The sequence below is a fragment of the Anas platyrhynchos genome, chromosome 3, assembly GCF_047663525.1.
Source record: "Anas platyrhynchos isolate ZD024472 breed Pekin duck chromosome 3, IASCAAS_PekinDuck_T2T, whole genome shotgun sequence".
Lineage (NCBI taxonomy): Eukaryota > Metazoa > Chordata > Aves > Anseriformes > Anatidae > Anas > Anas platyrhynchos.
This window is the reverse complement of record NC_092589.1, coordinates 23,586,267-23,695,257: the sequence shown is the minus strand read 5'-3', so window position 1 is coordinate 23,695,257 and position 108,991 is coordinate 23,586,267. Positions and strand designations below refer to the sequence as shown.

Sequence of the window (108,991 nt, the reverse complement as noted above, 5' to 3'; positions counted from 1 at the left end):
ACCTGAATTCCATAATGCCATTTCAAGAACAATTGTGTCCATGGAAGTATCTGTTGTTGCAATAAGTCTGACTGATACTGCATTTACATAATATTTTTTAAACTAAAATGTCACATTTACTACTGCAAAATGACAAAGTAGTACTAAATTTATAGTCACTGTCCTACAGTGAGAAGCTATGGCAAAATATTTGTTTGGTTATATTTAAAAACAGACCCCGAATTACTACTTTTTGAGCTGCTTAATTTTCAGCTGATTGTGTTGTTTAAAATGGCCTGATAAACACCGAGTACTTCTTGTTTCATATAGTATGTGCAAATTGCAAAAGGAACGAACAGGCAATTAGAAGTCCAGGAGTTTACCTGTGATATTGGACCCAGTTCATTTTTTTCTGTAGTTCTTTTGAGCTTTCTGCATTCTAATTTCTGTGTCTTTCAATCTGAGAAAATAATTAATTCTTACCTTAATAAAATTTTATTCATAATACAATTTTATTCTTAATACAATTTTATTCATAAAGGCAAGCCATCCAAATTTTTCATACACAAAATACTTCCAAAGTTCTCAATGAATACTGAGAAGTGATTTTTAACCTTTGCTCTTTAACAACATCACTAGCACAAGCCTTGGAGTGATGCTGACTATAAACAAAAATCACACCCCCTCTGCTTTCATCATATGCCTTAGTGGATGGCCTGCAGTTTTGGAAAAGACATTGTTACAGTGAAGACATGTAAACCCAAAGTAGGACAAGAGAAGACTAATGTGTTCCAGACCAGGGATAAAATGGGAGCCGGACACGTTGCTCTTGTTGCCACTGAAACCACTCATCTCTATCAGTAAGGAAAATAAACAAGTGGAGAGATGCAGCTGATGCTGTATATTAGAATTTATCTGCTATGTTGTTCTGGGTTGACTGGTTATAAAATCAGAAGAAGCAGCTGGAAAAAGAGTCTGTAGGAGGCGTTGTCTGTGGGAAAAGAGACCACAAATCCTGTGGAGCAGACACACCACAAATTAGAGATAGCAGTGCTCCCTAACTTCAGATGGGAACATAAACACTTCTAGACCTCAGGATATTTAAATTCCAGATTTGGATGCTTCCCATTACAAAACACTGGCCAGTTATGTCAGGATCAAAACCTGAACTCCATCAGTGTTACAAAAACATTAATCTGGCCCATTTCCAACTTAAAGTCCTAGTTTGCAGTGGCTACAATCTTTGTAGATCCATTGATCTCACTGAAAATCTGACCTGAAAGTTTTACTGCTCTATTTTTTTTCCTAAACATGTACTCAGGAAATGATAACAGCATTACCAGTCATGGACTGAAAATATCAGAAATGGTTCACTTAACCTTGCAATACTGGAAAATTAATTTTAGAGAAACATTAATGGAAAAGAAAAAGTAATGATCAGATTGCTGTGTTCAAGAGTGAGTTACAAGGCATAACAGGCACATAATCTCTTTTCTAAGATGTCTTTGTTTCTAGAGTTTTTACTAAATTGAATGAAACTATATAGTTTCTACTTGTAAGAATTTTTATCATGTTCAAACCAAAAAGCATCATAATTGCCACAAAGACTGACTTGCTCAGTCACCATCACAGGTGGCTATGAGCAACAGGGGGGTTGATATACCGTATTAATCTGGGGGGCTTTGACATAGAATCATTAGGGTTGGAAAAGACTTCCAAGATTATCTGGTTCAACCATCCCCCTACTACCAATGTCACCCACTAAACCATGTCCCTAAGCACCACATCCAACCATTCCTTGAACACCCCCAGGGACAGTGACTCCACTCCTGGGCAACCTGTTCCAATGCCTAATCACTCTTTTTGAGAAGAAATGTCTCCAAATTTCCAACCTGAACTCCCCTGCGCAACTTGAGGCCATTCCCTCTAGGCCTATCACTAGTTATCTGTGAGAAGAGGCCGACCCCCAGCTCCCCACACCTTCCTTTCAGGCAGTTGCAGAGAGCAATGAGGTCTCCCCTGAGCCTCCTCTTCTCCAGACCAAACAACCCCAGTTCCCTCAGCTGCTCCTCACAGGCCTTGTGCTCCAGGCCCTTCACCAGCTTCGTAGCCCTGCTCTGGACACACTCCAGGGCCTCGATGTCCTTCTGGTAGTGAGGGGCCCAAAGCTGAACACAGCACTCGAGGTGCGGCCTCACCAGAGCAGAGTACAGGGGGACGATCACCTCCCTGCTGCTGCTGGCTGCACCGTTCCTGGTACAGGCCAGGATGCCGTTGGCCTTCTTGGCCACCTGGGCACACTGCCGGCTCATGTTCAGGTGAGAATTGACATGGTTGGATCAAAGCTGAGCTAACCTATCATGACCTCATGTTGGGATGCACAACTGCAAATCAGCACCAATTATATTTTCAGAACAATAAAAATGGAAAACCTCCTATGCCATCTGGGTGCAATGACAGCCAGATTGTCATTGTACATTGTCCCCAGTGTAGCGAGCCAGCACAGGCTCAGTATAGACTTCCACTGTTCCTTCAACTGGGAAAAAGTTTAGCCAGAGAAAATACAAAGCTAACACTTTTTAAACAACAAACCAAAAGGTTTTGATGCACCTAAATGTCTGGCACCATCCTATGGTACTATCATTAATACAACCAATCAGTCCCTATCTCACTTTCTACTTTGGTAACTTGTTTTTAAACTCTTATGTTTCTCCCCCCTTAAGAGAGCTGATCAGCAATTTCTCATTGTAAAGCAAGAGCACTGCTACAAATCTGCTGCCAAAAAGAAAAAGCTTAAGACTAGCAATATTATTATATATAGGATGTGCTCCTCAATTTCAACCAGAAACAAACATTTCAACAGTTGCTGTTATAACTTGAAAAGTACTTAAAATATAAAATGAATGTGTGTTTATAAAAACACTATTAGGCAAGAAATAGGTTAGGTGACATTATGTATACTCAAAGCACAGTGGGACAAAATGCAAGCAAGCCTATACCCGGCATGAAATCGTACAGCATCCAGGAGGACGCTAAGCATTCATCACTCCTTTAGAAAAAGGCTGGAGAGTAATTCTTCTTCTGATGGCCTGGCCAACAATTCCTTTTTCAGTCAGACAGGGTCTACTCTGTGCCAGCTATTACTGAAATAGAGCTGCTGCCACATTTGCTTACATAGTTGATGCATTACCAGCATCTAAGTCATTGTTTGCAGAGTGCTATGCAAGATCCTGTATATGAATGTGGATATAAAACCAGATCATGCTCTCATCTAAGTTTATAAAATGCTCCCGTGCAGCTTCACAGATTCAGCCCAGAGCTAAACTGGGTCAAAGAATGGAAAGAGTCATTTATGGGAAGTTTTCAATATTCTGGACTAATCCTTCTTAGCATTGTTTGTTTGTTTGTTTGTTTTGTTTGGTTGTTTTGTTTTGTTTTTGTTTTTGCTTTTCTTCAAAAAACAAAACTACCCAACTGAACTCCCTTGTCTTCTCCACATCAGTGTGTGAAGTAAATTCCACTGTGAGGTGCCTGATTCACAGATGTGAGGACTAAAATACATTTTTACTCATACATGTATAAATGATTCAGAGAAAACTCTACAAGCTCACCCCATCTTTGCTTCTCAGGGCTTGAAAATCAAAGCAGTTCTGTCTCTTCTATCCCATTGCTTCACAGCCTGGACTTTAAAAGCCTACATTTGTGAATAAGATCTTAGTTCACTTGGTCTTTTGCCTCTTCCGAGACTGATAAAGCATTCCAGCTTTAAACAGAACCTGGCAGGGGTTTTGTTTGTTTATTTTTAATATAATTTATTACAGAAGAATTTGTATTATCATTACCAGATTCATTTCAGAGGTCATTGAATTCTTTGGCCTCCACCCACAGCTAATGTAAACTGGTATTGCTCCACAGACATAGTATCTCCTGAGGATCTGGCTGCATTTCTCTGCAGGGTTCATAGTGTTGATGCAGATGTTGCTAATATGTAATACACATCTCTTTAGGTACTTGCTCAGTTTTTAAAAGCACTCACCTTAAAATGTGAAGTTCACCCAAATTATTTTTATTATCCTTTAAATGGCAAATAATACTACTAATAAAAGTTAGGGAGCCTCTTTATGAACTCATGGTGATTTTCTTGTGTTCCAGCCATGGCACTGGTAGACACTGGACAGATGATGCGCACTGCATCTCTAAAGGCCGGCTGCAGCAGGGCAGGTTGAGCCTACATAGCTCACTATGCTCTTAGCTTTTCCAGGGGTGACACCTCCTAGTCCTAAAACCAGGAGCTGCAAAGACAGCTTTATGCCATCTTTTACCCTTGCTCATAAAAGGCCTGCATGGAATGACCTTTTTTATGTTCTTTCTTGGAAGTAAGTCTCTCAATTCTGTACAGTTTGGGCTTGCTGCTCACATTTCAAGTCTACATTTTTTGACTCATATTACTAAAGTGTTACTCGGGGTGAGGAACGTTATTTGAAAGTAAATACTTTGGGATAAAAACAAATGCCAAAGAAAGGTAACTAGATCCAGATATGGTCTGGGAAAACAACAACAACAACAACAACAACAACAAAACTATTGAATCTCAGGTACACTTGATTTTTGGTTTGGATATCAGCATCCTTGATATTTAAGTAACACAAGTCTGCATCTTGCTGTTGAACTTCAGTATGGAGTTACTGCAACTCTTTCGCTGTGTTTTACAGTAAATCAGGAGAGACAAAGCTCTGAAGTGAGACACATGCAGACACATGATTTGAAGTCAGTAGCCACCACAAGATATTCTAAGCCACAAAGCAAGTAGACTTAACCAGAAACATTTCATTACATATGGGAATATAGTAACCAGATGGGTGCCAGGAAGTCTTCCTTACGCTTTTATAAAAATTGTTTCACAGATATCTGATCTGTACCAGAATATTACAGATTATGGATTACAAAATATATAGCAGTTTTGTCCTTCTAACTGCTGTGAACCAGGGGTAATATGTCCAACCTGATGCACATCAATAAGTTGAGTTAATGTTATATTGTTGGGGGGGGGTCGCCTTAGTATTTTTTAATTTTATTTTTATTTTATTTTAATTTCAACCTGTCAGAAATAAAGTAACATGAACTACAGCAATGGAGTGCCTTCATGATGCATGAAAATATTCAGAAAACAATGTAAAAGCTATAACCTAATATATAATAATCACAGATAATCTAATAGAAGAAAAAACAATACTTATATGTGGCCAAAAATGTTAGAAAAAAAGATACAATACTTAATAGTCAACTAAAAGAAATGTCTCTGAATGCTTCGGATATTTTTTTAAAAAGAGACTGTCTCACCAATGCCAGTGTGGAAACAACAAATGAAGACTTTGTTAGTTTTCTATGGAGGATTACTGAAACCAAATTTTTTGTATAAACTGTTATTCAGCAGCTATGTTTGCCTTTTAAATTAAGATAAGACACAGCACTGGCTTTGCAAACAGATTTCTGTAATGCAGTTTTGTATCTATGATCTGCCCAAGCCTGCAGTTGTGGAGGGAGGCAGAGGGTGCTTTCCTTCTGAATGAGCAATGCGCTGTCTCTGCTGGGCAGCACTGTCCCTCTGCTGCTCCTGGGAGCAACGCTTGTCCAGAATACTTTGGGACGAGGGAATTACATATAATTTGACAAGGAGAAGTCTGAACCTCAATGTATCCAATAGAAAGCCTAAATTTTGTAGAAGAAAATCTGTTCTTAAGCTATACCATTTATTAAACAGGCTAGGAATTTCCCCATACACAGACTAGCCTTGGGTAGCAGTGACACTAACTTAAATAATAAGTTAAAATAAGTTAAATAAATTTAACTTTATTTCAGGAGAGAATTTCAAAACATAACGAAACTTATTTCACAAGAAGGCATCGTAAATTACCAAACAAGATAATTTCTTATAATGTTATTATAATATAATTGCATAGAGTTCAGAAAGAATCTGGATTTAATTGAAGAAGAGGAAAGGCAACACACCTGTCAGCTTTGTAGTGAAAATGAAATAAACCCTGCCTTTTATGATGTGGGAGAGTATTTTGCTGTAATGTCATGCCTATTAATTTACTTTGTATAATAGAGACTCAAAGTTGAAAAAACAATCTTAACCAAAATAATAAGAAATCAAGTAAGGTCGGTGGGTTTTGGAATTAAACCAAAACAACCCTCACCTGGAAGAAAGGTAGGTCTTGAAACTGGGAGTAGGGCAAGGGGAGGGAGGAAAAGGAGCACTAGGGCATCTGTGGGAGTGATCAGGGAGGTGGTTTTGGTAATAAAGGAGTAAAACTTGATACTTGCCTCCTGTTTGGGAGAGAAGAGCTGTGTGGTTGTGGAGGGTGAAGATGTAGATGTCTCTGGGAGATGTAGGCTTTATGGTTAAGGAAAAGCACAGAAAGACTGAAAAGTAATTTGAGGTGTAGTTTCAAGTCCAAGCTGACCCTGCTGCCCAGGCTCCCTTTACACAACGTCCAGATCTGGAATCAGGACAGTGTAAAAGTGAGTGTAACTGTGCATGGGGGGCAGGGGACTCAAGGTGAGAAATGCAGCTCTGACAAAAAAATAATCATGCATATGGGGAGCTGTTTAAGCAGGGATTTTCTTCTATATGGCAGAAAGAGAAACAGACGTCCCGAACTAAGGGGTGTGTGTGATTGTACTCCAGGTTTCTCTGGGGATGGAGTGCCTCTGGGCAACAGGACGGCTGCTAGATTGCACAAAAGGCACTGGGGCTCTAGAAAGCTTGTAGCTTCTCAGTCTTTGCTGAGAGCTGAGATATTGGCTACAAAGGAAATTTACAGTGTATGGAGAGCATAGAGGATATTGCCACACAATTTAGGACAATAGAGAGCAATTAAACATCATCAGACAGTCACAGTCAGTTCAAAAGATCGATGATATCCAGGACCCCAAGAAATGGCACTGAGCTAGGTAGTTGAGCTAGAAGCACAGCCCCCTGGTGCTGCTGTGCTTCTCTGCTTAGCCAGTATAGCTCTAGTTTCCCTAAATCCCTTCTTGTTCAGCAGGTGCTATCAGAAGGCACACAGAAAAATCTCCTCTGTAGAAGCTGAGGGGGGAAAAAATGTTGCTGTTCCCTTCCTGGGAAGGGGAGTGGCTGCAGATGTGTAATCTTAGTATGCTTGTCTTGAATCTTTTAATCTTCCCCAAGTGAAAAGAAAAGCCAGCTAAAAATTGTCCTTCTTCTTTTTCTTTTCTTTATTTTTTTTTTTTTTTTTTTTTTTTTTTTTTTTTTTTTTTTTTTTTTTCCTGGGAATGATGGGTAAAACCTGGAGCAGCCATGTAGAGCACTACCGGCTGCGTTCCTTCTCTAACTCCAGATGAAAAGTGCTCTTCAACCTTTGCTTGCAGAAGTTCAGCCCCTGCTCCCTGGCTTGAAGGAATGTGCTTGATTTACCAGTGGGTGTGCTGTGGGCTTTTATCCTGCCAGTGGTCTGCAAAACGCAGCGTTCCTTATTTCAGCCTGATGTGCTGGCTCAGTGTTCGTGTCAGATCCCTCCAGTCTGCGGAGATGCAGCCTCAGAGCAGCCCCGCATCAAAGGCCAGGGCAGAAGCAAAGCGCCAACAGGATTGTTCTCCTAGCTGCAAAACGTGTCCAGCTAGCACAAAGCAGCTAAAGAATGAAACAGTTAATAAAGTTTTAGAGCTCTGTTATAACTGATTATTTCCAGCTACAGCCTGCTTTGATGGTAACATTGGAAGAAGTTAATTAGTGGGTATTTTGGCTGTCTGCTCAAATTAGTTTTTTTTTTTTTTCATTCAGGTAGGTTGGAATATCCAGACAATAATAATACATGTCTGAAAGTACTGGCTTGGCAGAAGAGCAACATGGGAGATTGCTCTTCTAGCCTCACTGCAGCCTTTTTTTTTTTTTTCCTCCAGAAATGACCTGAGCAAATCCTGTATAACTGGAGGTGTAGCAGGACAGGTGAGAAGAGAGCAGCCCTTCCCTCTGGCTAGGATGCAATCCTGGCCCCAAACCAACACCCTCTACATCCCCCACAAGCAGTGGGATGCACCAGGTGCTCCCCCTGATGCAGCCAGGCCAAAAACATCTCAAGGGAAACATCAATGGGGAGAAAATCCCATCTACACTCACTGCAGTCTCCCAAAGCTTTGCAGAGGCGGGTGTGTGGCATCTGAGACAACGTGCAGATAGCAGTCCACTGGAGAAAGTGTCACGGTCCTTCACCACGTAGTGGGCACTTCTTTCTTTTTTCCACTGTTTAATGTTTTTGTTTGTTTGTTTGTTTTTCTCAAATTTACCCTGTTCTTTGGGTAAAAATAAATAATGTACGTTGATGTTTTCATTTCTGCTTTCAGCTGAAACAAATTATTCCTGGTACTAGCAGCTGTTTGCACACCTACAAATTAACTAATTACTTTAATGTAACTAAGCACACATCAGAAATACAGGCCAGATGTTGCTGTCACTGACCTTGGTATAACAATACCTGTGCATTAAAAGGAAAAAAAAAAAAAGTGTTAGAAAAGAAGAGGACTCGAAATATATGAGTATGGGGAAAGTGGAATAAGTTCTTAAATTGCCACAGAGAAGATGAAAAGAAAAGTAAGCTGCTTAATGCAGTAATGAATAATTTCTTTAACCAGTTAGAATAAAAGTGGTCACAGAGGCTGCCTCTTGGGGATGTTAGCACATTTAATGATATGATGTCCACCCTGTGTCATCTTTATCATTTTTTTTTCTGAATTGTTATTCACATTCTGGCCAGTGTTTCTACTAGGATTGCTATGCATAATTATGTGTTATGATCATGATTACTCCGTGAGCCCCCAGAAAAAATTCCCCCGAGGACAGTTCTCCTCCCAGATGATGCTCGCCTTTGGCAGCCCCCTCCCGGCCTCCCTCCAAGCGCAGCTCAGGGCTGCCTTTCTCTTTCAGCTGGACCCAAACACTCATGGTGTTCCCAGCCCCAAATTAGGCTGAGCCTCTGACAAGCACGTTCGTTACAAGAACTTCTGAAAGCCCTTCTCTTTGCAGCCCACAGTTTCCTTCCGTTCCACCTCAAGGCTTTCACTCCACCCGAACCTGAATCCTAACCCTAAAAATAGCCGTAATCTGAGGATTATCCTCTGACTGTGCTGGCAGCTGTTGGCTATGATCTTGACTGTGGCATTTCCAGGTATCTGGTGTTTGATTATTTCAAACAATTACAAGTAAAACTAGACAAATTTTGAGGCCTAGGCAATTTATGAAAAAAAAACCAACGAACTTTCACCAATTCTGTGTGTATTGACAACAGCGATGCCTGGACTCATTTATCAGATTTCTTGGATTCAAGTGGTCAGTAAACTAAAATGCTGTTATTTTTTGTTTGTTTTGCACACCATCTTTAGATGGAGATCATACACCTTTTCATAAAGTATTTCGAAGGCTCAGGTCAGAATTTTCCACTGTTTAAACAGAATTCCAGAGGAGCAAATTAAATGTCCTTTTTAGAGCAGTAATTAAAAGTATCAGAGCTAGGCCTACAGACAATTTCCTTTGGCAAGTGCTGTAGTTAAACTGACAAACACTTAAACATACAGTTCCTATTCTGGGAAATTGACTCTGTAGTACTTAACTCACTTGCCCCACGATGGTCTCCTAGGCCAGGATACATCGGTTTGCTTAGGAGTGGGCACTGCTAAGTAACAGTCATTGAAAGAGGTAAAACTTAAATTAGTGGTTTCCAGAATCCTAGGCTTTTTTGTTTTGTTTTGTTTTCCATGACACCACTTATTCTGGTGAGAGCTGGAGGAAGGGAAAAATGTGCAGGTATCCTGACAAAGAGGCTTCAGTAAAAGCACAGTACTGATGAGATACCTGGAAGTTTAAAAAGCAAATACTAAAAAAGTCAAATGATTGTATCAGGTTTTTGTAATAGAATTTGGTATGTTTATAGAAATTAAAAAAGCTCTAGACTCCAGCATTATACCTGTACAAATTCCTCTCCCAAGCCATAGAAAAATTTGAAGACTATTTGAAGAAATGCATAGTATGGAATACTTTTAACATTGGCAGAACGATAGGTTCTAGATTAATTTCCAGCCTGCCAAGGGTTGTAAAGTTGTTCAAATTCTCAAGAAAGCCCAAACTAAGAGAAAGGTGAAGCATGGAAAATATTAACCTGAACAATTATAACTTAGAAAATTCATAGCTAACTAATAACAGAGGTCGAAATGAGTGCTACGCAGTCTTTCTCTGCTGCTCAAGATTTCCCACTGTGGATGCTACAAAGCCGTGGCAGAAGTAGGTCATACAGTCTGGAGACCTTCGTTTTTTAGGATATCTGCTGCCCTCTAACAGCAATACTTAGGAACCACATACTGTTTTTAACTCGTCAACTGGAAAACACAGGACCTCATCTTACTCTGAGCTACACACCTTCCTGGCTCCTGTAACTCCAGAAACGTGTCCTGCTTCTGTTTCCCTACTGCTTAGGAAGAGAAAAGGCAAGCTGGAACTGCCAAGAAACGATCACTGCTCCTCTGACTTCACGCAGCCATCAGAAATCTAGAGGGACTATCAGTAGGTGTGGCTTGGAGCCTTCCGTTCAGCACTATCATGCTTTAGAAACAAAGCAGAACAACCCTTCTAGGCAAGAAAGTGTCTTTGGGGACTTTTTTTTTTTTTAATTATTTCCCTTAGTATCTCTAGACTTCAAATGCATGCAGGAGGCAAGTGCTGTGAAGTTAATTATAGCCACAGCTGCATTTACCAAAAAAATAAAAATAATAAAAAAAAAATAAGGCAAATAAAACAAACAAAAAAAAACAACCAACACCCTAAATTTCAATGGCATGTTATCTTCAGGATATCTTCTCCATAGAACCACGTGGATGATTTATAACATGAGTTATTGCAACTTCTGAGATGAGATTGTGAATAGGTTTCTGTGCTAGCTACTCAGTTTATTTCCACTCCATGCAAATGTAGGACTTTTTTGACAGACTCTTGAAAGGATAACATCATAAATAAAAAGTGTAGGAAAGCATATCTTCTTCCTGAAACCCATACAACTACAGTTGGATGAAAAAGGGGGTTAATATTTCTTTATGATTTTAAATCAGTGTAATAGGTAGTTCCAGACTGGATCACCTGTAAATGTTTGTTTTAAATGCCAATTTATCAAGCTGTTTATGTAAGCATTGTAATCTCCCTCTCTCTCTCTCCACAATAAACACACCCTGTTCTGTGCAGACAGGTTAAAAGTGGAAAGAGAAACTCTTTGGAAACCTCATTTCTCTTGAGAATTTATTTTTCGTGCTGTGTAGGTCTTCAGATCTGAAGGAGAGCTCTAGCTCAAATAGTGAAGTGGAGTAAGATTGTCATCCAGTGTTTCAGTTCCCATTTTAGAAACAAAGCTGCTAACGTTAATTGGGTTAGCTGCTAGCCCACTGGCACACTCGGTGCTTGTGGCACAGGCCAATCTAACAAGCCTGTGGCACTATAAAGTTAAAGAAATTACAAAGAGCTTAAAGGCCTGTCTCCCTTCTCTGTCTAGAGATGGTTAATTTCTCTCTGGAGGTACAAGACATGCATTTTTCATACCATTCTATCCAAGACCTGGACGTCTAAACATGTAATCCATCTCAGCCATACACAGCTAGTTGCTTTGTGCATGCAGTACGTCATTCCAGGCATTTATGGGTGTTCCTTTTCCTTGTGTCTTCTAACAGAAGCGAGAGATCGACTGATCTGCAAAACCTTGTCTCTTCTCTAGAGTTACCTTTAGGAATCAGAAAATTTACTGAAATCCCATTGAGTGGAACAGATGACAACAGGGCATAAATTCATCATGTCTTAAACAGCAATAAATTTCCCGTATTATATAAACAGCTTGGTTATCTACTGATGCTCTCAATGGGGAATTTTAAAGACAAAACACTATTTTCATTCAAGAAAACACTTTTACAGATGTTTAAATACACCTTAATAAGTGGCATGCTGATTTTGATATGATTTGTTACCTTCGTTAAGTGGGAAGATGATGAAGAAAGCCCTTCAATAGAAATGTTATGTCTACAGCCTTAATGCAGTTTGCAAGTCCAATCAAACCTACCATACCCATGGTATTTAAAATAATAAGTAATACTGAAAAGAAGTTTGAAGACAGGCTGTAGGTTGAAAATTATCCATCCAAACAATCTTGGAAGTACTCAGTAATTAGACCAGGTTCGCAAAAGTTTGCAAACTGAACAACTCAGTACAAAATTCACAGGACAAGACATTTGCAGTGAGTGCTTTGGATACCAGTTGGATTGACCATGCAGGTTAAATTTCTCAGCCCTTCAGCCAGACTTATCAGACCTAAATCCCCCAGATGGCAGTCTGAACTCATCCTCAGAGAAGCTAAATTTGTTTTGCTGACGTTCAGGTTTTCTTTCATTAAGGATCATGAAGAGTAGGCTTCCTTTCTTCTGTGTTTATATTTCTGCTGATCCTTTCCCTGATATTTCTCTCAGATCTGTGACATCAAAGTCTCACTTTAATGAATGAAGACGTTGAAAAGATGAACTTCAAACACAGGAAATGAATATTTTTGCTTGTTTGATACCATGTTAGCAAAGTTGTACTGATAACAGCATCTATGGCTATGTCAGCTGCCTTCTTAACAACTCCAAAACTAAAAGAGAGGTCCACAACTTTTAATCACCACTCCAGAGAGTCCTAATTTATGTAATGAAAAGACAGATATGTAATATTCTGCTCAGATAACCAATTATTTAAAAATGTACCTGAGAGATATGAATAATGCAAGAAATCCCTCTTATTGGACTCCATCTCTGACTAAGCCTATGAGATCACAGAATCACAGAATCACAGAATTGTCTAGGTTGGAAGAGACCTCAAGATCATCGAGTCCAACCTCTGACCCTTCTTGTCCAACCTTCGACCCTTCGAGTCCAACCTCTGTCCCTTCTTGTAGCAAGTCCTCCACTAAACCATATCCCTAAGCTCTACATCTAAACATCTTTTAAAGACCTCTAGGGATGGTGACTCCACCACTTCCCTGGGCAGCCCATTCCAATGCCTCACAACCCTCTCAGTAAAGAAGTTCTCCTAATATCCAACCTAAAACACCCCTGGCGCAACTTCAGCCCATTCCCCCTTGTCCTGTCACCAGGCACGTGGGAGAATAGACCAACCCCCACCTCACTACAGCCTCCTTTAAGGTACTTATAAAGAGCAATAATGTCACCCCTGAGCCTCCTTTTCTCCAGGCTGAACAAGCCCAGCTCCCTCAGCCGCTCCTCGTAGGACTTGTTCTCCAGGCCCCTCACCAGCTTCGTCGCCCTTCTCTGGACTCGCTCAAGCACCTCGATGTCCTTCTTGTAGCGAGGGGCCCAAAACTGAACACAGTACTCAAGGTGCGGCCTCACCAGAGCGAAGTACATGGGGACAATCACTTCCCCAGACCTGCTGGCCACACTGCTTCTTGTACAAGCCAGGATGCTGTTGGCCTTCTTGGCCACCTGCGCACACTGCTGGCTCATATTCAGCTGACTATCAACCAATACTCCCAGGTCCTTCTCCTCCAGGCAGCTCTTCAACCACTCATCTCCCAGCCTGTAGCTCTGCTTGGGGTTATTGCGCCCCAGGTGCAGGACCCAGCACTTGGCCTTGTTGAACTTCATACAGTTGGCCTCAGCCCATCGGTGCAGCCTATCCAGATCCTCCTGCAGAGCCTTCCTACCCTCGAGCAGATCGACACATGCACCTAACTTGGTGTCATCTGCAAACTTACTGAGGGTGCACTCGATCCCCTTATCCAGATCATTGATAAAGATATTAAAGAGGACCGGCCCCACTACCGAGCCCTGGGGAACTAGTGACTGGCCTCCAACTGGATTTGACTCCATTCACCACAACTTTTTGGGCCTGGCTATCCAGCCAGTTTTTAACCCAACAAAGCATGCGCCAGTCCAAGCCATGAGCAGACAGCTTCTTGAAGAGAATGCTGTGGGAAACAGTTTCAAAAGCCTTGCTGAAGTCAAGGTAGACCACATCCACAGCCTTTCCCTCATCCACCAAGCACATCACTTTGTCATAGAAGGAGATCAGGTTCGTCAAGCAGGACCTGCCTTTCACAAACCCATGCTGACTGGGCCTGATCACCTGGTTGCCCTGTAAGTGCTGTGTGATGACACTCAAGATGATCTGCTCCATGAGTTTCCCTGGCACTGAGGTCAAACTGACACTCCTATAGTTCCCCGAGTCTACCCTCTGTCCCTTCTTGTAGATGGGTGTCATGTTTGCTAGCCACCAGTCGACTGGGACCTCCCCCGATAGCCAGGACTGCTGATAAATGATGGATAGGGGCTTGGCCGGCTCCTCCGCCAGTTCTCTCAGTATCCTTGGGTGGATCCCATCTGGCCCCATTGACTTGCGTACATCCAAGTGCCGTAGCAGGTCGCCAAACATTTCCTCATGGATAGTGAGGGCCACATTCTGCTCCCCATCCCCGTCTACCTTCTGGATACTGGGTATCCAGAGAGCAACTGGTTTTGCTGCTAAAACCTGAGGCAAAGAAGGCATTGAGCACCTCTGCCTTTTCCTCATCTATTGTAACAAGGTTTCCCCCCTGCATCCAGTAAAGGATGGAGATTCTCCTTAGTCCTCCGTTTTGCATTGATGTATTTGTAAAACATTTTTTGTTATCTTTAACGGCAGTAGCCAGATTGAGCTCCAGATGAGCTTTGTCCTTTCTAATTTTGTCCCTGCACTGTCTCGCAACATCCTTATAGGCCTCCTGAGTTGCCCACCCTCTTTTCCAAAGATTGTAAACCCTCTTTTTTCTCCTAAGCTCAAGCCACAATTCTCTGTTGAGCCAGGCTGGTCTTCTTCCCCACCGGCTCGTATTTGGGCACGTGGGGACAGACCGCTCCCACTGATCCTAACCCATAGGGACTCAACCTTATCATTCCCAGCCTCAAGTTCCATGACATCAAAACTCTCTGTATCACAGAGAGCCACACCACCACCCCTTCTGTGCTGCCTGTCCCTTCTGAAGAGCCTATAGCCAGTCATTGCAGCACTCCAGTCATGAGAGAGATCCCACCACGTTTCTGTAATGGCAACCAAGTCGTAGCCTGCCTGCTGCACGATGGCTTCCAGTTCCTCCTGTTTGTTACCCATGCTGCATGCACTGGTGTAGATGCACTTCAGCTGGGCCATTGCCTTCTCTCCCAGCCTTGCCATTGTTCCCCCTGGCACAGCTCCAACAAGCCTTGTTTCAGCCCCATCCCCCATCTTACCTAGTTTAAAGCCCTCTCAATGAGCCCCACCAGCAGGAGCTGGCCCAGGATCCGTTTTCCCCTTAGAGATAGGGACCCATCTGTGGCCATCAGGCTGGGTGCCAAGTAAAGCACCCCATGGTCAAAAAAAAAATATGTCCGTGTTGGCACCAGCCTCTGAGCCACGTGTTTATCAGGTGGGCTTTCCGTGTCCTCTCTGTACCCCTCCCTGCCACCATAGGGATGGACGAAAACACCACCTGTACTCCTTCTCCATCCACTAACTGTCCCAATCCCCTGAAGTCCCATTTGATGGTCTTCAGGCTTCTCTCTTCAATGTCATCACTGCCAGCCTGGACTATTAAAAGAGAATAATAGAGGGGCGAACCAGGTTGGGAAGCTTCCTGGCAATGTCCCTGACCCTGGCCCCAGGGAGGCAGCAGACTTCCCTACAGGTAGGGTCAGGCCGACAAATAGGGCCCTCTATTCCCCTGAGAAGGGAGTTGCCCACAAGAGCTCTTAAAATTTATTGCTGACTTTTAAGAGCAGGAGAGAAAAGGACTAAATGATGGACTATCACAACTATAAGCAAAGCTGCAATGCTGAAAAGCAATGACCTTCCTAACTTCTCTCTGCTCTTGTTTTCAGTCTTCTGAACACCAGAAAACTGTGTTAAGCTGCTTTAGGATCACTCTCAGGTTCATTGTGACAAAGAAACCTTGGCCTGTAAATTTTCCGGTTTGAATATTCAGTATTTGAATTCTCATTCACACTGATTTGTCGTGAATGGACCAGAAATTGAGTGCATATGCTCCATAACGGGGGGGAAAGGGGAGGGGGAGGGGGAAGAGAATTATAAATGTCAGAATCACAGTCATAGCATAGATTTTTTTTTTTTTTTCTTTTCTGGCAATGTTCTCCAATAGTTGTATACTTTTTTTCTTTCTGGGATTGTTCCAGCCCATGAGATTATTTGCTGAAATATTCATGAACAGTGAGCACAGATAGGAGTAAGTAAGCTTAATGACAGAACATGAATATGCTCAGGAAAAGTTGTATATTTTTGCTTGGCCCTTACATCTCTAGAGGAATTATGCAAATATTGAACCTAATAGCTGATGCACTTTTCCGTGGAATGGTATGGTCTGGATTATGAGGTTGGGGAACTTGGGCAATACAAAAGGATGAAAGTTGGCCATGCTCAGTGAGCACAGAATGCTCCTATTGGAAGAAAAAATAATGATGGTATATGCATTAATCCAATAATTATATTATTAGGATTAGGAAAAAAAAATATTTAGCAAGTCCCCAGCGACTGAGAAGTCACCCAAGGCATCTGCATGCTTGATGTCATGCAAGTCAGGGTGGCTCAAGGAGGAAATGGAGGTAACAATTTCCCAGGACAGAAAAGTGAGCTATTAAATTGTCTCACTTTTCTTCCATATCGTTTACCTCCTCTTAGAGGTGTGTGAGAGTCCATATTTAACTGGGATTAGCGAGAGGGTGAGGTGGAAGATTCTGTGGCATCACTTTTTTTCTCTTTTGCTATGGCAGTAATTTCTATTCTCTAATGCTATGGCAGTATCCTGAAGCCAGCACCCTAGATTTGGAGCTTTGCTGTGCTATGTGATGCACAGATACAGAGACGCTTAATTCTGTATTTACTTCTTCCACTTGTATGTCATTGTATTGTATGTCATTCCCAGTTTCCCTTCAAAACTACCCTTTCTGATTGGCCACCTTTTCTCTAGTGCAAATCATAGCTCTTATTTTTATTTTATTCTCTCTTTTTTTTTTTTTTTTTTTTTTTCTTATTTCTGGTGCTCTCCAGATGTATCTTGTCTTCATCGGAACTAATTTAGTTAATTCTCCGTTCTAAAGCTAGCCTGCGGTGGCTGGTGCGCAGTTGCGTAGCAACACCTGCCCTTTGCAGGCACAGATAGCAGGCAGGCAGGGATGCCAGTGTGAGCCTGGCCCAGAAAGGTGAGAAAAAAAGGGGCAAGACAGATCGTCATCCCTCAAGGCTTTGCAGCTGCACACCACATTGCTACAAACTGGCAGATACATCAGTGAGGCAGGGTTTGCTTTCATTTCCAGAACTGGCTTTTGGAACAAAAAATACTGGCTCAGCACAGGTCAGATCCTTTCTGTTTGAGGACTGCCCTTCAAAACTGCAGAGCAAACTGTGGGATGACAACTTTGGGGGGTTTCATCATCCTCTATAGGTATATTTGTGGGGCAATGTTTTAACAGACCCCCAATTTGTGGGTCTGTTAAAACACTGCTTAAACCACGTCTTTAGGCAAAAGTCATGAAATGGAAAGGAAGAGTCTAAGAGGGCAGCACCAATCAAAAGCATTCAATGATGACAAAAGATTCATGTGATCTTAAAAATCTTGTTATTTCAAAAATTAAAGTCTGGAATATGAATCTAAGATTCAGATTATCTATCATTTTGTGGGGAAGGATTTCGTTGTTTTGTTTGTTTAGTGAAAGATTGGGATAGTAAACACATTTCTCTATACCAATTTGTGAATAAAATCTTTAGTGCAGTGAAGAGCATGTTAATCTTCATGACTCCCACACTGCCACAAATTTCAAAGGATGAATTTGTGGCAGGGCATATACAGAATTTTGTTAAGCCTTGTGGGCTCTTGTAGATAAATCTCATTTGGAGCTGCTACGCTTGCGTGCCTAAGTATGCAGAGTGGAAAAAAGATTGTTCACATCCAGACATAACCCAGTGCAGAACAGCCAGAGATGTACTTGTCCAGCCCTCCCTGTCTTCACTCCTCTTTTGCATGTGCTGTGAGTCAGAACATCTGGCCTAGTGACTAAATGGAAGTCATTTCTTTGGTATGTTGTTTTCCTTCCACAAACTGGGGCCTAGAATGCACTTCACTGTATGCAAGAACTTTATAGGAAGAGAGAAATACCAGTGGCATACATAGTCCTCAAAGGCATTTTTCTGTCTTCCGCTCTTCAAATGCAGCATTTACTACATTTCACGATCTGCCTGTAACAGCACTATTTAATCTTCATGCTTCTGGCCCTGCCCCAGTTCTGCCACGTGCCTGCTGGGAGCTCTGAACAAAGAGCTCAGCGCCTTATCCACTGGATAGACAGAGAGGCTTGCATATGGATATCCCAAGACAGGGCTAACTGCGTTACTGGGAAGCCATATATGATATATTTCCAAAGGTAATTGCTTGTATCAAGCTGAGATGACAGTATATGTGAGTCTGCTACACCTATTAAATAAACGGTCAGTTTCATTTTCTTTTATTATCAAAGACCAAATTCAGGACTCTGCATATGTATTTATGCTAACTAGCATGAATGAACAACAAGTGAAGATCATCACTGAAAACAGTTTCACTCAGAGTACTTTTTGTTTGTTTGTTTGTTTGTTTTTTGTAAAATGCACTAAGGGCTCCAGATGACAGAACCTACATAAATGCAAAGTATTGTTGTCACTGTAAATGTATGGTTAATTCTGGGTATTGATTGAGCATTTATCTCAGTGGCTTCCAGAATTTTGATTAGTATTTATGACTATTTTTTCAAAGTTTTTTTTTTTTATTTTTTTTAAATGGATTCACATATAATTATAATGAATATTTAAAAATTAATACGTATGGTAAATGGTACAACAAACACACAAAAGGTAATTCAGTACCCAAAGTGATAACATGGGTTCGTCAGAGCTCAATCCTGTCTTAAATATTAATTCATTTGCTGAATTATTCATTGCCTTATTTTATGTATTAATTAGAATCTTGGCAGTTTTGTAACACAACTTCTTTGCATACAGCAAATCAGGCAGGGGTATGACAACGTCTTACACTGTTACTAGTCTCAGAGGAGGATATTTTCATGGGGTGATGAAAGTATCCCTAGAAAATGACAAACCATGTTCTTCATTTAATTTCTTGCATGCTCTTTATTTATTCACTTGGTGTTACTAGCAACTTTGTATATGTTACACATTTACCATTATTTTCTTTCCCATAGGCTTTATCTGTTTAATTAGTGTTTTTAAACTCATTAGTCATTCCTCCAAACCTGTTGCTTTCAATGTTTCCCACTGTGACCTTAATTTCCAAGAGCCTCCTTCCTTTGGTGCACAACATGCAATTTTATGCCTGCTCAGAAAAACGCAGGATCCAGCCATTCTGACCTGAATAGGTGCAGGATTATTCACCTGCTTAAATCCACATCTAACCCGTGTGCTGCCTGAGGAGCCACAGATTTTAAACGTAAAAATAAATATCCGTGCTGGCGCTGAGGGCAAAACTGTTACCGGGTCCTGATTATTGCAGCAAGATAGAACGGGTGAGAACATTAGAAGCTGTCAGGATGAGTTAAAGACAGTTTATTGGAAAATTTGACGCAGATTTTCTAGAGGTTATAGCCTGTGACAGTACACCCAGACTGTGTATATGGTCTGATCCTTCAGGAAAATCTGGTGATTTGGAATTAAACTTCTCTTAGTAAATAGAGAAGTTAGTGCTTGGTCTTAGATGGTCTTTAACCAGCACCATAAGAAGCCCATCTCAAACCCCAAACTACACTGAAGTATGCTAAAAATAAGCATAAAATAATAAGAAGCCACCGTAAAGTAGGATTTATTTGCAGTAATAAGAAGCCACGGTAAAGTAGGATTTATTTAAAATTGTGAAGGGCTGCGGACAGCACGTTTCACTTTGAGGCTCGGAGAACATCCCCTGGCCTTCTTCTCACACGCTTTTCTCCTCCTTGCCCTGGAGGGGGATTTCTGATGCCGTGTGTGAAGTGACGGCGCCCCCAGTAAATCCCACTCATCCCCACCGCTGCTGCCGCTCGCGGGCCGGGGCCCTGAGGCGAGCCGAGCCCCGAATGTCTTCGGGAGGCGGCGGCCCCGCCTTGAGCGGCCACGTCGGCACCCGGCGGAGCAGCAGCACCAGCAGGAGAAGGAGGAGGAGGAGGAGGAGGAGGAGCAGAGGGGCGGAGGGAGCGGTGCGGGCCTCGCGCAGGCGCCCGGCCGGTGCCGTGCGGGAGGGCGGCGCGGAGCGGTTCCGGGTCGGGCGGCGGCGCCATGGCGTGTGCCCTCGTCCCCTTCGGCCGCCTGCGGGACCTGGGCGCGGCGCGGGACTTCCTCTGCCCGCAGCGGCGGCACGGCGGCGCCGCGGGGGGCGGTGAGTGCGGGAAGGGGGGCTCGGGGCTGCCCGGCGGAGGGGAGGGAGGGAGGGAGGGTGGCAGGGGCAGGGGGGCTGCCTGCGGCTGGTGACTGCGGTGCAGGGCGAGGTGGTGCAGGGATAGCCGGGGGGGAGCAGCAGCCGGCGGAGTTGGAGACGTGCAAGGTTTGGGAGGGGATGGGGAGAAGGAGAGGTCACACAACAGCTGTTAGAAGGTCTTGAGAAAACAATGTGCGTCCAGCCAGTTGAATTCACCACCAGAAGTTGTGTACGCGTACCGTAGCCTGTTCTATCGATGGTGTTTTAGTGCTCAGGGTTAGGCTTTGTATGCTTTATTGTTCAGTGCACTTGGCATGAGGTAATTCTCGAGAGTTTTATATAACCACCCCTACTTGTCATACCTTAAACTGTTCAAAACTTCTGGTAGAAAGCACTTATGTTCCGCTACCTGTGCTTGTTTTGCTGCTGCAATGCTCCAAAAAACATGCCCAGGCTCCGCATGGCTCCTCTTTCGGTGTCATCCCTATCGAAAGGAAGGGTTTGGTACCTGCAGCATCCTGCCTGTGCCTCTTGGTAGAAACAGAAGGCAGAAGCAACAGATGGCAACGTGTTGGTGTTTCTAAAAGCGCGTGTTGAATGCCTTTAAAGCGTTTCTCTCTTTTTTGGTAGCGCACGCAAGGCCAATTGGTGTAAAGTAACAACCTGGATGCTTTCGGTGGCGTGGATTTGTCAAATGGCTGCTGCGAAGAGAGGAAGCGTTTAGTGTGTTGGAAAAACACAAAACATGGTAGCATCTAGGACAACGTACATCCTAAAATGCACTGTTCATCCATTTTAATGAGTAGATAGTATTCAGGAATGTTTACATGTGGTCATTCAGACATCATGGCAGAGTATCAGAATTTAGAAATTTTCAAAATTTAGACTTACCTGAGTCTTTCAGATTTGTAGCTGTTTTTTTGTTTTGTTTTGTTTTTAATACTGCAACCATTTCCTTGGCTCAAGAATGTGAATGTGAGTGAGTAAAGAGTTCTCAAAGTGACTTTTACATAGGAATATGATCTCACCATGTTGAAGCAGAAATTATTAGTGCATTCATCTTTCATACGCTGGTACAACTTGCAGAGGTGTCTTAAGTTAGAAACAAGTAAGTTGTATCTGAAGTTAGAAAAAAAAATAGATCTGTTTGCATGGCATAGGAGATCTTTTTCCCTTTTACACTTGTTTCTTGAAGTCTGCATTGCTGCTGCTCTGCAGCCCAAGGACCTGAATTGCTGGAGCTGCGAGGCTTGGGAACTCCTGTTAGGCTGAGATGGCGTATCTGCCACAGTCACTGCTACTCTCAAGGTCTTGTGCTCCGAGTTGCTTCCCTGGCTGGAAATATTTAATTGTTTTTTGATTGTTCCTTTACTGTTTTTCACCTGCATATTAATCCATTCACTTTTCCATGTAAGCAACTGACTTGTTGCATGGCAGTTCAAAATCACTCGGCTTCCTCTCTGCTGTATGCTTTGGCTGTTACTTGGCTCGCATGGAAGAACTTTTTGCCATGAAGAAACCACAAGTGGAGGTGTTTTATTTTACTTTAAAAGTTAGTCTGCATTTTTATGGAAACTCCTTGACTAATTTTTAAACTTTATAGCTAAACGAAAAATGCTGACAACCTTAGGGAAAAAAAGTACATACTAAAAGTTTTTATTAAACAATAACTTAAAAATATCTTTTTTTTTTTTTTTTTTTTGAGTCCTAACTTGTTAGTTATTTATAGCTCTTGTCAGATTTTGGGTAAAAAAAAAATGTTTTTGCAAAGGTGCTTTCAGGACCTTTCAGGTTTGGGATTTTTTGAGAAGCTATGTATCTTTTTTTCTTTCAACAACTAAGAAACAAAAAGAACTTGTCATCTGACAATAAGTTTTTCTGCTGTTCTAGCATTGCTCATTTTTTTCATTCTGAGCAAACTGACAAATACTTTTTGTGACTATTTGGTGTGCTAAAATCTACAGAGATTAATGTAAAAGTGTTCTCTGTGTTTTTCACAGAACAATGTAAATATGTAACATGCAAATGTAACAATGTAAATATAACACTGTAAAAGTGTTTTTCTTTATATAAATATAAATATTTATATTTCTGAAAATGCAAGGGGCTTTTAAAATCAGTATGTGATACTATGACTTTTAATAAAAGTTTGTAGAGTCAGAAGTTAGATACTTTTCCTATGAATAAAACAGCTGTAGCTTAACATAGCATGTTTCATTTAATTACAACATACTAAGCTAATCTACATTTAGGCTTAATTTAAAAGTTTTTTTTTTTTAAGTTCTCTGTATATTAAAAATATGGATGTAGGTAACTGAGAATAAAAATGCAGATTTTTTTTTAAGATATTTTCTTCCTTTATGCAGGTAAAATTTAAACACATTCAGCTGTAGAAAAAGATAATAGAAAGCATCCTATCAACAACACTTAACCTTTTGCAGTCACCCAACAGTTTGTCTAGTTTTTGCAAATTATATACTTGTCTAATAAGTGGAAGAAAAAATAACTATGTCCTCCTCTGAGCCTGATGCAAAGTCAGTTCTGTAAGTGCCAGTGGAGCAGGTCAGGAAGCACTGGAAGGAAGGGTTGACGTGTTTCTCCCCGGTTGCATTATGCAGTTGTACGTTGGAACACCTAATAGTACAATGCTTAAATGTCTATCGCCTGAGATAATGACTGCTCTGCTGTGATTAAAAACATTTAGCTACTTTTTATTGGATGTATTAGAATAAAAGGTGTTAGGGCAGATCTTGCCAGTGTCATGGAGCAAACTGGTTAATGGTGCTTAAAAATGAGTTCTTGTCCCTTTATTCCCTAGGAGGGAAAAAAAGAGTTTGAATGCCGTTTCACATTTTAATGAAGAACGGGACTCTTAAGCATGATGATGATTCTTGGGGAAAGTTATTGCTGATAATGAAGCATGAATCCTCTGTGGAGCCTGAGCCTAGTGGTATCTAAGTGGCTTTGAAGACTGCTGCCTCCAGTGTGCAAATACTAGGGATAGGAAGTATTTGTATTGCATTTAATTTGACAGCTTGCTGTGGGGAAGATGTTTTTGGATGATGTATTGGCCGGATCAAAGAACAGCTGTGATGGTTAACTCCATTATACAGCTGTCTATAATAAAACATTGCATGTGAATTAAAAAAAATCATTAAACCAATGCAATTTGCAAAATGTGATCAAACTTCACAGGCATAACAAAACTCTAGTATTAAGAAATTGATGGATGTATAACTGCAAAGAGCAGAAAACCGAGCAATAAGGCATAGCATTTTTTATAATGTTTATAATTTGTTTGAGGAATTCATGTGCAGTTCATTTAAAATGATGCCGTGTGCCTGGTCTAATAGACACTGAGTTTGAACTGTGCATTTTAAATCTCTTGATAGGCTTGATGACAGCAGTTTGGTGCCATAGCCAGCTAGGACTGGTGCTTTGCTGGAGTTCGGAGGTGTTAATATGAAAGAAAACAAAAACAAAACAAAACAAAAATTCTGGTTTGCACATATTTATAGTTCCCAAATGTGTTTATTTCCCACTACCTCAATGAAATTCATCACAAAAAAAAAATCAAACAACAAAACACCACTACTCCTTGGGAGTTCCCAAGCAATGATGCCTATGTGTTTGATAACACGCGTGTCACTTCAGGGCAGCTCACGGCCCAGTGTACAATTCTGAGATGCTGCTGCTTATTTTGGAGTGGGGCTCAGGCTGTTGGAAGTGCAGGGGATGTTTTGATGCTTATGTGGGTTGTTTATTGTTCCTCTTTTTACAGTAGGAATGATAGCTGAATGTTGGTAGAAGAGCTCTTCTGCACAATCCAGCAGTGTTAAGTTGACTGTCCTGAAAAACGCTCTTCTGCTCGGTTCCTCAAAACTTCATCTTTGGAGTTGTGCTTATGCACTTCGCTTTATCAGGATCAGCTAATTTAATTCAGAAATACGGAAAGCCAGGCTTTTTATTTCAGAGTTGGAAACTAGGTTAAAAAGAAAAAAAATGCATTACAAATTAATTTCTAAACTGCTTTTATCAGCAGGATTCTTAAGTGTTTCTGTGTGCCTCTTATTGAATTTGGTATATTTCTCTTGAAGTGCCTTCTGATAGTCTTTTCTGTATTGCATTTTCAGTCAGATTCTCTCTATCCAGATTTCATCATACACATTTAAGTTTCCTTTCTTGACATGTCTGTATTTATGTAAAATATCAAAAATATTATTGCTGCATTATGTTTCATGCATAACCGTTAATATGTTCTGAGGTACTGGAAAGACTAAGTGATGTTCTCAGCACATGACAGAGTGGCATCAGAGTACTTTGTCCAAACCATCTTCACATGTGACTGTTTTTTGCAACTTTAACATCTCCTTAGCTGGATATTCTTCCTTCTTTCTTGCAATAACCTGATCTGTGACTTTCATTTGAAAGAGAGATGAAATACCGTGTTTTGTGTGTTTAATTTGTATCCTGTGCTGTGTAGTATCATGAGGTTCCTCCCCTTCAATGGTACCTTAGGCTTTGGTTTTAGGGTTAAGTTATAACTGTAAACCATATAAATTTGGAACATTATTTAAAAAAAAAAAGAAAAAGCTGTGTAGTACATGGATTGATTTTAAACAGTGAAAAAAAAAGTTAAAGCAATTGTGACCATCTAGAGGAGAAATTGTTCCAAATGTTACTCAATTTCTTTTTCAGATTAGTGAGCTAATTTAGCTAGAATGTCATCTTTTCTTTTTTCGCTTGTTAGGGACATTTGAAGTGATAAGAAAGAGTAAACATAATACTGATCTCAGAAGGGGTTTGCTAGTAATGCTGGCAAGGCTGTCTAGTATATCTGACAGTTCCCACTTGAGGGGAACTTTGAGGAAAAATGTCCTCTGATTACTGAATAGCAAGTAGATTTAAAACTATTTCTAAAATTCCTTGGCCCGTAAAGAAAAGAAGCCGGTATTTCTTCACTTATTATGCAACCTGGTGATATCAGATTAGCTGTAAATGTATGTAGAAAAAAATCTGAAACTCTTCACTTAATAATACTACAAGAAATTGTTACATATTAATTTCATAAATTCTTAAGGCACAGATGAGAAGGAAACTGAAAGATCATAAACTCATCAAACTGTACACATGAAATTAACGTATGAAATGAATTGGTACGACTTGGTTTTATTTATCATTTTTATATGCAAAAAGATTGTATATGTTAGATTTTTACCTGATGCAGCTTGATACTTTACAGACAACATATAAAACCTATTGAAGACAGGTTATCTTGTGTGTGTATTAAATTTTCTCTCGTATTTAAAAAACCTATTAACTTGCTTGTTCTAAAGCCTTCTATTGATGCAGTTATTGATGATGTTGAGCTTCGGGGGTCTGGTTTCCAAGAGGAGCTCTCCAGCTTGGACAAACAGACTGCTCTGATACCTTCTCTGCACTTCTCTGTACTCAGATACATTCTGCACTTCAGGAAGAAAGTCTTAGACTGAGTAAAAACACTTTACATATTGAATTTGATGTGTTAAATGCTAGGTAAACCTCAGTAGTCTAGATCTCTTGCTAAAGTTTCTTTCCTGTTTTCACGTCTTTTAAAGAACATGCTCCTCAGTATAGAAACTATTCTTTTGGGTCTTAAGTTTATGATAAATATACTTGAAACAAAGTCTCTCATGCTTTAGCATCAATTTTGTAAATGTGCAGTATAGGGAGCACCTTTAATGTTTCAGATGCACTGATGATAAAGTTTTAGTGCTTGAATGCTTCAAATTGAAGAATGAAGTAGTTTTTGTAGACCTAGTAGATGAACTTCTGTTTTTGCAGTCTCTGCAATAAAGCACAATCTGTCATGTTGCTGCTGCTCTTTATTAACTGCTGCTGCTTTATTAGGGAGAACTATATACCAGGCATCTGTTACTGGTCTGAGATAGAGGTAATGGAAATGTAGGCTTGCACAACAGAGCTTGATCTCCCAACAGTGGACTTGAAAAATGAACATGTTACAACTCAGGAGTTGTTTAGGTGTTGGTCATTATTGGTGTCTCATTCCACAGTTGCTAGTTCTGATCTACGATACTACTAAAGGAAATTGTGGGGGATTGATTCAAAATTTTTGTTGTAGGCAACTTTGGATACCGAGTCATCTCTCGCTTGACCAATGTTATCAAGTGCTGGTGCACAGGACAGTTTTGGCAAGCTGACAGCTTCTGTGGGATGTTGTGTGATTCACTGGCACCAGTGAACTACAGTGAACGCTTTGGTGGCGTAAGGTACAGGCGTGTCCCTCAGCTTCTCTGGCCATTGTTTCAGAGTTTAGTTGTCTGTTGTTTAATACCCTGCTTCACTCACAGTTTCAGTGCATAGGTGAAGTGTCAGATATGGCTGCCCCATGTTAGATAAGGGCCAATTTCAGCCGGCTCCAAAGAGACACACTGCTGCCCAGGGTTGAGCTGATAAGTAATGTTGGATGATCTCCACGCTGAAGCCCATGGAGGAGCCCCCGGTGGAGCAGGTGGATGTGGCCTGGAGGAGGCTGCGGCCCATGGAGAGCCCCCGCAGGAGCAGGCCCCGGGCCGGAGCTGCAGCCCGTGGAGAGGAGCCCACGCAGGAGCAGGGGGTCTGGGGGGAGCTGCCCCCACCCGTGGGGGACCCGTGCTGGAGCAGTTTGCTCCTGGGGGATGGACCCCGTGGTACAGAGCCGTGTGGGAACAGTTCTTGAAGAGCTGCTGCCTGTGGGCAGCCCACAGAGGATCAGTTTGGGAAGGACGGCATCCCATGGGAAGGACCCCATGAGGAGCAGGGGCAGAGAGTAACCAAGAAGGAGCGGCAGAGATGAGGCATCAGGGACTGACTGCAGCCCCCATTGCCCTTTCCCCCATGCTGCTTGGTGGGAGGAGGTAGAAGATGGTGGATGGGGGGAAGGTGTTTTTAGTTTTGTTGTTGTTGTTTCTCACTTCTCTAGCTTGTTAGTAATAGGTAATAGATTTCATTAATCTCCCTACAATGAGTGTGTTTTGCCTGTGACGATAATTGTTGAGTGATCTCCCTGTCCTTATCTCAGCCCTTGAGCCCTTTGCATCGTATTTTCTCCCCCTTTCCCTTTGAGGATGGTAAGAGAGTGGTTGTGGTGGAGCTCAGCTGCCCAGACAAATAAAACCACGGCACTACCTTAACCTAAATACTGAAGTTGGTTACTGCTTTCTTCTTGCGGTCTATATTCAACAGTATTTGCTGTAATTGTCCTTTATATTTTGTAGACTGGAAAATTCTCAAGCTGAAGCACAAGATGAGGCTTTGACCCTTGGAAGCTTTTATAGTTAGGCCTGAGATAGTGGTGCCGTCAGCTTTGTATTGATGATGATGCGGTAAAACTGGCTGACTCACCCCTTCTGTAGATGGTGCAGATGTTTCAATTTTAACAAAGATTATTCACACAGTCATTTTGTCATCCAACCTTGTGAAACACCTTCTTAACAGCACTGCTGGAAAGCTTAAGAAATAAGCTAAAATGTTTTTTAAAGAAGTCTTTTGTCATCATTAGCCATACAAAAGCTTTAAAAACCTTTGTAAACAGAGTACAGATTTCTATTTTATTGTACTGGATTCTTATTTTTATTTACTCATTTTTCTTCTAAAGAAATCAGAGATTTTTGGAGGAATTAAAATTGGAGTGTTCTAGATGCAAACCTTCTTATCCATACTGCTTGGCCATCCAAAATGGGAAAGTTTAGCTTGCTTAAAACTAAATCTGAGCCAATTTGAGACACGATGCGTAAACTACTTCTTAAGGTCAATGTAGCCATGACAAGTTAATGAAGAACTTGAGTGAAATCCTCAGGCAAGTCTTGACGTCTTATGAAATCTGAAGCAGTAACATCAGCTGTAACATCAGCAGTAACATTCAGTACTTGGCTCTTTAAGCTGCTGCAGCGATGCCTATCTACTTGTGGGTGCTAGTGATGGCTGAGAACTGTGCTGAACTCACCAACTGTAGGAAGTCTCCACTTTTTTAATTTTTACTGCCTGTGCAGTACTTAATGCTTTTTAATTCTCATTAAGTTCTGTGTTTTTAGATGAAAGAATTTCAAACGTTTTTTACGTATGACTAATATGTTAACCCTTATAGGGCAACTGAGAAGTAGGCCTGTCTCTACAAACTGCAGTTTTCTCAGGTATTTATTTTGTAAGCTTGCAGATTCCCTGAGGTTTCTGAATGACATAATTGAAACCGATTGGTGCCTAGCTGATTTTCTTTCCTCTTGCAGAGAGGTAAATAGCCAATGTCCTTGTGCTCTTTTTGCCTTCAGAGAGCACAGCGTCAGCTTTTGTTGTGGCTGCTTTGGGGTGGTTGTGGAATCTGCATCATCTTGGTCTCGGGTGCTTTGTTTATCATAGGCGTATTTCCATGTGTGCAGTCACTCATTCATAAAATGAACTTATGTTGCTACTGGCTGATCCTGCAATTGACTAAAAAACCCCACATCATTAAAGAAAGGAAGATATCTTACTTGTGTACAGAAATATTATTTCTCATAAAATTGTGTGCACATGGTTCTTAGGATGTTGCAGGGTTTCTTACATCAGTTGGTCTGATGCTCACAGACAGGTACATGAAGTCTTGAAGGGTTGGAAAGTGCGTGCTGTCCCCTTATTTTCTCTCTGTGACTAATACATACAAGATAGTACTTTAGCTGTCTTTGGAGTTGTAACAATTAGAAATCAAGCATATCTTAAATTTTACACAAAGGTCTTAGGTCTCCATACCAACTGTATACCAGCTGTAGAAAGTTTTTTTGTTTTTGTCAAGTGGACACGCAGGATATTTGTCCTTATCTCCCAACTCTGCATTTCAGTTTGCTCTATATAACTAGAAATTCATCTTGGCTCTCTTGAAATGGCTGTGGAGAAACTGAGAAAAGACCAAATTGCGTGCATTACTGAACAAATTAATCAGAGGCCCTGCTGAAGTCTCAGCGATGTGGTGCACCAGGCACTGTAAGCAGTTGTGGTACGGAGTTCTAGACGCAGTCTGTCAGAATTAATTTAACATGGGTGTTGTTATGCCCATTTCCAATTTGTACTTAGATTAGATCTTCTAGTTATTACTTTTTCATAGTTTCAAATGTGGAAATACAGAGAAATAAGACATCCATTTCTACCACTTAGTGGTGTTTTTTTTTTCTGTAGTACTTGTTTAGTATCTGCTATTATTGAAGTTATAATGCATTGAGGGGGAAAGGAAAATAACAGCTGGCAGTTCATTTTGACTGTGTTTTTGCTTGCCTATGCTGTATTCATGTGACAAATATTTTTTGTCTAAAGCAGGTAAACCAACGAACTGGGAAGATGGTGGCTGGGGAGCCTGGGATGAAGCAGAATTACCAGAACCTGTAAGTTCATATTTATGAAGATTGATTGCTAAATTATCTTTTCTAAAGGACTATTCTACTTGTTTGCATTTACTTTTTTTTTTCCCCTTGGTAGTTATCAACTTGCTAAAATGGATCTTGAACAGCATTTTAAACGCTTCTGCTCTTGTCCATTGCTCCCATAATTGTTTCTAAATATAGCTTGAATGGTTTAGTTATTGTGGTAATTACTCATTCTTGTATTCTGTAGGTTTTTTTCTCTCTTTCTGTGATGCTGTTGCCTAGTCTTTGCCTATCGTTATCCAGAGACAGTAAGCCTTGTTTTTGTCTCACTTGGAGTCCCTTTGGTGGGAACAGTCTTGCAGTCCTTTCTGAGGAAGTAAAAACAACGCATCTTTGTAGTATTTAAAATCCACCTCAACTTTGGTGAAACATAGACATCAAGGACTAGGCAACAGAACCAGCTTCAGTTTATATTTATAAATATAAACTTCTTCATATATATATATTTTTGTTGTTGTTGTTAGTAGGCCTGTCCAATTCTGTCCCATTTTCCCTGCAGCTTCTGAGCAGTAACTGTGGAGTGACAAATTCATCCATCTAGTCTCAGGATCTAGGTTACTCTTAGAAAAATCTTAGTTCACAGTTGCATGTAAAAATACCATGCTGAGAACAAACACTGAACTAAATGTTCTTCTGGGATTTGGAAGAGAGCTTCCTTATAAACGAGTGGGCTGGTACCTGATGCTTACAAAAAGGGAAATGCAACAGCCTCAGGAGTAATGCTTGTTTTGAGACAGCAACAAGGTTGGAATAGGTGATCTTAGAGGTCTTTTCCAACCTAAACGATTCTATGATTCTCGGTACCTTCAACCATAATCAGAACAACATATTACTCTGTTTTAGTAGAGAAATGCATCATAAGGAGTAATTCCAGTCCTGAAGTGCATTATCCCGGATCTTAAGTAACTTTGTGAATGCATGGTCTGTAGGTAAGACTATCAGAATTTCATGCTGTAGTGTGAAGAAAACTGGAATGGTGACAAGTATTGCCTTGATGTCTACCTCTCAGCAGTGTTGATGCTGCTCAGTTGATGCTTTTCTTAAGAGAACTAATATAATCTTTTTTTAAGATCTAAACTGAACCCCTAAATCCCGAACCACTGACATAAACATCTTTATAATGTTTGTGCAGTGAGTACTCTTATGTTGTGATTAAGTACTCTTATGTTGGGATATGTGGATGATGTTACAGGAGAGACAAAATTATACATACGGGATGGGTGCAGAGCAGTTGCTCTTTAAAGGGAAAGAAACCATCCCTCTGCCCAGCTACTGCTGCTGGGAATAACACAGCTGGTCTCAGATTGCTGGTAAGGCTGAGAGACTTCTAGCTGCCAGCTGACTTGAATACGATGTTTTGTTAGGAAAGCTGTCTGTGCAGAAATCCTCCGCATCTGAATGAATCATCTGAACAACATTGCTCGATTAAGTCTGTGTTAGAGCTAATGAGGTACACTGAGGAATCTGGACCTTACCTTGCTAATAAAATTCTTAACTGTTGTAATTGTCTCAATATGCGGGAGGTATGCCCAAGGAGTGGGACGGCATCTTTTTAGCTATTTACTTGAGCAAGGAAACATACTACAGCTGAGATGAGAAGTTAAAACAAGCATGGTTTCTCCCAGGGATGAATCACTCTCAAGCTGATGTCAAGGAATGAAAGGAGCATAAAAACTCTTGAATAGGATGGATATTCAAATCCACTATAATTTTGATAAAATTAATGTGTTTCTCAGGCTGCATTTATTACATGTGCCATAATGTTCGTAATTGCCTCAATGTTTTCTACTTATGATGTAAATAGATCAAGCAGGTGTAGCTGAGTTGTAACTGTCATCATTTATGCTTATTTCTTTTTAAAATGGCAAACTTCTGCAATGTAGTTCACACCCTTCTTGCTAAAGTCCTTTAAGTGCTTCTGGCCAAGCACATGAAGCCCTCTCTGCTTATTTGTTTCCATCCAAAGTTGCTGGTGGTTCTAGGTTAAACTCTTAATAGAAGGGACCCATGAGGACCATTTAGTACAACTCCTGGGTCTGCTCGAGATGACCCAAAAACCAGAACCAAACGCTTCTTGAACTCCAGCAAGCTCAGTGCCATGGCCACTGCCCTGGAGAGCCTGTTCCAGTGCCAGACTGCTATCAGTAAAGAATCTTTCTAACACCCTATCTGAACCTTTTCTGTCCCAGCTCCATGTTGATCCCTCTGGTCCTTTTTGCTGTCACCAGGAATACAGCTGAGAGGGAAATGTAGAATTCACACATAGCAATGAGGTATAATAAGTGTAATAATGCATAGAGAGTGCAGGGTCATTGGTCAGTGTGTGAAGTAGCTGGTTTTTTTTTTAATAGAGGAGTTTCCTGTTACTTCACTTTAGGGAGTTGTAGGTGAAAACAACTAGCTCTTCACTTAATCCTCAGGTGTTTCTTACAAAGTCTGGGTTGAAGCTAGCTTAAACTGAGATTTGTACTTTACTGCTGCGAACCATTTAGTTTGCTAATAAATATAGTCTAAAGCTTTTGCTGTGTTTGAACTGTAGAACCCCAAATAAATATTACTTACGATCTAAACTCCCAATGGGGAGTTTTCTGTTTTCTGATTTGCAAACATGCAGATATAATTAGTGCAAGGTTGCCTTTTAGTGTATCACGGCTTTTTATGCACATTGGAGGGCCAGCAACTTGAAAGGTGGTTGGGCATTCAGCACTGGTATTAACAGCAAGTCAGAGTGTCATGAATCTTGCAGGTGTTTCTGTATGTAAAAATGATTGCATGCATTAACTAAAGCTTTACCTGTAGGAAGAAGAGGAATCTGCTTCCAAGAACCAGAAAAATTACTGGCTTCAAGACTGTGTGTTGTCCTTGTCACCAACAAATGACCTGATGGTAATAGCCAATGAGCAGAAAGCAGTTTTCTTAGTGTGTAAGTATACATTCTACTAAGTATATGTGCTAGTACATTTAATAGTAGTAAGATCTGTTTTTTTTTTTCTCCCATCTACTTACCCTCCAAAGTCATATTTTGAAGAATTTTGGAATGTTCTGTAGTAGCTGTTGTGCATTTTCTAGGTATTGCTTGCTAAGTTACTTATTTTGTCCTTATTTCTCATCTATAGTGTTATCTGAGAAAAATATTTAATCATTAATAATAAAATCCAAAATATGCTGTAAAAATACCCTGTTAATCAGCAATGTTGACATTAATCATGCCCAATAAGCAAAACAAAACTTTTCTGTTAGTTTTACCCTTACTAAAATATTTTAACTTATTTTTCTTCTCCTTTGAAAAAAATCAACTGAGTCACACTTGAAAGTGAGAAAATTGAGGTGGATTGTCTGATAGAAAATTCTTCTCCATCCTGAAGAATGTGTGGCTTTTTATTCTACTCTAAAGCAGAGTTCTCAAACTGTTTTTAGAGGTACCCTGAATACTATATAAACACTTGATCAGCCATCTTCCATTTGCAAATGTGCTGATGCCTGGGGTATTTCTCTTAACACATGCAATTGGTGATATATTAGCTTGATGCTGGGAAACCTAATGCTATGGGGTTATTCTTCCCCATTGCTCTCATGAGATCCCACCTCGAGAACTGCTTTCAGCTCTGGAGCCCTCAGCATAAGAAAGACACGGACCTGTTAGAACTGGTCTGGAGAAGTGCCATGAGGATGATCAGAGGTCTCAAGCATCTCTCCTTTGAAGACAGGCTGAGAGAGCTGGGGTTGTTCAGGCTAGAGAAGAGGAGAACTTACAGCAGCCTTCTAGTACTTAAAGGGGGCCTACAAGGAGGGATAGGGAAGGACTTTTGGTCAGGGAGTGTAGTGATAGAACAAGGGGGAATGGTGTTAACTAAAAGAGGGTAGATGTAGATCAGGTATATTCTAAAAAACATGTAGGTTAGTTGCTAATTTTTCACAGAAAATAAAATGACAGCGGTACTCCTCAGAAAGTTCCTAATGGATCAAGAATAAGTAGATGCTTTAGCTCACCTGCTAGAGAACTGCTGCGGCTGAACTGCTCTGTAGTAACTGTACCACACGGCAGTGGTAGATTGTCTCTGTGTCTCAAGTTTTAGGCGTCAGACAAATCCCACACAACGTGAGTTGTACATTTGAAACTGGAAGATGATTCAACAGTAAAATGTCAGTTGCAATTCAACCCTGTCAATAAGAAAGTGTAGCGTTTTCTAACCTTGGTTATGATGCGATCATTAAAAGTTGTGAGATTTAGTGTAGGATTCCTATGCCTGTTTTGGGGAGTTAAAGTTCTGCTATCTGTTTGAGCTCAACTTCAGTAATCATTCCAGAAGAAGCTTGCCCTTGCTTAATACTTTTATCCCAAAGATGCCTGTTATATTAATTGAACCTGTTAAAATTTCAGGAAGTGGGTGTTATCGTATGTAGGTTTTCGAACAAAACCAAGTGTTCAGAAGGATTGTAACAGCATAATGTTCTATTTGAGTTTGTAAGAAACAAGATTTCTGAAGAAAAGATAGTAAAAAGTGTTCTATTTACAGTCTTCAAGGTATCTAATTGGTGCTTAATCTAAGTGTGATAGGATGTGTTATACAGAAGCAAAGATTAAGAATAGAATTATATCCGTGAGATGCAAGACATTACAGTTCAATAGGTGCTGTCTGTTTTTAATGGCAGCTAAATGGAAGCACAGTGACCAGGGAAAAGAAGAAATGCAGTATGCTGTTGGCTGGAGTGGCTCTCTGAATGTTGAAGAAGGGTAGGTCTTGAATTGTAATTGTGATTAAAATGTTTTTGTATTTAATAATTGGTAGCATATAGTTTTTTGGCTTTTATCCAAGCACATTCACAGTTTTATACATTTTGATGTTGAAAACAACACTAGTAAATTGTGTGACCTTTGTCTGCACAGGTCACTCTTCATGGGCAGTATGATATCTCAGGACAAGTTCATAAAATTGAGAAATGCTCTCTGCAAATCACCGTATTTCCATATAACTTAAGCGTTCTGAACAAATCTGGATTATCAAGCTTTTTACAAGTTCCTGTTACCGGAAGATAAAAGTATATGTATTCTTTTATTATGGATATTACCATCTCTAGTAGATGGTATTATGTCAGGGCATGTTGTAACTGGCAATGTATGAAGTTTTAGAAATTCTTCTTTACGTTTTCAAAACCTCAAGCAAATAGAAAGTCAGCTCTTTAATTAGGAAGTCAGTTGTAGTTACAAACAGTGATCAACATTTACATGCTTTTTAATGTATTAATCTTCTTAGATGCATTGAATTTCATCTATGCTTTGCATCTTTGACCTCCATAGTAAATAGTCTTTTACATGTTTCTGTCATTTTTTGAAATGGTTTTAGGCTCTAAGTCGTTAAGAGGACTTGGAAAATTTGCCTTGGTCATACATGTGGTGTTTATATGAAATTTTTGCTAGATCTGTCTTCAGATAACCAGACTGATGATTTCTGGAATCTCCCATATGGAATAGGATTTGGATTTCCGTATGGAGTTTGCAGTCTTGAGTTGCTGCCTGCCTTTGAACAGGACTGTTGGCATCAACCTTCTGTTATTCTGTAGGAGGCACTGACTTAATCAGTCTATCTCCAATCTGTAAAAATAAGCTTGCTGCTGCCATGTATTTGAGCTGTTTTATGGTGTGTCTATTTAGGACTTTTCCCTATCTGAAATTACCCTGTCATTTTTTATTAAATACAAACAAAGAAAAAGAAAAGCGAACTCTGGGGCCTTAATATTGTCAGAGCCCCAAGAGATGCTGTCATACTGGAATGGGTAGCTTTGTTTAGATAAACAGTTACATTTGCTATGGCTTGATTTAAGGGTGTCCTGTAGGTGAGGGTTTTATTTCTGGGTAAGTGTAAATATAACAGATACTGTCAGATTGTCTGAAGACTTGAATTTTTTGCCCAGAGTTGTCTTCAACTGAAAATGCCCTGTGGTGGCTAAGCTTTCCTTTTAAAGATGAGATTTCACTGAGATATGTAACGTTGATTTTAAGCTGCGATTGTATTGCAACTCATGTTAAACTTGTATTTAGAAAGCTTCTGTCTGTAATTGTCTAGCCTGGTAATTTAATTGCTCCATGGGGAGTGAAGGCGACCTCAAATGCAAATAATCTACAATACTGCAGGCATTTAGGCTTAAAGTGATGTTTGGGATGTCATCTTGAATGTATATGCTTTTTCACAAAACCTCTGTGCTGCTTGTGTTTCCCCAGAAAACTTTCTATTATGGTAACAGTTAAATAACTTTTGATTTGAAATATTGTGGCCTGCCCTTCTGCTTGCCTTTTGCACGCCCTGCCTGCCATACATTGAATGTGCTCAGATTCTCAAATTATAAAGTGGTGAAATGTGGTGGATGTAAAATCTTACTCAATTACATAATGTACTTCAGAAGTGCATTTTGATAAGCATGGTTCAATTTTTTTTTAAGGCTTGGTATATATCAATATAGATCAGAACAAATGTATTTTCCTTTATATATGTGTCATTTGACTTGAATCTTTACCGAAGAGTATTGTCAGAGTTATCAGTCTGTGAATGATGAAAAAACGATAAAAAGGTGCAATAAGTACTTATGCAATCTATTTGGGCAGTGTTCATGTGAACTCGTAATTTAAAGCATTTTTTAAATGAAAGTGTTTTTTTGCCTTTTTTGGTATGAATTTGATAAACTATGTGCTGAGTTAATATTTTTTAAAATATTAAAAATCCTGATTTGGCAAGATCTGTCATGTAGAGCAAACTTTCACAACTGGAGGATAAAATGCGCTTATTTGTTTTATCTTTCTGTTTCTAGTGAATGTGTGAGTAGCGTATTATGTATCCCACTGGCAAGTCAAAAGAGGTAAGAATTGATATTCGTGTGAATATGCATTGTCAGTCTTCTTATATTAATTACGCCTACGTCTGCAGCTTAGAACAGGATTTGTTTTTAACTTCTGGTATGTCTTTGTGAAACAGGAGTTCCACAGGTCGTCCTGACTGGACCTGCATTGTGGTTGGCTTCACCTCTGGCTATGTTCGTTTTTATACTGAGGTATGTTTCTCAGCATGGCAGGCCCAAAGGTAATAAACTGTAATAAACATTTCTATAAAATATCTATTTCTGTAGTTACTGATTTTTGCCTTCCCTTAAAAAAAAAAAAAAAAAAAAAGGACAATATTGTTCACACTCGCTATTCTTTCTCTTTTAGAGTGGAGTACTGCTTCTTGCACAGCTTCTAAATGAAGATCCTGTCCTGCAGCTTAAGTGCAGAACCTATGAAATTCCCAGGCATCCTGGTGTCACAGAACAGGTTTTGTCAGATTATTTCAAAAGCGAAGTGGCAGTGTTAAGGGGTATGGAAGGGAGTCTTCTCTGTGAATCCTCTACATCCTTTACCAGTGTTTGATGGGTAGAAAATTCTATGGAACAAGAGACTATGAATTTCTTGTTCTAGAACTATTTTTGCTTGTATAGTTAGAGGATTCAAGTTTTCTTTTACTTTTTGAGTTTGCTCTGTAGATTTGTTTCTGTTTCGTCTGTAACAGTGTTGCAAAGGAAGGATTCATTCATTTCCTGTTTTTTCATTTATGTGCACAAAATATGATAATATATTGATGAAAGGAGAAAACACATCTTGATAGATGCCAAGAGCTACACATACTCATTTGTAAGCACTTGCTTCACAGAGAAGATAGTGGAAAATTTTAAAAAAAAAGTGTTTATTTGAGGTGGTGCTAAGAATCTGCATGTAATTTTGAGTATTTCCTGTATAGAGAAGGTTCTTGTAGACCTCAGGCTATTTAGTAGAAAAGTCATCTTTCTTTGCTCTTGGCTGAGTTGACATGCTTTATGCAAAAAAACATTGAAGTTACAGAAACTTCCAAGCTTGCTTTATGCAGATGCTCATGTGATTTTTAGTATGACGTTCAGTTTTGAAATATGGAAAGATTAAGGAATTTGAATCTTCCAATTTATATGACATTTTTGTGCCCAAGGGGTTGGTAATTCAGATACTAATCTCCTTTGAGAATTTTGTTTGTTGACAAAATTCCTTGACAGTTGTATTCTAGATAAATGTGTCTTTCTGTGGCCTTCACAAGCTGCTGTAACTTTTGTTTTTTCTCTAAGACATAAAATATATTAAGCAAACATAAGTCACTGAAAGAAGATAAAAAATATAAAATGATGGGCTTTAAATAACTGTTCATATATGGGACAGTGTTAATACTTAATACTTAATTTTCGTAGTTTTGCTGCCTGGGGCTTGTTAGAAATTAACTCTTTGGTTGTAATGCTTTTTTTTGTGTAGTTAACAGCTTCTTTTCTAGTTTGTACTGTTAGAACAGTAACTGTCTTCTCCCATTTGCTTTCACAGAATGAAGAACTAAGTATCTTGTATCCAGCAGCAATTGTGACAATTGATGGTTTCAGCCTCTTTCAGTCCCTTCGCGCATGTCGCAATCAGGTAGCAAGAGGTATGTTTAAGAGGAAATACTTATTTCTGAGTCTGTTAATAGAACATTACACTACATGAAATTTACTTAGGTTTGTCAGATATCAAATCAAGGTGAAATTTGTATCTTCCTTGCTTGTCCTTTAATGTGGATGCATCTACTGTATGTTTGCAGATTCCTTCCACAACAGAAAATGTCCTCAGAGTGCAAGTTGCCTGAGTGATATTGACTGTCTTGCACATTCTAAACATAAACTTAAAATCTTCTCATTTTTTCCTTTATTATGCTATTGCTTTGTCTTTGACTCAGTAGAGGTTTTTCTGTGTTTTATCAAATTTTGTCAGCTGCAGCATCTGGCAATGAGAATGTTCAGCCGCCACCACTGGCTTATAAGAAGTGGGGTTTGCAGGATGTGGATACAATTGTTGACCATGCTAGTATTGGTAAGCATTTCTGTTTGTTTTCAAATATTTGGCTTGAATGAAATTGAATGGTTTAGTGTTGTTAAGCTTGAGGTGATAGCACTTATTAGTGGTAGTGTTTGGATAAAAATAAATACTGGGAGAAGGCTGGTGTAATGAATGATAAAATTAACCACCATCAGAAGTACATTGTATTTTGTCTACTGGTCTCTTTGAGCATCCTCTGTCCATTTGAGGGGAGAGAAAGGATATTACAGTGCTAGCTGTCTTGTCTTCTAATTTGGCAAGAAACAGACCAGAGAGACTAGATCAGATGCAGTTCTTCCCTTTTCTGCCAGGTTAAAGAACTGTCTGGCAGGCAAGTTCAGCCTGATGGCGGTTTTGCCTGAATCTAGCATATCAAGAAACTAAAATTTGAGATTGTGCCTTTTCAAAAAAGGCAAATGTACTTCTAGACTCCAACTTTTACTTCTTAGGAATTTGCAGAAGCCCAGATTCTTGTCAGACAGGCAGATCTGAGTGACAGTAAACTTCATTTCTCTTCCATCTTTTCACAAATCATGTGGGAGGTCAGAAGAGGGCTAAACAAGCAAGCAAAGTGCATTTGGTTAACCATCAATAGATGTGTTTTGCTGCTGAACTCTCCAATACTGATACTGTTCTTCAGTGTGCATCTCTGCTGGTTCTGTAGTTGTTAATGTTCAGGAAATATGTGGGAAGCTTCACTTTTCTTATCATGTAAGATTGTTCCTATTTTTTATCATCACAAGTCAGCTTTTTTTAATGAAAACTTGGACGCTTTGTCTTACTTTTGCTCTTCTAAACAAGCAAACTGTGCATTATAATTAACTAAAAGACATTAGGTTATTTCTGCTGTATTCTTTGGAATGTATATGGTTAGAGGTACTCCTTCCCAAATCTTGGCTGGTCAGTCAAGAAAGCAAGGCAGGAATGTATTTAGACTTGCGTTGCATGTTTTTGTTCTGAAAGTATAAGACACTCACTTTAATGTTTTTGTTAGGCATCATGACACTATGTCCTTTTGACCAAATGAAGACTGCCTCCAATATAGGTGGATACAATGCAGCTATAAAAAACAGCCCACCTGCTATGTCTCAGTATGTTACTGTTGGATCCAATCCTTTCACTGGTTTCTTTTTTGCTCTGGAGGTATGTACCACAAAGCTGACTTTCTGAAACTGTTTGAACACAGTTCTTATTTCTGTATAATGTTTGTTCTTATTTCTAAGTTATTCTTACAGACATTGTATGCGGATAATTCCCCCTCTTCATCAGAAACTGGAATCATTTGGTAATGGTAGTAGCGTCTTACCACAGGTTTCTGTCAATTAATTATTTATCCTAAAACAAATTTGATAGAAATTTGTTAATTTATAGCAAATTAGGTAATCTGAGGTTTTATTTATAATTAGGTTGTGATTGTGTAAACATGTCTCTTAGGGATTTTTGCAGGCTTTTGGGCTTCGGTCATGCATGTGGCCTGAGTATACTGTGGTGACTTCATACAGTGACAATGCTACTTGTAGAAGAGAGCTACAGCTTTTGCTTAATGTTGCCTGTAATACGCTTAAACTTCCTTTGTTTCTTGTATTGGAGGAGAAGGTTGGCAATGTAGCTGTGTGTGTCTTGTACATTCAGACCCTACATCTGTGCTGGCCTTACCAGGGTTAAAAGTTGGTTGAAAATGATAGAATTGGAATTTTGATTTTATACTTGCTTTTGCAATATGTTTTTGGCAGAACTGTTAGCATTGGTATTTGCAAGGACATCAAAGCCATATACCAGCTAACTCTCCATGATAACTCATACACAGAGTTTATTTAACTTCTGTTGCAGACAAATTTACTGAGCTACCAGTGACTTGTGGGAGGATTTTGAAATGGTAAAGATGTTAGAATGGCTCTTCCTGGGGGCAATGAACTAAAATTTTGTAGAGTCTTAAAGCTGTGCTTTCTAAGCTGAAAGTTCATAGGAGGCCTAAAAAACTACCTAAACTTTTTGTTTCTTCCTTTCAGGGTAGCTCACAGCCTCTGTTGTCTCATGTTGCCTTAGCAGTTGCAAGTAAACTGACTTCAGCATTATTTCACGCTGCCAGGTAATGAAATAAAAAATGATGTTAAATTATTTTTATTTAGTAACTACCTAATAGTTTGAGGATTTTTTTTCAGAAACATTAGTATAATTCTCCTAATACCATTTTCTATTGCAAGTGGCTGGCTTGGTTGGAAGAGCAAACATGAAGAAGAACCTGCCCAAAAACAGAAACCAAAAGTTGAACCAGCAACCCCATTGGCAGTGAGGCAAGTTTGATAATACTGTCTCAATTGCTGTAAAAATCTTTTCTTAATTATTTGAATTATTTTGAAAAGTGCATAACTGAACTTGTTTGTTTTTTCTGACTTTAAACCGTGATGATAATTTGCTGATCACTTGTTTTAAGCTTTGTTTCATTTCAGTTTTATTCTGTGCAAATTATACGTTTCTTCAACTTCTACTGTGTGTTTGTTTGTTGCTGTAAAAGAACAGTTTGCACAGTTTAATGGTAGTGTAAGTGCATGAACATCCCCTGAAGTTTATCACTGAAATACTTAAAAGAAGCTGCATGAGTTGCTTGTTGCTTATAACATAAAGACTCTCTCTCAACAACAACAAAAAAAAAAAGTATCCCCATTTCCTGTTGTGTGAGGAGAGAGAACAGGGGAAAAAAGGTTGTAGCTTAATGCTTTCAAGAAGGCTGATAAAAGGCTAAGAAATCAGGAAGAACAATCAAGATTGAATTTAAAGTATTTTCAAGACTGTTTGGCAGTCAGAGAGGGCTTACGAAGTAACACACTGCTCTGAGAACCTTGTGTGACAACACATTGCCAAGGCAGCTGCTTATCCTAGTTTCTGAAGTTTGGTTTTCAGTAGGACATTGACAGACCTGCAGGATCTCTCAGTAGACAGAACAAAGAGTTGTCATCATTTGCTCTTCATTTTACCCAAATCTTTATGGTAGGAAAAATAGCACGAGAAAAATTAGTCTTTATAAGATACTGTTTAGTATTTCTCAGAAAAATTTGTATCTAGTGTTTTTCTTTGATTTTTAGGTTTGGACTTCCAGATTCCCGTCGCCATGGTGAAAGGATTTGTCTTTCTCCATGTAACACATTAGCAGCAGTAACAGATGATTTTGGAAGAGTTATTTTACTGGATGTTACAAGAGGACTTGCAGTTCGCATGTGGAAAGGTATGATAGTATATGTAAATACAGCAAATATCTTTCAAAAATACCGTGGCTTCTTATATTCAGACTTAGAATTCCAAATGTTATTCCATTATTATGAAAGACTTTAGTATGTTGTCTTATTACGAACTGAATATTAAAGATGGATTTGTTGTGAACTCCATATGGGGATTGTTGTACCAATCCGTGTAATACCGAAATAGCATATAGTAACAGTTTGGTTTGTATTGTTTCCATGCAGTCTGTATCCCAGCAGAACACTTTTGGCCTATTTTTTTTTTTAAAGATCTTTAGCTCTATTATCCAAGATTTCTTCGCTTGATAATCTGTAGTATCTTCTTAAATTCTGCTGATAAAGTAAACGATTTTTCAAACTTCTGCTTAGAGGACACACAATTCGTTACACTGTCATTTCATCATGGTTACTGCATAGCAAGTGAGTGTTCAGTGTCTTCTGAACTGAGTTTTTTTAAGGAAATGTAGATGTTAAGCTTCCAAATTGTAATCATACCTAATCTTATAACATCTGTTCTGTCTACAGAATTAAAATCTTGCATTTTTTTTTTTAATGAGATGAGAGAGATGTTTTGTGTATAGGTAGTAAATCTCTCTCTCTCCTGACAGTTCAGATTAGTGGTCATGAATATAGTAGCAACTTCAGGGACATGCTGGCAGTGTAATAGCTATAGTAATTTTTAAATAAATTTTTAAATATTTTTAAATAAAATTTTTAATAAATCTTTTCTTCCTTACTGAGAGCTTCATATAATGTAGGTTCTACTGTCAGAGTCCCAAGGTTTTTTTGGTTGTCAGACACATTTGCCAGCCTTTCCCTACAGCAGCTTTGAGTGAGAGTGTTGAGATATGAAATTGTTTGTTTGTCTTAAGCAAATCTGTCTAATTAATTAAATATTTTGGACCATATCTTTATCATTAATACAGTTGTGAATACTTTGCAGTCTTCTTGGTGTAATATATCTTGTTGTCAGCTTGTTCTATGCATTAACGTTTCACTTGTGGATTGGAGTATTCATTCACGCTTGCTATAAAACATTGCATTTAGTGATGTCAGCAGAATATTTCTTCCTCTTTTGTTTATGAAGTTTGTAAGAGTTTGTACTTGCATTACCCAGAGAGAAAGCGAAGATGAGCATTGTTTACTAAGAATTGCATTTTAATCAGAAAAACATATGAACGAAAACTTATATATCCTACTTGACTATGCAAGTTTCCTTCTTCATTAAATCTTCTCTTTAGTTTTGAAATGTAAGAAATTTGGACGCATCTCTTTTCTCTGAGAAGTTTGTGCATTGATGCAATATTGAAAGTACAGGCCAGGTGAGGGTTGTTTTTTTTTTTATTTTTTTTTGTGGCTTCTCCCAGAAGAACTTGTTCCTTGCAAAAGTGTTGCAGGAGGCAGCATTTGGTTTGTCTCTGACGAGTCTTCTGATGGGCCCTGCTCTGAGTGCAGGGACTAAAGCTTAACAGGAATCGGGCTATTGAAAAGTTTGACAGCTTGCCACTGGTAAGCGGGTGGTAATGTATCTTCATCTTGCATTAATTTCTGTACACTAATGGATTTCTGTCTTCTCTTACAAAGGGTACCGTGATGCAGAAGTTGGTTGGATACAGACTGTAGAGGACCTTCATGAGAGGGAAACTGAGAAGGTGGATTATTCTCCTTTTGGAAATGCACAGTGTCCAAGCAGAGTGGCTCAGTTCCTTGTGATCTATGCTCCAAGGAGAGGAATTTTGGAAGTGTGGAGCACACAGCAAGGGCCTCGTGTTGGGGCCTTCAATGTGGGGAAGCATTGTCGGTAAGAACTGGTTAGGATGTGGGCACACTAAGCTGTGTTGGTGCAGTACACCAGTACATGCATATTCCAGTGACAAAAGTGGAGAGCGCTGGCAGGCTTTTTCTGCATTCTCTGGAGTGTTTCTAGTGAAAGCAGCAACTTGTTTTATAGAATGGGATTCTGTCATGCTTCATCACTCTACAGACTTCACTGATAAACACATCTAGCAGTTGTTAAGCTTTAGCTTTATATATATAAAAAAAAAAAAAGTACCATTTTATTCAAGATATGAAAATTGAAGGTTGCTGATTTCATTCTTAACTGTAAATGCCATGTTTTTTTCATTGGTTTCAGGTTATTGTATCCTGGTTATAAAATAATGGGTTTAAACAATGTGACCAGTCAGGGATGGCAGCCCCAGACTTACCAGATATGTCTTGTTGATCCAGTTGCTGGAAGTGTAAAAACTGTCCATGTACCTTTTCATTTTGCATTGAGGTAAGGACTTTATGGACTCTATTTAAGCAACTGAATTTCATTATTGTTTTTAGAAACTATTTTATTTATAGAGAGTGATTCTTGTGTTCATTCTCAGGCTGAGTACTACTCTGGTAATATCATTATTTTTTTTTAATCATTAAGTTTATTTTTATTAATATAACATTACCTTAAAGTATCATAAATGTAAAGTAGAAAACTTCAGTTTTCTTCATACAGTTAAATTATTTCTCTACAGTGACAAAAAAAGTGAGCGAGCAAAGGATATGCATCTAGTGAAGAAGTTAAATGTTTTACTCAAAGCTAAAGCCTCAGATCCAGGTAGGTTCTCTTAACATACAGTTTGAAGAAATTATTTATTAAATGGTTTGTCTATTATTTTTCCTGTAAGTATAGAAACACAGGCATGATAACAGTGCTTTCTAACAGCTGCATGTGCTATGAATTATGATCTTTAAGTGGCTTGTATTTTTTTGTAAACTACTGGATTAAATTTATCTCATGCAAAGATCCAGTATAAGTTTTGTCTGCTAGTTAAATCTTTGATCAAAATCTACTTTGAGTGCTTGCTAGAAACATGATCTGTTTGCAACCTGTTATGCTATGTAATGCTCAGCATTTGAATCTCTATATCCTTCGTCCTTGAAATAATACATAATTCTTACAGAAGATAGATTTGGAAATGCCACTGAGGTGTTGTTTTGTTTTCATCAAGCCTATTTTGACAAGTTCTCTAATGTTGTCTTCAGCTCTGTAGCATGAACTGATCATGTACATCTCAGCTGTGGTGGAGGTAGACTTGTTTGTCAGAATCCATTTTGACAAATATGAATTAATATCATCATCGTCTTTGTTTGCAGACTCGATTGAAGCTGAAGCGAAGGAGTTAATACTTGATATTAAATACCCTGCTACAAAGAAACAGGTGAATATTTAAAGTCAGTATACTTCAATATTAGAAAAATGTTGTGTTATTAGATTAGAACTAAACGCTTTTAAAATATTTAAAAACATTTTAATTGTTCCTAGAGTTGAAGCAAATGATTGAGCTATTATATTGACTTGTTCCTTCCTCAAGGCATCTTCCATGATAAGAATTGAAATAATAAAAATAGAGCAGACCAGCAGACCTTACTATAGAATCAAAATATGCCACAAGTATATGTGAAGACAAAAAAAAAAAAGCTGAAAATAGTTGTCAAAGTTTTGCTGTTGTTGGCTTACTTTATATGTTTTAACAGTAAAATGAAGTAAATGTTTAATTCTGTTAAATGTCTGCTTGACAGGCTCTGGAAAGTATATTGACAAGTGAACGCGTGCCACTTTCATCTCTCACAAACATCACTCAGACATTAATGGATAATTTAGAAAAACAGGGTAGGTGGATATTTATTTTGCAAATACGGAGAGGCATTTGCACTGTCTGCAGTGCTGTAAGGCAATTGTAGAACTGCTCTGTTCCACAGGGGTATCAGACTTGATCTGCTTAGTTTTGACGCTAGATTTCATAGTATATTGCTTCTACAAATTTATCTTTTTTTGCATGCAGACAGCAAATAGCTTGCTAAAAAATATGCTTTGCTATACTTGCCACGTACATAACAATTTGTGATTGTACATAAAAAGAAGAATAAATTAACTGGACTGAGCACTTGCATCTAGAAAAAAGCTTCCTTTTGATAAAAGGCTTCACAGACTGAAGATATTTCAGTCCTCTCTCTCTCTTTCGTAGGAAGACAGTAAAGATATAGTACTTTGGATCTGTAAATCTTAATGTACTGGAGGCACTGAGTATCTGAATTCTGGTCAGATGCCTAGTGTCTTCTCTTGGTAAGCTTCACTGACTTAAATTTCATGTTTTGTCATTATCCATTAATTATCCATTCAAAAAAACCAACGTTGTTGCTAAAGTCTGTGAGGTTCTTTCTTTGAAATAATGCACTGGGATCTTTCCAAATCAGGAGAACCTTCTTTGTGTTTGAAGTGACCTTATTTAGGAGATCCAGCTGGATATTGAAGAATAAAGAGGAGAAGCATGTGCCTGCCATTTTGTGTATGTTGTGACTTCTCAGCAGAAGAAATCTGTGCATTTTTTTTTGTTTGTTTGTTTTCCCTGGATTCATTTCAGCTTGTTAGGAGGAGAAGACTCTTAACAATAAGAGTCAAGAAATCCCTATCACTGTTGTGTCATAGTTCTAAATAAACTGTTTGCCAATTAGAATGGCTGTTTCCCTTGAGACAGCTTCAGTTGAGAATGTGGCAACACATTTTCATATTTTAAAAGCTTTGAGGGAAAATCTTGCTGAGGACATTTTTCGTGGTTTTGACCATTTTCTTGAAGTGGTGTTTAAAGGAGAGAGGGAGTTTCACATATGCAGTTCTGTAAGAACTCTCTTTTTTAAGTGTCCTTTTCCACTGAAGAGGAATTGACAGTTGTATACTTAGTGAGGTCTGTGTGTGTATTTTTGTGTATTATTCCCATTAATCCCGTATTGTCATACATAACATTATTTTCTCACAGTCACAATAAAGAACAAACTTTCCTAATGTTCCAGTCTTCTAATTTCACAAGAGAAGTGGCATATCTTCCACTTATGCTTAGTAGGCAAAAGATAATGTGAAACAGATGCCAGACTCCATGAATGTTGTGGTTGTGAAGAAGAGGTCAAGTGACTGTGTGTGGCAAACACTGCGTTTTTCTGCTTTGTAGGATTTTTTAATAGCAATGAGACAATAGTGTTTAAACTTCATAGGGAGAAGATCATATTTAGAAGCTGTTGTAGATGAAGTTAATGGATTTAGAGATACCTTCCGTATAGAAAGGTGTTTTTAGAATCCCTGTGAAATGTTTTCTTTTCCAGCAGATAAGTTGGAATAAGTTTTTATTCAACGTTGCATTGGTGTTAGCTGCATATATTCAGATTGCTTTATTCAAAGTTCAGAAACAATTACATGCATTAGATTTCCAAGACTAAGATTGTAGAAATAAAAATGACAGTGTTGTGCAGAGATGAAACTGAATTCATATAAATAGATGTCAGGCTCTTTTCTGATATAATGGGTGTGCTATGTTAAAATACTGGCAGAACAAATAAAAGGTAATAGTTTGGTAATTACTTCTTGATAAAAGAATCTGAGACTCAGTGTCTTTTAATTTGGGGCAATTTGTGGTTTGGCCTTAGCTCAGGAAAAGACAAATATTTGTTTTGTTCAGTTCCACATTATCAACCACATTCATTTTTAAAATGAGCCTGATATCTTTCTCTTTAATACGTCTCATAAAAATAGCTCTTGTTTTATAATGCCAGGAATTAGAAGTAATCTTCGCAAACAGCAGTGCATCAGAAATTAGATTGACATATAGGTCCTCTGGTGTGATTTCAAAAAGGAGAAGTTTAATGTGGCTGCAAAATATGTTCCACTACTTCAGGCTATATATACGAGTTAAAATGCAGGGTCTTTTTCTTCCTCAGAGCTCGAGTGTGTGGATGAAGGACTACTGCAGTTCTGTGCAAACAAGCTAAAGCTGTTACATCTTTATGAACTAGTGAGCAAACTAAATTCCCAAAGCATACAGGAAGACACTAAACCCTCAGAAAATGTGAGTAAATTCAAAATTCAGTTATCTTGTAGAATTGACAATGATTTAAGTATAAAATGTTTTCAGGGCCTTGGATAAAAATAAGTAGGTAAACTAAATCCATTTTTGTAGGCTAAAACTTTTAATGAAGTACTTGTTTTGTAGTACCTTCTATTGATCTTTTTTTTTTATCTACCTTATGAATGCATAGTAAATAATATATCTAAAATTATTTGGTAGTCACAGAAAGTCAAGACAGAAGTGAAAATAGAATCAGGATCCCCTGATTTCAGTCCTTTATCTAGAGTAGCATATTTTTAACAACTTAATTAGGGAGAGGTATTCTGGGACCAGTGGAAATCATGAATTCTGATATTTGCACAAACATTAGAAGATGGGCTCTTAAGCAGAATTCTGTGGTCAGCATCGTAATTTGGCTTGCTTTTTAAATAATAAATGACAAGTGCTTATAAACTAATAGAAGATATACAGAATGGTATTATCAAGCAAATGCCCATATGGGCAATAGCTACACCATGAGCAAGATCTAAGTGTGGGAAACATGCCTAGTGAAGTCCTTAAAAATTAAGTTAAACAAGGTCTCCTTAATCCATTATGATTATAATAGAATTATATACATTATATATTATGAATATTATGTGTGATCATGATATATTTTATATATTATGTGATTATTATTTATAGTTGTAACTGATTATTGATCATTTTATCCTTTTTAAAAAGATATTTCTAATGCTCAAAATGAAATATTTTGACTCTTCTGACTTCTGTTTAAGTCTTTGCTGTGTTTTTCTCTAAAACAAAAAAAATAATTAATATTCTTGGGATATGAGATTTTTGGGGGCTTTTGCTTTTAAGGACTTGGCTAAACTGCTTCGGCTAGAAGAGAAAGATTTTCAGAGGCTCCAAACATTGCTGGAGAACTACAAGAAAGAAAACACCCAAACTTCTGTTCAGTTTGCTGATGAGAATGATGATGTATTGTCTGTGAAAATGTTCTTGGAGTATTTAGAGTATGAAAAGGATGTGATTAATGTGAAAAATATGGAAGACAGCAAATACGTGGCTTTAGGTAAGAGCTACTGAACTATTTGTCAGGTTACCTTAAAGATCGTTTATATTCTGAGATGTAAACAATAAATATTTTAGTCTGAACTTGGAGTCCTCTAATAAGTTGGTCTACCTCAAAGAAATTTGTGACAGTAATAGTTCTAGACTCTGACCTTTTTAGCCAGGGGACAAGTCTTTCTACCTAGGTGGATATTAAGACAAGTTAACTACATATGTGGATATGTTTACCCTAAAGCGATGTTATCACTCTTCATTTATTAACACCACTAAGTTGGACAGTGGTAACTAGGTACTTCAAAGAGCAAATGTATTCTCATTTTCTTCATGGTTACAGCACCTTGAGAGTTTAGTTAATGATAGGAGTTACCTCATGTATAGGACCTCAGAGATGAGAAGAGATGACCAGAACCATTACATGAGGGAATAGAGACCTCTAATTTCTGGAGCTGGGGAGGCTTTTGACACTGATACGAAATTTTGATGGTGGGAGAGGTCAGGAACCTTGCTGAGGTGTCTGTTGGGGTGTGCGTTAGAGTTGCTGTCTGAACTCAGCTTTTTTTTTGCAAATCTGTTCCAAACTGACCTTGAGAGGCTCTTAAGAAACATCTAGTGGAAGTAAGTTGGGTTAAATCTGTTTCAAAGGCACTGTCTTTCCACATGACTTCTTTTCTGGGAAATTCTTGGTACAGACATGGAATTCTGTACACCGGCATTGTTGTGTGGTGTTTCATTCCTCTTCCAGTCAGTGGGAATTTCACCAGGCTGTCACAACTTCTCAGATATGGTTAGTGGCTTAGCAACTACATCCACCAGTTCCCTCAGGAACTGCTAATGCATCTTATCAGGTTCAGTGGATTAGTTCACCTTTAGGTTCCTTAGCTGGTCTCGAACCTGATCTTCTCCCACATTGGCAGTTCATTGTTCTTTCAGTTCCTGTCTTTGACTTCTGTGACTTGATCTATGTGACTGGAGCTCTTGCTGGTGAAGACTAAGGCAAAAAATGTCATTTTGTACCTCAGCCTTCATTATATCCCTGGTGACCAGGTCTCCTATTTCCTTCTGGAGAAGGCTCACAGTTACCCTATTCTTCCTTTTATCCCTGATTTATCTATAGAAGCTTTTCTTGTTGTTCTAAATATGAATATTGTGCTGAGGAATTTGGATGGTTTCTTGAAGATGTTTTTCCAATTTTCCCCTGCCTCAAAGGGATGCTCAGAGATTTGTAGCTCTGATAAAGTTTGGATTATGTATTTGGTTTGTTTTGGATTTCTTTTTTTAATTGCTTGAAGTACATCTTGTTTGCTATACTAGATACAGTATGATTCCACAGTTACTTAGTGGATAAACTTGTCCAACACATCTAGCTATTCCTTGAATGGAACTAATAACAGTACAATAACTTTTCTGATAAATCCATTTTCCTCTGCCTCTTGTAATGGTAGAAACACTGATGCCCTTTGTAATGAACCACCTTCTCCACCAAGGGTAAAGTGTCAGAGTATCCTCAACATAAGTTAGTCCTTTTTATTGCACTCAGTAGGACCTGATCAATAGATTTTGTATAAATGTAAGGGAGAGGCTGTGGCATTGGATTTCATTCATCATGTTCACTAATCTTTTTACTTCAGGCAACTTTTTCTTTTGGAAGTGTTTGTGTGGAGAGAGTTCCGCAGAGGAAATGTGTCATGCATTGGAATCAGCAGGTTTTAGCCCTCAAGTATTGTTGGTAAGATATTTAGTAAGGTATTTATTATGTATGTTAAAATGTTCTGGTTTTAGAAACAAAACACTGAAATGAAAAATATGAATGTTGGCCTTTTGATTAATGATGTTCTCAGGCTGTTTTTCATGTTCATATGCCCCCAACGTTTGTTTTTTTTTTAGTTGCTCATATTTACACTTACCACTTAGATTTCAAATCAATTCCTCAAGTAGAAAATGTGGCCATGCTAGTGGGAACTTCTAGAGTATGCACTGAGTAGACTACAAGTGTTGTCATGTAAAGTTTTGCTGAAAATTTATTTTACAAAGAGAAACAAAAATAATGTGAGTAGTTAATTTCAGGTACAGAGACATTTGTTATAATTCTTTGTTACAATAAGCAAATAAGTTTTTTAAAAAAGTCGAAGTAAACTCGTCAGAATCACGAGTAGTGTTGAGACAGTCATCTTTCTTTCATCTACATGTAATTTTTTTTCTACTTGTCTTCCACCAACTACCTGATGAATGAAATACCTATTACTTTTAATTAATAAGTAATTAAAATTGATGTATTACTTAGCTGTATTAAGATTTTCAACTGTAATATTAACAACTACTATTTTTTACCAAGTTCAGATTGCTAACAAACTTATATGAGCTGTCTGTGCATTCAGAAGAGTATCTTTCAGATATTTTAGAAAACACTGATTGTATAGTTTCCTTTCAGTCTGTCAGAGTTCCTTATGCAATATATTTTTAACCTTCTATATTAGTATAAGGACTCATTGATATCACAGTTCAGCTCCATGACACACAGTTTGTTCAAGAAAGTGATTGCATCGGGTATTTCAATATCACAGTTTCTTCTGTTGCTTTAATTTTGTATTCTCTTCTTTTCCAGTCACTCCTTCTCAATTTATGGCTTTCCAGGGAAAAAGACATTCTAGAGAAACAAGACTCTACCAGTTGCCTGTATACTATGCTGTCACTCCTGAGCAAAATGAAAGGTGAAATGTGCACTTGGAACATTTAAACACAGTGGATGTTAGTTACTAGATTTTTTTTTGCAGATGTTAGTTATTAGAATTTTTCGGTGGTTGTTAATTATTATTATTTTTTTTTTGTGATGAATCCATGTTATCATTTAGTTCCCTCACTCAAAAAACTGTAACAGGACTAAATATTGCATTTTGATATATTCTGTAACAAGCAACTAACTTAAAAATGCAGTCAAAGTCTGAGGATTGTTGCAATTAAAGGCCTGCTTCATGCCTTGCTTTCTCACTCACCAACAAGTAGACACAACTACTATTCGGCACCAGAAGGTGGCTGTTCATATCGCTTTCCTCTTTTTTTGTTGTTGTTTTTCTGTGTATAGTTCTGACTCTTTTGCTTGCCTGGTACTCAGAAGTCCTTTGAGTTGCTTGAACTCATGTTGAGACACCAACACCATTATTCTAGCAACATTTGTTTACTATACAACTCCGTAATTCAAGGGGTGCTCTCTAAAGTCAACTTTACACAAGTTACCCCAGATAATGGAATGAACAAATATGGATTCTTCTACCTCACATAAAACTGCTATAGATACTTCTCTGCCAGGTTCCCTTATATGTAGTTCACTACAGGACACCATTATCAGCTTGAAACTGGAAGCATGAGTAAGCTGTTGCTGTTGTCTGAACAAATTAATTCTGCTGAACATGAGATTCCCTGAAGAGAGCCAGCTAGAGTGGGTGCATTTAATGGGTATAGTGTTTTGAATCACAAAGGAAGCTGGCTGAATTGTGAAGTGTCATTTTTGTTGTATTCCTTAAATCTAGTTAAGTGTTCAGCAGGATTTACTGCCAAGTGGTTTAGATTTGTTGTCTGTTTGTTGCCTATGAGTGAAATTTGGAGAATGAGTAATTCATGTTCTGCTCTTTATTTTACATTTGACATATAATCTAGGAATTGTATGCTACACATCTAGAACAAGATAATGTAGAGTAATTGGAAATTGCTCCTAATACATGCTGCATTAATAAGTGCTGCTTTTAGGGTTGGTTCTAACATCTCATGACCCAAGTTAAGTTTCCTACTGTCTCTGTCTCCGCAGTTGCTATCGATGAGTCCTGGGACACGCAGTCCGTTTCCCCCTGGTGGCAGCAAATGCGAACAGCTTGTATTCAGTCTGAAAATAATGCAGCTGCCTTATTATCTGCTCACGTTGGAAACTCTGTTACTGCACAGATAATTGACAGTGTGACAGAGAAGAAGGTCAGTCACTGTGTACTTCTCATCTCAGTGCTATTTACTGTGTCAGCTCCATGCAAATTGCTGTCTTTGTAATAGAGTAACATCCTCAACATTCACTTGTTGTTCTGACATGGGCACAAGCATGCTATCCTGCAAGCCTGAAAATTTGTATTCGAATGTGAAGAATATTATGCTGAGGTAAATGAAAGATATGTCAGAATTATTTGCTACGCATATTTAAATATCCGGCTATGCTGGATGGGGCTTTGGCCAACCTGATCTAGTGGGTGGCATCTCTGCCTATGGTAGGGGGGTTGGAATTAGATGATCTTTAAGGTCCCTTGCAATCCAAGCCTTTCTATGATGATTGTATGATAAAGCTAAAAATCAGGTCTGCAACCTCCTGGAAAAAATCTTGGGGTTCCTATCAGTCTATTTGCTGATTAACATGAGAATATCAAAGTAGGGCACAGATAAGGTATCATCCAATTCTTCCAGATGCATGAGGTGTAATAAATATTTTTTTATATGGTAGGAGATTGAAATATGGGTTGAATAATCATATGTAAGGAATTAAAAATTGTATTCAAGGACTTAGAATTAAAGCTCTTTGGTCAAAAAGTAGGTTAGAATCCCTTCAAACGTGAACTTAATAATTATAAGATGGCCTTTCAAGTCCTTTTGTTTCCTTATACTTTTTGTTAAGAATCTGTGTGGCTTGAGCACTATGAGCAGTGTGGGGTATTAATTTATCTTTCCGTAACAGTTCATATACACATTTCAAGCTAAACTGTTTTTAAAATAGAGTAGCTCTTGAGATATAGCTTTCAATTTTAATACTGTGCATTTTCGTAAACAAAACCATGTTACTTTAAGTGAACAGATCTAAAACAGTTTTTATGTTCTGTTAGTTTTCCCAAATAATTGTAGGTTCAGACACGGAATCCTGGGAAGCACTTTCTCTTGATGCCGAATATTGGCAACTTCTGCTGAAACAGTTAGAGGATTGTCTGATACTTCAGACACTACTGCACAGCCAAGTGAGCAAGAGGCCAAAAAAAGTTTCATCTCTACAGACAGAGCCTTTGGGTAGGATTTCTGTAAAGAAATTGCTGGAAGGTGGAAAAGGTATGTTTTTTTTCTTGGAAAGATGTTGGTTGTCCTTCTAATAGACTTCTGAGATATCCATACCTACTTTGTGAAATACACTGCACTGGAAATTGTTCTGCTGGTAGTATTTATTAGTTTAAAAAAAAAAACAAAACAAAGCAAACGATGTAGAATGCTGTTTCAAAATGGTAAAAGGGTATTACTGAAAGGACTATATTGATTGTAAACCTCTAAGTTGATTACAAATTTTTTGATTGGCAAAACCATCCTAATATAATCAATGGTTAAGTCATCTCTCTTTTCTTGTCTTTCAATTCTGAGCTACAAATCTTATGAAATACTTTCTGTGTATTTATCCCAAACTTTTTTTTAATTGTTTTTACCCTCCCAGGAGGTATTGCTGACACTGTAGCAAAGTGGGTTTTTAAGCAAGGCTTCAATCCTCTTGTACTGAATTTGGCACAACACAGAAACAATACAGAGAGTACTGAAGAAGCTGCAGAATTGCATACAAATATCTTTCTTGAGGAACCAGAAGCAGATGAAGGCTTGGAAACAATCCTAGGTAAGAAAATAACACGACTCTTTGAAATCTTAAATGCTTTCAGAGCTGTTTTAGATGCTGCTTTTGTGAATAGCAGAAATTATAGTGGGAAGAGGTCTGTCTTGTAACTTTTTTTTTTTTTTTTTTTTTCCCCTAGAGCTGCTGCAACTAGCATATCAGCAGTTTCCATGTAGTCTTGAACTGGATGTACTCCATGCACATTGCTGTTGGGAATATGTAGTGCAGTGGAATAAGGACCCAGAGGTAAAAGAATTTCATTTCCAGGGAGTAATGGTTAAGAACAGCTATCTAGTTTCACAAGTTTTAGTTCATAAAAACTTTCATTAAGAAAGCACTGAGTTTGAAAGTGTACTCGTTACACTTTTTCTGTGGTAAGTGTCAAGTACAAATTGAATTAAGTCCTAAGTTGAATGGTATCTCACAGTGACAGGACAGTATACTTCTGAGCTAACAGATTCTCAAAACTGCTTCAAGTAAGCAACGTGAAGTGTTCTGTATCTGTTTTTTGAGAATTCAAAAGTTTATTAATTCCTACAAAATAGTGATGAACCCTTCCTCTGCTCTATGTGTGCTAAAAGAGATCACAGAATACTCAATTTGTCAGACTGGATCCACTCCATTTAAAGAGAAGTTTCTTGAACATTCTTCTTGGATTTTTTCTTCATCCCTCTAGCTACTGCTGGGAATTGTCAGGAATTTTGCCTTTTTCTTTTCCCTGTTTTCCATTGCTCTCCTACAGCTTTTCTAATATTAGAAAATGAAGTTCTATGATGAGTTTTTAAGATGATACAAAAACTAATGTCAGTGCTGCTCTGATCTGTGCAACATAACACCTTGCTACAGAAAAGATTAATTTGAGGTTTTAAACTTACTCCATCATAATGACGTGGAGTGAAAAAAAAAAGTATTTTTCTAGCACAAATAGATTCTTGTATTTGAAAAATGGACTGTTAGTCACTGGAGGTATCTTTCAGCAATGAATGTTAGTGGTACGTATACTGTAACAAAACCCTGAAAATAGTGAAGAAATCATAATGTGTTTGTGATTGCTGGAATGTACTTTGCCATGTGCATGCATGTTTGTCAGCAGAAAAGACTGCAAGATCAGAATAACTTACAAGTTCTATAAGTCAAAAATTAGTAGCTTTAAAATAATCTGTTTGGGCCCCTTAAGAATCGATAGTTTACATGTAAGACAAGTTTTAAATAATGTAGTAACTTGTTCTTTTACTTTTTTTTGTTTTACATAAGGAAGCATGTTTTCTCATTAGGTCTATAGACCATCTTAGATGCATCATTAATGCTCACGTTCAGCATGGTAAGTATGACGCAATCATTAAAAACGACCTCTGCAATTATAAAGACTATACAGATTAAACGATTTTCTATAGACAAGTGTAAACATGTATAGTTCATAGTATTAATGGCCTTTTTGCCAGCACCCCTATCACCCCCAGTAAACTTCCTGCTGACGTTTTTCTTGCTGAGACTTCAACCGTTTCCATCAGAAATATGGAAATACGTTGATTTGATAAAGCTAACATTCAACTAAAAACTAAAAATTGCTTTGAAACATATTTCCTTATTTTCATTTAAAATAGTGACACATGGTCCTTGCAATCAGAGTTCATACATTTCTTAATACTCTGTTTAAGTGAATGTGATGAGTTCCCTTTTTTAGAGATTATATATGCAAATAAGGCGTATTCTGTGTCTAAAGCACTAGTCTTGTACCTCCATGCCTAGTCTCAGTTTCTGCATACCTGCAATGTTTAACCCAGTCTGCATAAATACAACAATTTCAATGAATGATTCATTGCACTTCTGGCTGGATTTGATCTCTGAGATAGTCTCTCCTTGAGAAATGTGAAGTTCAGGTATTAAGCAATGAGGATGACAATTCCTTCTTGTTTCATTCATCATCTTAATTCCTACTATTAAAGGAACTCTGGCCTATGGCTTTTTGCTCCATACTTACATTACCTAAAATCTCCCTTCTAGTCGCAGAGAGTTCACAAGTTTGTGTTTGTTTTAGGTATTGCTCTGATGATGTGGAATACATTCATAGTAAAAAGGCTTTCTTCTGCTACATATCTAATGGACAAGGTAAGAGCCACACTCTGACTGTAGGTTTGAGGCTGAATTCTTAATATTAACTGAAAGCGAATCTACTATTTTTAAGCTATGGATGTACAGCAGCAGCTGAATGATTTTTAGCATAAAAGTCCAGATATAAAAAAGATAGAAAAAAAATTTTTTGTTTTATATTCAAAAACAAAACAAAAAGCTAACCAACCAACCAACCAAAAACAAAACAAACAAAAAAAAACCACAACCAAACAAACCCAAACTGACAATAATTTACTTATCTTTTTTCTCCTCCTTTTCTCCTCTCGTTTTCTGCTTTTGCGTTTTGCTTAGCTGTGTCAGAATTGGAATGTATCGTCTTCCTCATTCCTTTCAACAAAGTTGTGTACAGGTGTAGCAGATATTCCTTCTGCAAAAGCTCTTTTCCAGCATTTATATACATCCATCAAAATTATTTCTGCCTACATTAACATCCACAGGAGAAGAAATAAGGGTTTTTAAATGTTTTTGCACACAATGACTATTACCTCAAACAAGCATCATGTAATAAATACTGCTAGCTTCTATTTATATACATTTGAAAGCTGTGAACTACTCCTCAGGGTCTGTGTTATGTAAGTAAAAGCATGTCTGACCTTTCCCCAACTCCCAGAGAAATAATTTCCAAACAGGTGGTGCTTGATCAGTCCCAAAAAGTTGTGTTCATTTCAGATGTTGAATCAGTGTAGCGGAAGTAGAGTTTAAATGTTCCTGTGATTCAGGACCCTGCTATCTCACTTCAGGTGTTGTTTAGACTCTGCCACAATATAATGATTATTGCTATTTCTTTCTGCTGTGGAAGAGACCTTTCACTGGTTTATGTGATTCATTGTGTGCAGAATGTGATTCAGTATGTAGAAATTAGACCCAAGTGACATTGTAATAACTTTCCTAAACAGCAATGACAGAGGTGTCTCTTCTGAAGAATTCATATAGGCAAAGCATGAAAAGTTTAGAGAAGATTCTTATTAAACCTTTTCTATCTCAATGAATATTCTGCAGAATTTGCTCTTCCTTTCCGCTTCCCTTGTTCCCCATTGTTTCTTTATAATATCACAGTGTGTTAGCTCTTTTTACCTCTAGTTCTGTATCACATAATTCACTGGGAATATTTTAGCTACTTTTTCAATCCAGTGTGTTGCATTTTGTAGCTGTAATGAACTGTTTTATCTTTTTATAGTAGGAAAATGATAATAACAGAGATGTTATGATAAAAATGATTTAATTGTGCTAAAATACGTATATTTTTAAAAACAGGTGGGAAAAGCTCCGAAGGACAGATTATGCAGAAGGGCAAGTAATACTACTTTTGTCTAACTGAAAAAAAAAAAAAAAAAACCTTAATTTGAATACTAGCTTGTGATTTGTTTTTGAAACTAAGTTTGAAACTTGAGATACGACATGACAAAATACTATTTTTCATGCATAATTATTAGTTAAAACTCTTGGAAGGCAACTGATTTGCTCAGCAAATGGCATGTATTAGGTGTGAGTACGTGAGCTACTCAGTCATCTTTACAAATACAGTATTGCAAATGGCTAAATTGAGATAATTTAATCTTTTCAAGATAATGGAAAGCTTTCTCTTATTCTGCTGTTTCTAAATCTTTGTGCTTAGGTGAATGTTTATTTAGCTTTAAGTATAATAGGCTAATAAACTGAGCTTAACGTGTTAATGTCAACAACTGTCTTCTCAAACATATAGAACTATTAAAGTCTGTTTCAATTCCATGTGAAACAATTCAAAACCTACTGTTAACAGGATGTCGGCATGGGTGACACAGCAATGACGGCTTTTCTTGGCTGCTGTTCAGATCTTCTGCAAACATTGCTAGAGGTAAGTTTTTGTTTTTAATCTGTGGAAAGTAAGGAACACATTAATTTAAATTTAATTTTTAAATAATATGTTTATACTAATCTCTGTATTGTTCAGACAAATGTTGATACTGTTTTCTAGAGAATATAAAATTCTCTTCTTAATTTTATAGCAGAGAACTTGTGATTAAAGCTGTGGTTTTTTTTTGCATAGAAGACCAATATAGGTGATATTTTGTGACTGACTACTTATGTATTCCTCCGGTAGGCTGATGTTAGTAGTGACGAAATGCAGGCTCCTGTCCTGGATACTGAAGATGCTTGGATGTCAGTAGAAGGACCAGTATCGATAGTAGAACTAGCGCTTGAGCAGAAACGCATTCACTATCCGCTTGTTGAACACCAGTTTGTGTTATGTACAATCTTGTACGCTATTATGAGGTTTTCTCTGAAGAGTGTAAAGCCTCTCTCACTGTTTGATAGCAAGGTACGTCTTCTGAAAGCTGATATGCATACACCTACTTATTACTATCCTTCCTCTTGGTATCTATAATATATGCTAGCTTTCACTTCTTAAACTGTTGTTACCAGAATTCAAGATGACATACAAGCTTGGTATTTCTTATGATGAATATAAGATTTGTAGTGGCCTCAGATGCATGCAAATCAGCTCCTTAACAATTAGTTTGACTGAAAACACTGCATGGTAAAAACACTATGACAGGTTTTTCTAGTTGCTTTGAGAAGAGCCAAATCAGAAAACACAAATACTTAAGTTCAAAAATGTTATGTTGGTGTTGCTGTTGTATCCACTTTTGCTGATTATTATTCCAGAATTCTGAGCTTGCTGAAGAGAGAATACAGCTTGTCATTTAGATGTATATCAACCACTAAGAAAAAAATGTTCACACACTCAAGGTTCGCATTTCCCTGTGAGCTTCATGAGAGAACTTCTAACAGATCTTTAGGGAACATTGAGTGATGTCTGAAAAGAAGTATTTAAAAGTTTCAAAAAACGTTTATTACCGTATTTCTGATAACACAAGTCACTGTCTAGACTTGCGTGCTTGTCACTTGCTCCATTCCAGTATCAGTAATCCACTTCTACATAATTTCCTGCATCCCATTGGGTATTTCTCCTGGCTGTTCTTTTAATTTGGAGAATGGCCCCAATATGTAAGAACAATGCTACAAAGATTTTTCTTTCAAAACAGACTTTTTTTTTCTGACTCCATGTGTCAGTACAGAGCAGGACTGCCAGAGATGTTTGTCATTTAGTGTATCATCACTGGAGGTGGTGGTGGGCTGAAACGAGAGCTACCATATGCCATCATTCAGTGGTATACCTGAAATTTGATTAATCTGTAGTCAAGGAGACTTTAATTTTAAGTGAAGTCAATTGATAATAACTGAAAAAAAATTTTGTATTAACTAGTTGATATTTCTTCCTCCATATGCTTAGCATGTTAATCTAGAACAATAAGCTGGGGAATAATAAATATGTATTGACTTCATCTCCAGCTGGTAGCATATCACATACAAACACCTGCCCACTAAATTATGTAAGTTTGAAAGGAAATCCTTGAATAAGAATTGCATGAGTAAAGGATTGTTTTGTTCTGTAGTTTTAACTTAAAATACTAATTTTCATTCCCAAAGAGAAATGGAAGATGCAGTGCAATTTAAATGTAAAAAAAAAATAAAAAAAATAAAATTCTGCTTCCTTGTATTGGATCCAAGTGAACTACTTTCCTTTACTTTTATCTGTGACAGTTGTCTTTGGTTCTCAATTTTAGGGCAAGAATGCATTTTTCAAAGACCTTACTTCAATTCAGCTGCTACCTAGTGGGGATATGGATCAAAGTGTGTTATCCATACGGCAACAGGTAGGTATACGTTTTGTACTGAAAGTTCCTAAACTTCTAAAATTTCAAATACTACTGAAGTAATTTTTAACTCTTGCTTTCAAGTTCTTGATCAAAGTTGTGAGTGCAGCGGTTCAAAAACTATGTTCATCACAAAAGACTAAAGAAGTCTCAGAAGATGAATTGTTTCCCTTCGAAAAGGCAAGGAATTGGCCAACTTTGGCTGTGGATCTAGCTCAGTATCTTCAAATCTGTGAGGATGTGGTCAGAAGACATTATGTCTGTGAACTGTATAGTTATGGGATGGATCATCTTGGTGAAGAGGTAATAACACCTTTTTATTAATTTTACATCAATACAGCATTATGTCAGATACTCTGCTAATTACACTTTCACTTACTGTGAAGGGTTAGGCAAGTCTTGCCAGGCTCAAAAAATTGCCAGGCTCAAAAAGTCCCCAGACTGAAAAAGTCAAGCCAGAGAAGTACATTCTCAAGACCAGTAATCTTCCTTACTTTGCCTTCCTCTCAACAGTAATCTGGAAACATGACAGGGAGTTAAACTGTTGGTCTGAACTAGTACAACTCCTTGTATTCAAAATACTGCATTTGATATTTCAGAAATTTGTCCTTCACTTGTAATCTCTGCAACTGACAAAATCTTGAAGTGAAACCTCTGGTGGAAGTCCATCAAGAGTTGATGAGCTATTCTCATGCATGTAATTAATGGAGATAATCATGATAACAAATGTGCAAATTCCTAGTATGAGCTCTTAGTAAAAAAGCAAAGTAGATCTGAAACCTTTGCAGATCATACTCGTATAGGAGTAAGTTGTGAAATTAATGAGAAATTATAATTTTTTTTCCTTTGGGGATGTTCTACTTCAATTTGACATATGGATTGAAAAATCTGCCTAAGTAGGCATCTTTTCTGTCACCTTCATACAAGACACGTAAAAATGCCTATAAAGAGAATGAGATCAATATATAGTTTAGACAGAAAAAAAATACACACTCATCTGCATCCTCTGATTAGAATTTTAGGAAGTTTACCAGTCCTTGGGCAGAAAATCCATTGCTTTTTTCAGGGGAAAAGCAAATAGAACTAAAAGGAAGCTAAGAATATGTTGAAGAACTGCAAAACAGACCTCCAAATCATGCTAATCACTGTGTAAAGTACAGAGTAATTCTCTGTCTTTGTTCTCTCTTCCACTGCTGAGAAGCTTTTTAATAACGTGCTTTCTTTACAGTGACAGGTAACACAAGAAATGGTCTCAAAGCCATTTTTCCTAATGTCCTAAAGACTTCTTTAGATTCACCTTTTCAAGCTTGCAGATAGGTGATCTGTGTCATGCTCAAATAGTATCTAATTCTGTGTATTTCTCTATTTTCAGGCTTTTCTTCAGGTGACTGACAAAGAAGTGCTTGCATCACAGCTGCTCATACTGGCTGGACAGAGACTGGCCTTTTCTCTGCTTCACGTACAGACAAAAGAGAGCGTGGAACTTCTCGCTAGACTTCCTCCAACACTATGTACTTGGCTTAAAGCTATGGTAAGTTAAGCTCGATTTAGGAAAACAGGTTGGCTAACAGAAGGTTCTGTTTATTCAGACAGATTACATCTGAATTAACCTTTCTTACTAATGGAAACAAGAACTAGTTCTCGTTTTATCTGATGCCAGTTCTGTTCCTTGCATTGTTTTTTCATAACAGAAAAGTCAGCAAATAAGTAATAAAGAAACCCAAAACAAAGTAGCGAAGCATTGTGTGCTAGTTGATTCAGACTTTAAAGCCGATTTCTTTTAGTAAATTTTGGAGAAAGTTTCTCAATTTTAACTCAAGTTCTATTAGCAAAAATAGGGTAGCTCTGGTAATTGGTGGTTCCTCACTCTACTTTGCACTGGTTAAGCCTCACCTCAAGTACTGTGTGCAGGGTTGGGCACCACAATACAAAAAGGACATAAAACTATTAGAGAGTGTCAAAGGAAGGCTACAAAGATGGTGAAGGGTCAGGAGGGGAAGACATATGAGGAGCGGCTGAGGTCCCTTGGTTTGTTCAGCCCTGAGCAGCGCAGGCTGAGGGGAGGCCTCATGGCGGCCTGCAGCTCCCTCACGAGGGGAGCGGAGGGGCAGGCGCTGAGCTCTGCTCTCTGGGAAATGTTCAGGTCTGTTTCTTTGGGTGGTTCCAGCCAAAAGTTGTACTTGGTGGTCCTTCTGGGTGGGTTCCTTCCATCTGGGGATATTCTATGGTTAGTTTTCAAGAATAAAACCAGCAAAACTCTACTTCTCAGTTGTAATTAATTTGTTTTTGGGAGTGTTCCTTTGTATTGAGTTGTCAGGATGTTAAATAGCCCATGTGAAAACTAGATATTAAAAAGTCAAAATATCTAGTATACCAGACTTTTCAACTTTTTGAGGAAAATGTTTCTAGAGCTTACCTAAATAACTCTAACTTGACTAAATTCTGAGGGGAGAGCATGATGGGGTAGGAAAATAGGAAAATGACTTGTAACAACAACAGTTAAACTTCTCTGTTTCTTCCTCCGAAGGACAGGCACTCAGTTCCATAAATGCAGTGAGTCTTGCTGGTTTACACAGCATGACAAAACAATTTGAAGACTCACTGGAGAGAACTGAGAGTGTTGGATGTAGAATTACCCCTGGGACACTGAAATACTTTTTTTTTTCTGAAGTTGTAGTTAAATGTGTGCTTGTTCTGAAAAGGCTATTGCCAATCTGTTTTATTGGCAATATTCAGAAGTCAGTGCCTCTGTTTATCCAAATCATAGGTGTGATGTTTTCCAGATTGCATGAATAAATTTGGTTGAGAATATTGTTCAGCAGTGTGAGGAGCCAGTTAAGAAGGCTCTGAGGAGCAAAATGATCAGTAGCAAAATTATACTTCTAGGTCAAAGCATCAGCTTAGTTCTCAGGTAGTAATCTGGTTTATACAAAACCAGCAGGGCATATATGCAGATCATCATCTGTAAAAACACTCTAATGCTGTGTTTTTTTGTTTTGTTTTTTTTTTATATAGGACCCCCAGGAACTTCAAAATGTAGAAGTGCCAATTGCTACAACAGCTAAACTAATTAACAGAGTAATAGAGAACTTACCAGAGAATCATGGGCAGTATAGCCTTGCTTTGAACCTGATAGAGGCTGTAGAAGCAATCTCATCATGACATCCTTTGTTGGAATGGTTCTACTATATAGTGCTACAATGCATGATTTTACAGAATGAGGCTGAAATTTACAGAAATCAACTTTTGTGTGGCTTTTGTTAAACAACAAAAAGAACAATGTTAACCACCCCAGAATTTTGGAAGATAATTTAATAAAATTGGATCGTATTTTAAATTCTGCACTAGTAGAAAGATGTTTAGTTTCTGGTATACTTGTCAGTATCTCAAATGCTTTATTTATTTGACTTGAACGCTTTTTGCTGTAGTCTAAATTGGGTATATTTGACAGCAGTTTTAGTCTATTTACAAAATCACATCTTGTGAAATTCTGTATTTCATGCTAGCAGTAACTGCTACAGTTACTATCTTCCATGTATGATTTATCAAAACAAGCTGCAGAATTAAACCTGAGGAAAAACTTCAGTCTCTTATCATGTAAAGCCAATACCGCTTTTTCAGAAGATAGAATGGGTGTGGGGCTCATTCCTAGTAACTGTGTTGTATGTGACAATAACAACTGCACTAGACATAGAATGAAACGTGCTGGGGCCTTATGCAAAGGAAGAAGATCCCATGTAAGAATCAGCTTGGATGGGAGAACTCACTTCTCCAGACATAGACCCATCTTTTAGTCCAGTTTCAGTTTCCCAGCATTGTCTCTAGATTGTTGGGCTTCAGCTAAAACTGGATTTACAACTCTCTCCTTTATTACTAAGCTCTGCTGAGTCTAAGTAGGTCAAGGAATGTCTTACTGTAAGATTGTTCACATCTTATCCTTATAGAAGATGTAGTATGCTATAGATCTCTGCACATGTTGACTTGTAGTCAAAAATTGCTTAAATAGTTGACCCAACTTCACTGAAGCTCTACAGTACTGAATACCTTAGCCTTAAAAAAAAAAATAAAAACAACCAAACAAAAAAGAAGCAAACCTTATGTATAATACCTACAGGGAACTGCATAGTGAGTATCTTCACTGTTGGAGTGGTATTAAAAATTATCTTGCATCATTTAGTAGTTTATTTTCTACCTAAAGGAAAGCCGGGAAAGATTGGTGTAATAGTGGTGTAAGCTGTTTTTTGTCTTGAAGTCAATTGAAATTACTGTCTCCATCTTGTAACCTGCTCTTGCATTATATGTAAGAACATATTCTGCCATGTTAGAGACGGAAGTCGGTCTTATCTTTCTGAAGTATGTGCTGCTGTCACCTTAGGGTTAGATTCCCCCTAAAAATGGTTCTATAGGTGGCTTGTTCTATATAGATTTCTGTCTGTTCAGCATCCTGTTTTATCGCTGCACTTTAATGTAGGTGATGGGGCTTCCTGAAGCAATTTGATGCTGAGTGTTATGACACCACACTGGTATGGGAAGTCAGTGACTAAAGAATAGTAAGAGTTCCAGTAAGACTAAGGGGGACTGGTACCAGTCTGCCTTTCAGATTAGTTCAGTCATGAAAGTTAAAATGGCTGTAGGGGAAAAATGGAAAAATACAAGATCGGGCAGCGACTGTACCACCTTTCCTGACAGCACTTCAAACTTCTGCAGAAACAAATATGTGAGTGAATCAGTCATCATGAAACCTGAAGAAAAACAAAAATGTGTCTTAGTGGCATTACATTCCTGTATCCTGGTACAGCTGTGTAAAGGATTTTACTGTAACTGAATTGGTCAGAGCTGACACTCAACACCAATCAAATCTGTAATGTATTGTAAGTAATATTCTGTATATAGTGCTATTTTGTGTCTAATTTGCTGTGGATTTGTGTAAATTGATTAAATAAAATTTGAGGTTTCAGTGTGTTTGTTCCTTCTTTATAGTAGGTAGTGGTTAACACCTTTTCTTCTTTCTAGTTTTCTTCTAAATGAAATGCTTCAGGATGGAGGACTGTTTCTTTGTGATTCCACAGCATTCCTTGCTGCCAGTATAGAAAGAAACAGTAGGTCTCATGGTAGAGTTTCACTTTCATTTAAGTGAACTTAAACAATACACATTAGTAAATCAGAACAAGTAAATCAGTTACTTTAAACCATCTTTTTTATTAAGCTGAAAATTGATATACACAATTAGTTATATACACATATGGTTCTGCCCAAAGCACATGATAATTCTGCTCCAGCTGGGGCTTAAGCATAGGGGGTTCTGTAGTCTTCGGTACGCAGACCTTTGAGGTAACCACCACTTTTACGCACTTCAATACTTATTATGTTGGAGCAGCTCACGTAAAGGCATTTCATCCTCATGTGCTTCCTTTTCCAGCAAGGACTTTCAGGCAGCGTGGGCAAGGAGTGCTTGAGGAATCAGAAGTGTACCTCCTGCAGCGAGGGCACTTTGCTTTGGCAGTAGGTAGGGCTATAACTTTATATGAAGATTCTTCACGAATATCACCACCTGTAAAAAGATTATTAGTGAGGTCATTAAGTGCAGGTGTAGTTAGAGTATTCAGTTCTACACATGAAGTAAACAAATAGGTTGTAGTACAGAAAAGATCCAGATACTGCTTAGCAGAGAGAAGCATACCTGGAATAGTTCTCTTACCTTCCAAGTTAATCAGAAAGGTCCCTTTGATAATGTTTGCATCTGTAGGTATTTCTTTCGGTAGCTCACTTAGCAGGGTTGTTTGGGAAGCCATCATTATTTCATTGAGCTGTGAAACACTAGAAGATTCTTCAGCCTGCAATGCCTAGGGAAGAGAGTTAATTTTCAGACTTGCAACCTGTGTTTGCTCCCCAGCATCCTCCTGCTACCAAAGGTTAAAGGAAAAAAAAAAAAGGATTATTATGTAGATGATTGCAAGAATTGCCATAGCCTTGTTGGGAAGAGAACACAAGTTTGTTTACGTACCCATGTACATCTGTATAAATAGATGCATATAGAACATTGCCTAAATCCAGCATCAAAATTGAGGTCTGCCACCGCAAGCTCTAAGATGCTCCAGTCTTTAAAATAAATGCTAAGAATAACAATGATGGTTCCTCGTCAGCATGGAAGATTGGAACCAACAATCCAATTTACTTGCCCTGGCCAGGAAGCTAACCTCCCCCCCCCCCCCAAACCTTTAAACATGTGAATGGCAGCATTCAAAGTTCCCTGGTCAAATGTGTTCAGGTTACTTTGACCCTCACAACAAGAAAGCAGATTACTTTGGAAGATCACTGCCAGCAGCACTAGAACAGGTATTATTCAAGCAGTATAGCCCAGGGTCAGTGTGGTGTGCAGCATAGTCAGTAATAACTAGATGCTGGGGCAGAGCGTGCCCTCAGCAAGTCTGCAGATGATAGAAAGCTCAGAGGAAGTGACACACCAGATGGAATCAGAAGGAATTCAGCAGGATAGAGAAAAGGAGCTAGCAGAAATGTCCCGAAGTTCAGTGATACGAAATGCAACATGTGGCCCTGGGGAGGAATAACCCCAAGAACCAGCACACAGCAACAGTCAGCTTGGCAGAGAAAGCATCCCCATAGACAAGCTGACCGTGAGCCAGCAATGTGCTCTTGCAGCACAGATCAACAACAGCCTGTACTGCCAGAAGGTCAAGGGAAGTGGTCTGAGCCTTCCTCTCTGCTCAGCCCCAGCTAGACATCTGCAGTGCTGGGTCCAATTCTGACCTACCCCGTAAAAGAGAGATGTGACCTGATAGAGTGAGTCCAACAAAGGGCCACAAAGATGATGAAGGGACTGGAGGGAGTATCTCTCACGTGAAGAGAGGCTGAGAGAGCTGCAACTCAGCCTATAAAAGAGACGCCTCAAGGAGATCTTAATGTATATAACTATCTGACAAGAGGGCATAAAGAAGATGTGAGTCTCTGTCCTTGGAAGCATTCAAAACCCAGCTGGACAGGGTCCTTGGACAACCTGCTCTAGCTGACCCTGCTCAAGCGGAGGGGCTGGGCTATACAATCTCCAGCAGTCCCAACCTCAACTATGCTAGGATTCTGCAATTTTTTATGGCGAGTACAAAGGCACAGACTGAAGAAGAAAGTTTACAGAAATTAGCTTTTTTTGCACAGACAACTAATTCTAAGTTGCAAATTTACCTCCATTAATTCAAACAGCAATCCCGGCTCAATTACAATGACGACTTCATATTCCAAAGCATTCTTGCCAGGGATGGACCCAAGGAAAGAATCTCTCATTGCACATGCACCTTCTATTGCTTCCTCAATCCCAGGTTTCTTCCACCCTGAGCTTGCATTAATCCAGCCAGTGCGAAACACACCCTCTGAGTCTTGAGAGCAAAGCAAACAAAGGAATTTTTAATTTAGCATTTTTCTATTCAAGTGTTTTTATTAAAAGAATAAAAAAAAAAGGCTTATCTCTGTATTTGCATTCTTTTCAACTATGCAGTTAAATAGTATGTTAGAAGAAGTCCTTAGAAACTATACAGGTTTTACCTTTCTTGTAAGGGATGTGTTGGAAAACCTCCTCAGCCAAGTGAGGAAGAATTGGTGCAAAGGATCGAACTACTATGTCTAAAGCCTCCGCTAGCACAGTTTGACACGAACGACGTTTAGGATCTTTCTCCTCTTCGCAGTACAGCCTGAAAGACAGAGATGAAAACTGTTAGTATCATCTTGGTATTATATCTTAGTATTATAGTTAGTATTATATCTTAGTATTTCCATGTTACTGTTGTTACTGAAGAACCATACTTTAAACGGAATGTAGTACTATGCATCTTGAAGGCATACAAGTCTGACCTAGCTTGCCTAAGGAAAGCTTTTCCTAATTTCCAATTTCCTAGGCAAGCACAGTGATACAGGTACAAGAGCATTTGCATGTGCAGCCATATTTTGTCATAGGAAAGGAGACTTTGTACATGGCATGTTAATTTACTTCATTTGTATAGAAAATAATCTTTCCACAGGGAGGTGAACCTGTAGGTCTGTTAGCCCTCTGTTCTGGTCTATTTATAAAATTTAGTATTAGGGCTTTCCTGCTCCTTTAGGTGCATTCTGGAAATCACAGATCAGTGTAATGCCTGACTAGTATAACCCCCGACCTCCTTGCCCTATGATACAGCCCTTTCAAAATGTACAAAGCTATCATACTAAATCTGTGCTTAAGTGCTCACATCCTTAGGATTTTTCATTAGTTTTTTAGATCACTAAAAGACATCAAGTTGCCTAGATAAATGCAAAAAAAAATGCCTTTCCTGTAAACTCACAAATAACATACATGTATGCATTTCTAGGTAGAAATACAATTTCAAAAATCTATCCTTAAAAGGTAGTTTTGAAAGTGTACAATACTTGATTACCTTTCAAAATGATTCAGTACCCCTAGTGGACAGAATATAGAAACACAGAGATGACAAAGCTGACAGCTAAGCTTTCACCCGTGGATTTTAGTGTACTACAGGACAACACAGAACTGTTAAATGTTCCCAAAAGGTCTGGATTCGCTCAACATTTGCCTGAAGTGTTATCACCTCCATCTAAAAAAGATTAACTTGGTGTCTTTCCCCCCTTTTCCATGATGGCTTTAAGACAGCAGTAATAAACTTACCTGTCTTTTATTATGCTGAAATAAAAATTAGACAAGTTTCTGGAACAGAATGCTTGCAATAATCGAACAACTTTGCTATAGTCATATTCTTTGTATGCTTCTGTAACCTGGGAGAGGGAGCAGAGAGAGAACAGGGTGTTAATTTTTATCACAAAGCTTACAATGACTATTCCAGATGAAACTTGAACTTGGTGAAGCTGTGATGAGTGAAGAGAAGTCTGGGAGAATTATTTTTTTAAAAGGTTGTAGGAGGGGAAAAGCATTAATTCAATTAATTCAATTAATTCAATTAATTAGTTAGAACAAAGAAAAAAAAATCTATTCAAATTTGAGGCAGGGGAACCCCAAAAATTATGTCCATACTTTCCCATTCAGCAGAATGGTTCCAAGTGACATAAATTATTAAATTCTGGAATACAGCAGATAAGTTTTAAAGATTAAGTTCTAAGATTAAGTTTTTGGTTTTGTTTGTTTAGCTCCTAACTATTTCTAAAGATTTCTAATTTGAGGTCTTGGGTGGGGGATACATGCAAAGAACAGGTTGATGTCAAAAACAAGTTGAGAATGTTAAAAACAAAGCCTTCCTCTCAGAAATTGATATGTACTAAAAGAAGTGCACTTTACTTTAAAGAAACCTTAGTGGTCATAATTTGCTTACAGGATGCATACTCTTTACTCATATACTTAAAGCATGTTCACTAGAGATTATACCCAGTCAAAAGCATGGCACATACACATACTCATCTAAATAAAAATTACCCATACCTTGCTACCGTAGTCTTGCAATAAATGTAGCATGTATTGATCTACTATGTACATCTCTGAAGGTGGGATGGAATCAGTTTCTGGATTGAAGTCAGCCATATTTCCCAGCATGAAACGTAGTGTATTCCGAAGCTAGGAACAGACAAGACAAACTAAATATTGATGGTTTGCACTTTAAATGAAACACAAATTGATAATATCTTATAATGAATTAACTAAATTTGGTTGTTTTTCAAATGGATTGGTTGAATAATTACAAAATACCATGAAGAACATATGCCAAAAGGATGTATGGAAATTGTGAAGACTGGATGTTACCTAGGCATGCTGCAAAAAGCACTCTTTTCATTAGCACACTTTACTGTTTGATTCACAGATGTAAAGAGCAGTAGCACCTACTTAAATGAGTTTGGAAAAGTCATTTTTAGTCTAAACACCGTAATCCGTTGCAATGAATTCTACTCATCTGACACCAAATATGAAGAGAACCTGTTCTTAAAATGAAGAAGATGAGCATGTTTGGTTCTTACCTTGTTAATATCATCTCTTGCAGCATTAAGTACCACCGGCCCAATCAGCACCTCAGTAAAAACATTGGATTCTGCTACCCACCAGCGCAGAACATCAGCACCATAGGGGGGATCCTTGGTGTGATCCTAAGCAGAGATAGAAAGGCACACTAGAAAAACCGGTGTGTTTGTGGGAGGGTTATGCAGCACGGTGAACACTGCAATTCCATGTTGCCAGTGCTGTGAATGTATCTGCAAAGTGCCCATAAGGCCAATGTATTTGGAGGCCTTCACTCCTCTTTTAGCAAGGTTTCTTGTTAAGCCAGGACTATAGCATGTGCTCACAGCAGTCTGTGTATGAGCAATGTTGGAACTCAAATAAGTTAAGATAAATTAATCTTATATATTGCTTTGAATCCTTTGAATACCTGACATTGAAACATCAATGTTTGTATCTGAAGATTATATATTTTTTGCTTCATACTGTTTTCAACTCTGGAAATGGCTTCTTTCCTTGAAAGAATAGAAACTATTTTCTGTTTTATTGAATCAGATAAATAAGCCTTTGTGAGGACTGATTCTTTTGTCTAGAGTTTAAAATCTGCTTAGAAGCCTCAGAAGGCGCAACAGCAGGTCTGGGGAAGGAATAAATTCACAGGAATAAATTCCCTGACCCCTGAATGATATCAAGATCCCTGAATCCATAGCCAGCCCAGGCTGAGAGCGGGCAGGCTGCTGGGATGCAGCCCCTGTTCCGACTGCTGCATTGCTAGGCCCAGCTTGTAAGTGCCAATTGATTTGAAAGCAATGCTTACATTTTTTTAAATCCCACCTCCCCATCATTTCAACAACAAAGTTCTCAAATAAAAAAGGAACTATCTACATCTTCTAAGTACTTTCTTTTTCCTTAGCATGGAACAATTTTAAGCACCAAAGCTGACATAAAACAGCACAAAGTTTTTACTTTAGCCAAACAGAATTGCAATGTAGCCAAAGTCTTCGGAAAAGTTTTCTAGAGTTCTGCTGCAAGACAGCTGTATAGAGAAATACATGCCATGAGGCAGTTGCAGAATTTGGTGGTGAAAAATTCTAACAAGTAATTCTAAGAAACACAAGAGTTTGACTTACTTCACCTCCATTGACTACCACATCAGGGTCAACCACATTGCCGATGGATTTGGACATCTTTTCTCCTTTCTCCCCAAGAGTAAATCCATGAACTACCAGAGTCCTGAGGGAAAAATTTTAGAGAAGAAAAAAACGTCACCAAAAAAATCTGTGTTAAGAATACATTTCCAATGAGGATATGTGCAAGTGAAAACACAAGTAAATCTACTTTGGTAAACCTGAGGCTTCATCTGTAGAGTTCAACCAACCAGGAATATACCATCTAAGTAGCACTTATATCTTCCTTTTCCTCATTTCATTTTACCACGTGACCAATACATTTTTAACAGACATCCAGGGCACATGTGTTTCAGGTGTATTAAAAACTAAAGTCTTATTTACTATTTAAGCCAATGTATTTCTGAAAATTGCACAGCCTCCCTGCAAACTGACTCATACTATCCTCCTCTATGTTTTTTGTCTTCAAGGGGACAGGCAGTATGTCACAGCTATAAGGCATGCAAATGGTAATTCTGAATGCCTTATAGCCTAATGTTCATAGGATCACTATGGTTGGAAAAGCCCTCCAAGATCATCTGGTCCAACCATCCCCCTACCACCAGTATCACCCATGAGACCATGTCCCTAAGCGCCAGGTCCAACCTCTGCTTGAAGATGGTGACTCCACCACCTCCCTGGGCAACCCATCCCAGTGCCTGACTGCTCCTTCTGAGAACAAATTTCTCCCATTTCCAACCTGAACCTCCCCTGGTGCAACTTGAGGCCATTCCCTCTAGTCCTATCACACCTGCCAATGATCATAAGTGATTTTCATTCTGTATCTCCCATAATAATCCCTTTGATTATTAAGCGAGAGACAGCTGAAGAACAGACCTGTAAGACCTGTATCTGATAATGTAACAGGATATTACCTGAATGACTAAGAAAACATCTATTAAGACACAATTTTTTAAAACAATAAATCCATTGCAATCTAACCCACAAGAAACTTCATAATGAAAATTAAAAAGAAAAACAAACCACAAGTCAGACACATAGTAATGGTTTGATTTTTCTTCTTTCTGCACTACTGTCTACACTATCACAAGCAAAATATTTAATAAATGAACTAGTGACATGTTTGCAACCCATGCACTTACTTAAATGGTGCTTTTTTCCTTGTTGCCACACTAGTTAATAGCGAGGACTGAAACCAACCTCCCAGTTGGTCTTTTCCTTCAAGGTATGTATCTGCTCTTTGTTCTGTACCTTTAAAAATACGAGATTTGTGAGAGTGTTTGTTTGTTTCAGATACCATCAGCCTGTAACTCTGAACAATTAAATACCTAACAAATTCTTTGCAAGTGATTACTAAAACTTATTCTGCTCTTTAAATCCAGTCAAAATTCCACATTCAAATTAGATTTACTGTTATAAATGGTGTATGGTTACTCCAACATGATACAAGTGATTCATCAGTATTACAAAGTTGGTTAAAATCCAACGCTGGCTGAACTCCAGAATTTAGCAAGTAAGCTTGCTTTCCTGTGAACAAAATAATAAGTTATGAAAGCAGAAGCTATCACACTCAGAATGCTTCACTGGAATTACTTTCCAAATACTCATAATCAAAATGAAGGATCCAAGAAAAGATCACATACTTCAAAATCAATAAAAATCTATGCTACAACATGAAACTTCATCAGTTGGGAGTTACTCGGGATACAAGTCACAGATGTAACGTGACTGACTAGCCTACATCAGGTATATTCAGAGGAGACCAGGAAGTTTTCTCTGTGACCACAGCTCACCTGTGACAGAATTTACATTTCTGGTCACTGGTGTTCCAGGAAGGTTAAAAAATATCGGGAAAGTATGGAAACATGGGAAACAGAAAGCCTGTTGTGTTGTGTGAGAGGGCAGGCTGGAGGAGCCTGGCTTGTCCAGCTTATCCATGTGAAGGCCGAGTGGAAATATTATTCTCTATAAATGCACACAAAGAGGAATGCTAGAGAAGGACAACTGTAGCTAATGAATACTGTTGGCATCAGAAAAAAAAAAGAGCAAGTATTAGCTGCACATTTAAAGCAGAAGAGCAAAACCAGCTTTCCCACAGGGCTGGAAAGAGGGCAGCAAAGCTTTAATGGCTTTGCTGGTGGAATTCAGTCATTGTATGACAGGGTGCAAGATTTGTTGACTCCAGTAGTCCCTCCTTGTCTTAAACAATCTCAGCCAGGTCACCAGCAGAGTGAGAACAGAATAATGCAGAGCACAGCAGAACATCCAAGTCACAAAACCCACAAGTGTGCGACATTCTATCAGGAAGAACGCAGGATTCTAAAAGATGTTGGCATAATTTTCCAGATATTCAGATAATTTTTTTTTTTTTAAACTTTTATCAGTTTTTATCTTATAGTTCCTTTTGTCCTCTGCCTAGGACCCCTGAGACAATGCTTCTTTCTGCTGCTGACACACTTGATTTATTTGTTTAACTTAATGGAAGTTTCGATATTTAGATCCATCCTGCAATAAAAGGAAGTTCAACATTACAAAGGTCAAGGCCATGCAGTTACAGCTAGCACAGGAAAAATGTGTGGGTGGATGTAATGGTTTTTAACGCATTTGTTTAGTTCTTCAAGAAAATCTACAAGGAATTTGGGTTTTAAAAGCAGAAGTAGGGATCGGTCTTTGTATTAACAGACTGCAAAATTACCTGTGAGAACAAGATTTTTTTTTAAAAAAGAATACTTGTGACTAGGAAGAACATAATAGTGTAAATTCTGTAACAAAATAGCAGCAACACATTTGTTGTAATCAAAAAGTTGTTCTAAGTAACAAATAGCTAGTTTCCTACACACTGTTCTTAGCGAAGTGACATTTTCAGAGCAATGACAAGTTAAAACTTACAGAAGAGAAGAATTTAAACAAACAACTGATTACAAACAGCAAATTGTATTGGTCTTTTTTGACAGGAACAAGAAAGTCTGGCAAGCCGGCTAATGTAACTTGCATGTTTAATGGGGGCCTGAACATTTGATCTCTGTAAAGCACAAACATAGGATTTGCATATACAAAGACTGCCTTTCAAGCATACTGGTAGCTCTCCTTCCTCAGTTTTGTTAAAGTTACAATGGTTATATATAAATTATTTAGAGCAGTGCACATTTCTTTCTAAATGGAGGAATATGTTCAACAAGCCAGAAGAGACTTCCGTTGTTTATCTTACATTGAATTGTAGTACATAGGTCATTAAAGAGAATTACAATTTATGATCCTTCTGGTTTGGATTTCAAGATTCTGTATCTTTGATCTTACAGACTTTGACTTTTAGATTAAACTTATTGTATTTTAATGCCAGGAATGAATCAGCTAAGATAAATTCAAGTCTCTCAGTCAGCACAAAAGTTTAAACACATAGATAGGTAAGTTGTAAAATAGTCACATTCATTTGGTTAAATATTAGTCAATAAGATAGGGAAAAAGTTATGCTGAAAACCACCATCACTGCAACTCAAAACTAGGGGTAAAAAGCTGCACAACTTTTACTGACAGAAGATTACACACCGGTACAGTTCAGTGGGCATTTTTTATATGAAATATCTTGAAAAAAAGGTAATCTCAAGTTTGTAATACACTTGGTACTCTGCCCGTGAGGAAAATTATAAGATCTGTAAGATAATTTAAAGACAGAATTCTCTGAGAGATACTCCAAACACAGGTACTGAAATAAGCACTATCAGAAGGAGAAACAAGCAAATAGTCCCTGATACCACAGAACAGGGCATTTCAAATTAGTAAATGCTTTAGAACCAAATTTTGCCTTTACCAAACCTTTTTGTACGCAGTGTATTAGCACCAGTAACACCTATCTCACAGCAGCAGTACTGTGAAAAGGAATTTATTCATATATAAAGCATTCACGCTAAAATTTTAACATTGCATGAAAGCATGTGGAAATGGTTTCTTTCAAACAATATTTGAAGCACGTGTTGCAAAAACAAATGGGAGTAGATCACACAACAGTAAACTGTTCAGTGAAAATAGTGCTATGCAAACAGAGCATTAATGAAGAAAAAAGCATCCCCAGAAAACTTTAAGCAGCAGAGATCTTTTCTTAAAGAACTTTACAGTTGTGTTCTCAGTGGTACAAGCTGTTTATTATGTAATTTACACACGCTCTAGTTATAGTTGTCCATTTTTAGGCTTGTGACTACAGGAACTAAATCTTTGATCTCAGAGTGCAGGTCACACCTCACTGTCACGGTGCCAGTGCAGAATGGCACAGTAATCTCGACTTGGCCAATTTGTCAGTTAGCTGGAAGTGGTGCCCTTGATAACACTAAGCTGCAAAAAGAAAGATAACCTGTAACTTAGTGCAAAAAGAGCAACTCGAGGTCATTTCCATTGGAACTATGCACTATCTGTGGAAGGAAATGCAGCATGGCAAGTCTTTGAAATACTACTGTACCCATGCAGCCTCTGATTTAGGCCATTGAGGCTGCTGTCACTGAGCAATTCCTTCAATCCATTCAAACACTTCAGGTAGCAGAATCTCTCTTCTTTCTCTTCCTCTCTCCCTTCCCAGCCTGCCCTATTTTTTGAAAGCAATTTCTGTGGCCAACAGCTAAAGGGATGAATTTTAAAACCACTACATCTCATTTCATGAGTGTTTTGCTCAGACAGGTAGTTCAAGTCCTGTGCAAGCTCAGACACAAATTCCCCAAGTCGTGGAGCTGACAGCACACTACTTGTTCTTGTGAGACTGGAACTGGCAGGAAAATCCGTAACGTCATTTATTGGATACTGGCAGAAAAATTGTGGATTTATAATTTTCAATAACTTGAGTTCACTGTACAGCACAACAATTATAAACATTAGTCACAGTTTTAGTCATCTATTATATCTTCAGGCTGTCCTGAAATCAACTCATGTGCTGCAATCCTTTAAAAGAACCACTGCCATGCATGACACTGTCCTCACCAGGCAAGCAGTAACTGCTGTTATTGCTGACCTCTTACTACAAAATGAATAGGTAGCATGCCAGCTCCCAAATGCCAGCGTGCTTTCGTGAGTCTAAACAAGACGAAGTTCTTCCTGTTGTGACAATCACTATGGAATTTTGAATTTCTCCATGGATTTCATCCCCCCCCCCCCCCCAAGAAGTATTTCAGAAAGGAATCCCACCAGTTAGTCAGTCTGTAAGCCTTGCCAATTTACTTACATCGAAAGAAGTTCTGAAACAAGTTCTAAAACCTGGAGTATATTGAAAACTATTAATTCAACAAATTCTCTCGCAAATTGCATTCTTCATAAAGGTTAAATTAAATCCGTCAGTTTATACAAATTTCTGGCTCTGTACTTCCACTTCTGGCAGTGTCTGGGAGCCTCAACTACACAAAACAAAAGGTAACACAACTTTTTGTGGCATTTCTGCAGATAAAGAGGCTTATGAAATCACACTGCTTGTTAGTCCTTCCCATAGCTTTTGAACCAGCTGGGCTACTCCAGTCATGTCAGACAGCAAAAATAAGAAGCCTCACACGCATTGAGTCCCAACAAGTTTCATGAAAATACACGAGTAGATAGAGAAGAGGCACTTTTAATGGTATTGTGAAGGAATCTGATATTGTGAAAGACATTTATTAGACATTACAGAATCCATATGGGAGCATTATACAATTAATCAAGGGTCTTGATTCTGCTGTTGCTTATTAAAAACACTGTCCTTTCTTTATACAGGATTAGAGATACTTTTTGCATCCTGAGGTGTTAAGCCATCAAGGAATGCAAGGATGCAACTGCGTACATAAAATACCACTACTTCCTAACTCCTTTCAAAAACCAAACCAAACCAGAAACATTTTTTTTTTATAACTTTTTTTTTCTTTTTTTTTTTCTTTAAGATCATGAACCTTAATATATGTAAAGGTCTTCCAGAAAATAAATGTTTGCTGATGGTACTGTTGCCTGACCATGTTGCTAAGAAATAAAACCTCTGGTACTAACGTGTTTTATAATTCAACAAGATTGTTATCACACGATTGTGTACTGAGGGTTTAAAGTCCAACACACTTTATGCATGGGACCAGACTCCTCCTTTAGAAAGGACTCCTGACTTTGGACTATCCTCCAGGCAAACAGTGTGTTTTAGATAGACAGATAGATCGATACATGCTATATAGTATATTTTACCTGAGCTGAATACAAAATTTGTACCAATTTTTCTATAATAACATTTTTCACTTGTAGCAGACCTGCTGAGTAGCAACTACTGGCTGTTGGAACTATACATAACATACAACAAATAACCTATTTTAAACAACAAGATACTGATTTAGTTACTGAAAGTAATCTGAAATGAAGAAGTACTCTTGTATATCCACACTGTTAAAATGATTAAACCTTCTTAGATTTCAGCTGTTGATCTCAATTTTGTTTTGCTTCAAACAGAATCCTCTAACACAAACTGAAATTTATTACTGAAAAAAATAATTTAAAAGTTACCAACTAGCAGTGAAATACCTTGGCTATTTGTGCCATGAAATTTCAATAGAACAAATATGTTCTCAGGAGGAGATTCGTTGTATGCCACAGTCAGAATAGCATATTATAAAAATCTCAACTTCAACTATATTGAATATGAGCTTGCCAACATTAAACCATAATCTTTACGAGCAAAAGCAGCTTTACAAGAAATCACAACCAGTTTGTTGCTGGCATAATCTGACTCAGTTTTGCTGACACCAACAGCATCATGTAAAATAATTATATTTTGTTCTCCGAGTATTATAAAAGAAAGATCAACATACTAATACCGTACCTTCCAAAACATGAGCCCAGGAGGTTCCACTATCGAACCAGATGTCTAGGACATCCTGTCCCTTGACATAATCCAAAACATCGTGACTACCACCAGCCTATTGGAAAAACAATTATTAAAAAATGCAAATAGAATACTCCATATCATCAGTGTTTTTCAAAGCTAGAAATAAAATATATTTGGTTTCTGGACCAGTTTTGTACAGGTTCTGCTACCAACTTTATGAGAAAAAATAATTCAGATAATTTTTAACAATGATTCACAGATAATTACTGATGGAAAACACAAACGGAGCAAGAAAAAAATACAAAAAAAAAAAGAGATGGCAGAGTAACACTGCAGTTTGTTAGCTTATGAACACAAATGTAAAAGCAACAATATAAAGATAGGAATAACTAAATAAAAATTCAGATTTATTTTAATTACAAAGGCTCAATATATATTTGCACTCATAATTTAGTTAAGTAGGATGTTATTTTCCTCCTGACCTAAAAGGAGGAGGTTGGAGATCTCAGCCCAGAATTAATGGCTGAAATCTGACTCTTGTCACATTCAGGTATCATTTTCTGAATATTCCTTTCACAGGATACATTCACATAAAGGCAGAAGACTGGAAAGGATCACGAGAATATACAAAGGTTTTATATTACTTCTCATCACTGAACCATCTCTCAAGCACTTTCTGTATTTAAGTAAAAAAAAAAAAAAAATTACCTTTGCTACAGCCTCTTTTGATAATAGTTGTTCAATAGGAAGGGTCCACCATGCATCTGTTCCTTGCTGCTCCACTATTTTGATGACATCAGTGATTGTTTCACTGTTTAGCAGGGAAAAAAAGGGTTTTATGAATTGATGAATTAACCATATCTTTCTACAAGTATTCCAGGTCCAAAGCAGTGAGATATACTGAGAAACAGATTAAGCTATTTAAACCTCTGATTTTTCCAGCTTCTAATCCAGGCAAGTCTCCAGAGACTTTCTGCCTGTATTAGAAAAGATTTCCAACTTCATTCTTCCAAGACACCAGCTGCAGGGTTATGTAAAAGACTGGACATAGAGAAATCCAGATGCATCTGAACAGCTTTTTCTGCAAATACTCAGTAACTGGGCACTTGGAAAAGATACCAGCAGCTTGAAGACTTCTAAAATTCATTTCACTTGCTATTTCTCAATCTCAGATTTACAGAGAAATAAACAACTATTTTCCAAAAAACACTTGCTCTTTTTGACAGTAGATTTTTCTCCACTGGATAGAGAGCAAACAAACGGAGAATTAGGAAACATCAGCATTTAAAATAATGTACAGATTTCACATCAGACTTCCATTTGGCTGGATTCTACCTTTTTTATTTTTTTTTATTTTTTTTTTTAAATAAGCAGCAGCATAGGTATATATATATAATATTATTGCCAAATGTGAGGAAAACTGCAATTTTTGTATCCAGTAGAAGAAGAATGTAATTAACCATTCAATACACACTCTGAGGCATATATGAATCCATATGGTACAGCTTCAGTAAGGACAAAGGTTCTGAACCATATACACACTATGGAAAAATTAAAAGGAAAAAAAGAAAAAAAAAAAGCATTTTCTTTCTGCTGTGAACAGATAACACAACCAAAAATTGAACAGTTCTCTTCACTGCTTATGATACATTTAATCATCCACAGTAGGCAAGGTGATTTTTAGTATTATTTAATGCCAAGTCTGGGCGTACATTAAGATAGCTTAACAACAACAAAAAATAAAAATAAAAAATAAAAAAAATATATAAAAAAAAAACACACGCCATAAAACATACTTTATCTTGCTGACTCACAGAGCATTTACTGAAGAAGTGATTTTTAGAACTCCTGTTGTACCTAGGGAGTACAGCAGACCATCATGACCTGAAAACATCAAACTAAAACCACTGCATTACCCAAGTCACCAGAGATCTGTTTTTAAATGTTCACTCTTCAAGTTATTCAATTGATTAATTTCTTGACAAAATATTGCAAACTGGGAATCAGTAAAATAAGGATCTTGTACAATTATCTCGAAAATACAAAAGGCCTACAATCTAACTTCCTTCAGGTCACCACTTGGTTTTCTATTTGGACATCAGCACCATGTTTTTGCTGTACTACAATAAGCTGAGCTGCATCACCACAGCATTCAGTGGACTCTTAGACACAGTTTAAACATGAAAACCAATGTTCTCCAAGAAGATGTAAAACTTAATAACACCACATGAGACATGACAGTGAGAAGAAAACACGATTTTACTGTTGATTGTGGAGATAAAATGCCTACGTCAGAGCAACAGTTTTGTATTAACCTGTCATAGTCTTTTCAAAGTAAATGCAAGCAGAATGTCCCAGTACACTTTATGGAGAGAAGGCACACTAACCAGTAACACTCTCAAAATGACAGCCAGCTAACATACCAGTGCCATTCTTACCCTTTCAGACTTGAATGGATGCCATTCACTTTCCAGTTCAATGATCGTGGGACACAATTTATGGCTTCGTAATGTATCTGCTAACATTTATCTTGGTAAAACAACATTTAGAGCTCCATTTCTGACTGGTATCTTTTCCTTTCAGAAATATTTGCACAGAGGCCTATTTGCCTATACTTCCAGTTGTGAAGTGTTACTTCTCAAAGATAAATACAAACAACGAATCCAGCCCTAGTAAATTTCTCCGAGGCTAGCCAATAACTGTCCCCTGCTTTCTTCTGGCTGAACCTCCAAATTCAGAGAGCTCTCAGGAAAAAAATAATAAAAAATAATAATAATAATAATAAAAAAAAACATTATGACAGCAGAAATCAGTTTGTTAGATATTCTGAGCTTTAATGAATTACAGTCTGAAGCACCACTACTCAGACACACGATCTGATTTTTGGGTGGTCTTGTGTGAAGCCAGGAGTTGGACTTAATGAGCCTGGTGGATTCCTTCTGCCTCTGGATATTCCCTAATTCATTTTTCTGACTTGCAACTATTAATTTAACCCAGAATTCCACAAAAGTGGAAACTTTTTAAAACAAAACAGTAATAATAATAATAAAACAAACAAACAAAAAGGACTGACAAATGTGGGATTCCAAACAGAATAACCCCGAAACCCCCTTTGGTTCATTTTGGAGAGCAAAAGCCTAGATGTGCCAAAGCTGCTCTAAATCCACGTTCAGCCTGGTAGCTCTCTGATTCCTGCAGCTTCAAAGCAAGCAAACTAACTAACAACAAAGTCTTAAGGAAGACTGACGGTTATTCATTAGCATGAGAAGATCTGTCATAAAATTCAGTACATTTCTATACAATGCCTGTTCTTCAGAACATATACAGGCTGGTGATTTACATTGGTAGTGTCTGAATAAAAATTTTCTAAGTCTTTTGGAGGGGAACTGTGAAATACGCTGTAATGTTTGCTGCTGGCAAGGCTGTTTTGGAGTTGCAATTGCTAGTAGTTCTATCGGCTGAACATTTCACTTTGATCAAGATGAGCTGTATGACAGCATTGGTTAAAAAAAAAAAATGTCCTTAATCAAGACTGCTCTTTATTTAAAATAATATAAAATATATATAAAATGTATAGGTACAGATACATACACGTACTTTTAATATGCATCAGATCCTTTCAGATCTCATAGGAAATGCTCACTGTCCTGCAGCAATGAGAGGAAAAGATTATATTTAAATTGAGTACTGACTACCTACTTAACTCTTCTAGAGTGAAAAGAAGCATTTTTTCTAATTCCACTCTGCTAGACATCTCTCCTCAGTGGAGGAGATTATGGTCTATCATGCATATTTGAGGAAATTAATTGCAGAACAGAACAGAAATTAATTGCAGGACAGAAGCGCTATGGTAGTGCAAACCAAATTGCCCGTAGTAAGCATGCTCTTCTCATCAGAGGCAGGGGGAAGAACAAGGAGGAAGTAAAACCCTGCTGTCAGCCTCCCTTGGGAAACCATTATAAAAAACTGTCTTCATTTGCTGTAAGTGTAGTAGCCAGCTACAACTATCTACCATTGAACATACACCATTTCAACAAAACATAATATGAAATAACCTTTCACCAAGTGTATCATTATGTGATGCAAAAGTTTATAGTATTAATTTATGGAATTCTTTCAGAGACATTTTCACGACACAGATGTGACTAGCAGGTATGATTCTGCTATAGATTAAAGTTCCCAGACAACTAAGAGGCCCAATTTGTGTTATGAATCACTTACAAGAAATAAGGAGCCCATGACTGTTAGGTCAACTTATAATTTTGGGAATATTGATCAATAATATCACTTTATCAAATCAAGTAATAAATATTTTGGCAGTGCATCCTTTCCATTATGTTCAGTTTCCCCACAGAATATGAGTAAACATGAACCATCATCCAATCAAACATTTTAAAGAGAAGATAGTTAAAACTTTGAGGAAATAATTTCATGAAACCTTTTCCTCCTACATTTTCAAAAATCCAAGACAAACAAAAGCCCCAGCCTATCGCTCTCATTTTTCCCAGGATCCATACAACTAGCTGTGATCACGAGAGAAGTAACTATATGCAAGATATCTGTATTGTAAGAGGAAGATTTTTGCAGAGTACTTTTATTCAAGGTGCAAGTGAAAACCACCTTTCTCAAATAACTACTCATCACTTTATAATCTGTGGGCTTCAACGTGAGCATGATAATTCACAGAGTTAGCAATAAACACCATTGTAAAACTTTGCCCTGTATTCATACACCGTATCTAGAAGAACTTGCATTACGTGTCACTCGCTATGTTTTTAACACCGAAACCCCTACGGCAATTCACGCTACCACGACACCAGCCAATCACTCTGAAGTCTGATATTGATTATGCTGAACACTTATTTAATGTGTTAACAGAAATTAGACAGCATTAAGATATAGCCAGGAGGAGGAGAATACAGTTCCTGATGTTCTCTCAACCTCTTTTCCAACGACAGTAAAGAAGACAAGTTACCTTCCTTTTTCATACGAATCTTGATACTTCAACTGTAAGTATTTATGTTACGGTAAGTTGCTATTGCTTACAGGTGACTGAAATATTTTAATATTTGAAAAAGCAAATTAGACTGCAGGGTAGATATATATCAAACCCATTTTTTTTCATATATCAGAAATTTAAGTTACTTGCTAATCAGAGTCACAGAGAAGGGGACAAGTTCTCAGGCATTTGAATAACCTTTGCAGTATTTATTTGCAGAATTGGTATTACTGTTACAAATATCTGAACAGCGAATTTTAAAATAAGTTAATGCATGAGATAAAAATAAAGAATGTATCTCACATTTATTGCCTGGTCTGAGCTACTACTGGAAATATAAATCTCTAGTTTTATTTCTGGATCTCTCTCTCTCTCCTTTTTCATGAGTTACACGATTTTCTAGAATCAGAACATTTTTCTCAAGAAAGCGATCAAACAGCGTGTTCATTTGTGCATTTATTTTACTTAAGGTCCTTTTTTCCCCTTGTGCAGAAAAATTGCAGACCTGTGCCTTTATATTTCATAATTTTTACCACAAATTGCAATCATGAAAAAATATTTTCTCTTTTATAGATTTTTATTATTTTATACTGTTTTTTAGTTCCTGATTGCAACGTAATGAGATACACTCTGTATATAATGGATCTAATCTTCAGCAGAAAACTGAATTTATAACTTCAGACAACTGTATTGTACACTCAAATCTCTTTAAGGGCTATACGGGGCCAAAGCAGCAAATGGGAAGACTCGTATGGAGATCTGACATCAAACCTGTTGCATATAATCTTATTTGTAATATTACAGTCTATCTCTTAGCTTTCACATTAGCAAGAATATTTTTCAGTTACCAAAAATCCTGTCTGTTAGAGATCAGCAGTTGCATTTTAAAAGAGAAGTTTCCTGCAGACTTTCACATACCAAATGAATATGGCCTGACTTACAGAGGGAAATCCAGCAATTTATTTTATATACATATATATATATTTTTTTTTAAGTCTTTTTTTTTTTTTTTTTTTTTTTTTTTACAGGTGATACTTAGACAGGACCACTCAAGACAGACCACTGGTGCTCTCATATGTAACAGCAACTCCATGTGGACTACACTGACTTCCAGTGGAGATGCTGTTACTTTTGATAGCCTCCCAAAGACTGCGGAGCAGATGCTACTGGAAATGCGTTCATCCAGCACTCAAGCTAACGAAACAGCTTGTGTTTTGAAATGTAAGTTATTTATTGTTGTTCTAATGATATTTCTTTGTACAACCTACAAATGAAACTTCTCAGGTGTTAGAAATATGTCAAAAATGGTAACACAAATGCAACAAAATATTTAGGCTTATTTACGTATTTCAGTAAGAACTGGTGCCCAGGAAAATGACCTATGAATTGACAGACTGCTTTCAAAATTTGCCTGTCATTTCTGTAGGCCAATATTCTGCGCACTTTTCCTACTCTGGCTGCAGAAGTCTGCTATGGCTAACTTTATATATTTAACAAGTATTCTACGCTTTTTCTTTGAAAATTTCACCTTGGCTGCAAAATATTTTAGAAGTACAGAGTACTGATTATAAATGAGCATCAGAAACTGTCAGCTGAATGAAATAAATCTAAACTTTTCAAGTATATTGGTTAAGTCTTTGTTTTTCCCCTTGATCAATGCCCATCAAACATGCCATACCATCCCTCTGTTCAGTCACCAACATGTGCAACCTCTAACCCGGTACCTACACACCGTCTGTCACATCAAAACACCCTGACAGGCGCATATACAACTCCACTGATACTCACACACAGCTCAAACGCTTACAAGAAGACATCTTTTTTTTAAAAGCCACTGGGGGACAGCTCCTCGAACATCTGGTGGAGTTACTGCTTCATGGTGCACTTCATGTTTGACTGAGAACTGCTAGATTGTGTTTCACTATACTCTTAGTTTGTTACAAAAGCGCGTATTTAGCAATTTTAAGCAAGTACAAGGAACGCATCAAGCCTACTCTGCAGACAGACTACAGTAATATTCCTCAGAAATTGTAACGTTTGATGTGAACATATACTTTCTTTTGAAATATAGTCACAATTTTTGCAGGTATAATGATTTTACACCCTACAGAGCCTCCATCCGTTTATTTCCTGATGTGCCTCAGGGTTACTCAAGTACCATAAATGACTACAGTTATTGTAGTCATTTCTCACAGTTATTGCCTGCTGCGAGAGAGGCAAAGTACATATCCGTGCACCTAACACACCCTATCACGCCAGGTGAAGCTTAGGACTAACTGCTTAAAGTCCATTCTCTCCTTCCTACACCCCAAGCCTTACTATCCACTATACTTACATTCTCAATCTATCCTCTGGAAAATAAGTTCGTCTCTTTGCACTATATTTATTCAACACAGTAATAATAAAAAGTTCTGGGACACAATTTCAATTGTGTTACCGTACTACCTGTAATGAATTTCCACAAAAAAAATCTGAAGTTAAGATGTATTCAGTGGAGTTACACTAGCATATATTAAGGCAGAAGACAATTATGGAATAAAGCAATGAATGTGGAACTCCACCGTGTTATTAAGAGATCGTTTTGTAACAATGAACATTCACGGTTGGATACTCCTCTGCTCGCCAAAGGGGTACAAAGCAGCACCCTATTACGCCTTCAGAGACAAAAAGGATTGCATTTGGTCGAGGTTTCTTGTTTTCCATAGCTGGATTTTTTCTACATTACACTACCTGGCATTCCCAAAACACAATGTTTGCAATAACTGGCTACTATTAACTTAACCAGAAGATGGCAGAATAAGGCTAGCATCTGAAGCATTAGACCTACCTACCTACCAACTCATACAGCCAAAGGTCACTCACATTTATTGTGGCTGTCTCTTCAAAAACACTCTCATTTTACTTTGAAACAAAGTATAGTTATTTATTTTGCAACTGACTTGGTTATTCCTCTTCAGATTTCTCAGTGTCAGTTACTGAGTTTCAGTAACTGACATGCTGAAAAGTTACTTTGACAAAATATCTACGTTATTCAATTCATACTGCTAAGATTACAGTTATAATCTATAAACCAGCTACAACTTGCATTTTATTCCTTGCTTAAATGTAAAAGCCAGTGACTAATGCTAGGTCACTTAACTTGAAGATGGAGATGTAAGTGGCAATTGCTATGAAAGGGACTCTTCAGATAACTTCAGTACCTAAGCAATTTGATTCCTAGCACTTAAAAAGTCATATTCAGTAATGACTTTTTGATTATTAGGTGTGTGTATAAACAACTGCAAGTAATAACATGTATTTATACCTATATATTTAGAAGTTTCATAATATTTTATAACTGCAGTACCACAGTGCTCTTTCTTTCATTTTTCAGTATTTGAAGTTAGATAAATACCTGTTTATCAGGCTTTCTCCCGTGTTCTTCTGATAAAAAACAGGAATTGGAACACCCCAACATCTTTGCCGTGATATACACCAAAACGTCCTTCTATCCAGCATTTCTAGCATTCTGTTCATTGCAGACGTAGGAACAATTTTCACTTTTTTCAGCACTTCCTATAAAGTAAGACAGTGAGTTGTTGAACAAGATTCAGCATTCAGACACATGGTGGTTGTGCTATCAGTAAAAAAGGTCCATGCCTACAGTCCTACTCCCAGTATTGAGTAGTATGTTCTCAGGCAACTGTCACATTTAATTTACTCCACCACACATTGCTCTTCAGTAATATACTTAGAATACTCTATGTACATGTTCCCAGAGAGCAACCAATATTTTTTTGCCAGCTCTGTTTCACAGACACACTAACGTGAGTTAGAAGTGGCTTCAGTATCTCTATCTGATGCTTAATAGCTCATTGTGTCTTTGAAACTACATCTTGATACTCACACCCAATCACACTGAGTAAGTGTAATTTATTTTTTTTCTTTCTAGACAATGACAGACATGGAATGAATGACTCATACCCTAATTAGAATAAAATCACTGTTACCGAAGACAGCCCAATGCGCTGGTCAGAATTTTCTGTGCTGATACATATAATTTCATTTAAAAAAAGAAAGTGCTTTTAAGTAATTTTAAATAAGACCATGGCCAAACGAACAGAGGAGCAAATAAAGATGTATGGCCATGCAAGGTTACTTTAATAACAAAAGTAACTTTACTAGGGACAGAAATACCATGCTTAAAGGTATTAGATAAGAAGAGAGTTTTTTTTTTTTTAAACTCTCTTTTGGGGAAAAGAAATTCAGTAGTTCTTTAAGAATCTTATGCATCCCCCATAAATGCTATGAACAAACATCTCAGTCATTTATTTATCCTGAAATGTATCAATACTGACAAAAAATAAAATGACAGCACTAGTCATTTCTACAAATAACTACAGACACTACCTAGTTTACAAGTTGCTAACACTTGAGAAGAACACATTTCAGAGTGACCTACAGCAAGACTTTTCCTGATTTAACAGCAGCTGATGTCATTTGGAATGTCCCACAAAAAAAAGTAAAACATACCTGTGCTGCAGCTTTTACACTTGCTGTGTTTACAAACCACTGCTTGCTGGCACGAATAATCATTGGTTTTTTAGTTCTCCAGTCATATGGGTAGCTATGCACGTATTTCTCCTCTTTCAACAAACTCCCAGCTGCTTGAAGCATCTTAATGACTGAGTGAAAAAATGAGGCAAGATACAAATCAGATTTAACCATAGTGGTCCTGTTAACCTTGATTCATTTATTTCCACAATTGACACATAATAAGAAGTGCCTGTGTCTCATCCATATTCAAAACATATGACTGTATGTTCATAGGAACCCTCAAGAACCTTCAGGAATGTAACTGATAATAAAGTAACAAATGGCTGAACATCAAATACTCACCAGCTTCATTTCCTTCTTCGAGTACATTCTTCTTTTGAAGTTCAGGACCTGCAGCTTCAGTAAAATATCCGCTTTCATCCACAAGGCACTCCTAAAAATAAAAATGCTAATCGTATCAATAAAATACTACATGACAATTAATTACTATTTTTGGTATTCAAAAGCGAGTTAAGTGCTATGCTAAGTAGCTACTTTTCTGATGAAAAGCAAACTATGTTTTATTTACATACACTTCAAACTGCAATTTAGTAGTTTACCAGACAGACAAGCAACTTTGACCTACGAGAAGAAACAAGCACCATGAGGTTTACAAAAATTCCACAACTGTTTTCCAGCAAATCCCTGGTTAGTATTTCAATGATTTTTCAAATTAACAGTTAAACAACAAAAACAAAAGCAACCAAAGCAAAACAAGAAATAAGAGAATAAAGAGGTTTTAAAACATCTCAAGAGCCACCTCTTCAAAAACCCAAAAGAGAAGAACATCCCGTATTTTCATTTCCACCAAACACAAACTGATCATGCATAACCAAACAGCATGCATGTTTAAAAAACCACTGGCACACAAGGATACTATGTATTAAAAGAAATTTAGTCCCTTAATTGTAATTTTTTTCCTTATTCAAGAATACTCCAAGCTTTACCAAAAAATAATAGTAATTATTAATTATGGTAATACCTACATAACCAGTTATTTACTAGTCTGCAAGGTACAGCTCGTACTGACAGAATTGTTGTCTATGTTATCATTTAAAAAAAAGATGAAATAAAGCAAAATCACACACAAAAAAAAAAACACATAGAAACAAAAAAAAAATCAACTTCTATCACTTTCCTGGAAGCTTTAATTAACGGATGGAAAACTATCCTTTTATTCTGATACACACTTTAAGCTTAGTCCTGCATTCCTTTAGGCTGTTAGTGATACACTTATCTGAATGCTTTTAAACATTTTCAAGTTTTATACAAAAGTTTGACAATAGCTTTATGGGCATGTGATCAACAGTTACAGGAAAGCAAGAACAAAAGCTGAAAAAAGTACCGTGGGTAGCTGATGGTGAGAAGCTACACTGTAGTCTTCCATACCATGAGCTGGGGCTGTATGAACTAATCCTGTTCCTTTTGCCATTGTCACATGATTTGCAGGTAGCAGGGGAGATACTCTGCCAGGAATTGTAGGATGAGCACAGGAACCATCTGCCAAATCTGTACCTGGTGTGGAGAAAAAAAAAATAGAAAAAAGGAGAGAATAGAGAAACAATTAATGCATTCAGCTTGTCTCATCAGAGAGCAGAAACTGGACAACTGATCATCAGCATATGCTTGCTGATACTTCCATATTTAATACTATTTTATCTTATTTGTAGGTCCCCATCCAAATGCTTTCAAGTAATCTGCATTTTTAATTCTGCAAACTTTTTTTTTCTTTCTCTTTGAAGTAAAAGCTTTATTGAAGTAAAAGCTTTACTTCTACCTGAGACAATGCTCTCAAAAATAAGACATGGCAAAAGACCAGAGTAACATGAAAAGTCATAGAAACAGATTTCTCACCTCCTCTAGGTACACATATTTCCAGCTTTGCATCACAGACATAAGCAAATGAATAAAATTCACGAATGACATATTAAATCCCAACTCAAAACATTGAATCAGAAGTCTGCCTGTTAAGAACTATTACTATGCAGTATGTTAGGATGCAAACTTAATGGCTTTAGTTCCTTAGTATAGACAACAGATGCAGTCTTCATAGTTATGAAGAATGCTTAAGAGAACTCTTAACAAGAACTTAGGAATCTTAAATGACAACAATGGCTAACAGAACTACCAGTTATGTTGCGCTAGGTGTTTTTTCAATAGTTTTCATAGAATTTAGCCATTAGGCAGTCAGTAAGCATACTTGTAGCTTATTCTCATGAACAAGGGCTGAAACACAGACATACTGCAGTCAGTGTAATGAAGAGTTTGAGCCTAAACAAACTTCCATTCCATGTTTAAATTTTCCAAGCGTAAATCCAGATTTTAAAAAGTACCCTGTATCTGAAATTCTCAATCGTATATTTCAACACACGAAGACTGAGTCTGACAGACTACTCTTCATATTGTTTCAGGGAGGCATGTTCTCAGAATATAAACAAACATAATAAAACATCAAAACGGAATCAGTTTTCAGTTACCTACACAATTTCTAAGCAACTTAACAATATTAAAACCTACCTTTGCACGTTGAAATAACCTCAAACTGTGTGTCCAAAACAGCAGCTGTAGATTCAACTCTATCTGCAGCTAGAATGAAGTATTCACCAGTAGTTGTACATTTCACAATTGAATATCTACAACGTAAATATATATTTATGATGATACTAAATAATTACAAACACCAGAAAACTTAAAATTGTTTAAACACTCTCTAAAAAGATGGCATAATGGGTTTTAAGATCTATATATTCAATTCACTCAGTGTCAAAACAACTTCAAGATAGAACAACATAAGAAAGAAGAAATGAAAATGAACTAAAAATGAAAGAATAAATTAGTATATTAATAGAGATACAGAACAAAGCTTACAATTGCATCAATTAAAAAGGAAGTAAGATGCATCAAATAAAACTTAATGGTTGTCCACAATGTTTTAATTTCATTTTACTGTCAAGTATTGATAAGGAACGACACAGATCAGTGAACTAAGCTAAAGACTTACGCTGAATCTGGCATGTAACAAACTGCTTGATTCGCTGGCACAGTCCATGGTTGTGTGGTCCAGACCAGCACACTAGCAGGGGACAATCCATCTACAGATGCAAATAAAAAATGCTTTACTTATAATTATCGTAAAAATAAAAGCACTAAGACTTAAAAAATATCCAAGAATCATACCTATCACAGAGGTCAGCTTAGGCGGTGTCTTCAACAGGGGAAATTTTATATACGCAGAACGACTGACATGCTGCTCATTGTATTCCAGCTCTGCTTCAGCCAAGGCTGTTCTGGGTAGATATCAAACTTACGTTAGCACACTTGAACGTGAAAAGCTGTCGATATCCTTGTTAAAAGTTTTAAGACAAAATAGTAAGCTGATTCTTACTTTGCTGAAGGAGACCAAAACACAGGTTTATAGTCCTGATAAATGAAACCCTAAAGGGGGGAAAAAAGAAAGTTAAGAGAATCAAAACTCATAACACAATCAAAAATGTACTTCAGCAGAATTTCAGCATACCTTATCATACATCTTGTGGAAGACTCTCAGCTGGTTCGCTTCATACTTTGGATCAAATGTATGGTAGCAGTTCTCCCAATCTGCCATTATACCCCAGCGAATGAAGGCAGATTTCTGTTTCTCCATTGCTCTTTCTGCAAATTTTCTGGCTGAAAGGAGTAGTTCGATTAGGTATACAGTTTCTCTGATAAGTCTGATAAGGTCAATACTATATCATTTAAAATATGCTATTGGCATTTTGGGAAGAGCCTGAGCTGAGCATATTGAAACTATGCACTAATTACGGATATGTATTAAATAATTATTAAGGCTCAAAAAATTATGTATTTCAGAGAATTACTTATATGAAGTGACCATAAAGGGTAAAAAGACCTAGTGGACGCATTATTTGACTAATATGAAGACGTACAGCACAACGTCTCTAGAAGATAAGCTGCCTTCATAAGGGAGAGGAAAAAAAATAAACGTATTTAACCATGAAGACAATTTCTCAAGATGCTCTATGAAATACCAGAAAATAAGAATGAAAATAAATCACCTGATTTTGATGCTGATCTAAACTTTTCAATGCAATATGCACATGAAATTATTAGCCGATTACGTTGCTGCAATTTCACGCTAAAGTGGTTTCAAATGCTCTTTGCAAATAGTTTTGCAGCTGAATGTTGATGTCTTTCAATACATAATGCATTTTTTTTTTAAAGTTTCCATATAATGCAGACCAACTTTCTCTGAAAGGATCACCCATATAGTTTTGCAGTGTTATTGAAAGCAGAGTCAACACATTCTTAAGTATGATATTGAGCCAAACCGTCCTGACAAAGCCAGTACTCAGTGTGCTTGGCAAATACATACAGTGATCCTCAAAAACGTCACCAATACCTCACAGAAAAAAAGTACACAAAAAAGTATAAAAGCTATATATAAAGAATAAAATTCAAAATATGGTGAGTAGGATGTAGAAATATCTAAGCCAACTTTTTTCCAGTAAGGATATTGCAAACAGTAGTTTACCTTTTTGCCTAATTTCCATTGGTGAAAGATTTTCAGCTCCTTTGACTTCTGACAATGCCTTCAACTCAATTGGCAATCCATGACAATCCCATCCTGGAACATAGTGTACTTTATAACCTCTCATCATATAGAAACGATTAGTGATGTCCTTCAAGATCTGAAAAGACAGAAGGGTCAGTTAGCACTTTGGCTCCCCCAAGTGGAAGAGCGACATTATTACTCAAGATGCTAGAATTAAATACAAAAGGTAGCGTAATTATTTTACAGTTAACGTATTTCTGATTTTTCTCGCCCATCATCTTACACTTTGGCAGAACCTCAAAGGGCCTCCCAGCAAAAGAATTGACATTCAGCATAATTGAAAGATGCAGCTTAAAAACTTGCAGGACTTTAGGTGAGCAAATCCTACTGGCCCTCTTTTTTGAGCATTTAGCTAGACTTAGTTTGCTTAGTGCACGTTATTTTTTCTTGATATAAATGATCACCTAACAAAACGTGGGGTTTTCAGAAGTCCAGCCTTTTGAACTAGTACCTTAAGAAGCTGTGGGTCACATTTTATTCTTTTCCACTCTGTAGTATATGCAACACTGTAATTCTCAAGATCGAATCTAAACATACCCACACTTGTTTAGCAGTATTATTTTGAACCTGAAATGCGTATTTTAAAAGCTGCCTACATTTAATCATTGTGGTTCTACTGAAGATACCCAGATAAAATAAAAGACTAAATGCAGTGTAATGAAATTGCAAACTACCCCCCAAAAAAGGAGAATAAAGCACGGGTCAAGTATGCATTACAGTAAATATTTACGTGTGCATGTATACACTCACCTACACGTGTATGCGTGATAAGTTCATGAAACACAAACCATGCATTTAAAATGGTTTGGGAACGAGTTAAAAGCTACGCTTTCTCTAAAAATGCTTACTCATTTACTGAAATATTCAGCATGACAGATGAACGCTTAGCATGTAGGTGCGATGCCTGGGCATGCATTAGTTAGGTCAGGGTACGGTGCCCATATCAGTGTGATACTGTACACTTTGTGTGTCACCAGGCGGCACGGCAGCTACAAGCCCTGCGTGCCCGAACAGGGGGCAGCGTGCTTAACACGAGCGGTGAGGGGAGCGCCGGGGGAGGCAGGGGCTGCGCCTTTACTTTATTTAACGCGTGGCCAACGTGGGGGTCTCCGTTGGCGTACGGGGGTCCGTCGTGGAGGCAGAACTCCTGCTTCGCCTTCCGTTGCCTCTGCCAGGCGTACAGCGCCGAGAAGCCGCTTTTCTGCGGAGAGAAGCACAGAGCACAGCACAGCGCAGCTCAGCCGGCGGCCGCTCGCACCCCCCCTGCGCCTCCCTGCGCCCCGGGGCCGGGCCCCAGCCCCAGCCCCAGCCCCAGCCCCCCCCAACCCCACCTGCTGCGTCTCCAGCTCGGTGTCGGGCTGCAGCCGGCCGGGCAGCTGGGCGGCGAAGCGGCTGCGCGGCAGCAGCACGCTGTCCCGGTACTCGCCCTCGGCCAGCGGCTGCCGGCTGCCGGCCTCCGAGGCGGCCCCGGCCCGGAGCCGGAGCCGGAGCCGGAGCCGGGCCCCGACCCCAGCCCCGGCCCCAGCCCGGGCCCTGGCCGCCACCGAGGCCCGCAGCATCTCCGCGCTCCGCCGCGCTTCCGCCTGCGCTACGGCGAGCGGCCGGCGCCGACGGGCCGCGCCGAGGGACACGCCGCGCCGCAACGCGTTTCCCTGCCGCGCGGCGGGAGGAACGAGGCGGGGTGGGAGAAGAGAGGGGGGGGGGAGGATGCGAGGGGACGGCCCCCTGGGTCGCGCCACCCCGCCGCCAGGTCGCTGTCGTGTGTCGCGACAGGCAGCGGCCCGGCCGGCAAGGGCGTGCTGCGGAGCGGGGCAGGGCCTGCGGTGGGAAGGGGCGGGCCCGCGGCCGGTGAGGAGAGGGGAGCGCGGCCGGGACGCGCCGGGACGGGGCCGCAGCGGGTGAGTGAGGGCTGGGGGGGGAAGGGGAGGGCGGGTTTGGGGCTGGATCTGGCCTAATTTACACCAAAAAGTGCCCTCATCGCGAGGCCTGGCGCGCGGGGAGGTGCAGCCCTACGGAGATACCAGGCAGCTTCTGCGTGTTCTCGCCTCAGCGCTTGCTCCCAACCAGGGAGAGGGCTGTGCAGCTCGCCTTTTCGGTGCCTCTTCAGCAAATCGTGGTTTTCATGGGGGTATTTTAAAGTTTGCCTAAAGGTTTCGTAGGGTTTCTCCACAGAAAGCTTGGAAAATCCAAGGGAAGTGCATCCAAGGAACGCGCTGGGTCAAGCTTCAAGCCCCCAAGGCAGCGTTTCCCTGTTGCTTTCTGAGGCTTCTGCATCTTCATGCACACATTTGGTGCGCTGAGCAGCGAAATACTAAGTTTTAGCCTCACTTTATGAAGCAGAAGTGAATGTGCAATGAAAGGCCACACAAAGGATGGGGAGCTGCGGTTAAAACCTGAATTATCTTCTTCTAAACTCAGTTCTTTCTCCCAAACTTCCCATCTAATTGTCCTAATTTGTCTGCTCTGAAAAGTGCTCATGATCCAGATGTTTTCAATATGTAATAAGCGACATTTTATTTTACTTCTTTCTACCTTATTTCATGTGGGGGTATGTTATAATAGTGTATTTCTTTCTACATTTTATGACGCATACTTGCTCTGCATTTTTTCAGTTGTTTGGGAGCAGCTTTTTGCCACTGATAGCATTTCCAAAATTTCCTCTGTAGCCATTGCTGCCTGTCCAAGATAGGCAGCGTATGCTTTGGGTATGGACCTTGGCTATTCTGCATGACTCCAGAGCACTTTGCTCCCATCCATCAGCAGTAAATAATAATAATTAACATTAGCAACTGTGCTTTCTGAATATACTTATACAAATGGTCTACTCTTTTAGCTTCAGAGATCTTCTGACGTTTAAAGATACCTCTGCAGTGTTTCTAAAATGCTGAAAAGGTCCTTAAACCAGCTACATTTAGGATTTTGATGCCTGTAACGTTGCCATTTGCCTTTGCTTTAAATAGAGGTGAATTTAGGGTCACTTCAACATCATATACAGTAGCTGGACTTATCACCTAATTATATTATACTTAGATATCTCAAGCAAGAAAGGAGCAGTGTTGTATAATGACTTATTGCCACTTAAGCAATACTTGCTGAAAGTGCTGCAAATAGCGTGTGACTGTGAGAGAAGCCTAATACTTATCGTATTCTGTTTGGTGATTAATTGCATTTTTTCTAGCTCTGTGCTCATAAGTTTTCCTTGGAAGTAAATCATGTACGTGAGCTCTTCCAAAAAAAGGTGCAGTCTACACAGGTAGAAGAATTGTAAGGAAATCATAAAAAGCAATTAGCTCTGCATTTTAAAGGTTATGGAATGATTGTCAACACTTCTTATTCCTGATAATAATTCCAGGTACAAAAAACCTGAGAGGAAAGGGTGATTACTGGCCTTGAGCTACAGGGATAGTTGCTCTTTAATTACAAATTGAAGGCATAGTGAATTGCATTGAAAAGTCACAGCTCACTATTACTACTCACTGTAATTCACTTCCCCCTTCCTACTCAGCTTAAATAACCTGTATCTGTTTGGAATGTTATATAAAATATTTTCCTTCTTGTCATCCCTTATTTTTAAAGAAGTGTGCAAACTTGGTTTTGTTTCTTTTCAGCATTCAGTATGGCGTCTCCAACTCTGCTTATGCGTGTGGTTGCCTCTGCATATTCCGTTGCGGAAAAAGCTGCGACAATTGTTAGAAATGTAATGGCTACAGGAGACCTGGGGATAGTGGAGAAGGTATTTCTTTTACTTTGTTCCAGTTCCACTTCTTTTATCAAGATACGGGTCAAGCTGGTATTTTTGAAGATCAGAGCTGGGAAAGGCAATGCAGTTGATTCAAGTTGCTTGACCTCGCCTCTTTGATACAAAAACCCTTGTTAAAGGATTAAAAGAGCATTAGAGTGTTTTTGAAGGATGTTATGATGCCTAAAAGGAACAAATTTTTTCCTGGCACCCCCCACAAAACACAAGGTTTGGATAGCAAATTTCAAATCAGTGTTCATACTAACGCATCTTTCCCGTTAATTTCCACATGTGTGTTCTAACATCTGTAGTGCAGCATGTTATTGGTCCTTGTGAATTTTGTGTTAGGACAAGCCAATCTTTTTTCTTAAGAAGAAAAAAAAAAAAGAACCTTAGCTTTTATTGTAAATCATGCTTTTCAAAGTTAGTTTGGCACTTCAAAATTAATTGTAAATAGGAAATAGACCTGAAATTACAATAATCTGTGTGAAGTTCTTAATTTGCTGTAAGTTAGTGTGCTGCACTGATAAACCAGGGTCTGGGTTATGACTGCAGTACTGGAAGTGGTGGAAATAATTTTTAAGGTTAATTCTAGCTTTATGGGTAGGTTACAGTGTTGTGGTCTGCATTAAATATTTATTTATTTTATGGAATCATAGAATGGTTTTAGTTGGAAGGGACCTTAAAGATCATCTAGTTCCAACCCCTCTACCATGGGCAGGGATGCCTGCCAGTAGATCAGGTTGGTTGCCCAAAGCCCCACCCAACCTGACCTTGAACACTACCAGGGACAGGGCACTGATAGGTCCTCTGGGCTATCTGTTCCAGTTCCTTACCACCCTCTGAGTAAAGATTTTCTTCCTTATACCTAATCTAAACCTACCCTCTTTTAGTATTTAGCTTGTATTTATACTTGGAATTGCCCCAGCCCAGATGCAGGACCTTTCACTTAGCCATGTTGAACTTCATGAGGTTCACTCAGGTGCGTCTCTTCAGCCTGTCAAGGTCTTTCTGGATGCTTCCCTCAAGCGTGTTGACTGTACCACTCAGCTTGGTGTCATCAGCAAGCTTGCTGAGGGTGCACTCAGTCCCACTGTCCATGTCCCCAACAAAGATGTCCCAGGGTCTTCCTATTTTCCCTTTTTAAGAATGGGGTTATGTCAGTGGGAACTCCAGCAGACTGCCACGACTACTCAGATGGGATGGACGGTGGCTTAGTAAGTACATCCACCAGTTCCCTCAGGACCTGCATCTCATCAGGTCCCAAGGACTTGCACGCCTACAGGTGTGTTAGTTGATCTCAAACTCGATCTTCTTCTATACTGGGCAGTTCATCATTCTCCCAGTCCTTACCTTTTCCTTCTGTGACTTGGGTGGTGTGGCTAGAGTACTTTCCTGTGAAGACTGAGGCAAAAATGTCGTTCAGTACCTCAGCCTTCTTCATATGCTGAGTAACCAGGTCTCCTGTTTCTTTCTGGAGAGGGCACACATTTCCTAGTTTTCCTTTCACCACTGACATTCTTACAGAAGCTCTTCTTGTTGCCTTTGATGTCCCTGACCAAATTTAATTCTATCAGTGCTTTGGCTTTCCTAACCTGATCCGTGGTTGCTTGGACAATTTCTCTGTATTTCTCCCAAGCTACCTGTCCTTGCTTCCACCCTCTGTAGGCTTTCTTTCTGCATTTCAGTTTGGCCTGGATCTCCTTATTCTTCTGTGCAGGCCTCCTGGCATTTTTGCCTGATTTCCTCTTTGTTGGGATGCATTGCTCCAGAGCTTGAAAGAGGTGATCCTTGAATGTTAACCAGCATTTTTGGTCCCCTCTTCCCTCCAGGGCTTTGTCCTACAGTACTCTACCAAGCAGATCCTTGAAGAGGCCAAGGACTGCTCTCATGGAGTCCAGGTTACGAGCTTGCTGTGTGCCCTCCTACTGCCCTTAAGATCTTGAACTCCACCATTTCATGGTTGCTGCTGGCAAGTCTGCCCTTGAGCTTCACGTTCCCCACCAGCCCCTCCTTATTAGTGAGAACAAGGTCCAGCATAGCACCTCTCCTTTTTGGCGCCACTTGGAGAAGGAAGTTATCATCAACGCATTCCAGGAACCTGCCCTGGTCTTTTCATGGTTATTTTTGCTGTTTACATTGAAGCCATTGCTGATATTTATGTTTTTCTAGAAGTAAGCACTTTCAGCCAGTTGTACAGAGAAGACCAACCCTTTATGACTTCTATTGCCAGATCAGAGAGTAGATGCAAAAAGAAAGCTTTCTTTTTATTTCTTCCCATTTAACCAGTTATACTCACTAGTGAGAAAATATTTGCATTTTTTTTCCTTTTTTTCCCCATATTTTTTTCTGAGCATTTAAAATCAGGTATATGGGGAGAGAGGATTTAGAAAACCTGGAAGGAAATGATCTATTTTCAAAAGAATTTAGATGTATAGCAGTGTTCTCTGAAACAAATACATTATGCTTTCTAACATAACCTGCTTTTTCAGGTTCTTGGAAAATCTTGTAGTGTAGTTGCATTAGTAAGCCTTAAAATACTTCTGTTCAGAGATTAAAAGGAACCATTATCTGTAGTTAGATTAACTGGTTAACTTTAAATGCATAAACAGATTTCATTAAGCTTACTTTTTTTTTCTTTCTTTTTCTTATTTATTGAGAGTCCACATATGTTAAGGTAATTTTACCTAAAAATAATTGATTGGTTTCATCAGCTTAGTTTTTTGTGTTTTTTTTTTTTTTTAATGCAGGAAGTTTAATATTATTTCCCAGTAAATCAGAGATGCATTGCTTAATCATCATCTAAAATAATAAAACCAACAAACAAGCAATTTTGAACTCTGATCAGGTCAATAATTGTAAGTACAGTGTAACAAAAACTGGCAGAAGTAATAGGTGATATAGCTTCTAAATAAGAGCACTGATTGTACCTACCTTATTTTTATGAATACTACAAACACACAAAATCAGGTTGAAAACAGTGACCAACAGGAAAGGTTCCTGTCTTAGGAGCTAGCAATCTCAAAGAATTCCTGCAAGCTTTTTATCAAAGGTGGCTGGGAAAGAAAGAGAGTGTAAGAGAGAGAACCTGTATGTGCCTATGCGTTATAGATGGTAGAGAAGAGAGATGCAAAAGAACATAAAGTTCTCATCATTCATTCACTTTCTGCAGGTAGGAAACCTCGAGACCAATTCCATCTGGCTTTATTGAAAGCTTTAGAAAAGCTAGGAAGACAGTGTTCCACCTTTTCCCTCACAACAGTGACCTCCCATCCATTTATCACAATGAGGAAAAAGTGGTCCAAGGACAGTTGAATTTTTAGCTGGCTTCTCCACTCCCTCCCCTGATGTTCAGAGTTTTCTTTTTCCCAGTCAACTCAAAAATCTCCATTTGTATTGCTTCTCTTTGTAGCCCTTCTACTTTTTTTTTTTTTTTTTTTTTTTTGTTTAGGAAGACATGTTGTCCTGCTATTCCTTTACTGTTGATGACTGTTTTGAAGAACTACAAGTTAGATTAATTGGACCTTTAAATCACCTTTTACTATCACCTCTATCTCTCTTCTCTTTCCGAATTTGCTCTATCTTTCCAGTGTGCCTTAAAATACTTACTTTTACCTGTTAACACGTTAATTTCTGCCTTTGTTCTTCTTATATCTGGGTTTATACTTGTATTACTTTATTCTTTACATAGTGTAATATTTGCACAAATACACGTTCAGTATGTTTGCATCCATGAATAAGAATGCAGCATTTATGGCATGTATTGTTCCAATATCATACCAGTGTATCTTAGTTCAGAGGTATACAGGGAAAGAAACTTCTAGTCATTAGCCTGCCTCTGTCAGGACAATAAATATCATTAGGTTAATGATTTGTCAAATTAAAATTCTTTTTCTTTACAAGGTAGATATTCAGGGTGCAATATAAGTCGTTATACTATTTTTGTTTTGACGTACCTAAGTTTCTATCCATTCTTTGACAGAGTGGAGCCAATGACTTGCAGACCAAAGCTGACCGACTGGTACAAAAGAGCATTTGTGCTTCACTGGCACGGAAGTTTCCCAAGGTGACGATCATAGGAGAAGAAGTAAGTACCTGATTTATTTCTTACTAACAATTTAGGATGTGGTAACTCACAGTGGAATTTACTTTGGCAAGTTTAAGGAAATACCTCTTTGGAAAAAAAACATAGATACCCATCCCATTTTATCTTTCCATTGCATTAGCTTTGTCAAGTAAGTTGCGAGCCAATCCATAAGGCAAATTGAGGAGAGTCCAACACCTTTTAAAATAAAATATAGTAATTATTATTTTTATTTTATTACATTTATTATATTAATATTATCATTACTATAATATGATAAAACCTTTTATTAGGAACTACCCCCTGATGAGGTAGATGAGGAATTAATTGAAGATGGACACTGTGAAGAAATACTGAAGAAAACTTGTCCTGCTCAGTACACTGGAATTAAAGAGGAAGAGGTAATGTTATAAGTTGGCTTTCATATTTTACACTATTCTATTTACTGGTTACTGACTTTAAGTAAGAATGCATTGAGAAGAAAGATTATTTTAATGTTGCCAATTTTTCTTTTTGGTCTGAAAACTGAAATACAGTCTCGAGAATCACACCTCTGGAGCTGGAAATGGTGGATATCTCATTGTGCAACAAAGGGAAATGGAAATTTGATTCTTACAACTTGTGATTCAAATTTATTTGAACCAAATTGACTTTGGACATGAGAAAGTAATGTCATTTCCATGTTCAATTTAAATATTGATACCTCTGTTAAGATATTTGCTGACAAGTTCCAATCAGTTTTCAAGACCTTTTTTTGGTAAAATACTAATAATGTAGGCTTCAGTCCTATATCATAATGCTAAAAATTTGAATGTATTTGTTTGCTGTCTTTTGTAAGGAAATAAAATGCACTAAAGTAAAATATATAGTTTGTGTGTTTATTACGTGATTTGTATTTGTTTACTCTGTTCCTTAATTTTTATTTTTTAACAGCTTGTAATATGGGTTGATCCTTTGGATGGAACCAAAGAGTACACTGAAGGTTGGTTTCTCAGTTCTGCAGATTCAAAAACTTACAGCAATGCAATAAAGTAGCATGTACGTTTATGATAGAAGCTGCATACAATATTGTTTCATAAGGCTGATTTTGTTTCTGTACTCTGTAAGTACTATGGATTTTTTTAATCATTCCATTCAGTTCCGACCAGTATTGAATATTCCTGATGGGCTACCAAGTTCCCACCAGTTTTTATTATTTCAAGGAGCAAAGGGCTGCTTTTAATTGCTAGCAGGTTGCCTTAAAAATTCTTTAGTTAAATAAGCTTACAATTTCTTACATGCTTTGAACTGGAGGATTAAATCTCCTGTACACACAGGAATATGCTCAGTTACATTTACATCATCCTCTTCAAACTATTCAAATGGCCTAGCTTCCTGCTGCATCTTTTAGTTGGTTAACATAAAATCTTTTAGTGAGATTTTTTTTTTCCCCATTTTCAGGGAGAGAGATGTAAAACTGTCATCTAGTTGCTGGTTTTGGAAACCATTAAAGAATTTATACTCCCGGTTTTAGAAGAATGTCATCATATTCTTATAGCAAATTTTCAGTACCTAAAGGAGGGACTCTTTGTTGGGAGTGGAGTGACGAAGACAAAGGAGAATGGCTTTAAACTAAAAGAGGGCAGATTTAGATTAGGTATAAGGACTAAATACTTTATTCAGAGGGTGGTAAGGCACAGGAAGAGGTTGCCCAGAGAGCTGTGGATGCCCCATCCCTGGTAGTGTTCAAGGCCAGGCTGAATGGGGCTTTGGGCAACCTGGTCTGGTGAGAGGTATCCCTGCCCATCCATGGCAGAGGGTTGGAACTGGATGGGCTTTAAGGTGTCTTCCAAACTAGGCCATTCTGTGATTCTGTATGCTGCTGTGTAGTTTACCTTGAAACTTTTCTCATTATGTATTAATTATAACATAGCTCACACTAGAGAAATTACTTTTGGAGTGTTTTTTGCAGACCTTGAGGCAAACTGACTAAATCAAACATTTTACACCGGAAAATCCTGATTAGTGTTTGTATTTTTAAGATACCACTTTGCATATCGATTCATGGACTTTTATTGAAGGTTTACTTTTTTTTAATACTTTCTCTTTTTCAGCCATAACTGTATTCATATTATTTCTGTACAGGTCTCCTTGACCATGTAACAGTTCTCATTGGAATTGCTTATGGAGGCAAAGCAATAGCAGGAGTTATTAACCAGCCATATTACAACTATGAGGTATTAAATGCATTGATATATTTGAGAGCATTTGGTGATTTGTAACTGTCACTTCTATTACATTTCTAGTTAGCACACTTGAAACTAGAATTAAGTAGAGAAATATGCACGTATTAGTTTATCAGTGGAGGGAGGCAGAATATAATGCCTTACCATAATTTCACAGATGAGAAATGGTAAATGAACTTCTGAAGGTTATATGACATCATTGCCATAGAGGGAAAGAGATCTGAGGTGTCCTGATTTTCTGCTCTGGACTCCAGAGTATTTCCTTTTAAGTGCCACCATTTAAATGAATATCCCAGTATTAATATTATATTCCCTAAGATGGAAAGATGTCTCTAGCTACTCTTTTCTATTTGTCCTTTAAATACTGACCATTGTGGTTAACCATCATCTGGACCTGTGTATCTTTTCCATAGGCAGGAGCTAATGCTACATTGGGCAGGACAATTTGGGGAGTCCTGGGCCTAGGTGCCTTTGGATTTCAGCTCACAGAAGCACCTGCTGGCAAACACATCATTGTTACCACCCGTTCTCACAGCAGTGCCCTGGTAAATGACTGCATCAGTGCTATGAACCCAGACAACGTCATCAGAGTTGGAGGAGCAGGAAATAAGGTATGAAAACTCCAAATCTTTTGGTTTGATTGGGATGTGGTACCTTTGGAAGAAGAAGAATTATGAAAGAAAACTGTTGGTTACCTGCATGAGTGTACAGGAGTCTTCCTCCTCCTTCCCTGGCATGACTTGTCTTCCTAGCACTCAGTCTGCCATGGGGTAAGGAGTCAAAATTTGGTACAGATATATTTGTAACAATGGCCATGCTGGACATAGCTGAAGTCTGTCTTTCCCTAGTATTCTGTTACTAGAACAGAAACTAAAAAGGTAAGAAAAGACCAGGATGACTAATGGGAATTCAGTATGATCATAACTAGACTTTTCCAGCTGTTCACATTAGATAGTTGGAGAAAAAGCCCTGTAAGAAACACATGTCTAAGGATAAATGTAGGAGCAGTACACAGTAATATGTCCTTTGCAAACCTTCTTTGCAAATGGAATACTCTCGTACCACAGTTTTGAAAGCTTACTTTTGTCATGGCTGTCAAAAAGACCCTTGAATGTCTTTTTTCAAACATGTGCATAGGCCCAAATGTGTCTAAGATAACACAGAGAGAGTAAGATAACACAGAGAGAGTTTCCACTTTACTTTTGTAATACTTGCACAAGATAAGGAATCTTGTTTCTGGAACTAAAAGCAGATTTTCACCCTTTAGAATGTTTATATAACAATCAAAATAGATCACTTGGGATGGTAATACAGTATATCTTTCTAAATCTTAATGTATATGTATTCTGTAATACATGAAAGGACTGGTACTTATTTTCAATTTACAGAATAAACTGATCTAATCCCAGTTTCCTGGTGTTATTTTTTAACTGTTTCTAAATGCCTAGATTCTTTGCAATGATTACCACTCTGTTTTCATATTAGATCATTCAGCTTATAGAAGGCAAGGCATCTGCTTATGTATATGCCAGTCCTGGATGCAAGAAGTGGGATACATGTGCACCTGAAGCTATTCTACATGCTGTGGGAGGTAAGTTAACAGTATTCAAATTCCTCTCTGAAGTAAGTGAAACTGCATCAGTTTAAAATCATTTATACTTTTCATAGAAAGAAAAGAATTTCAAAACATGCCTTTGGAAAGAAAAATTACATTATGTATATATGTGTGTGGTCATGGTTCACTAGGGGCTGAGCCCTCTGAAATCAACAGTAACTCCAAAGGGGCAGCAAATTATGCTCAGGAAAGCATTATGTTACTGTTTTACCCCTCACTAATATAGTCAAATAATGAAAAAAACAAATTCCAAAATTTTGAGTATACTATTTTTTTTATTTTCAAAGCATTTTTTTCTATTGGCTACTACTATACAGTAAAATCACATTGTCCTACTAACTAGACACAAGAGTTCATTATTGCTAACATGTTGTTGTGTAACATGTGGATATTGCATTCTTTATAACAGCAAAAAAAGGCTAAATCATGCAGTTGTTCCTTGGATATACAAACTCCAAAATTGAGTTATTAATGTAATTCAGTAAAATTAGTGGTCTCCAGCCAAAATAAGTCACTTCACCTTTCTAGGGAGGAATGGGATAGAGAAGTTATGAAAAGTTTGACTAACAAGAATTTGAATATAATATTTTCCTGTTGTTTGCATTGATAACCAGTATATGCTAATACTGTTTTTTAATCTCCTGAATTCTGTCAAGCAAATATATGGGCTTCACGACAGCATGATTTATTTATCTCCTCTGTAGTCTACAGTATAGCGTTGATAACTGGGATAGCTTTAAACAGGTTAGCTCAGGCACAAAAAAACAAGCAATCTGGGGCGGCACAGTGCTGTATTTAGCCTCCTAGTTATGCAGGTATCGTGTGGTTAAATTAGCTTGCATTAAAATCCCTGTTGCTCTTGCTAAGTGATTTCTCCAAACTCTTTTAAAACCAGCTGGGGTATTTCTATTTTATGCTGTAGTTTGTGTTATAGATATGCCCTGGCTTTTACCTGAACTGAGAATTTTACTATCCTTCTTGTCAACTGCCAATGTATTAAATACTCAGGACACATTTTAATTTATCCATAGGAGAGAGCTGTTGTTTTCTGTTTCCTGAAACATGAGGAATTGAAGTATTGCTGAAAGAAAACACAACCGATTAGTTATTTGATTTCAGTGAATAAAAAACTGTTATGCTCAAACTGGGCAAAAACATCGTATTTCACATCTAAAGACAGGCACTTGTACCTCAAAGAATATCTGGCTTTTGTTTTCTTATTGATTTGGTTTTTTAGTTATATCACTATACTAACAAATTAGATTATTCCTCTCCAACTGCTATTTGCTGGAATGAAATGTTTTTGTTTTGTTTTCAGGCAAGATAACTGATATCCATGGAAACTCATTTCAGTATAACAAGGAAGTGAAACACATGAATTCAGCTGGGGTCCTTGCCACCTTGAGAAATTATGACTATTATGCCAGTCGTATTCCTAGCACCGTTAAGCAATCTCTTGTGCCTTAAAGCAGTAAAGCATCTTCACTCAGCCTGGAAAGCCGAGAAAGTAAGATGGGAGGAAAAGAAAGAAGAAGATAACTGAGCTTGAAATTGTTTTACAAAATCTGAACCTAATTCTTACGTTAAACAGTTAAATAATTTCAAAATTACCTGCAGACTGTCTACATAAAATGTTGGATCAGATTGTTTTGCTGTGTTTAGCAGATAACACAATAATGACATTTCTTCAATAGTTGCTTTCCCTGCTCTTCGGAAGTAGAGTGTTCATTCTTCATGTGATATGACTGTGGTTAACTACTGCTAACTGTAACAGTGCAATCCAAAAATCATCTTCAAATTCAGGGCACAAAATCTCGTTAAGTCATTTAACAAATTTCGTTTAATGTTTTTGTTGTATGTACTCAACAAGAGTTTATTGTGTTAAATGCAAATGGAGTAAGAATTTGTCTGGATGGATTAACTCATTTATTATTATAAAGTTGATTGTTTTGATTCTTAGAAGTGAAATGTGTTCTTTATAGGCAGGGGTATGTGTATTTCAGGATGGAATGAAGCTGTTTTGTTTTTTGTTTGGATTCCCTTAAAGTTGTTGACCAGGATCTGTTTTCTATACAGGCAACTCCTGAGGTAATTTATTTCCTACAGGACTTCTGTCATATATATGTAGCAGTAATTAATGTAATCCTTTACAATGATGCTGTGGTCCTTTCTATCTAGCCAAACTAGGGTAGTTTTAAGTTAGTTCTAGAGGGGTTCTATATGCTTCATAATTCCGAAACAGTTAAGCTGTTTAAAAGCTATTTTTGCATTCATTGAACTCAACCAGCCAATAGTAACCGTTTCATCTGGCTGTTTTATGATCATACATGTTATTTTGCTTACCAAATATTTTAAGATTCTCTTTGGTGTTTAATGCCTGCTCTCACTTCATGAAAGACTGTATCTTTCAGTTCAAGGTATGTACCAACCAAGTTAAAGTTCTGTACAGAATAGACACACAATTACAACTGTGAGGTATTAAATGCACTGATATATTTGAGAGCATTGGGAAATTTGTAACTCACCTCTATGACATTTCTAGTTAGCACGCTTGAAACTAGAAAGTGTGTGCTGGAGTTAATGTTGTGTGGGGAAGGAATTCCCAGCTTCCCTCTGATCTGAAATTCCTCTGGCAGGGTCTATGCCTCCTCAATCCTGGAGAGTTAGGAGCATCTTTACTGGGGGTCCTAGGTTACTCTCTCATATGTGGGGACAACAGAAATTTAATTTTTTTTTTTGTGTCTAAATTGAGAGCAAAAGTTCCAGGTGCCTTTCTAAGAGCAAGTGAACTTGACAATACCATATTCCCCTCCAATGGAGCACAGGTTAAAAGACAGGAGAGTAGGGGTCAATACCACCTAAAATGATCTTTAAAAACTGAAAGACTGTTTCAGTCAGCCTTCCCCCATAGGTGTGAGGGCTAGAGAAGCAGGATTGAATTGTCCAGCCTACTTGAATGCGGAAGAGAACAGGAAGAAGGAAGTTAGGTATCATCAGCTAAAACTGGCGACCTTAGTTAATATAGATGAAGTCTCTTTAAGAAGAATGAAGACTCTGGAGTATCTTGACTCAGTGGGGCACGTCTGTTTTCTCCAGATTTTATGATGTAAGCCCTTCACCCTCAAATCAAGGAGTCTTAGGGCCCCCCTTCCCCTAAAAACGCGACACATACTGAGTGGTTGCCAGTTTCAACAGACTGCACACAGTTGTTCTTTTCTGTTTGTTCTCTGTGCACAGAGAAGTGACATCTGCTGAGTTCTCAGGCGTGTGGTGCTAGGGAGGGTGTCTGAATTTGCTTACTTTCTTAAAGCCTGAATAGCAAAGTTCTTCCAGCATGGTTTGTTTCCTTTAATCTTGCCTGACATTAGCAAAGTAGCCTACAAGTTGCACTGAACCCCTTCTATGTCCTCCTTGCCCACAAGATTAATATATAATAACCACACTAACTCCTAATATAACTAATAATCCTAATAACCACACTCTGCGTCCACTCAGTCTTTAAGCTATCACAGAACTTAAAGATACAAATGCTCTGTTTTCCATACAGATTTCCATAAAAAAATCCAAATACAGTTTTTGATAGTGTTCATGTTATACAAATTTATTTCTACTTTCATCAAACAACATACTTAACAAGTCTGACCTTTCTAACTGCAACTAGAGTCCTTGGACTTGATGTTTTCCTCTCAGTGGTAGTACCAACATGACTTCAGTGAAGCAACGCCAGGCTTTTCCTGATTGTTCTTATAGCTAACTGGCTTAAAGCTAGCTGTATTTCCAGCAAGCAGGAACATCTTAACATCAAAAGATATGAACAAGGCAGCTATTGCTGAAGGGTTCCCAGTCTCCCTATGTGCAAACATGGAAAAGGAACGGGGGAAGCTCTTTTTCCTTTGTGAGGACAGCTTATCCCTATAACATTTACCGATAAATTAGCAAGAATATCACTTACCTCACCCTATCATCATCAGCCAGTCCGTAATGCTATCATTACACTGGATTAAAGCTGCATATGGAAGAACAACACATGCTTCTAATCCTTTCATCTAGAGCCTACCTTTCTTCTCCTTCCACAAGTGCATGACTACTAAGAGCGCACAAGACAGATTCAGCCTGCTTTAATTAGAGCCTTCATCATATTTTGGCTTCTCATAACTTGAGTCACTCCATATATTGAATGCGATTGAGGTTTGCTACCTAGTAAGTACAGACTAATTTTCACTCAGTTCTACGTAATTCTCTCCAGGATTCCTGGATATGCATGCTTTAGGATTCACATCAAAATTGGCATCTGAATTTGCAAAACACTTTAAAATGTAGAATGACTTAAAGCCTGCTTTCATGTGTCTTTACTTGAAATTGTCACCAAAATACAAGTACAGAGCTTAGTAATACTCATCTGTGTCTCTATATCTTTATTTTCAACTGACATCTGATGTATGTTTGGAGATTTCCTCTGCATAAGCCCCTTTCTAATTTGTCTGTAACTGATCTCTCTGCTCATCTGCTGTTGCTTGACTGGAAGGAGAGCATACACCAGCTCCTATCCAAGATATAAACATAATTCTGCATGGAGCCATTTCCCATGCTTACGGAAACTAAAATGCCTCCTAATGGGGGTAGATACAGAGAAAACAAGACGAAACTCTACACAGGGACCAGGGGCACCGGCTGGCGTAGCAGGTGCTGTCATGCTCACTGCCTGCCGCCCAGGACAGCTCTGGCCCACTGATCAAGCATTTCACCATTTCTCTGCGAGCAAATTAGATGCTGGCATATCAGCTATAAAATAGAGCAGGAAAAAAAAGCACCATGACAGTGCATTGTCCTTG

The 108,991-nt window shown here is 38.2% G+C and overlaps 3 protein-coding genes across 6 annotated transcripts; 2 read left to right on the top strand and 1 right to left on the bottom strand.

Annotated features, from left to right (window-relative positions):
• The first annotated feature begins 20,269 nt into the window (after positions 1 to 20,269).
• RAB3GAP2 (RAB3 GTPase activating non-catalytic protein subunit 2) lies at positions 20,270 to 65,392 on the top strand. 3 transcript variants are annotated; one of them, XM_072035527.1, is made up of 35 exons: positions 20,270 to 20,441; positions 29,802 to 29,869; positions 32,711 to 32,834; positions 34,565 to 34,646; positions 36,716 to 36,763; positions 36,880 to 36,955; positions 37,113 to 37,214; positions 38,280 to 38,379; positions 38,709 to 38,801; positions 39,802 to 39,950; positions 40,817 to 40,896; positions 41,012 to 41,101; positions 41,891 to 42,030; positions 43,628 to 43,844; positions 44,178 to 44,321; positions 44,560 to 44,642; positions 45,182 to 45,246; positions 45,608 to 45,698; positions 47,795 to 47,922; positions 48,781 to 48,994; positions 50,622 to 50,719; positions 51,596 to 51,701; positions 52,793 to 52,953; positions 53,844 to 54,060; positions 54,434 to 54,607; positions 54,744 to 54,850; positions 55,859 to 55,925; positions 56,643 to 56,713; positions 57,992 to 58,027; positions 58,497 to 58,571; positions 58,818 to 59,036; positions 60,346 to 60,435; positions 60,520 to 60,738; positions 61,808 to 61,966; positions 63,451 to 65,392. In XM_072035527.1, the coding sequence occupies exons 1-35, from the start codon at positions 20,342 to 20,344 to the stop codon at positions 63,595 to 63,597; spliced, it is 4,140 nt and encodes a 1,379-aa protein (XP_071891628.1). In that variant the 5' UTR covers positions 20,270 to 20,341; the 3' UTR covers positions 63,598 to 65,392. The 3 variants fall into 3 exon arrangements, with proteins under 3 accessions (XP_071891628.1, XP_071891627.1, XP_038031923.2); XM_072035526.1 differs by having other exon boundaries at positions 38,703 to 38,801; XM_038175995.2 differs by having other exon boundaries at positions 20,271 to 20,441; positions 29,805 to 29,869; positions 38,703 to 38,801.
• Positions 65,393 to 65,614: 222 nt separating this feature from the next.
• IARS2 (isoleucyl-tRNA synthetase 2, mitochondrial) lies at positions 65,615 to 94,101 on the bottom strand. Its single transcript, XM_027453125.3, has 23 exons — positions 93,828 to 94,101; positions 93,575 to 93,697; positions 92,416 to 92,572; positions 91,402 to 91,550; positions 91,270 to 91,319; positions 91,062 to 91,171; positions 90,886 to 90,976; positions 90,402 to 90,517; positions 89,230 to 89,399; positions 88,188 to 88,278; positions 87,822 to 87,973; positions 86,704 to 86,864; positions 79,019 to 79,121; positions 78,305 to 78,401; positions 72,645 to 72,753; positions 71,506 to 71,608; positions 70,399 to 70,524; positions 69,869 to 70,000; positions 69,104 to 69,210; positions 67,990 to 68,135; positions 67,633 to 67,823; positions 66,134 to 66,278; positions 65,615 to 65,986 (listed from the first exon to the last, which is right to left on the bottom strand). The coding sequence occupies exons 1-23, from the start codon at positions 94,053 to 94,055 to the stop codon at positions 65,835 to 65,837; spliced, it is 3,009 nt and encodes a 1,002-aa protein (XP_027308926.3). The 5' UTR covers positions 94,056 to 94,101; the 3' UTR covers positions 65,615 to 65,834.
• Positions 94,102 to 94,253: 152 nt separating this feature from the next.
• Positions 94,254 to 106,112, top strand: BPNT1 (3'(2'), 5'-bisphosphate nucleotidase 1). Of its 2 annotated transcripts, none has more exons than XM_027453126.3 (9): positions 94,254 to 94,394; positions 96,105 to 96,229; positions 100,218 to 100,322; positions 100,613 to 100,720; positions 101,253 to 101,301; positions 102,444 to 102,535; positions 102,958 to 103,155; positions 104,030 to 104,135; positions 105,478 to 106,112. In XM_027453126.3, exons 2-9 carry the CDS (start codon positions 96,113 to 96,115, stop codon positions 105,624 to 105,626), a joined length of 924 nt encoding a protein of 307 aa, XP_027308927.1. In that variant the 5' UTR covers positions 94,254 to 94,394; positions 96,105 to 96,112; the 3' UTR covers positions 105,627 to 106,112. The 2 variants fall into 2 exon arrangements, with proteins under 2 accessions (XP_027308927.1, XP_071891629.1); XM_072035528.1 differs by lacking the exon at positions 94,254 to 94,394 and adding an exon at positions 94,497 to 94,591.
• Positions 106,113 to 108,991: the final 2,879 nt, after the last annotated feature.

Bases quoted from the DNA above. Each gene is read 5' to 3' on its own strand.
- RAB3GAP2 (XM_072035526.1), top strand. From the start codon at position 20,342: ATGGCGTGTGCCCTCGTCCCCTTCGGCCGCCTGCGGGACCTGGGCGCG. The intron at 36,764-36,879 runs GTAAGAATTGAT...TTTGTGAAACAG, and splicing joins CCACTGGCAAGTCAAAAGAG to GAGTTCCACAGGTCGTCCTG. The intron at 41,102-41,890 runs GCAAGTTTGATA...TTTGATTTTTAG, and splicing joins GCAACCCCATTGGCAGTGAG to GTTTGGACTTCCAGATTCCC.
- IARS2 (XM_027453125.3), bottom strand. From the start codon at position 94,055: ATGCTGCGGGCCTCGGTGGCGGCCAGGGCCCGGGCTGGGGCCGGGGCT. The intron at 88,279-89,229 runs GTACTTTTTTCA...TTTTATTTTTAG, and splicing joins CTCACCATCAGCTACCCACG to GAGTGCCTTGTGGATGAAAG. The intron at 71,609-72,644 runs GTAAGTGCATGG...TTTTTCCCTCAG, and splicing joins AGGAAAAAAGCACCATTTAA to GACTCTGGTAGTTCATGGAT.
- BPNT1 (XM_027453126.3), top strand. From the start codon at position 96,113: ATGGCGTCTCCAACTCTGCTTATGCGTGTGGTTGCCTCTGCATATTCC. The intron at 100,721-101,252 runs GTAATGTTATAA...ATTTTTTAACAG, and splicing joins CTGGAATTAAAGAGGAAGAG to CTTGTAATATGGGTTGATCC. The intron at 104,136-105,477 runs GTAAGTTAACAG...TTTTGTTTTCAG, and splicing joins TATTCTACATGCTGTGGGAG to GCAAGATAACTGATATCCAT.